This window comes from Alosa alosa, chromosome 3 (genome assembly GCF_017589495.1).
Source record: "Alosa alosa isolate M-15738 ecotype Scorff River chromosome 3, AALO_Geno_1.1, whole genome shotgun sequence".
NCBI classification, from domain to species: Eukaryota; Metazoa; Chordata; class Actinopteri; order Clupeiformes; family Clupeidae; genus Alosa; species Alosa alosa.
Window position 1 is genome coordinate 26,103,325 of NC_063191.1, and position 134,927 is coordinate 26,238,251.

Sequence of the window (134,927 nt, forward strand, 5' to 3'; positions counted from 1 at the left end):
AAAGTCATGGAATCTGTAAGTAATTATACTACTCACAATGCTAGATTCACAATGTCTCATAGCAAGTTAGTAATATCCTGTAGCCTAACAGGAGAGAGAGAGAAAATAACCCACCCTTGAATTTCCAGACGTGGTCTTGAACACTTAGTGGCTTAGAAAATGTATGTCTGCCCAACAAGGTTGCACAACATCTCATTAACATTTAATTTGAGAAGGGTTAAGGCATGATGGAACCAACAGTGAATTTCATACCATATGAAGGTGTTAATCACCCAACTGAGACTCACCCATCTCAGCCAAGGACTTGAATACAAGGGCACTACACGACTCTTTTGGATGACAAGCACACAATAATAATTATATCTAGACCTACAGTATAGACCACAATAATAATTAGGTAGACCTGTATGTATATATTTACAAATGCAGCCATTTTCACTTAATTCATTTGACTAGAATCTCTAATCCTTATTGTGACATGATGCTGACAAGTTGGCCTGTCCTAGTCATGCCTACATATGGTTTCAGGTGACATGTCCATCAGAGAGCAGGATAGGTTATCAGTATTAGATAACACTGGGGTATTTTAAAACCTTAAAGCTGTCTGCCTCGATCTTCCACGGCGAGGTTACTGCTTCAGTGGCGCCTCTTAAATTCGGTACGCTTCGCATCAGGCTACAGACGTTCCCGAAAGTTTGGCAGAATTTCACCGGCACTGAAGTTCCGCTAGGGCTTCCCCTTCTCTCCCACCCTCGTTAAACTACACCGTCCCTCCCATTGTGGAACAACGTCAGACCCCATGCGCTCCGTTTGGGACAGTTCCCGGTAGTGGTGGGTTGGGAGACGTATTTAAGGTTGGGTTGCAGATGTGCCGATTAGCTCAGCGCGGACGACAGCAGCTGCCGTTCACTACTGACACATGTGCTCATAGTTTGACTACAACAGGAGGATGCGCTCATTGATTCTGGCGGTAGCAGTCTGCTTAGTCCTGAAGGAAATTGAAGGCTGGGGATACCAGAATGGAATACTTCATAACTCCATATGGCTGGGTAATCAGTGTGCTTCCTTAAATGTTTTTATAATGTTTAATGTATTTTGGGCTATAGAAAATATGTTAGCAACAGCCTATTACAGAAATGGCATATTAATTAGATCTTCGTGTATTAACATGTAGTAAACTTTCCTAAATAGTATTTCTAGAGAAATGTAAGAATTGTTTTGCCTGTGTTGGCGACTACATTTTGTTGGTGTAAAGGTAATGTCTGTCTTTGGACATGCGGGATGTTGACACACATTAGGACAGAGACACATTTATGGTTATTCTGTGCTGCCAAAAATTACCACTTCACATGGTGTTGTAAACATGAGGAAATGACTACATCATGGTGGACTACAACTCACTAACTCAGGAAAACAGTATATTACCAACTTTGGCAGAACATAATAATCATTCATGGTTTGTTAGAGAAAGACATTGTACATTGTGCCTCAGATCTGATGTTTCAACTTAATTTTAACTGCATGATGTAGTGATTCTTCACATCTCAAGCCATAATATCTGGAGATAAAGGTCATCAGCTCCTTACCAAACTCTTTTTAGGATGTAGGCTAACCTATAGGCTGTCAACTGTTGCTATGGAAAGAATAGGCCTATGTTAATTTGCTTAATTATGTGTTGATGAGTAGAACACATCTGGAATCTATAGGAAAACGTTTAGTAATGCGTAATGTGACCCACCTGGGCTATATTGTTTGAGTGTGTGAAATGCCATGACTGGTGTAACACACTAAGGCTTTTTAATTGGTCCACGCTGTGGCAGAGTGGGAGGTTGAGGGAAAAGATTGGCTTATTGCTAATTTGCTGAGGGCTCCAACTTCTACAAGGTCATGCATGCGTAATGTCAAAACAGAGTTCAAGGAAGCGTACAGCAGCAGCACCAGCACTGAAAGGACCCAAGATCTGCACAGATGCCAGGGGAGAGATGCCCTGGCAGCTGCTGGCTTACGTGTTCTGCTCTAACTGCAATAGAGTAGATTAGATAAAGATGACAATTCCTTTATGAAAATCTATGTGAGACTGAGACTGAGATGTCTGTGTTATCTGGTCAGAATTATCCTGGGAGTATCCCTCTGCTACCACTCAGCTTTTAGAGATCTATTCTCCTATAATCTCCTTGCAGGAGGCTTGTGTTAGATCAACAGACCAGAGAAAGCTCTGTTTGAGGCCAATGGTATCATTAATTGACAAGTGATTTTTCTGTGTACCGGTATGTGTTTCAACAGAACAAGCTGCAGGAGTGTACCACCGGGAATCTCGAAAGGGGAGATATCAGCTGACATACAAGGAGGCCAAGGCTGTGTGCAAGTACGAGGGGGGGACTCTGGCCACTTACGAACAGCTGGAGGCAGCTCGTCAAATAGGTCCGTATCCCTCCTGGTTCGCTGGATGCATCTGGCAGCAAACAAAGTGCTGTCATCACTTGGGTCTTGCCTGTGTAAACAATTGGACAAAATAAACCAAGAGTCAAGTCGCACATGTGCATATGGGTGTGTGTCTGTGTGTGGGTGGGTTGGTGGTGGTGGGGTTGGGGGTGTGGTGGTGGGTGGAGGGGGGGTGGGTGTACACATTTTGATAAACAACTAGTCACAATGTTTTTCTAATGAGTTGTTGAGTATGTCAGACATTGATGTACTGTAGAGAGTCATCTTGTCAGATGCCCATCCCACTAGATCCAGTATTGAGCAAAATTATACTACTAATATATAATTCTATACTATATTCTACTATATACTAAATTATATTCTTTACAGAGTATATACACTCTTAAAACGAATGTGTTGAAAACAACACAACTTCCGTTGTTTTTGACACATCTCTGTGTCCAGATAGGGACAACACAGTTTGTGTTGTTTCCTTTTTTTTATTTGTTACACAATATGTGTTGAAAATAACACAACACAACACATTCATTTTAAAAGTGTATAAATGTACTCTGGGTTATCACTTTACTCCCACACCAGAAAGATCTTATCCAGGTTCTGGGTACAAGGCTTAATGGCTTTGTTGTCTCCTGGTGTCTCTTGCCAGTGGCGGATGTCCCAGTAGGTTGGTCTTTATTCCTTATTTCCTGTTCTCACCAGATTGCGCCTTCAAACAAGAGGGTTTTATACCCCTTTTTGTAAACTCAGGAAGGGCTTGTATTTTGTTATAACATTGCCTGAGAGACAACCACAATTCACAGCCTGGCATCTGTTACTGCATGGGGTTGTCTTGCAAGTAAAGGTTTTATTTTGTTTGACTCCATACAGCATATCCCAATGTACGTTATAGTAAACTACTGCCTGTATTAGACCTACATGCAGTGTTCAATGCATAACACTAATAAGTAATAAGGTTACAACCTCATACTGTTGAATTGAAAAGACAGCAGTGATGAGTCTGCCACAACTTGAGTCTAAATATTGACAATGATAATAATGACTCTAAAATAAATAAATAGCTGCCTCTGAGAAGTGATTTTTCTGAGAAAGGACTGAGTTTTCTAAACAGAGAGAAAAGCAGTTGTTACTCATCTCTTGGCGAACTGCTTTTTCTCTTCATTCAAAAGAATCATATGTTTTGCTCTGTGTGCCCCGCCAGGGTTTCATGTGTGTTCTGCGGGCTGGTTTGACAAAGGACGAGTGGGCTACCCCATAGTCAAAGCTGGCGCCAACTGTGGTTTCGGAAAGGTCGGCATCATCGACTACGGCTACAGGCTGAACAAGAGCGAAAGGTGGGACGTCTACTGCTACAACCCTGATGGTGCGTAAGACTGAGACAAATGGGTATGAAGCAGTTGTGGTAGTGATGCATGGCCCAATGGATTCCATGGGTCAGAGACTGTGGTTTTGCGTGGGAAGCCTTAGAAGTAATAAATCTTTTCTCAAGACGATGTTCGTCTCCTTCCACGTGGAGAATAGGTATGTCCGTTGCATCGAAAGACCTACGATGGCCTATGGCTCACATGTGAGTCATTACAAGAGGCCTTGAAACAAGTGAAAACAATTTTGGGTCTCCAGGGGCAACAGACTTGTTCGCCAGGTGGTAAATCATACTGCCATCTGTTTTTATGGAATGGGGTTATGGGGAAAGGATGTTGTAAGAGTGGGATGTTTAGGGGACAAAATGAAGATGAAAGATTTAGAATGATCTCTTAATCAGGAATGTTATGACATTTTATGTACATGAAGAACTTCACCTTGTGCTGAGTTGTTGCATGTTTTACATTTTGCTTAGATATAGACTCACCCACAGGTTGATATCACTTCACTTCCATCTTCCAGAGAAGGGAGCTTTGTGGTCTACATTTAAATATGTGGCACAGGGTTGGGGGAAATGTGATGACTCTTATACCAATGACGCACCGTGACAAACAATGACATGACCCTATAAATTTCACAGCTTTGGATGAGTCACTAAAATCAGGAGAAATGGAGCTAATCCTTGATGCCCCTGAGAACTCCCAAGTTTGTTGTAACAAGTGTGCTTAGATTTCACTTTATACAAGAAGTAGTGTTTTTCTACTGAAGGGAATGTTTACAGGTCTGTCAGTCCCTCCTGTAAGGGTGTATCTGAAAACCACCCAGATGAGTGCATTTGTTTTATGTGCAGTGTCTAAGAAGTTGCCAGTGAAAGTTTTACTAGATCAGGGAGATTTTGTGGTACATCATGAAAGTGACTTTCTCTTTCCAAGATGCTACTGCCCAGCCAGCTGGAATTAGACATGAATATTTTTCCTCGAAATTCACCATGAAGTATGTGATATGTTTTATTAAGTGGAGAGATGTCAGCCAGAGTAAAACTACCCTGTGGTCAACTAATTATCTGTAGTCTGTAGTATTTGGGATGATAGATTGGAAGTTTGCTCCCAGACTTTGCTCCCTACGGGCAAAGTCACACAATGAGCAAAGTGTCTTGTGCTTGAACTAAAACTGTTGTGTGGTGTGTGTGTGAGCATTGAGCTGATTCGTTTAGGTTTAGGATCTCACTCATTGTATTGAGGTATCAAATAGATTTTGCTTCGTTATTAAATTATCTTTTGATAGACAATAGACTTTACACTTTGCCCACATTATAAATTAGACCGTATTGCAATTAGGTCTCTCTTGCACCCATTACATTAAGGCATTTTGGAGTGGGAGAGAATGGAACACTGTGGTGAAAACAGAATGGCACTGTTGTCTCAAGTACAGTATGTAGCTTATAACATTATACCAGCGAGGTATCCATAGTTCAGCCCATTTGTGTAGTAATTGTTGTATGACCACACACATACAGAGAGCTTGGCACCAGATGTGACTGAAGAGGTCATATATCCCCCTTGGATAAAATCCCATGAGTGAATTGCTCAAGTTTGCCAAGAGTATGGTGTTTTTCTTCTGGGTTCTTTGATAGAGAGAATGTTTGGTTTGCATTTCTGGCAAACAATGGAAATGGGGAGAAAAGTACCCAGCAGTCTGTCTCTACCCCCTGGAAAGCTATTGAGGTCACAACACACATATGGAGTTCATTTGCAACTTAACCAAGAAAGGGTTTGTATTTCAGACTGCATATGGAAAATGTAATATTTCACTCAAATTCAAATGACCAAAAACAGAACACACTTCATGTGTTCACTGTCCAGTGAAGGCTATCATCTGTATTTTTTGCACACATTTGTGGAGGCATACAAAATACTTTTTGATGTATACTTTTTCCAACTTGACGATTTGTCACATGTATTGAACGCACAGGGTAGTATAAATTGTGGTATTTATGCATTTAGTAACACACATAGTCCTGATGTATTTTTTTGTACATTTGTAAAATCAGTACTGTTAGTTGTGTTCAGTACTTAGACTTTGTGTCACAATTCACCCGGGGATCATCTGTGTTTAGCACCGGGGCAAATAACTCCAACATTTGTGTTCACAAATACAGCCCGCCATGGGTTTGGTGCCCACATGTCCAGTGCATGTCCAGCTAACTAATGTCATCCATTTCCCCATCTCCTCTTCACAGCAAAGGAATGTGGAGGAGTCCACACAGACCCCCAGAAGGTGCTGAACACGCCCGGGTACCCTGAGGAGTACCCAGACGAGCAGATCTGCTACTGGCATCTCCGTGTTCGTTTTGGTCAGAGGGTCCGTCTGCACTTCCTGGATTTTGACATTGAGGATGACATGGCCTGTCTCAGCGACTACCTCGAGATCTATGATAGCTATGATGATGTCTCCGGATTTGCTGGAAGGTGAATTGTACAAAGTGTGGCAACTCTACTACTCAGCTTGTCAAAATCAGCACAGAAATGTAACCATTAGCAGTAGTGTGTAGCCTTGCAATATGTTCACACATTCACAGCCAACTCACATTGTACCTGTACCATGGGATTCTAATTGGTTTAGGGATTTAGCTCATTTATATCAACCTAAATTATATAAAAAATTATAAATACTGACATGAGTGCTAAGACCACACAAAAGAAGTAGGGAGATGAGTTGCTTGACATTTCCATGCTTCCATGACATTTCTAAGGGTCTATAGGGTGTAGTAGTGGTAAAATAAAAGGTGAGTAAACTATGAATTCTGTGGTCACGGTGAGGTGGTACTGCAGATTTTTTTTAAAGGCATTCAGAGCATGTTTGATGATGGTGAAAGTTATTGTCCAATGTTATAACAATACCATTGGTATTAAATGGTTCCTATGTGTTGTTGATGATTGTACATATTATGAGTGTGGATAATACAGTGGGATTTTTGAATGTTAAAAGTTGCAATTGAATGACCTATTTTCAGAGGTGGACAAGCTGTGTTTATTTAAGTTTAGCCTCCACTACATCCCTGGCCTGTGTTGAGTTTTCCACAACTTTGACCACATAGTTGGTCCACCACCCTCGAAAATTCATACTCGTTGGCATCACCACCTCTATACAGCTAATTATAATTACTAAATAAAAAAATCACTCTGCTGCTTCCACTGAGCCTTCCCAGACCTCAGAAAAGTAGGACTCAGAGCAGCCCCTGGGTGTGACTGACATTGACATTGATTTAAAAAAGGTTAAATTCTCAACAAAACATTGCCATCTATTTTATAGGTTCTGTGGAGATGAGTTACCCGAGGACTTCATTAGTACAGGTATCCTTTTACACAATATGTGGGTTATAATACTTTTGTGTGTATGTGTTTGTATGTGTGTGTGTGTGTGTGTGTGAGAGAGAGAGAGAGAGAGAGACAGAGACAGAGACAGAGACAGAGACAGAGAGAGAGAGTGTGACTGCATTGGACTCACAATGTATTTGTCTCTTCCCTTCTTGGCTGTTTTTCTTTCCCTCATCCGCCATGAATCAAATGTTAAACATTTGTTGTATTTGTATACACCCTAACTAACATGTTTTTAAAATGTTGTTGCTAGGAAATGTCATGACACTGAAGTTCCTGTCGGACTCCTCCGTAACAGCAGGGGGCTTCCAGCTTGAGTACATCGCTCTGGACACTGACCACTTCAATGCGACCAACTCTTTCACTTGACCACAGTTGTCATACCTCTTTTTTAAACACATGCTTTGTTTTATTTTAATTTATCATGTTATTGTTTATTACCGTTGTGTAACCCAGCCTCCGAATGAAGGTGCTGTTTAATAAATTTGAAATTTTTTCATCAAGTTCTTTCTCTCTTTTTTCCTGCTGAAAAAACAGCTAGAAACCATCTTATGCTAGCTGGTAGCTGGTTTTAGCTTGTCTGCTGGTTTTCGTCCAGCTCTTGCTGGTCTTGCTGGTTGGGCCACCAGGTGGACATGCTGGTGTGACCAGCCTGTCATGTGGGATACAGCTGGTGTAAGATGGTCATGCTGGTTTACTAGAATGACCATAAGTTGGCATGGGCAGTTAAACCAGCAATGCAAGACCAGCAACACCAGCTAAAATTACCCGCTTGAGGTGGTACAACAAGCAAAACCAGCTGAATTACCATTTTATGGGTAACCCAGCTGAAGGTAGCCTATGTTTTTGCAAGAATTTTGCTGGTGTAGCTGGTCAACCATCATAGGGTGGTCAAACAAGCTAGTCAACCAGCAAACTACCTTAAGCTGACCAGGCTGGGTTTTATTTTTTTCAGCAGGGAAGTGCCATGTCCTAAGAAATGATTAGAAAATAAAACAACGGTAGGCCTACATAGTTTCAACTTCTTCTATTTGTGGTCTGGTACTCTACCAATTTGAAACAGAGAAGCCCTGTATATCATATAGCCTAAGAAAGTAGGCTATGGGCTACATAAGCATAATTAGTTTCACCAGCTCTTGTGTTAAAGAACTGTAGGTAGGCTATAATAAGCGTAGACACATCATAGTGGTTTGAACGTGCACGAATTCACTCAAAAGTGGGTGGTGTTACGTCGGGTTAAAGGTGACGCTACTTCGTTTGCGTCGTTTGGCGCCAGCAAGAGTTTTTCGCGGGGTAAAAGGACCATAGCGCTTTGATGAGAAGACTGTTCCAGTGAAAAATTGTCGCTTTCTGGGTGAAATATGATAACATCAATGGTGTTTTGTCAGTAATTATCACCGTTTCTTGATAACGTGGAGGTAAGGATGTTATTGATTGTGTGCTGTTTGGAATGATGGCTTGTCCTCAGCGTGGTTGCAGTGGGCAGTGCATTGCATGCATGCCTAGTAACAGCTAACAGTTAATGTTATAGCAGCTATGTCAATATGTGAATAATCTTAATATCCCGACATATGCCAGTGTTTATACGCCACCTTGTTTTTGATGTAGCTTTTCTGTTAAGGAAAGGATTTTGTATGGGAAGTTGTTTTGTGATGAATAAAATCATTGGCCCTCTTGCGCAAACATCCATGGCATTGTTTACTGAAGTGAATGTGCAAAGGCTGCAAGGACTCTTGATATGATTGTAAATAATCGTTAGTTCCGAGTCCATATCATAAACACCTCATTCAAACTCAGAAGAACTTTGATTGCACTGCCAAACTATCTCGAGCTAAATATTGGCTGTTTCTTTGGTGCGCACGCTAGTTAACTATGCTACCTTGCTAGCTGGTCAGGTCCCAACTACCGCAACGTTATCTGACATTAGTAGAGTTAGCTTGTGGTACTGTTAGCCTGCTCACATGAATAACTGGGCAGGGCTGACGATTTTTGTCTGCTAGGCCAAAACGTGTGCCTTTCGAATTGTCATTAGAAAGATTTGGACAGCTGCCGTAAATCAACAGTAAACGTAGCCTAGGTATATTCCCTCAACTTGACCTTTGCAGCAACATATAACGTTACAGCATCTCATGGAACATCCATCTGTTGTTTTTCTTACATGACTATCATGTCCGTGGTTAAGTTGTAGGTTTGTGTGGCACCATTGTTTATCTAGAAATTCTATCTAACGTGTAGTTTCACGGTCATGCTATCTCGGTGGTAGATATTTCTGCATACATGCTTAATAGTCTTGCGACTTGTCATGTGTAACGACATTTGTGGCTGTTGGTGCTATCCGCAACACAGAAATAAATCTGTCAGAATCAGGAAGTCTGGGTCTTTGTTTTCGAGCCCCAGCTCTGCCGAACAGAACCCTGTTTACTTTAAGAATGGTCTTGCCACCTAGGGTGTGTGTGTTAGATCTTCTCTCAAAAAAAGACTGGATTAGACTGAAAGGTAGGCCAAAGTTTTTCAACAGCCTTTTCTTACCATTCCCTGTAGGGTGTAAGGATGATGGCGACAGTGTCCCTCTCTGGTGCCAGCCTCATTCCCCTGCTGGACTGCCTCGAGGATACAACAGCTGGCCAGTCGGAGCAGACAGATGCCTACCTCACCATTGTTAGGTATGTGCCTATGACCTTGTTTCAGTTCTTTACAGTGGCCTTTCAAACAGCAAACATCATTGCGTTTTTCCACAAAGTCCTAAGGACATTCTCCAATATACTATGCAGTTGGTGGTGATGAGATTTTTATTGACAATTAAGTGGTCAAAAAGGAGGAAAAAAGAAAGTTGGACATCCGTCCTATTCTTTATAAGTTAGACTTGCTGTCTGTGATTTGTGATCTATGATTTGTGTGATTTTATGATTTGTATCCCTGTGGCTGTTCTTCCAGTCGTCTTAGTGGCGAGGATGGGCAGCAGTACCATGCCGTCATCGTGAAGCACTTTGCTCGCCTCGGTAAAACCATCCAGGTGCGTCCCCTAATGTCTGTCCAACAAGATGCAGGTCTCTTGTGCTAATGGAACTCGACTGATATAAACGTATCAGTAGTCAACATATAGTAACAGACATGATATTGTAGTAGCACTGTGTAGCAATTTGCCCCTTTTGGAGTCCTGGGTTTATAAGTAGCTTTTGATGTCCTCCTCAAAGGTATCATGATCTTGATGGTGTATGGTCATGTGAGGGACCAATAATCACACCTGCCATTCCCACTAAGCATCTGGGTCATGCACTATGTAGGTCTGTGTTCTGAGATGCATGACCAGAAATATAAGAAAAGCCTTCAGAGAGCACGAGTGCACCATTGACTCTGTTGACAAGCTTCAATCTGTGTGAAATCAGCTATTGCTGTACTGGCATGGTTTTGGCATTCCCTTTTAGCTAGTTAGCTGCTTTAAGATGCAGTGTATATAGGTGTATTCTCTGGTACCTTTCGCCTAACAATACCCGACCACAAGTTATACTGCTTTGTCAGGCCCCTATGGTCTGGTGATTTATGCGACACATGAAAATGAAAGGGTTGGATGTGACGCTGAAACCACATTTCCCCTGCAGGCTCACATCAGCAGTGAGAATGCGGAGTTGAGCCAGGCCGCACTGCAGACCCTGGGCCTCTGTGTGTTCTACCCCCACATCGTGTCTGCTGTCCCAGGTAGGAAGGCACGCCCACCTCACAGCACACTTGACGCATGATTTTTGACACGACATGTTGAGGCTTCTTGATCATGCTGAGTTGAGTAGAATATGTGGGATATTTGTATGGCGAGTGAGAAACACAGTTGAATTTGAGTCCTCAATATTTATTTATTTACTTACTTACTTACTAAGTAAGTCCTACTCTGCTTTTTATGACATTAATGTTTGTTCTGAATAATGTTTGTTCTGAAATTTGTTCAGATCTGTCTGTTGTACCTTGCTCAGTTTCCCCAATGATTGTCCATTTAATGTAGGATGTAGGTAGGGTTAAGCAGGGTACTATGTGTATTCATAAACACAGCTTTTGTTTTTTTTCAGTATTATTCGTGCTCTTTATCAAATGTATATGTATGTATGATGTCTTACTGTCTGTTAAAAATATGTTAATGACTTAAATTGTCTTGCAGACACTTTTGCAGAGGAGATGCTCACCGCACTTACAGAGCTAGTGGTGAAGTCGTCGGAGAAGAACACATGCACTAGAGCATTATGGGTAATCTCCAAACAGAACTTCCCAGCAGATATTATTGGCCAGAAGGTGAGTTCACTAAGTGTTTTCTGAATTGAAGCTGAAGGAGGAGTATGTGGTCCAAGTAGTCATGATCGATTTAAGTGGCTTTCAAGGCAAGGTATGACTGGAACCTGTGTTTGTCTGTGTGTGCAGGTCCCTGACATCTTGACTGCTCTTGAGGCTGTGGGAAACCGAGAGGACATCCAATCTGTCGTAATGGAACATGAAGCAATAAACGTCATCATTAGGTTTGTTTACCACTCAACTGATCACCTGTAGTCTACTCTGATAATAGATAGATAGATAGATAGATAGATACTTTATTGATCCCCAGGGGAAATTCAAGACATCGCATCTAGTAAGGTCCTGACTGCACTATTCTTCCTGAAATCAAATCCGTCCTCTTCATGTCTGCCCCACATTTCCCCTCATCTACATGCTGTGTCTACCAGAAATCAACTCAAGTCAGATATTGTTGTCCAGTTACTTTACCTGTAAATGTTACAAGCATGAACCAATATCTGTACACCCTAGCGCAGGGGTCTTCAACATTTTTCACACCAGGGACCCCAAACTGATGGAGAGCTGGAGCAGGGACCCCCTACTATATATATGGCATACAAAATAAAGAAATTGTCTAATCAACCAAAGATTTCGCGACCCCCCTGCAGTACCTCCGCGGATCCCCTGTTGAAGATCTTTGCCCTAGTGTATGCCAACTCTAATTGAGTATGTATCAATTAGAGAGTATGTAGTAAAGGCCGGCTTCATCATGTGATGAGTGCTCCTCATTTTGGCAGGTTGATAGAGCAGGCTCCTGCCCCGATGACTGAAGGTGCTGTTCAGTGGGTCAGACAGGTGATTCCACTGGTGGTCCACTCTGCATCAAAGGTGCGCTTGAGAGCGGCCGCCGCCCTGGAGATGGGCCTGCCCCTTATTCTGGAGAAACAGGAAGAGGTGGCAGCAATGATCGAACCCATGATGGCCACTGTAGGTGTTTTATTATGTCCCTGGATTCTTTGAGTCCTGTATTGAATTCACCTTCTTTTTAAGCAGTTGATTGATTCACTGTAATTCACTTTGTCTCTGTACTTGTTCTTCCAGAAACTTATACCTGAACTTCAGAAGCTCTTCAACAACAAGAATGAAACAAATGTGCTTAAACTCTGGACGTTATTTGTGAAAATACTTGGGAAGGTAATGTTAAACCTTCATTATTATTATTGGTTTCTGTGTGTGCTGATGACAAAAAGACTAAAAGAGATAATGGAAGGGTGGCTACTCGCCTTTTCTCTAACCTTGACTGGTTTTGGAACAGATGCTTCATCGAGGAGGCTCCTTCATAAACTCCCTGCTCTACTTGGAGGAGATGGGCTTCCGGAGCTCCTCTCCCAGTGTTAAGAAGATTGCTTTCTTTGCCTGGAAGAGCCTGATAGACAATTTTGCTCTTAATCCTGGTGAGCCTTATATATAAACATTTTTAGGGCCAGTTTTGTATACATTTATTAGGCCTATTCCGAGGATAAAAGCAAACTTTTAAGTTACAGACTGTTAATGTTTAAGCAGATCCTAATAGAAAATGGACAGTTATGACAAACATATTATGCACACTGGAATTTCATGTTTTCAGAAGCCATTATGTTTTACTCTTACAACCTTAACAGTCACTAGAGTCTCCACAGTCACCACAAGTCTCCAGACTTCAAGCATGTTCTTTCTTTGTGCTTTGCTTTGACTGTGTCCCTCAGAGATCCTGTGCAGTGCCAAGCGTCTGAAGCTCCTCATGTTGCCACTCAGCTCCATCCAGGTGAAGACGGAGCCTCTGCTCCTCACCAAGATCAACGTCTGGTGGTACCTGGTTGTCAAGCTGGGGCCCAACCTGGGCTCCAACTTCGAGCAGGTGAGTGAGTGCAGTTTGTTCAAGACAGTGTACTGTAGAACCCTGCTAACATGGAAACAAGTATGAGTAAGGGCTGTACTGTGTCCATCACATACCTGTATATCTGTGCATTGGGTAGGTAAATGTCTGCTCAAGTATGTTGTGGGACTTTAGGGATAAGACTAATTGATACCAAACTTTTTTTTATTTATTGGCTGCACACACACACACACACACACACACACACACACACACACAGTGGTAAAAATTCTTAACAAGAGTGATAAAGGGTACCATCTTCGGGGATAGAAATAATGACCAGGGACATGTTACCAACAACAGAGTTCCAGCAGCAAGTCCAAAGTTCTCAGGGGCTATGCCCCTTCTTATAGACCCTTTCAAGAGTTCCATTATCAGCATCATAGTTGGTCCCACAAGACTTCCTTTTTAACATTCCATATGTTATCTTAATAATGCAGAGGAAGTAGATTGGGGCCCAAATAGAACGTTCAAGCATTGTTTTTGTTTTTATTGTTGAAAGGGTCTATACACATTTACATACGGTTTTTAGACAGAATCATTACATACAGACATATGACAATACTGGGGCACTTCATGGATAAAAACCCATGACCACCATGCTGTAGTTCCAGCAGAGACAACAGACTACTCGAGGATTAAGCACAATACCCCATATGCATCCATGTCTTTCCCTCTATTGGAGGCTCCATCACATGATATTAATTATATGTCAGCACTCTATTCTTGGGGAATGGCCCTCATTATTCTAACAATGGATGTCGCATGATCTTTATTAGAGAGCCATAGCAAGCCACTGATGGCAAGTTGGATATACAGAAATGCATGTTTCAGAAACTCTGAAAACACACACACACACCAAAAAAAAAATGAAATGCAAAAGAGCTGCTATGCTATCGTAATTCAGAGATCTTTTACAGACTGCTGTCTGTGCATTCCGTCTATATTGTATCGGAGTTATGTTTATACTTTGAAGCAAAAGACTCCTATTTAGTTACTTTATTATTGCGCTTCTCAACTGTAGGGGGACCCCAACAGCAAATCTTCTTTAGTGCTGCTTTAATAAATGTATTGAGGAAAATGTATTAGAGTAGTGTTTGATTTCATGCCCCCATTTGCTCTTGATGTGGTACAGGTTGGTGTTGCACTGCTCCAGAACACAATCCCTCAAGACGTCACCCCACTACCGACTCCTTCCGCAGCCACCACTCCCTCCCGAAGCATCGGCCAGAGAAGCAGCTTCGGTGTCTCCACCCCAAAAGCAGGTATATGCTGTGAGTAGGGCTGTAACCGGACATAAAAAATCACGATTCCGTGGTTTTGATGTCACGGTTCAGATAACAGTTCAGTTGGGGCAGCCATGGCCCGCTGGTTAGCACTCTGGACTTGTAACCGGAGGGTTGCCGGTTCGAGCCCCGACCAGTGGGCCACGGCTGAAGTGCAAGGCACCTAACCCCTCACTGCTCCCCGAGCGCCGCTGTGGTTGCAGGCAGCTCACTGCGCCGGGATTAGTGTGTGCTTCACCTCACTGTGTGCTGTGTTTCACTAATTTACGGATTGGGTTAAATGCAGAGACCAAATTTCCCTCACGGGATCAAAAGAGTATATATACATACATACTTACTTACATACTTAATTTTCGGTATGTTAAGTCTGTAGGCACCGCAAGCCTAAAATTTGCGGGAATAGTATTTTGAAAAGGTATTTAATTGACTAAACTGACATTTAATATGCTTGTGTGGGAATTTGAATTTGAAACATGGTCCACATGCAAAAAAAAAGCCTACTGTTAGTTACTGTTAAAGACTGCATTTAGTATATTCGGTACACATCTCATGGTTTTAACGGGTCATGGAATTTCTGGAATATCATGGAATTTGATCCAATGATCCAAAGCGATAGGCACCTATGTTGAATACTAACTAGCTACTCATTAATTGCTTGCATCCCAGTCTCATTATCTTCCTGTCTTCTGTCTCCCCTCTCCCCTCCAGGGACACCCCTGAGCAGCAGTCCATCCCCAAGCTCTCAGTCCTCGGCCACCTTCCCCTGCGTTCAGCTGCTGGGTCTGGAGATCCTCCTGCACTACCTACTCGGGCCACAGGTCCCCAGCATCGCCTCCAAGACCAAGCTCAAGCTCTGCCTCGGTGAGAATGACACATCCTTGTCAGTAGCATGACTACCCAGCTGCTTCTCATTCATGATTGGGAAACCTCTCTTGATCCTGTAGAGGACTAAAAAGAAACAAAACCCCTCACTGGGGTTTCGAAACAATAACCACATGCATCACATGAACTCCCAGGAGTTCTCTGACCTAAGTATGCTTTCATGTGCGTCATAAAATCATGAAATAAATGTTGCCTTATCCTAATCACGTAGGTCCTTTTGCTTTGTTTGTTTATTTATTTATTTTTCAGAACCGCTGACAGACCCCCTTCTGACTAGCACCTCATTCTTCTCCAAGCACTCCTCGGTGTTCCTGTCCTATGTCAGGAATGGGTTCATTGCTGTTGGCAAAGATTCCCCAGGTACTCTTACAGTTCTTATTTGTCTTGTCTTTCAGCGTGGAAAAATTGTGCAATGTGTGTGTCAAAAGAATTTGTGCTCTATTTGTGTGGCCAAATGAAACCAAAAAGAGTCATGTATTTATTTATATATATTTGTGGGGTGCCATATCAGTGCATGTCTCTCTTGATGACAAGAGAATTAATCAGGCCTGGAAGTGGAAATGAAATTAAATCTACCCAAGCTGTGACTGGATACTATTACACATCAGAGCTCACCAGCAACAACAGGCTCTTTGTGTTATAGCCAGTGAAGGCTTATTCAGCCAAGAAGCCCATGGGCAGGGTATTTGGCTCTGAAGCGTATCATCTGGTACTGTTCTAGCTCAGTAATGCCAACTGGCGTACAGTATGTAGTTGGATTTACCGCGTGTGTGAGTGAGAGAGCGAGAGCGAGATGTAATTGTTAAGATTGCCCCACTCGTCTCTCTTAATCTTTTTCTTTCCTCTACGTTTTGTCCATTTGTCTCTCCTTTTTCCGTCATATTTCTGGATTACTGGAATCCTCCCTGTTCCTTGGAACTCATTTGTACTCCTTTGACATTTCCTCTTTCCACATCTATTCACAGGAATGCTTCTCCACATAATTTGGAAGAGTCTGGTCGGTCATGTTGTTAAAACGATTGATTCAGGCAAGTGTCCATCTGTATTTGATGTTAATAAACGTGTACACTTAAAGGAGATTTTTTTTCTTTTTTTTTTCATATTCATAATATAGTTTCAACATACAGAGCTATGCTGTATTCGGCCACTAAGAATGATTCATTGATTCATCATCTTGAGATTGTAGAGGGTGCTGCTGTGTAATTGTTGTGTTGTTATTGGTTACAGTTGGTAATAAAAAGGATCGACAGGGATCTGAGGCTCTGACCTTGCTGATGCAGTCTCTACGGGCCATCCTGCTCTCAGATGCCCTGCCTGCAAAACAAGCTCTGGTGAGGCCTTTAGTGTGGATGTACAGCCAAGGGAAATGAGTGCTCTATCAGGGGTAGAACTCTCCAGAATGTGCCCTCCAGTTGAAACGAACATGTTACTTATGTACTCAAAAAAGTAAAACTAAGTGGGTCTCACTAACATGGTTGTTGTATAACTTTGACTGTTCAGTGACTTCTGGTTTAAAGATGTATTGATGTTGTGTCACTAGTTCCCAGATACAAAATGGGAAGTTACTGAGATGAGTTTATGTCTGACCTAGCTGTAGACATTTGAAATGCTGGAAAACCAGCATTTTCACACCCGCAGACATTTTGATAATGGAACAATTGCAGGCTTATAATTCATCCAAATCAGGGGCATATACTACTAAAGCAATGACTAGCGTGCTTTTATGATTGTTTACTCTTGGTGGTCAATTTGGAGCCAGCCAGTTTTTTTTTTTTTTTGTTGTCACCCTTTGAAGTGTTTGGCCTTATGGTCTTGTTTGTCACTCCAGCAAAAGTAATACAACACCTTCCAATCATGTGTCTCCACAGGATCTTTTGGAAACCACTGTGAAAGGCATCCCAAAGAAAGTGCTTGGCTCTGCAGCCTACCAAGTGGCTGATATGGATATTTTGAACGTAAGTGTTTTTCGCCTATTATCTCTCCATTTAGAGTTTACATCGCATAGTTTATCCTTTGTCTTGGTTTCTAACCAAGTGCTGATATGCTCAAGAATTGCTTTAAAACTTAAAACTGTTCACCATGTTGTTAGTCGCTTTGGTTAAAAATGCGTCAGCCAAATGTAATGTAAACAGCCTTTAACGTTTGAAAATAAGGTTGCATCTGTGAAACTTGTAGTCACAGCCTGAGCTTAATGAAGATGTAGCGTTGCCATCACCACAACCCTGTGAGCTCCTCTCCTTCTGAAACCTCAGCATTCAGAGCTCTTAATCAAGCAAACATTGTTTAATGGCTTCCAGAGATCCCTAATTGTGAAGGCCCTCAAGCCCTTATCACGATGACCTTCAAATTGGTGTCAAGGGTTTTGGATCATGTTCTATGATGTGGAAAGCTGATGATTCAAATTAGAGATGCACCGATATGGAATTTTAGGGCCGATAATGATAACCGATATTTATTGGTTTGTTGTGGCCGATACCGATACGATAACCGATAATATTACTCTTAAAAAAAATTGTGAAAAAGGGATTTGGGGAAACATTTAATAAGCATAATTTTATTGCAGTAATTTTACCTACCACCAAATGATGGACAGAACTCAGTCCTCACTAGTGCAGCAGTCAACAACATAACAGTAGCCTAGCCCTACAGTATGTGTGGCTCCTTTAAGTGAACCTGACGTCAGTGAATTGTGAGTGAGTGGCTAGAGAGTATGAATCGTTTTAATTTAGGACTAAACGCTCATAAACGGCTCAGCTGGGGATAAGCTACAGTATAGCGACCAAATCAGAGTTTGTGAGGGAAACTTAGGTTTAGTTTCAACTGCGGATAACTGAATAAAGCTGCAACTCTTCAGACTGTATCTTATGTCCGTCTACTCTGTTGCGCACAACCTGCTGCAGCAGAAATGAAAGGGGTTAGCCCCGAAGGTTTTAATAACTTATTATGATCTATCTGGAACTGAAGCAGGGATGGTTAGCATTAGGTAGTAATACAAAACCCAAGCTAACGTAATGCAAATATAATACTAAAACACAACTTAGAACTAGGCCTACTTATGTACTCGTCCCACTAATGAGTTTGTTTATTTGTTTCCCCGACTAACGCGGTATAGTCCAAACACACCAGCACAAGACGGCTCTAGGGCTGAGCTCCGCTCAAGTAAGGTTAAATGGCGGATCATTCACGAGAGGATTTTGAGATGCACAGATTACCAAATGAACGCATATCCACAGATTTTGTTAGAGTGGTGAAATACATTCACACCGCTGACAATATATTGAGGAAAAAGTATAGCCAACCAAGCTCAAGTAGCTCAGTGTAGCCAGACAACCTTACGTAGGCCTAAATTAGGACTAGAATATCGGCGCAAATTATCGGCCAGAATTCTGTTATCGGACCGATAATAATATTTAAATTTTTTCACTTATCGGCCGCCGATATATCGTGCATCCCTAATTCAAATCACAATGTGCGTGTGCTGGAGTTGGTGTTGTGTTTCTTTGTGGTTTTATGGATGTGTGTGTTCTGTCTGCTCCAGGGCACCCCAGCTCTCTTCCTGATCGGTCTCTTCTACAATGGCAAACATCTGTCAACATTTGTGGAGGACGAGAAGTATGTTTGTTAATGTGACACCGCACCATATGGTCCTTTTACTTGCATAGTTAAAGTTACACACAGAAAATGAGCACAATAGATAAGACGCATAAATGCTTCCCTTTGGTTCAGGTTCTTCATGAGCTTGGAGACCCTGCTGTCTTGTGGCCTGTCCGGCCCCACGTCTCCGCTGGCGTTTGCCGATGCTGTGCTGGAGGCGATGAGCCGTGATGCAGGCTCCCTGGAAAACAAAGAATATCTCTGGAGGATGTGGAGTGTGGTGGTGAACCCACTGACCGACACCATCACACAGGTACACCACAGTAACCCACTGACCGACACTATCATACAGTTACACCACTAACCCACTGACCGACCCCATCACAGGTACCACAGTAACCCACTGACAGACACCATCACATGTATACCACAATAACCCACTGACCAACACTATCACAGGTATACCACAATAACCCACTGACAGTGGGTTACAGTGGTATACCTGTGATAACCACATCACTGATAGACACATCAAACAGGTACACCACAGAAAAACAAGGATGCTGAGGTTGTTACTTCCTGTTTGCTTCAAGGAGTTGAAATGTATATATTTTGTGACGGTCATAAAGTACCATATGACACGCCAATTCACAACTGTAAAATAGTGAGATGTAAACTTGTGCACACCTTTTTATTTTTATTTTTTTTTTTTTTTTTTCAGTCCAATGAAGTCAATCAAGGGGATGCCCTGGAGCACAACTTCAATGCCGTTCACAGCGCCTTGATGTTCCCGATATCCCACCTGCTACCTGGCAAAGCTCTCCCACAGGTAAGTGCTAGCTTTAGAGTTTTCAGTCTGACAACATATTTACATTGCTCTGATAGATTAAGATTAGAAATGATCCCGTTTTCTTGGTCAGATGACTCAGAAGACCCTACTGGGCACATGGTCCCGGCTTTACATGGTTTTTGCCCGGTGTTCTGCCCTGGTGGCCACTGCTGAGGAGAACGTGTGCTGTGAGGAGCTGTGTGTCAAGATGTCGTCTTCTCTGGATGGACTGGATTTATCGGTGAGTTGAATTGCCACACTTTACCCTGTTTTGCATGTATTGACCACTCACAAATATATTCTGTTGTGTGGAAAGAAGCGGTTGTGAATTATGTGGTGACTTTTTGTTATTGATACCCTTCTTTTCTTTAGGATCCTCCAGTATTGGATGCTGTTGTAAGTGTCCTTCACACCATGATTGAGAGTGTGGACTTCTCTCCGTACACTCCCCAGTTCCAGCAAAAGATGAAATGTAAGACTCTCTTCCATCACCCTCCATAATCCATAATGTAAGCCTCTCTTCTTCTGCTCTTTGCATTACATGACCATGTCTTTTTTTTGTTGTTATATTTCTAGCTCCTCGTACTCCACTAGGCTGGGTAAGGAAAAGGAACAAAGCGCTGGGCAACCTCTCTGCTTTCCATACGTTACTAGTGCACTGCCTGGAAGCATTCCTTGCTTTGGACCTAACCAAGGTGGCTGCTGATGGTTCTGGAGCCACACTGGGGGGTGTTGGCACCACGCTGATCAACATTGTGTCCAAAATCTTTTCCAACCTGGCCCTACCCACAGTTATTCAGGAGGCGTTCTCCATTCTTGCCCAGCCTTTGGCCCTCATGTTTGGTCTGACTGGAAGGTGTGAAGTTTGAATGATCAAGTATTTCATTTTGTTGTTTCTCAAATGAGTTTGAACCTATGAGTATGTGTATCTAAAAATGGTCTGATTTTTTTTTTTTTTTTTTTTTTTTTTTTTTTTTTTTAGCACTGAAAATGACAAGTCCAAAACCTACTCAGTTCTCATGCAAAAAGTAAGTTTATTGGTTGTACATGATCTCCTTTTGTGATTTCAAGAAAATATATGGGGCCAAAGTTACCCCAGCTTGATTTCTTTCTTTCAAGTGCTCTAATTGCTTCAGTGTTTTCCCCTCTGCAGAGTCCTCCCTAGAACCCATTTTCTGCCTTTCTTCTGTTTTCTCCCTGTAGTTGGAGTGCCTCCTAGGGGACATGTTGAGATGTCTGCAGTCCCGCTCGGCCTTGCAGTACGACGACGATATGTTGTCTTTGCTGACCCCCCTTCTCTGTGAGACGTTTTTACATAAGAGCAAGCAGATCCGCACCCTTGTCAACCAGTTCTGGAATGCTACATTTGCAAATGCCCTTGTTCTAAACTACCCAGATAAAATTAGGTATGAATGCTCTGTTCAGTTATTACGCTTGGTGATTTTGCAAATAAGTTGTTTTACCTGTTTTTCCCATCATGTGTCATCCCATGTATATAGCTCTTTGGCAGTATTGAAATTGAATTTAATCAGTCATATGTCTCTCATTTAATGGTGGCTTTGTTCCTTTTACAGGCCAGTTTTAAGCCAAGTAAAACAGAAGACTCCCATCATCTTACCTGGGTTTCAAGCTGTAGAAGTACCAGAGGACACTAGTGGACAGTATAGCGTAAGTGTTTGTATTCTGAAATGGTTGGTTGTACTTAGTCATTGAAACGTGTGGTCAAGTACTACTGTTTTTCTTTTTTTCCTTTTATGCAGAGTGAGTCCTCTCAAATGGAAACCAAGATAAGTGGTGTGGCCGTGACCTCTGCGAAGAAGAGGGAATCTTTGCTAAACAGACCTGCCGAACCAAAGACCCCAGACATGCCTGCTAAGCCTGTATCTGTGAGTGTATTTAGTAGATATGCACTGATTTTATTTTCCCACTTTTAGTGAACGCTCTAATGAATGCTTACATTTTCTACCTTTTAAATAGTGTTTCCCCAGAAAACAATTCAAGTGTGCTGGGCATATGTGAGGGCAGCCTGTTGAGGTGGGGCGACGGTGCTAGATGTTGGATTATGAAATTGAATCTGTTTTTATGTCTAGTTTCTCACAATGGAAATATAATTGCAATCATTTTACCCATGCCTACTACCAATGATGGACAGAACTCATCATAGATCCGTCCTCCATGGTACAGCGGTAAAACTAAGTCGTAGCATTTATTCCATATCATATTTCTTGTTATGGAAGTGGTGTGGCCTTTTAAGAATAACATGAGTGGGTGAGTATGAATGGCTAGCAGCTAGAAAAAATAAGATGAGGACCTAAGCAGCATTCGTGAAGCAGAGTTGTATGCATAGTTTGAACTGTTTGTCATTAAATAAAGCTGAAACTCCTTGGACTGAGCTCTATCTTGCGTTTATCCGTGTGTGTGTACAATATTTCATGTTGGCTGGTGTTTGCCCTCTGCAGGTCAAGCTTGATTTTGGATCGTCAAAGCTGCCTCGTCGGGAGATGTTGGAGGAGGAGGCCTCAGTAGACTTTGTGTTCATCCCTCCAGAGACGAAGGAGAGGGTGCTAACTGAACACCAGAAGGAGGTGAAAAGGACGAAAAGGTGAAAATGAAAATTATTTGTGAAGACATTGCAAATTGCTATGCACCGATGACTTCAGTTTCTGTTTCACCCAAGACCGTGTTCATGAATTGAACCGATTAATCTGTTTTGCAGGGTTGATATCCCTGCCATGTATAACAACCTGGATGCCTCCTTGGACACAACCACCTTTACCCAATACACTCAGAGCCAAGAGGAATCTATGTATGTCTTTGTCTCATTTGGTTATGTTTGGTTATTGTTTACTCTTGTTTGGTAAGCCAGAAGTTTAAAATATTTTCTTTTTATGACAGGGACAAATTGCCTGCAGATGACCAAACTGCAACCATTGAAAAGTCCTTGCCTGAGGTATTGGTAACACATTATTGACCCGTTATTTTTGTTTGTTTTGATTGTTTTTGGTGTTGCAAACTGAACATTGCCCAATAATTATTTTCCTTTTAACTCTCCACAGACCTCAAATCAAAATAAATATACTGTTGTGGATGTAGACGAGGCCAAGGATCAAAATGGAAGCAACATGGCTGAGCCAGTTCAGGACCCCGCAACAAAAATGGACATCTCTCTTGGAGGGGATGAGGCGCCATCAACATCTGCTGATATCTCCATGGAGGATATTGGTGGGCAAGAGCCAGAAGTTTTCAAACAGGACATTAATGAGGACAGGACTCCAACTAAACAAGACACTTGTTCCAATAAAGAGGACAGTCCTAATGTCTCTGGATCATCTGATATGGTCTCTGGGACACCCCAGAAACCAAATAGCCGTCGACAGTCTTTCATTACCTTAGAAAAGTATGTTGAGGGAAGACCTTCTAGTCCCATCAGTGTGGCTAGATTTACTGGTCCCCTTGTAAAGAACACAGAGAGCCAGGAAATGCCAAAGTCCCAGGGGTCCATTGCGAATAGTCCACACACCCCACAGGCAGAGACCAGTCAAGAAGTCTTCATGGAGACAGAAATGTCTCAAAAACATTTGGAAGGATCTTCTGAACAGGGTTTGAAAGACACCACCAAAGATCTGAAGCCCTCCACTGAACGCCCCAGTGAAAGCACAGAGGATGAGGATGTCATTCCAGATACCCAGACAAAGATTCTAAAGGAGGATTTGGTTGCCAATGGTAGGTCCCTTCCGAAAAATGATGTAGCTAAGACCACGCTAGAGGAGGAATCAGATGTTCTTACAGACTCTCAGTCTGAGACCTCTCCAGCAAATCCAAGGCGCTCTGGGCGACAAAGAACCAAACCTATGCGCCCCGGGGGAGAGTCAGATGAGCAAGAAGGTAAGAATAAAACAAGGGAGAAAAGGGTAGCTGCTAATGATAAGAACCTTTCTGTTTCTAAAGAATCCACTCTTTCCCCTTCTCTGGAAACAGATAGCCAACCCAGGGGTAGAAGGAGGAGTAGGTTAGCTGAAGTAGAAAATGTTGACACTGTAAAAGTGAGAAAAAGTCTTAGAGGGGATATTAACAGTCTGAATGATTCACAATCTGTTGCAGGAGATAGCCAGCCACAGGGAAGGCAAAAAAGAAGTCAGGCAGCGTTGCTAGTTGCTTCCCAGAACTCGCCTCATTCAAATAGCCAAACACTGGATAGACCTGGGAGGAGAACTAGGTCAGCCCAGGACACAGACTCTCAGCAGTTGAGTGGTGAGGCTGAAGTAGATGGTCAGTCACAGGGCAGACCAGTTAGGAAGACAAGAAGAACTGAAACAGCTAAGCTGCAAAATGAAAGTCAGAGCCAAAGTCTGACTGATTCTGAGCAGCTTGCAAGTCAGACTGAAGTAGTAATCAGAGGTAAACCTGGTCGAAGGCAAAAACTCGTCAGTGAAGAAGATGAATCCAAGAATAGTTCAGAGAATGCCCAAGTAGAGAACTTTGAAGAGAGTCAGGAATCCTCCCAAGGAAAAGGTAGGCTCAAAACACGGAGGTCCTCCCAACTTATATCTGCCAGTGCTGAGAACTCTGACTCTAATGCTTCGGAGACTGAAGGTCAGAAGCCTAGAAAGAGGGGCAGAAGACTGTATTCTATGAACGCAGAGCTAACTCACAGTCCACTAAATAATGCACAAACAAGTGAAAATGTACTAGAGCCCCAAGAACTTGCTGGTGTTCAAAGCACACCAGAGCCCCAAGAACTTGCTGGTGTTCAAAGCACACCAGAGCCCCAAGAACTTGCTGGTGTTCAAAGCACACCAGAGCCCCAAGAACTTGCTGGTGTTCAAAGCACACCAGAGCCCCAAGAACTTGCTGGTGTTCAAAGCACACCAGAGCCCCAAGAACTTGCTGGTGTTCAAAGCACAGAGATGCCTAACTCTGATGTTCAAAGCACAGAGATGCCTAACTCTGATGTTCAAAGCACAGATATGCCTAACTCTGCAGCACCCCAGCAAAGCCCTTTAAAGAATAGCAGTTTTGTCAATGATGACCAAATGGTCCATGACAAGGTAGAAACTATGAATGAAGAGAGGAATGACGTACATGAAGTAATGGACACACAGAAAGAGGAGGGTGAAGACATGAAAGAGGAGGATGACAAATCTCAAACCGAAAACAAAGAAGTTGTAATAGCGGCAACAACAGAAGATGTACAAAACAGCACAGATGTAATAACAGGCTCAGATATTAAATCAGAAGAAGTATTGCAGGATTTGCCAGCTGGTCAAACCTCACATAACAAGCTTGAGGATAGTGATGAGGCAGTGGTGGAGATTAACCCTGTTATTGAGAGCACCGATTCGTCTAAAGATATGGTGGTAGAAGGTCCAGATTCACAAAGTGATTCAACAGAAGTTGTCTCCTCTCAAAGTGAATCTGATGGAACAGCCAAAATTAGTTGTCCAGTGCATAATAGAAAGGGCCGTCGACGTCCACGCCTCAAGGACTGCATTTGCCATCTTGGGGTGAAGTCTGGTGCGGTTAGTCAAAGTGAGCCACAAGCGTCTCAGGAAAAAGAGACCAATTCAGTTGACAGCAACCAGCTGCCCCCTTACTCTGAAGAAATTACCTCAGAGGAAGTGAAGGCAGTTAGAAATGAAAATGGACTTCCAGAGGTACCAGTACCAGAGACTGAAACTACATCTCTGCCAGTTAAAAGCCCAGACACACTTTCTGATGCAGCTGTTGAAGTGGCTGTTTTGCCTCCAGAATCCATTGAGAAGGATGAGGGTGAGCATGCTGTCACAGAAGAGTCACAAGATGAACTGAGGAAAAATGAGACGACTGCTGAAGTGCTGGAAGAATCTGAGTTTGTCAGTGTCGGAGAACAACAGGTTGAAGAGGCAGCTTCTGTTGATCCAGTGGAAGCAGAAAGCCTCCGCAAGCAAGAAGAGCGCTTGGAAGAGTCTCCTGTCGGCACCACAGAAGAGGCTATGGCAGTAGAAAATGTCTTAACTAATGATGACGATGGAGTAGCTCCTCTTGTAGAGGATCCAAAAGGGGTGGTGGCAGAGGAAGAAGAAACTGAAATGGATCAAACTGAGAACACTGAACCAACAGTAGAACCAACAGAACCAACAGAACCAACAGAACCTCTGAACACTGCTAAAGAGAAGGAAACTGCTGTGTGCTTGGACTCCCCACCCAAGCAGAAGTGTTTGGATGCAGTCACTGGCGAGCTAGAGGTGGGCCAGAGCCCCAGCAGCGGGAAGACCCGTGGGATGTGGTCGCCATCTGCGTCCCCTTCCACCAGCATTCTGAAGAAAGGCCAGAAGAGACCCTCTGAGGAGGATTCTCCCTCACCGCTGCTAAAGGTAATCAATTATGGTGGTCTACATCATGGCTGTAAGATGTCCATACCATTGTCCAGTGCCCCTGGAGTAAATGGTCTCGTGTACATATTTGTTACAGTCCCGCCGAGTGTCCTTTGCTGACCCTATCTACCAGCAAGAGTTGGCAGATGACATTGATCGTCGCAGCCCTGTAATTCGGACAAGTTCACCAAGATCCAAGAGTCTTGGTGGTCAGCCAAAGGTAGTTTTCTGATTGTAATATGAATTGAAATATTTCATATTTGAAAAGCATTTCTATTTGACTTGCTAAGCTGTTAGTCACAAGATTTTTTTTCTCCATGAAATTGTAGTTCATAACGACACCAACAAAAGGTTTATTGAACTTCAGTCCACGTAATCTCCGAAGCCCAGGGTACAAGAGCTCTAAGAAGTGTCTGGTAAGTTTACTTGGGTCTGTTTGTGAGTGATGCTCTAGTTTCAAATTATTTAGTTTACTGGTGGTGAGCTATGTCTTTCTTAAAAACACAAGCACTGATATGAATGTCTATCGTGAACTGTGCACCTAAATTAGTGTGTTAGGCACTGTAGTGTCCTACTGTTTGTGGACTGTTTATTGTCATTGTGCAGAGTACATGTACAGATATGTGCAATGTAGTAACAATATAATAGTAGTGTATATATATATATATATATATATATATATATATATATATATATATATATATATATATATATATATATATATTTAAGAGAAAACAGAATAAATATGGCTATTCAGTGTGAACCATAGACAGATATGTACAGTATGTTGTCACCGGGATGCAGAGTTTGAGTTCAGTAAGGTGACAGCTGCAGGAAAGAAGCTTCCTCTGAACCTGCTGGTCCAGGTGCGGAGAGACCTGTAACGCCTCCCGGAGGGTAGTGGGGAGAACAGTCTGTGGTTGGGGTGTGGGTTTTACCACATACATTTATGACCACTCTACTGCAAAATGCAATAATGTGTATTACTGTTGAGCCAAAAGAATAACAAAAAAATCTGAAAAAGCATTGTGTAAAACCATAAAAATTATTTTGCCTAACCCAGCGATTCTGTTTTAAGATTTCTGAGATGACTCTGGAGCCTCGGCCCATTCCTAAGGACTGCGTATACCCTGCCCTTGTTGCCTGCTCAACTCCCGTGGAGGCTGTGTTACCACAGATCTCTTCCAACATGTGGTAAGTCTTACAGCCCACTTCAATTGTATTGTACTTATTTCTTCAGAGACCACCAAAAGTGCTGGACACTTAATTCATAATTAAATTAATTAATTTTATTTTATTTGTATAGCGCTTTTCAAAGACCCAAAGTCACTTACAGAATGAGGAAACCACACACACACACACACAAGAGCAGCAATGAATTGATGAATAAAAAGTAAATCATAATGGTACAAGCACCAAAGACAAGAGCAATAGTGGAATGAGGAATGAATAATAATAATAATAATAATAATAATAATAATAATAATAATAATAGTACAGACATCCAGGACAAGACATGAGCAATAACAGTCACAATGGGGGTCAAGTTGCGGGGGAGGGTGGCGGGGTAGGGGCAGGGGGTGACTGGGTATGAGGAGGGGAGAGGGCAAGGGTGGGGATGGTTATGGTTGTGGGTAGGGGAGGTCGTAGGCTTGTAAGAAGAGGTATGTTTTTATACGGGATTTGAATGTGGAAAGTGAGGGGGAGTCACGGACAGATTGGGGGAGTGAGTTCCAGAGTCGGGGTGCTGCTGAGGAAAATGCTCTGTCGCCGAAGGTTTTGAGTCTTGATGGTTTGGTGATCAGAGTGAGTGTGGAGGAGGGCTCGGGAGGGTCTATTGGGGGTAAGGAGATCGGACAGGTAGGAAGTCGCCAGGTGATGGAGGGCTTTAAAAGTCAGGAGGAGTATTTTGAAGGTGATGTGTTGTTTGATGGGGAGCCAGTGGAGAGCGAAGAGGACCGGAGTGATGTGTTCACGGGACCGGGTCTGGGTGAGGAGGCGAGCTGCAGAGTTTTGAACCATTTGGAGTCTATGGAGGTAGTGAGAAGTGATGCCAAAGAGGATGGAGTTGCAATAGTCCAGACGTGAGGAGATTAAGGCATGGATGAGGGATTCTGCAGGGGGAGAGGCAGTGTCGGATCTTGGCGATGCGGCGGAGGTGGAAGTATGAGGTCTTGATGATGGAGCTGACATGGGGATCAAAGGAGAGGGTGGGGTCCAGGGTGACGCCAAGGTTGCGTGCCAGAGGGGAGGGGGTGATGGTCGAGGTGCCGATGGTGAGTGAGATGGGACCAGTTTTATTGAGGGTGGATTTGGTGCCTATGAGGAGGAGTTCTGTTTTGTCACTGAGTTGGAGGAAGTTGTGGGTCAGCCATGATTTTATTGTGGAGATGCAGGTTTCAATGTGACCTGAGAATTAAACCCAACATAATCAATTTATCATTTCTTACCATCACCACAGTACTTTATTTATACTTTTAAAAGCAAGAAAATAGAAGCGAGTTGGCATGAATTGTGTCTTAATGAACTTTTGAATTTTTAAATTTTTTATTTCTCTCCATGTTCTAAGGCCCCGTGGCTTTGGGCAGCTTGTACGAGCCAGGAACATCAAAACAGTGGGTGACCTCAGTGCCCTTACACCAGCTGAAATTAAAGCTCTTCCTATTCGTTCCCCAAAGTTGTCTAATGTGAAGAAAGCGCTTAAATCATACCACGAACAACAGGTATTGACTCTGACATTCGTAGTCATCAGTGTTATGTCATTAAAAGCATCACAATTTCTCAGAGGGATAACACTAATGCATTTATTTTTGGATTCTAGCGAAAGGTTCGTTGTGATGATCTTAAAGGCTTTGATGAGATGGAGAAAATGACATCTGAGCCTGAGGAGCTTGAGTTGGCCGAGAATCAAGACGAGGAAAAGGCACCAGAGGAAGCACAAGGCATGTGTTAATTTTTACCTGTTACAAAATGTGAATATGATACAACTTAAAACAAACATGATATTAGAGGTATTATGTATGATTTGTGGAGTGTGTACAGTCAAAGAAGTGTACAATTTGTTTTATGTGCTATGGCAGTGTTTCTCAAAGTGTGGTCCGGGGACCACTGGTGGTCCGCAAGCTATCCCAAGTGGTCCGTGAGCAGACGTGATAAAATATAATATAGATGAGTTGTTTGCAATATTGAACCAACTTGTATGTAAATCCAAACAGTTCTGCAACACTGTCTATGCAAGATATGCCAGTTTAAATCATATGAATCCTCTGACACAATAAGCAAAGTGCAGAGACAATAAGCAAGGTGGTTCAGTGAGTATTGTGTAGGCTAATATACTGTTGAAGTAGGTCTAATCTTTTTTTTTTTTAATTTTTTTTAAGCTAGGTGGTCCATGCATTTCTTTTTTATTGGTTAAGTGGTCCTTCGTCTGAAAAAGTTTGAGAAACACTGTGCTATGGTATGCCATCGTTTGGACGTAAACACACTTTTAGAAATGAACAGTTGTGTTGATTTAAACATGTTTTTCCTTTTCATGCTTTTGCAGAGGTGACATTGGAGGAGCCCACAACAGCTGAGCCGCAGGCCTCTGAGCAGCAGCAGGAGCAGCCTGAGAGCCTGAGCCTTCTGTCTGACGTCCAGGCCGTTGGGGAGCGCTTCAGTACAGAGGAGCTGGCCCACTACTCTCCAGGCCAGTTGGCTGTGATGTACGAACACCTGAGTGGAATGATAAAGTCTGTTGTGGATCGCCTGGTGGCCACCTCGAACAGTATGCCTTGAACTTAAGTCGGCACAATGCCTCTTTTTAAAAAGGATTTTTTGGATGATGGTGAGCTGCGAGTTCTGCCAACCCGGCCAGCTTGGATTGTATAGTTTTATTAACAGTCTCCTCGACAACCAGATCAGTGACTAAACTACAGAATACATGGACCTCAATGATGCCTTTTAGTCATCTTTTTAAGTGATTCCTTTTAGTAGAAAGTTTTTTTCTTTCCTTGTTTTGTTTTTAAACTTGGTGTGCACAGACCGAGATATGGATAGCACATTTTTTTTTATGTCAACCATTGCTAAAAATAAAGTGTTGAAATGAAGCGTTAATATCTCATGTATTCACTCCCCCCTTGTATGTCATCATTGTATGATCTAGGTAATGTGATCAAAAGAACTAACAACACCTAAGGTGTATGTAGATTTTTGTTTTGCTGTTTGACTAGTAATTCTTTAGACTGATTCACTTCTTCAGCATGTTGATATTTGTAAAAAAAAAAAAAGTAAGTATATTGTAGTTGGGCATGATTACTACTGGGATCCAATGTTTTTTTTTTTTGTCATCACAAACTGTAACACAGCAACATTATCACTGGCCAACAATAGATGGGACAACACAAATATATATTGCAGAAGCCTGGTGTGCTTTATTAGCTACTGATTCAAGGTATACCACTTCCATGCCCTAACACCAAGGGAATCGGAAGAAACAAAACACACATGCAAGTAACGGCCAGCCTACAGCAGTGGAGGGAAGAGGCTCGTCTTATACAACTGTTCAGCACAGGTTTGCGTTTCAAGAGGGAAGGATGGTGTCTCCTCGGAGTTTGTATTTTCTCACATTTTTTACAGTGAACCCGACATCACCTTTCAGTTGATGTTCAGTGTTCATTTACAAAAAAATGAAATGTCTTTTCAGATTATGCTTTCCCATGAGGGGAAAGGTGCATAGTACATTACGCCCATTCTTTCTCTTACAACTTTACAATTCTTGTGAAGTCTTCAAGGAATATCACATTTGACAGTGAGTCAGTGTTGTATGCATTTTACAAAAATACTGGGCTCTCAGTCAATTCATACTTTTGTGTTATAATACTACAGTAAAATATAAATAATCCTACAGTGGTCTGTCATATACGGGTGTGTTTATTACAGTTTTAGCATTTTAAAATCTCATAATACATCCACAGGGGAAGGGGAGACAGGCAAACAAGCCTGCATTAACAAATAACTTCAGACATACTTAACATACTCAACAACTAAGCCTATCCACTAAACAAGTAACATTTGATGAAGGAAGCCTTGGATGTTAGTTTCTTTTTTTCTGTTCTTTTTTTTAAATTAATTTTACCCAGTGAATGAGTACTACGCTCACTCCAGGAGGGAGACAAGGAGGAGGGCTCTGGACTTGTCTTTAGATGGCTTCCACGTAGTTGGCTGGCAGCATGCCGGTCTTGCCAGTACGCTGCACTGTTCCGTACATCCAGCCCTCGTCAATGGACTGAACGTTCACGATGACATCACCATCCTTGAAGGACACCTCATCGGTGTCAGCGGCACCGTAATCGTACAGGGCACGAACAGTTTTCTGTGAAAGAACAACAAAATCGGACCATTATCAGGGATAATAAAGGGATATGCCATTCACTAGTTCTCTTCACCAAGTAGGTAGAGGCTGCTTCAAACTACAGGTAAAACATGAGTAGAATGAGGTACTGGGGGTATTTCAAGTATGTGGGTGAGTGAAATCAGAAGTGGCAAACCTAAAAGACTAAGACTAAAAGATGGAAGGTTTGTGGCTTTATTTGGGAGGCTAATTATCATTTAAGAGTTAATTTACCCAGGTTTGTTACTAAGCCATGTGCTTGGACTGACCCCTTTGGTGTTGAGGTTTTGTGTTTTGGATGTACTCACGCCAGTGGTGGAGGGGTGTGATGGGATAGAGGACACTGTAGTCTGCTGGGTGGCCACTGATGATGACCTCTGCTGAAGCTCAACAGTCTTGGCCTGCTGGTAACCTGCATAGGGCACAGTCAAACCAATAGTTTAACACTACTTCGCTCAGATGCCTGTTTAATCTGTATTATGAGGTAATGGTAACCTGAACGTTTTTTTTTTTTTAAGTATCATTTGCCTGTGCACAAAAGTTGTTGTTAGATGGTGGTTGATGGTTATCAGTCTGACCAGTTTGACCAAACTGATCAGTTTCAGAGCTTACCTATCGATGAGGCAGCTATATTGTTGCTGTAGAGGGACATGTGCTGGTCCTGTTCACCTGACAACTCCGACCTCTCTTCACCCATTCCACCGCTCATGGCACTAGTGGAGCGAGAGTGCTCCTTGCTGCGACGCTGGGCTTGAACTAGAGGGAGAGGTCAGAGGTCACAGTAAAGTCAAATCTAGATTCCATTCACATTAGAGTGCTGAGGGACGTGCTTTTGACACTAAATGTGTGTTTATAAATGCAGCCCTACTGTAAGATACTATAGTGTTACCTGATAGATACTATCTACCTGAAGGTACTATATGTGTACTATATGTGTAGGCAGGGGTTAAAGTGTGTGTGTGTGTGGGGGTTGGGGGTTTGAATATATACTTTCATACCGACGACATAGCGAGATGATATTGTAGTGTACAGAGGTGACCAAGAAGCTAGCAATTCTTGTCCAAAAAGTATTGCTACACCATGATACTCAATATGTTGTCCAATGGTGAGTCATTCTTCCCTGTTGCACCGACACTGGATTTTAGGGTTTCCCCACCTGCCAAATCCCACTTTAACCACTGGTTATAGGGTATTTCTCACCTGACATCATATGCAGACTCCTGGACTGGATGTTGTCCTCGGCTGGGTCATAATCAAAGACAGAGCCAGGGTTTGTGCGCCACACACGGAGGTCTGTTGGAGATGTACAAAAACAAGTGTCCAGGAATACTATATACAACTCATGTATTCTCATGTGTACATGAGTAAAATCGAAAGTGATTTCTGACCTTGGTATGCATTTTATCGTTACTATATCAGTGTCTATGTATGGTGTGGCAGGGAAACTAAACAACTTTTTAACACTGGCATAGCTTGAGCATGGGCAATTGGGCATGTAACAGAAGATTTTCCTCAGTGGGTGCACTGTGCACATATAGTAGAGGTTGACCAGAGTCTGGCCTGTTCTCACGTTTGCATGTGAGTGTGTGCGGAGGGAGAGAGCTTACCTGTGATGGTCTCCTGGTCGTGCTCTTCGGCACGCCTTCTCTCCATCTCCACAACTCGTCTCTGGATGCCACGGTAGTTGATGTCACTGAAGTCCTGAGTGTTCTTCTTCACGCGTTCAGTCACTGGGTCACTCACAGTGGGTGTGAAGCTTCCCTTGCTCTTCTCAAAGTCCTGGTGGTATCTGACCTGTTGGACCACATATTTAAGATTGTTTGCACACCTGGGTTTCGGAGGTAGTCAACATAGTACCTGCTTTCATAATTGAATACATGGTAAATACAAAAAAAAAACATATTTTAATACAGTATAACAGTATTGTTTTCTAAAATGTAATAATAATCATCGTTTTTTTATTATTATTCAGTCAAGATGATGAAGATAAACGTGAACACATCCTAAAACTTGTACTTGACAGCTCAACTCACCCCAGAGATAATGCGCTGTGTCTCTTTCACGCGCCTAAACTCAGGAGTGTCCAGCACGAAGGCGGCTTTGCCCTGCACCTGCTTACGGAAGCTGTCAGAGTACAGCACCTGAGCAACAGGAGAGAACCGCACAAACAAGACGTCAGAGACAGCACCAGGTAGGCCTACTTGAAGCAGTCCCACTCAAGTGTATAAGTTAAGAAACGGTGGAAACGCCAAGAGGGAAATGGACAGAAATGACAACACGATAAACTAGGGTGTTATTGTGATCTCAGACATATGAATTAGCATGGTTTCCTAAACCGTCAAAGGGGCTGAATTAATGTGTGTCCCATGCTGGGAGGTAGCCTAGGACACGGGTCAGGTGGCAACGGATGAAAATGGACTTTTACACAGGTAAACTTTAGCAATAGTATTCAATACAATGTTATGTTTAAACTGAGCGATGGAGAGTTAATGTTATTAGCCTTCTAAGCAAGAGGGGAGTTAGAAAGTTTAGGTGACTAGCTAACACGCTAGTTCTAGCACGCCAGCACACGTCCCGCTGAGGAGTACCGAGCTAATGTGTTCTTGGTTCCGTTTCACCCGCTCCATCTCTGGAGTGAAAACCACAGACGTTCCTTTGGCCGAGAGGTCCTTATACAAAACCTGGAGTGGAGAAGGACAGTGGCCCATGGGAGGGGCAGTCAGACAACATGCATAACAGGCGCACTGTAGCCCAGGCCCTTGACATTCTTGCTTTTGATAGCATGACCATCAATAATCATGACCATCATTAACAAAGATGGCAATGGGCCCAAGACAAGAGGGATACAGTTGAAACACTGGAGACAAAGTAGGCTGTTGGGGGTTGATTTCAATAAGGGGTTTCTTAACAAAAATAATCTTTGGGGTAAAGGGTAAATACAAATACAAAAAAAAAAAAAAAAAAAAATCAAATCGTGGAATGTTTACACTTGCACACATCACTATGTCAGGACCTAGTTTGGATTAATGAAGTGGATTTGGTTGAGGAGGATGGGTAGATCGATGGATAGGTAGCCTAGGTACATTATGATGAGAGGAGGTTACATCTCACCATAGTGAAAGAAAGGCCACACAAAACTCAAATGGTTACTACTTCTTTTTGCCTCTGTAGTGATGACTGGGTTAAGGATGGAGAGAGGATGGGAAATAAGGTAGAGTCACCAGTAAGAACCAGTGAGAATGGCTTTGGGAGGGAATAGATGGAATGAAGGTTAATAGGAAAGGGGTCACTCGATAATTAACCCCCTCAGTGGTTCCACTACCGAGCTGATGTTCTTCTGGGTCTCCCGGACTCGCTTCACCTCTGGGAGGTCCGGTATGGCTGTGCCTTGACCCAAGGAATCCTTGTACTTTATCTACAATCCGATTCAGTTCCATGCAGAGAGGGATTGGCAAGAGTCACAACAGAAACGTATAAGGCAAACGTCATACTCAGTGACAACAGAAACGCACAAGGCACACATGGTCAAACTGCAACAGGACAATGAACACTGAAAACAACACTCAACACAACAATAGATAACAAAGACACAACACCCAGAAATAAATTGATTAAATGTCCTTAAATGTTATGTAAGACAACTATTATGTCTTTAAATTATTAATTTAAATTGGTTACACTGTTGCACAGCATTTTCTGTTACAAGATCCACCGGTTAGAATTCTCACCTCCAACACAAACACAATAGTAGTGTTGAGTTGCGATTTGGAAATGGGGTTAAGGGAATATTATTAACCCAGTTGGGTTTTCTTCACAAAATGTTACAAAAGGGGATGTTCAGTGGGACGGGGCAGGGGCAGGGGGAAAATTGGCACTCTGAACTGTACCGTGCTAATAGTTTGCTGATTGCGTTTAACTCTCTCCATCTCTGGGGTCTCAGAGATTGATGTTCCTCCTCCCAAATCCTCCTTGTAACGAATCTTTCAAAAAGTAAAAGCAAGATGGCAACAAAGAACGATTTCAAAAATGTCACAAACAAGAAAAAATGTGTTGTCTTACCCTTAAGATGTGGTAAACAAATAAAAAAATAATAAAAAGTTAAAAACTGAAAAAGAAAAACATTTGTTTGAACACAAATGGCCAAACAAATTTGTTTAAAAAAAAAGTATGATCAAAAATGTTAATCTCAAAACCACAGAGGAAATTAGGAGGGGGAAAATAAATTTGATAATAATTGTTAACAGTTCCCAGGATTTATGGAGTTTATGGAATTTGATGAGGTAGTACTTGGAGTTCATACTGGTAAAAATACCTGAATCAAGGTCAGTCCATTGCCCATTGTGGAAAGTTATGAGAGAACAAGTTAAAGTAATATGATGGTTTCACTATGTTTTAGGGGATGATGAAGTGAAAAAAAATCAAGATGGTCATGAATTGCCCATTGTGGAGAGTTACAAGGGAATGTAGAGCCATATGTGGCTGCACTATGTTTTAGGGGATGATGGAGTAACATGGTAGTTACTGGGGTAGGTCTCTAGAAACTAGCAAATACTACCGAACTGATGTTCTTCTGGGTCTCTCGGACCCTTTTCACCTCAGGGAGATCCGGTATGGATGTACCTTGCCCCAGAGAGTCTTTGTACTTTGTCTACAGCACCAATCAGTTCAGCACAAATTAAAAAGGCAACAGGAGAAATCATCAACATGACAGGTACCGACATGAGTGACACCATCACCAGTTTAAAAATGTATACAGGAAAAAAAGACTTATCTTGACAAAAAAAAAATCAAGATGGTCATGAATTGCCCATTGTGGAGAGTTACAAGGGAATGTAGAGCCATATGTGGCTGCACTATGTTTTAGGGGATGATGGAGTAACATGGTAGTTACTGGGGTAGGTCTCTAGAAACTAGCGAATACTACCGAACTGATGTTCTTCTGGGTCTCTCGGACCCTTTTCACCTCAGGGAGATCCGGTATGGATGTACCTTGCCCCAGAGAGTCTTTGTACTTTGTCTACAGCACCAATCAGTTCAGCACAAATTAAAAAGGCAACAGGAGAAATCATTAACATGACAGGTACCGACATAAGTGACACCATCACCTGTTTAAAAATGTATACAGGAAACAAAGACTTATCTTGACAAAAATGAATCAAGATGGTCATGAATTGCCATTGTGGAGAGTTACAAGGGAATGTAGAGCCACATGTGGCTGCACTGTGTTTTAGGGGATGATGGAGTAACATGGTAGTTACTGGGGTAGGTCTCTATGGAAACTGGAGAATACTACCGAACTGATGTTCTTCTGGGTCTCTCGGACCCTTTTCACCTCAGGGAGATCCGGTATGGATGTACCTTGCCCCAGAGAGTCTTTGTACTTTGTCTACAGCCCCAATCAGTTCAGCACAAATTAAAAAGGCAACAGGAGAAATCATCAACATGACACGAACCAACCTGTACTGTGACACCATCACCACTTAAAAATTATTTGTAAACCTGTACACAGAACTGTGTAGTCCATCACAATTTAAGAATAGTTCCTTTCGGGCTTTGAATAATGTTTTCCCCCAAGATTAAACTACAAGTAGAATGCACAATGACATTACATCTTTACATGATGGTACAGAAGAACCACTGTTTACACATAATTACCGGAATGTATGACAAAAAAAAGATCCTTTATGAAGTCTTAATTAAAAAGCTGATGTATGTCATTTGTTATAGCATCGAAGCTCTGAAGGTTTATACTATTAATTAATGGATTGCGAATGAATAACCTCACAAAATTAGTATAAACACCGGTACGGCAGAATGGTAATTAAATGTGACTGCATTATCCTTGGGAAAGAGAGATTATGTTTAGGCATGGGGAGGGACTGTGGAGAGTTGCTGGGTATATGGCGGATGAGAATAGCGTCACACCAGAATGTACCGTGCTAATAGTTTGCTGATTGCGTTTGACTCTCTCCATCTCTGGGGTCTCAGAGATTGCTGTTCCTCCTCCTAAATCATCCTTGTAAAGAATCTTTAACATGTGGACGGGTGAGAGCAGCAACACATAAAATAAAGTCAGGGTGGTTTGCTTTGTTTTTGTCTGGGAAGGCCCCTCAGACAAAGTTTTGCACCATTTAAACAGAAAACATTGACTTAAGACATAAATGTGAGACACACACAAAGACACACATTTCACACATTTAAACATGTACACACTTCAACCAAAGCTGGTCAGTAGTCCATAGAAGAACTCACACAGAAGACAAAACATCATAATTTAGTTGTTCTAAAGGTTAACACTAGTGTTTTAAACAAGAATGTAAGAGCTATAATCTGTATAGGCCTGTACAACATTTGTAGTTATCTTCATATTTGTTAATTACTAAAGCTGTTAATTTGCAAAAGCTGTGAGAAAAGAATCACAAAAAATCAAGAAAGTGTAAGAAAAAATGAGGAAAAATTACATGGTTAGAAAAACTAAAAAAAGAGGCAAAAAATACTTATGAGCAGCAAGTACCGAGCTGAAATTCTTTGTATTTTCTTTAACACGAAGCATTTCGGGCGTCTCCACTACTGCTGAAACTTTGCCCTTACTGTTTTTAAGGTCAGTCTGGTACTGAAGCTACAGAGAAAGAAAAAGACATGGGCAGTTAAAAATGCTTCACAGGAAAAAAAAGGTAATAAGAAAAAAAAAGTAAAAATAAATTAACTCTGGGATTTAATGTTTGATGCATATTTAAAATGTTATTTCATATACAAAAATATATCTGAAAGATTGGATTTGTTTAAATTACCCATAGATTGAAACCTAAGATGTGAGTTGAGACAAAACTGAAAGCAACACGGGACAGTAGGCTTCGAGAATTGAACGGAGGCACATTACATGGCATGACATTACAAAACAAGAAGACGTTTGACTGAAAAGACACCAAAGACGTGGGCAACAGACAGGGCTTATGAAGACGACACTTACAGTGCTGAAGTTCTTCTGGTTCTCACGCACTCTCTGCATCTCAGGAGTGTCCATGACGGGCACATAGTGAGACATGGTTCTTTCAGCTTCCTCTTTGTACTTTTTCTGTTGGGTGATTACACTCGTAAGGGAAACAATCACACCAATATACCAGTGTAGTAGGGGTGTAAAGGTACACATATTTGTACCAAACTGGTTATGTGCAGGACGTTAGGTTCAATACAGATGCGTACCAAATGTACCAAATGCAGTCTTTAACAGTAGTTAACAGTTGGCTTTTTGGCTTGCGGACCATGTTTCAAATTCAAGTTCCCACACATATATATATTAAGTAGCGGGCCATATGTCAGTTTAGTCAATTAACGTCAAAAACATTTGACATTTGACACCTTTTTGAACCATTACTTCAAAACCAAGGTACACTCCGAACTGTGATTGTTATATTTACACCCCTACAGTGTATGCAACATTTTAAAGTAACTTAAAACTATGTTCAGCTCCGGCTTTCAGACAGAGAAGGCTGTTTTGTCTTTTGTAAAATGATAATAAAGGGACAAATTCGGTATGGTATGTAGTGTTAGTAGTGCAATAAGACTCACTTACCTGGCTAACAATGTTTCTGATTTGCTGAGCGTGGATAATGTCGGGGGTGTCGATCACAGTTGTGTAGATAGAACGATCCCTATCAGCGACCTGCTTGTACTTGGTCTAAGATGGCACATACAGAAACATCACGAGTCAGTCCCAAATCCCAAATCATACCAGGTGGCATGCAAGTTATATGATATCTTTGTGACAAACCTGACTGAGGATATCAGTAGCATTTCTGGCCCTCATGAAGTCTGGAGTGTCTGTAGCCAAAGCCAACATTCCTTTGCCCTTGATCTCCTCTTCCAAAGACTTCTTGTACACTCTCTGCAACCCCCAGAAAGTATTATTTTTATTACTGATGTTGAAAATGACACCACAAACAGACATTAACAATTCTATCTTGCAGTGAAATAATTTACTGTAAAATACTATGAATAGATTACTCTGTAGTGTGAGCTACAAAAGCAACAATATGTCACACCTTGGTTTAGGTTACCATGGTTAGGACATGTAAACACAACAGAAATCCGTAGGATAATAAAGAAAACTGTGTTACGGAGGAGTTATGTGACTTGGAGAGTCCAGTTACATCTGTAAGGCAAAGTCATGTTTAGTGGGAATAAGACAGTTTTTTTGTCATCATACTTCATTAAACTGGTAACGGCAGCAGAGGATCCTTCATAAGGTTTTGTATGTTAGTGACGTCAGGAAGAATTAGTAGTACACACCAAAAGGACAAGGTATCATTAAATTGAAGCAATCGCCTGTTAGTATAGCAGCTAAGCTAGAAGGAAGGGATTGGAAAGGAGGAAATCATGTAGAGGAGTATCACAAATCTCCAGTCGACCTGCAGACCTACCTCGTTCAGGATCTGAGTAGCATTCTTTGCCCTCAGCATTTCCGGAGTTTCCTCCAGTACTGTAAGCCCTTTACCCTTCACCCCTTCCTCTAGATCCTTTCTGTACTCTTTCTACATGGCGGAGAAGAACAAGAGAGACTGCAGAGAGACATACAGCAGGACACACACAAACTGCGCAGTAACGCCAGCGGATAGCAGAGTACTGCTCATCCTCAGGACAGGACACAATTACACCAAGCCTCCCTTCAACCAGTGCAGTTTCTTTTAGTCCAAATCAATTAAAATGGGGTCTGATCTGTTTTAGATCTTTCAGATGGAATTAACTTAGATTTACAGTAGTAAAAAAACATTATATAAGATTATATATACATTATATTTGTATTTAATAATATTTCATGATGGAAGGAAGGTATTGGTGAATTAGGTAAGCAACCTGATAAAATGTGATACATCTTTTATCAGACATTTTGACAAAAGACAAAAAATACATCACCGCTCTTTGTTGAAAAAATAAAACAAAAGGTTTGGGATTTAATGAGAACAATATGAAATGTTACCACGATCCAATAATAACTTAACTGCTCCTGGCAACAGGACAGTCCTTTACAAGCCAAAACCAAGACAGTGTTATTTCACACACAAACTACGCAGGTTATGGAAGGGTGGGTGATGTTTGAGGTCAAATAAGTCAAAAATAGACGACGAGAACAAAAAAAACAACAATAAAACACTAAAACACCTACAGTACGACACAATCGGAAGCTATGAAACAGGGAGGAATTAATTGGTGTATTATCATAGGTAGGTGAATCATGCAGGCTTACTACTTAAGGGGTGTAGAGTGACTTAACGTTTCCCAAAGAAAAGCACTCAGTAGATTAAGAAGAGGAGGTGATGGTGGTGGTCTTAGTATGATTACCAGGGTCGGGAAGAGGACAAGAGTATGAAAAGGCCCAACCATTACCTCGCTAGCTATTTTGGTGGCATGTCTGACATGTAACATGGCCGGGGTGATCTCCAGGCCTGACAGGTTCTTGCCCTTCACGGATTCCTCATAGTCCTTCCTATAGTCTTTCTATATTCGCCGTGAGAATCAAAGAGGCAGAGTCACAACACATTGTGCCTTGACGACTCACCCAGTTGTACTTAAGAGAGGTGGAAACATTTCAAGATATCCACTCAACATATAGTGACAGTCTAGGTGTTTTAGGGTCGAGTGTTGTTAAAATATATTTTACCTGTTGTGGATGACATATCTCCAGAATTACTTATATATTACACAAACAGACGATACATGGCAACATAATTACATATACTTGTTAGGTAGGATGCACATATACATTGCAAGCCACATACTCTACCTTGCCTTTGGATCCAGAGAGCAAATATTGACCCAATAACTTACATAAATGCACAGTTTTACTCACAGTGGTATCCATCTGCAAGCTATGACTTTTTCCTGTCATTGTATTTTTTACATTTATATTCACACTTAACAGTTTTCTGAGGTTTACACAAGCCACAGAGTAAACTTCCACAGAGCGTGGAACAAAGGAATGTTATTTACCCAACCAGTGTTCTCTGGAAGCGTCAGAATTCTGTATTTACCTGGCTCTGCATGTGCTGGGCCTCCTTAGCGGTCACATACGTGGGGGTTTCAAAGTCCAGCATGGCCTTGCCTTTCTCCTTCTCATACTTCTCCTTGTACTTGACCTGCCATCACAGATATTGCCATACATTACTCAGTAGACACTAACGTGAAAGAAGGTGCTGCTGCAGGTTAGGTACAATAAAATATATAGGGATACACAGGGATGTGTTTGTTTCCAATTATGGCTCAAATAATTGTGTTTTAAACAATTGTGTCATGGTGTCAGTGCAAAATGATACCATATTGGCATACTGGCACAATATGAACATCACTCTGCATTCAGGGTGCACCATAGACCTTACTGCCGTCTACATTGGAGCCATAAACACAGAAAATAGCACACTAATCACACAATGCAGTGCAATTCTAAAAAGACCTTTCCCCCAGTTAGATGGAACATTATTACAGTGAAAAGGAGAGCAACATAATGTACACTGCTGGCTCCAGCCTTAATGACGTGGGGAAAGGTTTTACTGTCAACATAAAACTGCCTCGCATAACCCTGCAGACCACTCTCTCCAGTAAAACAACTTTTACAGGACAACCAAACCCAAACAAATAAAAACAATAACAAACACTAGACAAACACATCCATCAGCCCCGGGAGGGTAGGATGGCGAAGGACCTGAGAGATGAGAAGGTCTTGGACTTTTCACCTCTCTCACACACACACGTGAGGGAAGTAGTTCTGGCGTTGTCGGCAGGATAGGCTTGGAGGACCCCTCACTGACACGGTCTGACTTACGTGACTCTGCAGTTCAGATGCCTCTTTGAGGTGAAGCTGTTCAGGTGTGTCAGGGATCATAAGGTAGTGACCCTTACTCTCCTCAAACTTCTTCTTGTATCGGTACTGAGAGGGAACGCCCGATAAAACAGCTCAGTATCAATACCAATATCAATATACAAAGCCTTCTCACACCCATTTCAAAAAGGTAATCAAAACATCAAGAAAAAAAGGAAAGAACAAAAATTAAAATAGTAAAGATAAAAAAGGACAAAAATTAAAAATATTAAAAGGCATACAACTGATATTGTTTTTTGTTGTTTTTTTTTTAAATTAAAGTAAAACGAAGTAATACATACTTTAGGCTTAATTTGTACTATATTTATGGAAAAAGTTAAACAAAAATATTACAAAAGTGCAGACAAGAAAGAATGACAAAGATGTTTGGTAAGGAAAAAGGTGTTAAAAAGAGGCTTCGTTATATGAAGAAAGGGTGTAGAAATCTAACAGCATTTGAAGTTAGAGGTTAAAGTAGATGCTACTCTAGTACTTAGATCAGAGATGGATGGGAAAAAAATGTTGTTACTGACCAGGCTAAAATCCAGTATGTGAGAAAGGCAAGGGTCACTACCGCATGATGCTCCTGCAGAATTAGGTGTCAAGGATGTAATAAATGAGGTTCAGGAAAAAAGAAAAAGACACAAGTGGCGAGCCATGGCATGAGATGGCCATTTGTGGTAGAGTGAGGAGGAGGAGGGATATTACATGACGGGAGGCAAGAGTATGTGGAGGTTAAAATGGAGGGAAAAGAAAAAGTGAGGGAGGTTAGCGGGTGGGGGGAGGTTATGGATGTCTTACATCACTGGACAGTTTGCTGGTGCTAAGGTTGTGCTGCATGGACAGGGATTCAGCCATGTCAGTCACAGGCTTGTGGATCTTCTTCAGGTCACGCTTATACTTCACCTATGAACAGCAAAAGCAAAGACACACACACACACACAAATAGATATATGATGGATTTGTCATTTGAATATGCTTATGGGGTAAATAAAAAATAAATTTTCATTGAATTATCAATTGTCAAATTTACCTCGCTTGCAAGAGTATTTGCATCCTTAAGAGTTTTATAAATCTTGCTCTCTTTCATGTCATACTGTGGCCTCTGTCCTTTCATTTCCTTGTCAAACTTCTCCTTGTACTTCACCTGGGAAGGAACACCCATTAAAATGTAAGTAACAATCACAGTAATAATTTTATATACCGGTAGCTGGCGAGCAAAATATTACAAAATATGTGTTTATGTTCTCTTGATGAGCATGCTTTTACCAATAGTGAAATAAGGCTTTGGACGGGGTCATATCATTAATTGACAGAAACATGCATTGCCAGTTGGAACTAGTGCCATAACAGATGATCTTGAAAGGCCTGAATAGCTCTTTCAGTACTGATTGATTATGCAATGATCCCAAGTGGCAAAAATGTCTATATAGAATGTATGTATTATGTGTATAATTTGTTGAACAAGCTTTTTAAACAAAGCAGCAAAGACGTCTTGAAGGAGACTCCATTTCTGTGGAGAAATACTCTGGGTTGGTAAAAGGGAAAAATAATGTCAATTAACATCAAGCAAGGGTTGCCTGAGAACTGTGCAGATCCAAAAATAAAAACTGGAAAAACACCACAGGCCAAGAGTGTGTACAATTTGTATGGTCAACTATGCCACCTAGAGTGGAATTGGAGCTGTAGCAAATTTCTAAAGATCTGTTTTAGGCAGATCTGCAGAGTTCTCAGCTTGAGTACATGAGTAATACGAAAGATGCAAGACACCAACAATTTATAGCATTCAGACAGGGACGATAACGGAGTTCATGTCATGGTGGCTCAAACATGGTAAAATGTGTTGATACTGTTGAAGACAGGATGTTGTTTTGTGAAAAAGGGAATAATAAAAAATAAGAAAGAGCATTAGGAGGCTTTACTACAAAGCATTGCTTGACACAGAAGCAACTTTGGCAAAAAAAAATACGAAAAAATGAAAATGAAAAAGGCAACAACAACAAAGAAGACTAGGATAGGACACGGGTAGGTTGTGGGTGGGAATATGTAGAAAGTCCTGTAGACAAAAATTATGTCAAAAAATGAAAAATCTTTTCTGTATGTCCTGTTTTTTGTAATATACTTGCGTATCCTGTTTTTGTTTGTATATTTGTTTATTTTCTCAGTTTGTGATTGAAATTATGCTTGTGCATGCTACAAGAAATCAATCAGTCAGTCAGAGAAGCAGAAACAGGAAGTGACGGGAACAGACAGAGAGGAAAAATGGCAGCCCTCTGCCCCATGGGCACAGGGCACCTCCTTACATCACTAGTCAGGGCACTCATTTTCTTAATGTGGCGCATCTGGGGGGTGTCAATGGAGGCGATTCCATGGAGGCTTGGCCTATCCTCCTACAAAGTGCAGTGGGAAGTCAGGGGTGAGCAGTGAAGGGAGGCACAGGAAGAAGAGGGAGAGGGGGGGGGGGGGGAGGAAGCATGGGATGAATATGAAGGGATGGGGAATAGGAGGGAGGGATCACATAAAACAGGTACAAGGACAGGTTAAAGGGGAATGATGTCAAAGGAAAGGATATTACAGCTGGTCGAATGGGTTTTAGACACTTAGGGTTAACATGGACCGCTCTGGACATGGAGATTAATGGGGATTAAAGGGTGGCTGGACAAGCTCTGCTGAAGCACTGAAGGAATAGGGGAGTACTACTACTGCTGCTACTGCTTGGCAGTGCAATACTATGGCAACACAGACCGCACCTTGCAACAATAATTCGAAAAACTATCAGTGGTGACTGATGGGGGGGGCAGTAAGCAACCTATTGTCTCATACATTTGCTGCATTTAACGACAATAGCAGATATCACATGAGCAATGTAGCGAGTTCCAGATGAGGTAACAGTACCGTGCTAGTCAACTTGGACACTTCTGTGGCCAGGGCAATGTCAGGGCGGTAAGACAGAGACCCTCCGCGGCTTGCCTCCTGACGAGCCTTGTCACGATAGCCAACCTGTAAACACAGGGACAGGGACACCACACTAACCAATGAGATTTCACTTCCTACTGGTATTTACTGTGTAGATGTTGTTAATGTGTGGTGCAGTAGTGAAGTATATGCATTTGGTGGGTTCATGTGTTCAAGAGCTTCTCACATCGCTTATGAGCTTAGCAGCCTGAGTGGCCTTCCTGATGTCTGGGCGGTCTGCCACTGGGGTGTAATGCAGCTTTTCCTTGGCTTGTTGCTTGTATGCAATCTGCAAAAAGAGAGGTGAAAAAGAAATCACTGATCTACCACTTGACCACAACGGCTTTGTTGGATCAGACCCTTGTGTAGACCTCAGACCTCTGGAACAAATGCCAAAGATCGTCATAGTGTACCTGGAATCAGTATTAGTGTTACATGATGTCAAGACCAAAATGCCTGACTGAAACTCACTGTCCAGTTGACTGCTAGTCTGTAATTTCAGTACAGTAAGTGGATGGCAAATAAATAACACCTCTAATGTGCTGGACTGTAGGAGTGTAACTCACGTTGCTCTGGTTCTTGGCCACGTCCATGGCATGCAGAACATCAGGAGGAAGTATCATTGCATTGTACTTGGACTTGCCCTTATCCTGCTCGAACTTCTTCTTGTACAGTTTCTGTTGGGACATTGGAGGGTTTGTTTTAGGGTATGGGCAAAAATATAAAAAATATAAAAAATATCTCAATCATACGAAATGTTGTAGACAAAAAGGAGATGTTCAAGAAATGATTATGCTTGAGAAGGATTGCAGTACCCCGCTTTGCATTTTGGCCATCTCCTTGCTGTGAACGGTCTCACGAGTCTGGGGCAGGGTTGTGAAGGAACCAGACTGTTGGTCCTTTTTGCTGGCCTCTTTGTATTTACTCTGAAAGACAAAATAAGAGCAGCATTATGGGCACTGTGCTAACACCTGCCATGTTCAAACTGTTCAATGTGTGATGCTTGAATGAACAAATGAATGAATGAAAAGATTAATGAATAGATGGATGGATGAATTCCCACCTCGGAGACGAGAGTAGCCACTGATTTAGCATGAAGAATCTGTGGAGTGTCCAGAACAGCCCTGTAGTGTCCCTTAGCTTCCTCATACTTCTGCTTGTATTTCACCTGTAAAGAAGTAGAGAGAGGGAGAGGAACATAGACATACAGTAGATTGTTAGCAAGCTCATCCTCACTGCAGCAGGGGGCATGTGTTATCTTTCACACATTGGTGGTGGTTAGTGAGGTCCAACCCTTCACGGTGAAGCGCTTTGAGTGTCGAGAAAAGCGATATATAAATGTAACGTGTTGTTGTTGTCTTTCAGTCTTTGAACAAGGCACAATGACTCACATTACTGTACATCTCTGTATTCTTCTTAGCCAGTTCTGTCAACTTGTCCTCTGGAACTGCAATCACACAGCCCTTGAGACTCTCCTTGTCATACTTGTAATCAATCTGTGTGGATAAGAAGGTAATCACGGTGAAATCAAATTGCAGAACTTCACAATTAAAAGATAAAACAAGACAAAGAGATGAAGCAATTTGAAATTGAACTGCTGTCCATGTGTTCATATAGACAATGTAATGGACTTGCAAAGGAGAGGTTGACTCACATCACTCTGCTGGAGCTGGTTCCTGGCATGGTAGAGGAAGTCAGGCCTGTCAGCGGTCCAGATCCACTTCATCTTGTTGGCTTCATACTTCTTCTTGTAGGTAAGCTAAAAGGGAGTGGAAGGATGTGGATAAGTGTTAGGGTTTAGGTGTTCAGAAGAGAACGGGGTAGAAAATACCCTCTGAGACAAACCCCAACCCCCCCCCAAACACTCACACACACAAAATTGGTAGACGGAAGGACCACATACATTGCTGATGTTCTTGTAGGCCTCCTTGGCAGCACGGATGTCGAAGGCATCTGGATCCATGGTGATATGGGTCTTGTTCTTCTCATAGACTTCCTTATACTTCAGCTGTTTTTTGAAAGGAAATCGTGCTTAACAGAAAACGTTGGCTGGCGGATCTGTAATTTTTTTTTTTCAGAAGATGAGTGAAGTTAAAGGTAGACTTACGTCGCTGGTGATCTCCTTGACTCTCTTCATGTGATGGTTCAGAGGAGTATCATGGGGCAAAGTGTAGCCCCTAGCTTTGTTCTTGTTATACTCCATCTTGTAAACAATCTAAAAATGAATTGATACGGAAAAATGTCACCACTGGTTTCACACAACCGCAATAGCTTAGTTATCCATATTGAGTCACCAACAAATGGCATCAGTACAACTGGGCACTCACATCGCTGATCTGCTTTCTGCGCTTGTGGACCTGGTGCTCAGGGGTGTCCAGCACTGGGGTGAACTTGTCCTTGGCACGCTCATACTGCTCCCTGTACTTCCACTGAGGGAAGGGGGGGTGGAATAAATAGCAAAGTTAGAAACATGTATAGGGGCTCATGTGTATTTACAATAAAGACTGATTTTTATTTTTTTTTATCTTTAATATTCGGTATTTGAATATAGTTTATGAATATATCAATATATCAATCAAATATATCAATATATAAATCAAATATCAATATATAAATCATATTCATGCCAGTGTGTACTGTAACTGTAATGTGGAAAAACTGCAAACAATACTGTTTACATCAACAAATACATATATCGATGTATAGGTATTGTTGATGTATATTGTGTCAATTTATATAAGTTCACACAATATACAGGAAACACAGAGACAACATATTAGTAAAGTGGAAGAATTACTTTAACAGAATTAATGGAGAGCATTCACAGGCTTAACTGCTAAACAAGTATACAAACAGCAATATGTGAGTACATGCGGTACACACTTGTGCAACATAAGTCGGAGGTTGAAAGCAACTTCGGGCGACATTACACAGAACTACACTTTTGACAGAGACTTTTTACCATTACGGAGTCTGGAAGAACTAGAGTTCCATGAAAGAATTTCCATTCAGCTAACTGAAAAAAATCTAAATTCCATGTGTAGGTCATTACATTGTCCTTACTATACATTTCTATGAGCAAAATAAAATTATAGCAACTACATTGTCTACTAGTACTTACTATTAGTGAACTTCTGATTGGAAATATTACTCTCTAAATAAGACAAATATATATTTATCCTTATATATTACTTTTACTACTTAACACATTACAATACTTACTGTAATGTTACTTAAACAAAAGGAGAAGTGGATTCTATATATTGTATGTAAACCTCTCAAAACGTGAATGTGCAGTTGAATCGTTGCTTTCATCAACAAAATCCTCCATATCACGCAGGTAAGCCTCTGAAAAGAGGCTCTCAAAACTACTTGGGGAGACTTCGCTATCAGGGAAGGTTGTGGGGGTTTTAAGAAGCAAGGGTGTGGATGGGTGGAAAAATAGTGGGAAGGTGATGATGTGGTGATGAACTAGTTAAGGTTGTCATATCATAAGTGGAGTTACGGGGTGGGGTAAGGAATGGAGGCATGGATCTCTGAACTAAGGAAGAGGTGGTGGGAGCAGGGGGTCAGCTACCTAAGGGGGGGTGGTACAGTCTCATCCACGGGGCAAGCCGCGACATTACCTTACTCCACATGCTGGAGTTAAAGATGGCCCCCAGGATGTCAGGGCGGAGCAGCTCGTTGCAGCCACTCTTGAGCAGCTCCTTGGCCCTGGACTTATACTTAGACTGTCCGAAACAAAGACAGAGACACAGACACCACAGTTCATGCAGAGGTTGGAGACAGGATAGAGGGAGGAAAGAGAGCGGTTGGGGTCAGAGATGAGCTCCTGGGAACTAAGCTTCCCTCCCAGACTTGATCTATGGGCTCCAGGGATACATCTTGATCAGAAGTTTTAACAGATACCATTTATTTGTTTTATTTTTGGGGGGGGAACCTATTGTTTTGCGATGTCAGTGTAGCGACAAACTGAATGGAGTGAGTTGGAGGGCTGTCATCTGGAGCACATAGATCAAGGGGCACACTTAATAATCCATAGTGGACCATAGTGACCCAATGGGAGACCTAGATTACAGAAAGAGAAAGGGACGTGAAACGTTGAACATCGATGCCATGCAGCCGCAACATCCAGCGGATGTTCGACGGCCTCATGCCAGGCTGTGGGTTGGGTTTGGTCGGGCCTGGTGATTGGCCGTGTGGAGACAGGAGCTCGTGGCTGTACCTGTCTCAGCTTCAGAGCCTCCTTAGCCTGGATGTTTCTAGGGTCGTCGAGAATATAGGTGTACTTATCCTTGGACTTCTCATAAGCGGCTCTGTAGGACCTCTGCTCAAAACGTCAAATGATAGTTAAAGACAACTGCCAAGAGTTTTGACTGCGCATTCCTGCTACACCGGAAGGGATATACAGGACTTAACAAAATAGATATTTGAACAAAAAAGGAAGCAATACAAGAACAGAAATCCATGATCAATCAGTCAGTGTTAACAATTCCGCTTAACATTGCCTTCTTTACCTTTAGACCTGAGTCCAAAGCAGCATTATAAGACATAAACAGAAATAATACATATTATATATATACACAATGTGATTGTAATAATATATAAAAATATTATTTTTATAAAATGTAGAAATAGAGACATATTTTTTGGCATGCTTCCGGTTACTTACATCGTTGGCGAGAATTGAAGCATTCTTGGCGGCCTCGAAGAATGGTGAGTCACAGGTGTACTTGAAGTTACCTCTGTTTTTCTCAAATGATGCTTTGTACAGCCTCTGTTAGTTAGGGGGGAGAATGGGGAGTATAAGGAAAATATTTGTTGCTTTTACTAAAACCTGATTAAAGCAATACTAATCTGAAAACTACAGTAATGGCGAACAGTAGTGTTGCTGTAGTACTGCATTCTCAAAATATTTTATTTTACGTTGTGTTATAAATGAGCTTTATTGCAAAAGGATTTTATTTTTTTCAAAACTTTTAAATGCAGACACAGGATAAGGGCACCTATTGAAATTTTACCTCGCTGTAGAGAGTCTTGTTCTTTTCTGCTTGTACCATCTCAGGTCTGTCCCACACATAGCAACCAATGCCCTTGATCCAGTCCAGGTCCTCTTTGTACTTGAGCTTAAGATTGAGAGAAAACACACATGTGATGTGCACCATTCACAACAGGAAGAGATCCTCAGGAAAATATGAGTGACCGTCGTTTATGTGGGTTAGGCTGTGATACTCACATCACTGATGCAATCGGTGACCACCCTGCTGTGGAAGAACTCGGGACGGTCTGGGATGGACTTCCAGGTTCCCAGAGTACTGATGTACTTCTCTCTGTACTTGACCTGTTTCACACAGGGAAAGAGAAGTGACTCCATGTGGTGATCACAGCCATTATATCTTTTTTTATTTTTTTAGTGGAAGCCCCTCTCCCTCAGATCCCCAGGTGGCTGTATACTGACCTCACTGATGTCATCTCTGACTCTCTTGGCACAGAGAATGTCCAGAGCATCCTTGGTTGGGTGGTAGTGTCCCTTGGACAGCTCGAAGGTCTCCTTGTAGCGCAGCTGTGTTGGTCAAGCATAATCGTGTGAGGCTCAATTACGTGACGTGGAATGATGACACAAGGCTGGGAGGCTGGGCGGTGTTTTACTTACGTCACTGGACTGCAGGTAGGCTTTCTTGGCACGAACCAGCATGGGGGTGTCATGGATGGCAGTGTACCTGTGCTTCATCTTCTCATACTGATCCTTGTACTTGGTCTAGAATAGAAGGAAAACAAATGTTAAAGTAAATGACCATTAACACAAACAAGTGGTTTACAATTAGAAGTGGTATAAAGCTTCAGTCAGCAGTACATGATGATGAAGAGCAGTCCTACCTCACTCATCATCACTTTCATCTGTCTGGCATGGACAATGGTGGGAGTGTTTGTCTCAGGAGTGAAGAAGGCTCTCTCCTTGGAGGCGACTTCGGTGTACTGGTACTGGTTGTTCAGTTTCTGGGCCCATTTGGCTCTCTGGAAATCCACACTGTCTAAAGTGTTGGTGCACTTGCTCATCTCCTGTTTGCTTTGCGCTTTGTAGATCAACTAGGAGAGAAGATTAAAAAAAAATGTGTTAAACTAAAAACTGAGGGAAAAATTGTCTGTGTGCATGTGATTCATGTATATGTGATCTCAAAGGTCTAACTTACATTGCTCATGTGGGTCTTCAGCTCGGACACACGCTGGTACTCCGGGGTGTCCAACACCACAGAGAAGTTGGTATAGTTCTTCTTGGCTTCAACTGCATAGTTGTTCTAGAGAGAGACAGGGGGGAAAAGAAATGAGAGAGAAACAAAATTGGATACATAAAAAAATCAGAGGTTATGTGAAAAAAAACAAACATTTGAAAGAGAAAGTGGAGCAGAAAGAAGTTACCCTGAACTTGGTGTACTCGCGAATGCGGGTCATCTCAGGAGAGTCTGCCATGAAGCAGCCGATACCCCGCAGCCAGAGCAGATCCTCTTTGTACCTGAGCTGTGGACACACACACACACACACACACACACACACACACACACACACACACACACACACACACACGGACATTGGACCACACTGTTAAACAGTACTCCAAACAGATGCACATCAATGACACCAGAAAATTGGCACGTCTGGGACATTTTTACTCTCCATGTATTTGTGTCAACACTTACCTCACTGTTGATCTCGTTGACATGGAAGCAGTGCATGATCTGAGGGGTGATGGGCATGGGAATGTGCTGGCCTCTAATGGCAAGGAACTTCTCCTTGTAGCACAGCTGCAGAAGAAAAAAAAACATAACAAACTCATTCCAGTGTCTCAACACACATTTCAGCAGAAGCTAAGAAATGCTTAGGTAAAAACAAAAAAAGAGCAGCTTTTTATGTGTTAATTGATATTTTTGTTTTGCTCGGTTTTGTTCTTTGGAAGAATGGGGATAAAGATGACAGTCACGTACATCACTGATGTTTTCCTGGTTGGCCTTGACTTGCAGGGTTTCTGGTGTGTCGTAGATGGGGTGGATTTTGTCCTTTGTCTTCTCATATTTCTCGCGGTACAGACGCTGTGAGGGAATGTAAAGACGATGAAAATGAGTTACAAAAAATATCCAGACTTCCGTCTGTGTGCACTCATGGTTATTCTTAGAGGCATGTGCATAATGGATTATTAACATGATAGATAGTTAAAGCTTATCATTGATAATTGGCATTATATGTTCTAATGATCTCATTTCTAACTAACTTCTAGGTCAATGAAAACTTAATCTGTAACTGTAATCTGAAATGGGAGATACTAACTTAAGCCCTTCAAAACAACCATTTGAATCTTACGTCATTGGTGATCTTGTTGGCGTTTCTGATGGTTACAAAGTGGACACCCTCAGGGTCCAGGGAGTAGCCTGTGGCCTTGGTTTGGTCGTGTTTCAGTTTGTATCTCACCTGTACAAATCAGATCGAAGAACACAAAATCACATTCATTCAAAAAGGGCTGTTTTCCCCCTGTTGTACAGTAGGAGGGAGCGAGCAGGACAAGCTTGTGGTCTCACTCACATCGCTGCAGTTGAGAGAAGTGGCCTTGGCATGTTTGATGGCAGGAGTGTCGTAGGGAAGCTCATAGCCCTTCGCCATGGCACTCTTGCTTTCCTCTTTGTAGAGGTTCTAAGGTGGAACACAAAGGAAAAGACAAAAGAGAATGCTCACACACAATACGTGTAGCACTGACCAGGATATCCATTCAGAATGCATCTATGCGTTTCTACGCATTCATTTTCTTACATCACTCTGGATGTACTGATTGAGGCGAGCTCTCTCTGTATCAACGGTGACTGCGGGAGAGGTGAATTGTCCTTTGACATTGGTGGCGTAGTCGTGACGGTAGTTGAGCTGAGGGAGAAGAGAGAAAAAATCATAGTGTGAGACAACATCTGTGAAAAATCTGACCATAAAGAAATAACAATTCTTGAATGATGATTAGCTGTTTTTGGAGTCAGTTACTGGTGAATGTGTTACCTACTGGATTGTACCTTTGGAGTAGTAGTGTGGTTTTATGTGTAAGTGAACTGTCTCAAGAGTAAAACTTACATCACTAAGGTTATGAGCGCTCAGCTTGCATGTCTCATACACAGGAGTCTCCAACACCACAGAGTAATCCTTGAACTGCTGAATTCCCTTGGCTTTGTACGCATTCTAAAAGAGGGGGAGGAATGATGAAAAGTCACACCATGAGAAGATTCACATCGCATGGTATTAGCACAGAAAGAAGTGGTAACTATGAGGATAAGGTAAGAAAAAAATGAGATAAGATAGAGTGGTCAGAAGACTTACATTACTCTGCATCTGCATGGCGTTCTTGCTACGCACAATCTCAGGAGTGTCCCAGGCATAGCACCCGATTCCCCTCAGCCAGTTCAGGTCATCCTTGTAGCAGATCTGTGGGGCAACAAGGAACGTTTTATCCAAAGCTAGTCACAATGATCACACGATTTGTACTGTACATGTTTAAAAACAGACAGGCACACACAAATAACTAATATACCATGAAAAAGATCTCACTTACATCACTGAACTGCTCAGCAACTTTGCGGGAGTGCTGGAAGACCTGCATGTCTGGCAGGCAGATCCACTGGTGCATAATCTTGCGGTAATCAATCTCACTGACGGCCTTCTGGGTCCTTCGTGATTCTACAATGTCAACCATGTCAGGAGGCACGGTCACCTTGGCCTTTGTCTTCTCATATTTTTCTTTGTACAAACGCTGGTTCATAAAGAGACATATAAGTGAAAAGCTTAGGCTTGCACCAAAAGAAAAAGGACATCGATATCAAACACATAAATGTTGTGACATGAGAAGTGTCTGTGGGAAAATAAATGTACTCACGTCAAGGACAAGTTTTCCAGCATTGAGGCACCTAAGTGTGGCAGGATCATCCTCAATGGATTTGGGCAAGCTGTAGAGGGACTTGAACTTCTCGTAATCCTCACGGTATTTTGCCTGTCATTATACAATTGAACATTTCCATATGGTCACAGAGTTCATGTATACGTAATTATTAAATATATTTGTATCTCTATATTTCAATTTATATTGTAGTAGTATTTGACTCACAGGGCTGAGGATAACCCTCTGCCGTTTAGCATGGGCCAGTGCATGAGAGTCGTGTGGGATGAAGTAGCTCTTGGCCTTGATCTTGTTCCATGCGGCAGTATAATCGGTCTGTTTAATAGTTGCAACATATGCTATGTTAGACAACACAACAGTTCAACAATAATAGAAAATAACTTGAAGTGGAACAATATGGACGTGACTTATGGTTTGATGAGCGTACCGTGCTGAAGAGATGCTTGAGGTTATGACAGCGGGCATAGTCAAACGTGTCGAGAGTGGTGGTGTACAAGTGCTTCTCCCTGTGGTATGCCTCTCTGTAGTTCAACTGAGGATGAATAGAGAACACTCAGATTATACTCTGACAGATCATTATTCAACACTGGAACCGTGTTAGAGCTAAAATATGATTATCAGATGAGGCATTTTACCTCACTGGCCCAGGTGTGTCCCAGGACAGCAGTGACATAAACAGGGGTGTCTGTCACAATAGAGTAGTTGTTGAATTCCTTCTTGCCCTCAGCTTTGTATTTGATCTGTCAAAAGTAAAATAAAATACAGTGCTTATGTTAATTTAGGTTTGTCATTCTTGATTGTTTTAAATTGTAGTCTGCTTAAGACCTTCGGAAGCTTAAACTTTTCAGAAAGCAGAACCATTGAATATCAAAGTTTGTCCAATCTGTCTGGCTCTTACATCACTCTGAAGCTCGTAGGCCTTCTTGGCACGAAGAATTTCTGGGGTGTCCCAGGCATAGCAGCCGATGCCCTTTGTCCAGTTCAGATCCTCCTTGTAGAAGACCTGAAAGAGAAAGATAAGCGCCCCATATAATGTAGAAAAGATCACATTGGCAGAAAAGAGCACAAAGATTATCTAAAAATTAGATGATTCGAACATTTGATAGTTAGGGATGACCTACGTCACTCAAAATCTCATTGGCGCGGCGAGCACGGATAGCATCATTTTGGTCAGGGTGGCATGTCCATTGGTGGAGGTAGGTACGGTACTTCTCTTCACTTAGGATGTCCTGACATTTCCTGGCCACAACATGGCTAATCATGTCCACAGGAATGTGAAGCTTAGTCTTGATCTCATTGTAGTCCTTATGGTAGTCCCTCTGCACAGAAATAAAACAATAAATAGTATAGAAATTAATGCTAATAATAAATAAAATAATTCAGTATCAGTGTCAGCGGATAATACTGAGAAGCTGTAATACTGAGAGGCATATACTGTACAGTATGAGTGTCTAGATGTTAGAAGTGCAGTGTGTTTGATGTCAACATGTATGTTCAGTGAAAGTATCTTACCAGGTTCTTCATCTTCTCTATTTCACCATAGCGCATCACATCAGGGAAGTCTAGGATGTTGGCAGCCTTGTAATGGCCCTTTTCCTTCTCATGGGCGTTTTTGTACTTGGCCTGAGTGGTTTGGATTCATAAAAAAAAAGACATTGCATGTTAGAGAATATATGTATCATGTGATTATATTTGTGACTGAAGACACAAAGTCAACAGTGTAGACATAATATACCCCTTTTATGAGAACTGAAGTTATTTGAGTTTGACTGGAAAGTTGATTGATGAAAGGAAACTGAAGAGAGACTCACATCACTGACGCTGTCCCTGGCTTTCTTGGCAATCAGCAGAGGGAGGTACTCATGGTTCAGTTGGTAGCCAGTGGCTTTGCTTTCATCCCAGTTCAGCTTGTACAGTTTCTGCACAGAAATCACATAATTCATTAACCTCCTAAAAACGGGACTCCAGGCTCCTTGCAGTGTTTAGCGAAATAAATAGTTCCAATGAAGTTTATAATTAGAAAGAAGTTAACTCTGCGTTACCTCACTGATGTTCTTGGCAGACTCTCTGCAATGAGCCATCTGGGGTGTGTCATCAGAACCAATGTAATGACCCTTCTCCGCATTGAAGGACTCTTTGTACTTCAGCTGCATTAACAAAAACAAGATAGTTTAGCCTTGTTCAGCTGAACAGAGAAAGGTTCAAAATGGACAGAGAAAGGAAAGCCACTTGATTGTGGATACTCACGTCACTGAGTTGGAAGGCATTGACTTTAGCCTGGATAATCTCAGGGCGATCGACAATGAGAGTGAACTTGCTAAAGCCCTCCTTAGCGTCCTTTTTGTAAAGTCTCTGTAACAAAGAAAACAGGACAATAGTAATAAGGAATAATAATGGGAGTGACAGAATAAGGATAAATATCCCATTTATAGCATAAAAAATATGCATTACTCTTTATTGTAAGAATATGTTATGGTTCCATTAAATATTGTAGTATTCAGTGATATATTTAGTGATGCAGCCCTTGTATACCTTTATGTGATGTTGCCTTTTTAGTTGCCTTTTGATATTTATATATAAAGGTTATGTACTTCTCTTTAGTAGTTTCATAGACAACCTACCTCATTCATGATCTCTTGGGCTTTTCTGACTTTGACATGATCAACAGATTCTGCAGGAACCCATCCACATCCACGGATCCATTCCAGATCGGCTTTATAAATTATCTGATGGAGGAACAGACAAACATCAATGCTTTTGTGGGAGGATGACAGAAACTAAATGAATCCGCAACAGAATGAATGGATTTCAATATTGCTGAATACAATACAATCACAATAAGTGATTTTGTTCTAATGGGGTTATAAAGTAGCCTGGAAGCCCACAAAATTTGAGGTCGGGAAATTCTGTCTGGACTCCATTGAGAAGCAACTATGCCCAAACCAGAGCAGTTCGAACCTACCGCACCAATCAAATTGTCTGGCTTTATACGATGATAGCCAGATGAGCAACGGTGCCTAGTCTATCATGTCACCTGAGCGCACTTCGGTTGATTTTGTGTACAACAAAAAGCCTGTCGCTAGAGAAGCTTGATATTTAGAATTTCCTATTGCGTCTGATGTTACATAGCTTAACTTTAAAAAATGATCAGAAAACAGCATTAAGGCATTTGCCGAGATAAAGGATGATTCGGCTGTTCTCCTTACAGGATTCACGGTAGGCTATTTTGTTGCTCTGATTGGTTAGGTCTATCCAATTGAGTGCTCTGATTGGTTAGGTCTATCCAATTGAGTGCAGAGGCATTTTCCCCCATGTACCGGTTGAAACACGCCCCATAATCACATTCCAATGGAGCAGTATCAGATTCACATTCTGAATAGAATAGAGTATGGCTACGTCAGGCTAGTTATAAAGTATTGTGGACTCACATCGCTGTTGATGTCGTATACTTTGCGGGCCTGAATAACATCATTCTGATCGGGCAGGCAGGTCCAGTTGTGCAGACGGGTTCTGTAGTGATCGTCGTTGACCTGGATTTGGCACTTCTTTGCCAGCTCAAATGCTATCATGTCAACAGGTAGATTGAACTTAGTCTTGGACTTGTTGAAGTCCTTCTTGTAAAGAGCATCACTGGCAATCTTAGCAGAGTTCAAGGCCAACATCAGCAGTGGATCATCCTGGACGCTGAGGGCTCCGATGTGGTGGCCAACCTGCTTGCGGTAGCTGTCATGGTACTTGTGCTGTAGGAAAAAATGCATCACAGTCCGTTATTGATGAGAAGAGTATATATTTATCAGAATCTATGACATTTGAGTCATTGAGTTGCTGCATACAATTGCACTAAAATCAATGAGACCAATTGAGTTAGTGCATAAAAATCCTTGATAGACACTGGGTTTGAACACTGATTAACGGCCTACTTACATCACTTTGTATCTTAGATGTCTTGATACATTGCTGGATGCCAACGGCATCTCCAGGCATGAAGTATCCAGTAGCTTTGGTCTTATTCCATTCCTGAGTGTACAGTTTCTGTGGGGAGAATCAGAGGAGCATAATGAAAGGATTTAAGTCTGTGGAGGTGAGACTGTGTACATGCATCGTACATTGCTCAGAGGAAGAAATCTTAGGAGAGGGATTGTGGGAATAGAAGAGATCTTTTACCGGGTGGAGATTCTTTTTTGTCTCTCTGCATGTTGCCAGTGTCGGAGTGTCTGTCAGATGGTATGTGGTCTTGTCCTTGTGCCATTGCTCACGATATTTAGCCTGGAATAAAAGAAGCCGCAGGTAAGCCAGTAAAAAAATTCAGAGTAGCAGGAAGAGAATGTTTCTCCCTACAAAAATCATATAAGATTTGAAATGTGCAAATTATATATCAACATTTGCATTATCTTGCAGCTCACAGCAAGCAGGTTTTAGAGGCTTTGCACTGACCTCATTCAGGACATCAGCTGCATTCTTGGCGCATGCCAAGTCTACTCGGTCATGTGGAATTGTGTACGGCTGTGAATCCAGTTTCACACGGTAACCTCTCTGTAAGACAGAGAAAGTGAGATTAAAATCTTCTGCCATTTCATGCCAAACATGATGTCTCCTAAATTTTTACATCTTTCCAAGGAACTGTTGTTACTTACATCAGCCAGGATATCCTGGGCATGTTTCACTCTCTTGACCTCCACAGACTCATGGGGACTCCATCCACAGCCCCTAAGCCACTCCAAGTCAGCCCTGTAGACCGCCTGTCAATCACCCAGAGATGAACGTCAAGGCATTACAGTGATGATCAAAACATGTATACCAGTGGCCGCAATTGACCTTATTTCTATGTGGGAATGATGGAAGATGACATTTCTATGTAGATAACTTACATCACTACGAATTTCGTAAACCTTCCTGGCTTGGACAACGTCACTGGAGTCGGGCAGACAGGTCCAGTTGTGCAGTTGAGTTCTGTAGTTGAAATCATTGACCTGCTTCTGACACTTCTTGGCCAGCTCGAGATTAAGCATGTCTACAGGGAGATGGAACTTGGTTTTGGACTTGTTGAAGTCCTTCTTGTAGAGAGCGTCACTCGCAATCTTAGCACCATGCATTGCCAGCACAATCAGTGGATCATCCTGGACACTGAGAGCTCCAATGTGGTGGCCCACCTGCTTGCGGTAGCCGGTCTTGTACTTGTACTGGAAAGGAAAAAGGAATGGCGAATTGCATCACATCTCATCTGACAAATGGTTGTAATTCACATTTTGATTCCAAACATGCATCTCTGTAATGAAATGAATGCTCACATCACTGGCAATATCTCTGGAGGCTCTAGCTTTAAGTACAGAGATGGCGTCTTCCTTAATGTGGTATCCCTTGGCTTTCTCTTTGTTCCAAATGTTGGTGTACAGTTTCTGAAAAGCAAAAGCAAAAAGGTAAGTGACTGATACAAAGAAGAATGAAAAGACATGGTATTATAGTACATAGATATCCAACAATGTGAACAAACTTACATTGCTGGTGTTCACAGAGTTTGCCTTAGAGAGGAGGATTTCTGGTGTGTCAGGATTGATGTGAATGCATGTTTTGTCCTTCTCCCAAGCCGCTTTGTAATTCCTCTGTCGACAGAAAGAAGTAGAAATAAGTTCAGTCACAAAAAAGTCAACATGGAAAGCCGTCATCAGTAACCCTCTGTTGTGGTTCTCTCTCTGATTCCATGAACGTCCACAGTGCAGATTTACACACACATGCAAGAGTGTAGTTTGCAAACTAAAGGTGTAGGAAAACATCACCTGCTGTATGGAAACATGGGGTTCCATGTCATATTAGGCAAGTGCCTCTGAGTTTTGACAACATCTGGTTGTTTTGAAATTAGATTATTTATTCTTTGATAAACGGTCCTTTTACATGTCAACAATCATTTAAAACCGTAGAAACGTTTGAAATGAAGTCTTTTTGGTATAAAATGCTGTAAGGGAAATACAGTATGAGAAAACAGGAGGGAACAACATAAAATTTCTTACATTACTAATGTTTTCTGCGTTTTGCTTGGACAGAACAATTTCTGGCAGGTCAACAGCACTTGTGAACTTGATAGTGCTGGGAGGCTGGCGGTACAGTCTGTCATTGAGAATTTCCTGAGCATGTTTGGCTTTCAGAACATCTGGAGAACCCTGTGGTATCCAGCCACACCCACGGATCCACTCCATATCAGCCTTGTAGACAGCCTGGAAAAGGAAGATTCTCAGATTAATCTTTCAGACTGTCCCATTACTTTCACAGTTGTAACCTTGGGTTATGAGAGCAAATATAGATGTGAGTAGAGAAAAACCACCACCAACATCAAGCACAAAATCTAAATGTAACCTTACATCACTACGAATATCGTAGACCTTCCTGGCTTGGACAACGTCACTGGAGTCGGGAAGACAGGTCCAGTTGTGCAGTTGAGTTCTGTAGTTGAAATCATTGACCTGCTTCTGACACTTCTTGGCCAGCTCGAGACTAAGCATGTCTACAGGGAGATGGAACTTGGTTTTGGACTTGTTGAAGTCCTTCTTGTAGAGATTGTCACTCGCAATCTTAACACCATGCATTGCCAGCACAATCAGTGGATCATCCTGGACACTAAGAGCTCCAACGTGGTGTCCTTGTTGCTTGCGATAACCCGCTTTATATTTGTACTGAGAGATAAATGAAGGGAAACAATTATGATTAAAACCATAGCAATATCTCAACACATGCTTAATCAACACATGTTATCCTTAAATCAATTTAAGTATATGAAGAGAATGAGGATCTCACATCGCTGATGATTTCTCTTGATTTCTTGGCTGCTTTAATGGCGATGGCATCAGGCTTCAGGTTGTATCCCTTCTTAAACATATCTTCAACTGCTTGTCTGTATAATTTCTTTGGAAGCAAATCAGAAGTAATGCATTACAACACAAATTGCCATTTCAAAACCAAATGGTATGAATAATATAACATGATATTGTCTGAGGAGTGAAACTAACACTACTACAATTAATACTGATGACAGTAGGAGGTAGGACAATCCAGTAGTGTATAGCAATGAACAAATAAACAGCAAGATATAGTTCATAATAAATAATACATAAATATAGTTCATAATAAATAAGTAATAACATAGACAGTTCACTCTGTCTTGACAGTAAGCTGTGTTGGAAAGTCTGAGTAAAGATAACATTCTGCCTTTTTGTGATATAAAATCCATAAAATCAATGAGTAAATGTACTCTCACTTGAAATGTTTTAAAGCTGTTTCCATATGTGTCAGTAATTGAGGTGCATTTAGGTCTAGACACTTACCCTGCTGTTGGTGATGTTATTCTGTTGGGCTAAGAGGATCTCAGGAGTGTCTGGCATGATGTGGATAGTTGTCTTGTCTTTATTCCATGCTTCCTGATATGCTTTCTGTAACAACAGCCAAGAAAGGTTAGTGGGATTTTCAACATCAGAATGTTGAATTCCCCAAACCCAAATTATTTCACTTGTTTAGATTGGAGTGTACTGCTCAACACATGTAGAATACCTTGTCCATAGTTTGAGCGTTTGACTGAGCCAGAGCAAAGGGCATATCATCAGTTTTGCAGGTGAATGGAAACTGACTTGGGTGCTGTCGGTAATGTCTCTCACTCAGGATGGAACCAGCTTTCTTGGCTTTCTCCACGTCTAACGAGCCAATAGGAACCCATCCACAACCTCTCAGCCATGACATATCTGCCCTGTACACAGCCTTTAAAGATAGAGATATACAAGTATGATATTGAAATAAGCATTTCAACCTTCTGCATTGTGCCTCTTTTTTCCATAAACATCAGCAATTGTGAAGCTTACATCACTCTGTAGGTCATAGACCTTCCTGGCCTGCACAACGTCATTGGAGTCGGGCAGGCAGGTCCAGTTGTGCAGTTGAGTTCTGTAGTTGAAATCATTGACCTGCTTCTGACACTTCTTGGCTAGCTCCACGGTCAACATGTCCACAGGAAGATGGAACTTGGTTTTGGACTTGTTGAAGTCCTTCTTGTAAAGAGCGTCACTAGCAATCTTAGCACCATGAATTGCCAGCATGAGCAGTGGATCATCCTGGACGCTGAGGGCTCCGATGTGGTGGCCGACCTGCTTGCGGTAGCCGGTCTTGTACTTGTACTAAAGAAAAGGCAAAGGCATCATCCTCAAGATGAAAAAACATACTTTTAAACTCTTTTTAAAGTATATTTTTGGGGCTTTTTGCCTTTATTTGTATAGGACAGTGAAGAGTGAGACAGGAAGTAAGAGGCATGAATCAAATTTAAGTCACATTTTTTTTTTTTAAATAACACAGAAATTCAAGAGAATACATTTATTACTCACATCACTAATTATTTCTCTTCCATGCTTGGCTGCTTTGATTGCGATGGCATCAGCGCTTAGGTTATAGCCTTTCTTGAACATATCTTCAACATCTTGTTTGTATAGTTTCTGTTGAAAAAACAAATCAGATGAAATCAGACACTTTGATTTTAATCAACAGCTTTATAATCATCCTGGCAGTTCAAACTGATGCCTGCAAATAAGTCCTTAAATAGCATTATATGACTGACTTGATTTAGACATACGCTGACAGTTGAATACAAAATCTGTTCAAGCTAACAAACAATAAAATAGACATCACAGCAACAAAGAAAAGAAACTCACTTTGCTCATGTTAATAGCATTGGCCTTGGACAGTATAATTTCAGGAATATCTGGATTTAAGTGGATCGTCGTCTTATCATTTTCCCAGGCTTCAATGTATTGTTTCTGTATTGAACATACAAAGGATGAACATTAAGATTAGATGGAGAACACGAGAATTCACATTGTTGTGCTCTTTGTTACATATTTGAATATCGAACCGACCTTGTTGATTGTGTCAGCGTTTGTTTTAGCCAAGACCATAGGCATAGACTGCATGTCTTGGGTGAACTTGAATTGGTCTGGCTTCTGGCGGTACAAGTGGTCACTGAGAATTTCACCAGCTTTCTTGGCCTTAAGAACATCCAGTGATCCAATGGGGACCCAGCCAGTACCCCTGATAAACTCCATGTCAGCCTTGTACACAGCCTAAAAGAATTGTTTCACATAGAATGTATTAAACACAGTAGAAAACATAGAATGTCCTTTCACAAATAAACAGGTCCTCTCAAAATGGCACAGAACTTACATCACTCTGTAGGTCATAGACCTTCCTGGCCTGCACAACGTCACTGGAATCGGGCAGGCAGGTCCAGTTGTGCAGTTGAGTTCTGTAGTTGAAATCATTGACCTGCTTCTGACACTTCTTGGCTAGCTCAACGGACAACATGTCCACAGGAAGATGGAACTTTGTCTTGGACTTGTTGAAGTCCTTCTTGTAAAGAGCGTCACTAGCAATCTTAGCACCATGAATGGCCAGCATGAGCAGTGGATCATCCTGGACGCTGAGGGCTCCGATGTGGTGGCCGACCTGCTTGCGGTAGCCGGTCTTGTACTTGTACTAAAGAAAAGGTAAAGGCATTATCATAAAAAGAAAATGTAGATTGTTAGTGTTCACAGTCATGAATCAAATTTAAGTAACTGATATTTTTTTTTTAACACACTGATATTCAAAAGAAAACATTTATTACTCACATCACTAATTATTTCTCTTCCATGCTTGGCTGCTTTGATTGCGATGGCATCAGGTTTTAGGTTATAGCCCTTCTTGAACATATCTACAACATCTTGTGTGTATGATTTCTGTTGGAAAAAAAAAGAATCAGATGAAATTTTAAATAACAATGTTATCATCATCCAGGTGGGTCAAACTGATGTCTCAAATAAGTCCTAAAATGGCAAAAGGAAGATTAAAATGATCAGAAGCAGTAGATGCAATGTAGTAAATGCTGCATAACATTAAACTAATAATTGAATGAAAATGAATAATGTTATCCTTACCAAACTGTAGTTTTTGCAATTCTGCTTTGCAAGGAGCACATCCATGGCATCTGGCATGATATGAATTTGGGTCTTGTCTTTGTTCCAAGCCTCAGTATACGCGGACTGTGAGGGAGTACAAATTATATTTGTTTAGAGCCTAAAATTGGTTGCTCAAAACAAGAGGATAAGACATATACTAAATGCATGTAATTACATAGCACACACCTTGTTATTTATTGATGCATTGGCTTTGGCCAGGACAATTGGCATAGCCTCAGTTGTGCTGGTAAAACTAAAGTTGCTGGGATGCTGACGGTACAACTTCTCGCTCAGGATCTCTCCAGCCTTCTTTGCTTTCTCAACATCAAGTGAGCCAATGGGGACCCACCCTGTACCTTGCAGCCACTTCAGATCTGCTCTGTACACGGCCTGAGAAGCACAGGGGGAACATAAAGGATGCAGAAACATTAACGCTGTGGAGACAGTTCATTCACAGAGAACGAATAGCATGACATTTGCTCCAGAATTTAATTTGTACCGTGTTAATGCTAGTTGTTGAATGCCTTGAAAAAACAACTCTAAAACATTGCACTTCACAATATAAACTATTTCAAATATAAAGAAACCTTCTACTCAGCTTCTGCTTCACACAAAACACTCTGCATTTCGTACAAACACAAATACAGAATGAATCATTGTACAGTATATAACAATTCTGAGAAACTTTAACTTTACAAACATGTCTGGCCTTACAAAAACATAACGAAATATATCAAGCGTAAAGACACCAAACAATTAAAATAAGAAACGATTTTTATCTTACATCACTCTGCATCTCATAGACTTGCTTGGCTTGGACAACGTCACTTGAGTCAGGCAGGCAGGTCCAGTTGTGCAGTTGAGTTCTGTAGTTGAAATCATTGACCTGCTTCTGACACTTCTTGGCCAGCTCAACGGACAACATGTCCACAGGAAGGTTGAACTTTGTCTTGGACTTGTTGAAGTCCTTCTTGTAAAGAGCGTCACTAGCAATCTTAGCACCATGAATTGCCAGCATGAGCAGTGGATCATCCTGGACACTGAGGGCTCCGATGTGGTGGCCGACCTGCTTGCGGTAGCCGGTCTTGTACTTGTACTAAAGAAAAAGGAAGTAATTTGATTTAAAAACATGTATTTTATGTGTACTACTACATAAATAATAATAATAAAAAACATTAATTGTGTGATTTGAAATACTCACATCACTGGCAATGTCCCTGGCTGCCCTGGCAGCTTTAATACCAATGGCATCATTGCGCAAGTCATAGCCCTTCTTCTTGTCATTTATGTAAGCTTTTTTGTAGTGATTCTAGAGAAAAACATGAGAACATAGCAACTATGAGGATTAACATCCAAGAAAGATCTTTGCAGATGAAAACTAGCATCTGTAGCATATATAAAAAAAATTACATTAGGAAAAAATAAAAATAAACAAATTATATTTTAGAAATCTCTTTAATCCTTTCTTACCTCACTGTAGGTTGCCTTATTCTGTTTGGCCAGTGTCACATCCATCGCATCTGGCATGATATGAATCTTTGTCTTATCCACATCCCAAGCCTTCACATAGCTTTGCTGTGAAATGAAATACAGACATGAAATCAAACACAAACAAATGACTACCAGGTAGCATATTATAAGCAATATTGCCCTATTTTTCTGTATCACTTATTTGGAGAATTTGCTCTAAAAGAGATGTGATACCTTGTTAATATTGTCATTCATGGCTTTAGCCAGGACAATTGGCATATCCTGAGTTGTGCTGGTGAATTTGAAGTTGCTGGGGTGCTGACGGTACAACGCATCACTCAGGATCTCTCCAGCTTTCTTCGCTTTCTCAACATCAAGTGAGCCAATTGGAACCCACCCTGTACCTTGCTGCAGTTTGAAATCAGCCCTGTACACAGCCTGGGCAAACAAGGAAAGAATAGAGGGATTTGAAGGAGATGTGTTACAGAATTCTTTCATTATCTCTGTCTTTATAGTTAAACTACACACTGAGTCACTTCAAATCTGCTCTGGAAACAGCCAGATCAAGACTTTCTTTACAGAAATGGTTAAGTATGTATTGAGTTTGTGAATGAGTTTCAAAATGAAAATGTGATTACTTGTATGTTAGACAAACACAAATCCAGAATGAATCATCATACATAACAATTCTGAAAAACTTACATCACTCTGCATTTCGTACACCTGTCTGGCCTGGACAACGTCACTAGAGTCAGGCAGGCAGGTCCAGTTGTGCAGTTGAGTTCTGTAGTTGAAATCATTGACCTGCTTCTGACACTTCTTGGCCAGCTCAACGGACAACATGTCCACAGGAAGATGGAACTTTGTCTTGGACTTGTTAAAGTCCTTCTTGTAAAGAGCGTCACTAGCAATCTTAGCACCATGAATTGCCAGCATGAGCAGTGGATCATCCTGGACGCTGAGGGCTCCGATGTGGTGGCCGACCTGCTTGCGGTAGCCGGTCTTGTACTTGTACTAAAGTAAAACAAGTAATTTGACTTAAAAAACATGTATCTGTACTGTGTACTTCTGTACTAATGTTTAAATAATAATAATAGTGTGATTTGAAATACTCACATCACTAGCAATGTCCCTGGCTGCCTTGGCAGCTTTAATACCAATGGCATCATTGCGCAAGTCATAGCCCTTCTTCTTGTCATCTATGTAGGCTTTTTTGTAGTGATTCTAGAAAAAAACATGAGAACATAGCAACTATGAGGATTAACATCCAAGAAAGATCTTTGCAGATGAAAAATAGCATCTGTAGCATATACAACATTTATTACATTAGGAAAAAATAAACAAGTAATATTTTAAAATCTCTTTAATCCTTTCTTACCTCACTGTAGGTTGCCTTATTCTGTTTGGCCAGTGTCACATCCATCGCATCTGGCATGATATGAATCTTTGTCTTATCCACATCCCAAGCCTTCACATAGCTTTGCTGTGAAATGAAATACAGACATGAAATCAAACACAAACAACTGACTACCAGGCAGCATATTATAAGCAATATTGCCCTATTTTTCTGTATCACTTATTTGGAGAATTTGCTCTAAAAGAGATGTGATACCTTGTTAATATTGTCATTCATGGCTTTAGCCAGGACAATTGGCATATCCTGAGTTGTGCTGGTGAATTTGAAGTTGCTGGGGTGCTGACGGTACAACGCATCACTCAGGATCTCTCCAGCTTTCTTCGCTTTCTCAACATCAATTGAGCCAATTGGAACCCACCCTGTACCTTGCTGCAGTTTGAAATCAGCCCTGTACACAGCCTGGGCAAACAAGGAAAGAATAGAGGGATTTGAAGGAAATGCGTTACAGAATTCTTTCATCATCTATGTCTTTGTAGTTATACTCTACACTGAGTCACTTCAAATCTGCTCTGTAAACAGCCAGATCAAGACTTTTTTTTACAGAAATGGTTAAGTATGTATTGAGTTTGTGAATGCGTTTCAAAATGAAAATGCAATTACTTGTATGTTAGACAAACACAAATCCAGAATGAATCATCCTACATAACAATTCTGAAAAACTTACATCACTCTGCATTTCGTACACCTGTCTGGCCTGGACAACATCACTGGAGTCGGGCAGGCAGGTCCAGTTGTGCAGATAAGTTCTGTAGTGGGCATCATTGACCTGAATCTGATTCTTCTTAGCCAGCTCAAATGCTATCATGTCCACAGGTAGATTGAACTTAGTCTTTGACTTGTTGAAGTCCTTCTTGTACAGAGCATCACTAGCTATCTTTGCAGAGTTCAAGGCCAGCATGAGCAGTGGATCATCCTGGACGCTGAGGGCTCCGATGTGGTGGCCAACCTGCTTGCGGTAACCGGTCTTGTACTTGTACTAAAAAAAAAAAAGAAATTAGATTAAAAAAGATGAATTTGTACTGTGTTATGTATTTGTACTGTACTAATGTTTAAAAAACATTAATTGTGTGATTTGAAATACTCACATCACTGGCAATGTCCCTGGCTGCCTTGGCAGCTTTAATACCAATGGCATCATTGCGCAAGTCATAGCCTTTCTTCCTGTCATCTATGTAAGCTTTTTTGTAGTGATTCTAGAGAAAAACATGAGAACATAGCAACTATGAGGATCAACATCCAAGAAAGATCTTTGCAGATGAAAACTAGCATATACAACATTTTTTACATTAGAAAAAAATAAAAATAAACAAATTATATTTTAAAAATCTTTTTAATCATTTCTTACCTCACTGTAGGTTGCCTTGTTCTGTCTGGCCAGTGCCACATCCATCGCATCTGGCATGATATGAATCTTTGTCTTATCCACATCCCATGCCTTCACATAGCTTTGCTATGAAATGAAAAACAGACATGCAATCAAAGACAAACAACTGACTGCTAGGTAGTGTTTTATAATCAATATTGCCTGATTCTTTCATATCAATTATTTGGAGAATTTGCTCTAAAATAGATGTGATACCTTGTTAATATTATCATTCATGGCTTTAGCCAGGACAATTGGCATATCCTCAGTTGTGCTGGTGAATTTGAAGTTGCTGGGGTGCTGACGGTACAATGACTCGCTCAGGATCTCTCCAGCTTTCTTCGCTTTCTCAACATCAAGTGAGCCAATGGGGACCCATCCGGCACCTCTGAGCCACTTCAGATCTGCTCTGTACACAGCCTGGTCAGGATGAGAGAAAGCATGATGAAGTGTTTACACAGAAAATATATCGACCCTTTAGATATAAAATGTCCCATTATATCACAATCGACACATGAATAAGACATATACATGTCTTGTGCTAAGATAAGGCAAATAATAGCAGTGAATGTATTCTAACATTACAAACATGTCTGGCCTTACAAAAACATAATTAAATATATCAAGCATAAAGATACCAAACAATTAAAATAAGAAACAATTTTTTTTATCTTACATCACTCTGCATCTCATAGACTTGCTTGGCCTGGACAACATCACTGGAGTCAGGCAGGCAGGTCCAGTTGTGCAGATAAGTTCTGTAGTGGGCATCGTTGACCTGAATCTGATTCTTCTTAGCTAGCTCAAATGCTATCATGTCCACAGGTAGATTGAACTTAGTCTTGGACTGGTTGAAGTCCTTCTTGTACAGAGCGTCACTAGCAATCTTCGCTGAGTTCAAGGCCAGCATGAGCAGTGGATCATCCTGGACGCTGAGGGCTCCGATGTGGTGCCCAACCTGCTTGCGGTAGCCGGTCTTGTACTTGTACTAAAAAAAAAGAAGAAATTCAATTTAAACATATGTATTTGTACTGTGTACTACTGTACTAATGTTAAAAAAAAACATTCATTGTGTGATTTGAAATACTCACTTCACTGGCAATGTCCCTGGCTGCCCTGGCAGCTTTAATACCAATGGCATCATTGCGCAAGTCATAGCCCTTCTTCTTGTCATCTATGTAAGCTTTTTTGTAGTGATTCTAGAGAAAAACATGAGAACATAGCAACTATGAGGATTAACATCCAATAAAGATCTGTGCAGATGAAAACTAGCATCTGTAGCATATACAACATTTATTCCATTAGGAAAAAATACAATATAATAATTTCTTACCTCACTGTAGGTTGCCTTATTCTGTCTGGCCAGTGCTACATCCATCGCATCTGGCATGATATGAATCTTTGTCTTATCCACATCCCAAGCCTTCACATAACTTTGCTGTGAAATGAAATACAGACATGAAATCAAAGACAAACGACCAACTGCCAAGTAGCATTTTATTAGAAATATTGCCTGATTCTACCATATCAATTATTTGGAGAATTTGCTCTAAAAGAGATGTGATACCTTGTTAATATTGTCATTCATGGCTTTAGCCAGGACAATTGGCATATCCTCAGTTGTGCTGGTGAATTTGAAGTTGCTGGGGTGCTGACGGTACAATGCATCACTCAGGATCTCTCCAGCTTTCTTCGCTTTCTCAACATCAAGTGAGCCAATTGGAACCCACCCTGTACCTTGCTGCAGTTTGAAATCAGCCCTGTACACAGCCTGGGCAAACAAAGAAAAAACAGAGGGATTTGAAGGAAATGCGTTACAGAATTCTTTCATCATCTTCGTCTTTATAGTTGTACTGTACAATATCAAAGGAGAGATTTTGGGCCCTATTTTAAATACTGGGCAAAGAGCAAAGTCTGAAGTCTAACTTAAGTTAATTTAATTTAATTTAATAACAAAACAAAAAAAATACATTTGCAAATATAATACCATGAGCAAGATCATCAGCACAAACATTGGTGGGTTAGCTAAAAGGTCTCACATTCCACATGATGGCTTTAGTTTGTGCATGACAACTTTGCCTGTTAACTAACTTTACAATATGTAGGCCTATATTGTAATGCACCAGTAACTATAAAATCAAACTCACTTCACTTTGAATGTCATAGACATGTCTAGCCTGGACAACATCACTGGAGTCGGGCAGGCAGGTCCAGTTGTGAAGGCGAGTTCTGTAGTTAGCATCGTTGACCTGGATCTGATTCTTCTTAGCCAGCTCAAATGCTATCATGTCCACAGGTAGATTAAATTTAGTCTTGGACTCGTTGAAGTGCTTCTTGTAAAGAGCATCACTAGCAATCTTGGCAGAGTTCAAGGCCAACATTAGCAGTGGGTCATCCTGGATGCTGAGGGCTCCAATGTGATGGCCAACCTGCTTGCGGTAGCCAGTCTTGTACTTGTACTACAAAAATAAAACAAAAAAAAACATGAAACATTTGGATGTTAAAAATGACAATTACAATTACAATTAATTGAGCAAAATTTAGATATTTGATTCATGAGGACATAAGGACAATTACAACTTTACTCACATCGCTGGCAATAGTTGTGCAGTTCTTAGCTGCTTTGATTGCAATAGCATCAACACCCACATGGTGGCCTTTCTTCTTAGCTTGTTCATTGGCAAGATTGTACAGTTTCTAGACAGATAAAACAAACATCTTTCATGTCAAGAAAACTTCTCTGTTGTAAGTATCACTGAAATATGTGAAACATGGCAGAGATAAGGGACTGTAATTAACTTTTCTCCTTGTTTTTTTTCTCAGTGTGGTATTTATTCACATTTTTAAATGGGTGAGACTGGGTAAAAGTTACAGCAATTAGGCTACTGCAATGAAGAGGTACCTACATTACTCATTGTAATTGCATTAGCCTTGGCCAGAACTATCTCAGGACTGTCAGGCATGACGTGGATCTTGAGCTTTTCCTTCTCCCAAGCTGCAGTGTAGGCTTGCTGGAATTAAATGCATAGAAAACAATGGATTTAGCAACAAACAAAGCACTTATCTGATTCTATATACAGTCTTACAAATCTAGATTGAACCTTGTACAGTACCTTGTTCATGATCTGGTTGTTGGTAGTGGCCAAAACCAGATCCATGGAGTCCATCAGCCTGTGGAAGGGGTATTTTGAAGGGTGAGTGCGGTATCTGTGATCACTCTGGATCTCTCCACCAACTCTTGCTGTTTCAACACCCAGAGAGCCTATGGGCACCCATGGAGATCCCTTGACCATGGAGTTGTAATCAGCCTTGTATTCATACTAGAAAAGAAATAAAGTATTACAGGAATGTTAACAAAACCCCTAGATGAGGCTTGAGGTGTACATATACACACAGGAAAGGTGTTTGATTTCTACATATTCTGCACTTACGTCACTAGCGCTGCGATTCATGGTACGGGCCAACTCCAGGTTCATAGCATCTGGCAGAAGGGTGTACTGGTGGATAAGCTTCCTGTAGCCGGCATATGTCTGCTTAGCTGTAGCTTCTTTAGCGTGAGTCACGCTCATCATGTCCACAGGGGAGCTGTACTTCAACTTGGACTTGTGATAGTCCTTCTTGTAGTTTTTCTCGCTCTGTATCTTGGCCACCTCCATGTAGTGTGTCAGCAGAGGGTCATCCTTAATGTTGTTGACACCAATGTGGTGCCCTTTGGACTTCTGGAAAGCTAGCTTGTACTTGTACTACAATGAATGGCATTACAGAGAATTGATTATAATCAGTGGCAAGTCCTCTAGAGTATGCATTGCTTGAATAAAAACTATATTATTACTGAATTTGCGTTCACTCACATCACTTGCAATAGTGCTGCCAGATTTCGCAGCCAAAATAGAAATGGCATCATTTGTGAGATGATAGCCAGCTTTAGCCATATCGTCCAAGCCAGCCTTGTAGCGTTTCTAGAGAGAGGTAAAAACAGGATTTACAAGGCAGATAATGAAAAATTTACACCAACAAGATAAATGGAAACTGTATGCACTGTATTTTCTTCCTAACATTGTCTTTTTAAAAAGTGCAAATCCTTGTATTTATATATAATATTAACAATGTAACCTACTAATACTAAAACATATGCTCTAAGCTGAGCTCTGTAACACTGACACATGTTAAGGCGAGATATTTTGCAGACACATTTATCCAAACCTACTTTAGAAAATGTACAAACTTAGAATATTATTATGTAATCCATAAATTGAATAAAATTATTATTTCAGCAAAATCTAACAATTATTACAAATTTCACAAAACTACACACTGTAGTAAATGTAATAATCTATTAGAGAGGTACGTACATTACTCATTGTGACAGCATTTGCCTTTGCAAGCACAAACTCAGGGCTGTCTGGCATGACGTGGACACTGAGTTTAGCCTTGTTCCAGGCTGCAGTGTAGGCTTGCTGTTATAAGGTAAAACAAAAATGATATGTCGACAGCATGAAACACACAATACCCAAAAAAAGACGTGTATGACGTCAGTCTCCTACAGTACACCATCCGTGGTTTTTTTTTTTACCTTGTTCAAGATCTGGTTGTTGGTAGTGGCCAAAACCAGATCCATGGAGTCCATCAGCCTGTGGAAGGGGTATTTTGAAGGGTGAGTGCGGTATCTGTGATCACTCTGGATCTCTCCACCAACTCTTGCGGTTTCAACACCCAGAGAGCCTATGGGCACCCATGGAGATCCCTTGACCATGGAGTTGTAATCAGCCTTGTATTCGTACTAGAAAAAGAAATAAAGTATTACAGGAATGTTAACAAAACCCCTAGATGAGGCTTGAGGTGTACATATACACACAGGAAAGGTGTTTGATTTCTACATATTCTGTAAGTGCACAGTTTTGCACTTACATCACTAGCGCTGCGATTCATGGTACGGGCCAACTCCAGGTTCATAGCATCTGGCAGGAGGGTGTACTGGTGGATAAGCTTCCTGTAGCCGGCATATGTCTGCTTAGCTGTAGCTTCTTTAGCGTGAGTCACGCTCATCATGTCCACAGGGGAGCTGTACTTCAACTTGGACTTGTGATAGTCCTTCTTGTAGTTTCTCTCGCTCTGCATCTTAGCCACATCCATGTAGTGGATCAGCAGAGGGTCGTCTTTAATGTTGCGGACACCAATGTGGTGGCCCTTTGCCTTCTCAAAGTCTTTCTTGTATTGGAACTGTAAGGGAATGGTAAGGCCATCAGCTCAAAGCCATGACATGAAAGCAGTGAAAGGAACAGGGAATATTTCTTAAGTTAAAGAGGATGAAGACCCTGAATTATTTTACTTTAGAGGATACACATCAGGTTACTGTGAAAAGACTGTATCCCATCAGAAACGAACCCAGATCAATTCAAATTAAACTCACATCACTGGCAATGTGTCTTCCGTGCTTGGCAGCAACAACTGAAATTGCATCCTGTCTCAAGTCATAACCCTTGGCAATATCCTGAAGCCACTGTTTCTTGTAGTGTTGCTAGAAATCAAATAAACATCATTAATGCAGCGGTTAAAACTCAATAACTTGTGCAAAACATGTTTACAAGCAGATTTGCTATTAAAAGCTGTGGTGGAGATTGCACATGAGAAGGAGATGTAGGGATAATTGCCCAAGTTTACATACCTCACTCATTGTCTGTGCATTGAACTTGGCCTGCAGGAACTCTGGGCAGTCTGCAGGCAGGTTGTAAGTGTGCATGAACTTCTCACCTGAAGCTTTGTACGCAGCCTGAAATATACACATGGAGGGAAACCCATCACCACTTATGCCATCAGATTTATTCTATACTTCCAGGGTGAATTCATTCTTACAGTATGTGCATTACACATATTATGCGTCAAGTTCATTAAAGAATCTTTGCCTTGTGTTTAAAGACACTGACCTTGTCAAGAATCTTGGTGTTGGTCATTGCAAGGGCCATGTGCATGGCATCTGTCAGACTGGTAAACTTGAAGTTGCTGGGATGCTGGCGGTAGGAGTGTTCATCCAATGCTTTTTTTGCAGCCTTCGCCAACTCAATGTCTATAGAGCCAATTGGGACCCATCCGGCTCCCCTGAAGTTGTTGTTGTACTCAGACCTGTAGTTATTCTGTAAAGGTGAGGGTATATCAGGATCAGTTTTAGGCACTGCTTTTGTTGCCCCCTTAAAACTGAAATCAATATGGCATCACAATCTAATTTCATACATCTGCAGCAGCTGACGATTAGGGACTTTGAATCTCTATTGTGTAAATTGCTTCCACAAGATATTTTGTTTATGTCAACACTCAACAACCAGTGTACATCAACTGAGTTATTTCCGACCTTGAAACTGTGTCTTGTACATAACTTACATCACTTGATTGTACATTCATGGTACGGGCCAACTCCAGGTTCATAGCATCTGGCAGGAGGGTGTACTGGTGGATAAGCTTCCTGTAGCCGGCATATGTCTGCTTAGCTGTAGCTTCTTTAGCGTGAGTCACGCTCATCATGTCCACAGGGGAGCTGTACTTCAACTTGGACTTGTGATAGTCCTTCTTGTAGTTTCTCTCGCTCTGCATCTTAGCCACATCCATGTAGTGGATCAGCAGAGGGTCGTCTTTAATGTTGCGGACACCAATGTGGTGGCCCTTTGCCTTGTTGTAAGCCAGCTTATACTTGAACTGTGAGAGAGTAGATGGTAGCAATCGTTATTTTCATAAGTGTACTATAATTTTGAGTTTTACAGGTAAATAGGAATTATTCCATGAATTGAATGCTCTAGACTAATTTACATGGTCTTGCACTTACATCACTGGCAATATTACTGCATGCCCTGGCAGCAATAATGGAAATGGCATCCTCTTTCACGTGATGTCCTTTCAGCAGATCCTTCTTATATTGGTATTTGTAGTAGGACTGAAATAAAAACCCAAAGCAGAATTTAAGAACAATGATATGGCCACGTTTGTATTGAAGGTGTATTGTATTGAATTCATTAGCTGTGGTTGTAACTGTTCATAGAAACTTACCTCACTGATACTGGCTTATTATACTTTGCCTGCAAGAGCCCTGGGGTGTCAACTGGAAGGTTGTGGGTATGCATGAACTTCTCACCACTGGCTTTGTACACTCTCTGGGGAAAAAGAAACACATAGACCATTGAACACTTTACAAAATGGAACAAAGTAAATAAGTATTTTGTTTGTCTTTGTCTGTCATCTGTACGGGAAATCCATACCATACACCACTTATATGCTTTCGAGTTCTCAAGCCAAAAGGTACTTGAACAGAGCTCTTATCCAAACAGTCAACAGTCAATATTATGTGTGTGTGTGTGTGTGTGTGTGTGTGTGTGTGTGTGTGTGTGTGTGTGTGTGTGTGTGTGTGCATGTGCATGCTTACATCACTCAGCTGCAAGGCATTGAGCTTAGCCTGCTCATTGACTGGGGTTTCCAGGACAGAAGTGAACTTGATCGTGTCTGGGTGCTGTCTGTACTTTGCCTCATCCAGTGCGGCGGCAGCCATCTTGGCTTTCTCCACCGCCAGTGACCCAATAGGGACCCAGGGGAGCCCTTGACTGAGCACTCATAATCCATTTTATAGTTGTACTGTGATTGAAAAAAAAAAAAATATGTGTGCCAACACTTAAATTTATTTAAAATATTGGTTATTGGTAATGAATGACTATGAAATGACTCACATCACTGGCTATGGTACTCATGCTACGGGCCAGCTGCAGGTTCATCGAATCTGGGAGGAGGGTGTAGTGGTGGATAAGCTTTTTGTAGCCGGCATTGGTCTGCTTAGCTGTAGCTTCTTTAGCTGCACCACACTCATCATGTCCACAGGGAGCTGAACTTCACCTTGGACTTGTGATAGTCCTTCGTAGTTCTTGTCACTCTTCATCTTGGCCAGCTCCATGTAGTGCACCAGCAGAGGGTCGTCCTTAATGTTGCGGGAAGCCGATGTGTTGGCCCTTCACCTTGTTGTATGCCAACTGTTCATAGAAACTTACCTCACTGATACTGGCTGCGTTATACTTTTGCCTGCAAGAGCCCTGGGGTGTCAACTGGAAGGTTGTAAGTATGCATGAACTTCTCACCACTGGCTTTGTACACTCTCTGGGGAAAGAAACACATAGACCATTGAACACTTTACAAAATGGAACAAAGTAAATAAGTATTTTGTTTGTCTTTGTCTGTCATCTGTAATGGGAAAATCCATACCATACACCACTTATATGCTTTCGAGTTCTCAAGCCAAAAGGTACTTGAACAGAGCTCTTATCCAAACAGTCAACAGTCAATATTATGTGTGTGTGTGTGTGTGTGTGTGTGTGTGTGTGTGTGTGTGTGTGTGTGTGTGTGTGTGTGTGTGCATGTGTGCATGCTTACATCACTCAGCTGCAAGGCATTGAGCTTAGCCTGCTCATTGACTGGGGTTTCCAGGACAGAAGTGAACTTGATCGTGTCTGGGTGCTGTCTGTACTTTGCCTACATTCATGGTACAGACCAACTCAGGTTCATAGCATCTGGCAGGAGGGTGTACTGGTGGATAAGCTTCCTGTAGCGGCATATGTCTGCTTAGCTGTAGCTTCTTTAATGCGTGAGTCACGCTCATCGTAATCACAGGGAGCTGTACTTCAACTTGGACTTGTGATAGTCCTTCTTGTAGTTTCTCTCGCTCTGCATCTTAGCCACATCCATGTAGTGGATCAGCAGAGGGTCGTCTTTAATGTTGCGGACACCAATGTGGTGGCCCCTTTGCCTTGTTGTAAGCCAGCTTATACTTGAACTGTGAGAGAGAGTAGATGGTAGCAATCGTTATTTTTCATAAGTGTACTATAATTTTTGAGTTTTACAGGTAAATAGGAATTATTCCATGAATTGAATGCTCTAGACTAATTTACATGGTCTTGCACTTACATCACTGGCAATATTACTGCATGCCCTGGCAGCAATAATGGAAATGGCATCCTCTTTCACGTGATGTCCTTTCAGCAGATCCTTCTTATATTGGTATTTGTAGTAGGACTGAAATAAAAACCCAAAGCAGAATTTAAGAACAATGATATGGCCACGTTTGTATTGAAGGTGTATTGTATTGAATTCATTAGCTGTGGTTGTAACTGTTCATAGAAACTTACCTCACTGATACTGGCTGCGTTATACTTTGCCTGCAAGAGCCCTGGGGTGTCAACTGGAAGGTTGTAAGTATGCATGAACTTCTCACCACTGGCTTTGTACACTCTCTGGGGGAAAGAAACACATAGACCATTGAACACTTTACAAAATGGAACAAAGTAAATAAGTATTTTGTTTGTCTTTGTCTGTCATCTGTACGGGAAATCCATACCATACACCACTTATATGCTTTCGAGTTCTCAAGCCAAAAGGTACTTGAACAGAGCTCTTATCCAAACAGTCAACAGTCAATATTATGTGTGTGTGTGTGTGTGTGTGTGTGTGTGTGTGTGTGTGTGTGTGTGTGTGTGTGTGTGTGTGTGTGTGCATGTGTGCATGCTTACATCACTCAGCTGCAAGGCATTGAGCTTAGCCTGCTCATTGACTGGGGTTTCCAGGACAGAAGTGAACTTGATCGTGTCTGGGTGCTGTCTGTACTTTGCCTCATCCAGTGCGGCGGCAGCCATCTTGGCTTTCTCCACCGCCAGTGACCCAATAGGGACCCAGGGGGAGCCCTTGACTGAGCACTCATAATCCATTTTATAGTTGTACTGTGATTGAAAAAAAAATATGTGTGCCAACACTTAAATTTATTTAAAATATTGGTTATTGGTAATGAATGACTATGAAATGACTCACATCACTGGCTATGGTACTCATGCTACGGGCCAGCTGCAGGTTCATCGAATCTGGGAGGAGGGTGTAGTGGTGGATAAGCTTCTTGTAGCCGGCATTGGTCTGCTTAGCTGTAGCTTCTTTAGCGTGCACCACACTCATCATGTCCACAGGGGAGCTGAACTTCACCTTGGACTTGTGATAGTCCTTCGTGTAGTTCTTGTCACTCTTCATCTTGGCCAGCTCCATGTAGTGCACCAGCAGAGGGTCGTCCTTAATGTTGCGGAAGCCGATGTGTTGGCCCTTCACCTTGTTGTATGCCTTTTTGTATTGGTACTGAGAGGGAACAAAACCAGTTTCAAATGTGTGCTGATTCATTTGAATGCATATAATGTTTACCTTGCCAATACAGAATCGTGTGTGTGTGTGTGTGTGTGTGTGTGTGTGTGTGTGTGTGTGTATGTGTGCGGTACTCACATCACTAGCTGCATGTCTAGCTGCTTTAGCAGCCTTGACGGGGATGGCATCAGGTTGCAAATCGTACCCCTTCGCAATAGTCTCTTCCCAAGCCATCTTGTAATAATTCTGAATGAAAAACAGAAATTCCAAATCAACAGCAGTCAAGCGAGCACTGAAACACAAAGACGGCCTTCCTACAAAGCATGAGGAGCCTGTGAGCTCTAGCCTACCTTGCTGATGTTGTAAGCATTACATTTGGCTTGAAGGAACTCTGGAATATCAGGAGGCAAGGAGTACTTCTGATGGACCTCCTCAAGACCTTTTTTGTAGTGAAGCTATAAGGAAAAGTGCATTGTATATTCACAGAGGCTACTGCACAAGAGAAAGAAAATGTTTTAGAAAGAGAGGTAAGTCATGATTGTGAATGTGGGAAGAACTTACATCACTCCTCAACATCTGGTTGACTTTGGACTGCAACATGACCGGATGGTCATCGATGGCAGTGAATGGAATGGTATCTGGGTGCTGCCTATACTTTTTCTTTGATCAAAAAACATGAGAGACAAAAACAACATACTGATCTGTCAAAATCAAATACACAATACACTGTCACATAATTGTTCAGACATTAAAACTACATCTTACCTCATTAAGGATCTCACCGGCCTTCTTACATTTTTCAACTTCCATCGACCCAAAGGGAACCCAAGGAGTACCTTTGACCATGTTGTTGTAGTCAGACTTATATTCATTCTGGAGTTGGAAGATTAGTTTGTGGTCATTCAAAAACAGTGTACAACAGCGGTTGGGTTTTTCTGCCATATTATGGAATATATCATGACTTGAACATTTAAATGAATTGGTGAATAAATGAAAATTACGCGTAGCATGTACAAAAGGAGACACTAGTTGCAAATGTAGTATTTAATTGGTATTTAGTATGTAATGTATTTTTTAACACTTCGGTGTGGGCAAGTCAGGTTAGAAAATTCCTTACATCACTCTGGATGAAATTGCCTTGCTTGGCCAACTCCAGTGACATACTATTGTAGGGCAGGAGGTAATTAGTGGGGATCTTTTTGTAGCCAGCCATGCTTGCAATAGCCTGGGACTTCTTAGCCAGTGTGACCAGCATCATGTCCAGAGGGGCGTGGTACTTGGTCTTCAACTTTTCATAGTCTTTCTTGTATTCACGCTGTGAAGACATTTAAGAAAATGCAGATTTTATTGGCCGCTCATTGAACTTACATATGTAGGCTATGCGTAATACACATAAAATAGATTTGCAATCCGACCACGCTGATTTGTTCATTCTTGACCTAAAGGTGATTAAACTGCAACTTACTCCACTCTGAATTTTGGCCACATGCATAGAGTGCAGCATCTTGGGGTCATCGTTGATGCTGAGGGCACCAATCATGTGTCCTTTATTCTTCTCATATTCCTTCTTGTACTTAAACTGGAATAAACAGAACCGGCAAAAAATGTCATCAACTACAAACCAAGGACAAGTTCAGTGCAGACCACTCAGACAGAACAAAATTCATTTCACTTAAATTGTGTACTGTAGGTCAGAATACTTACATCGCTGGCAATATTTGTATGGGCACGGGCAGCGAGGATTGAAATGGCGTCCCCTTTCACCTCAAATTTCTTCGCTTTTGTTTTCTCCCAGTCATACTTGTAACAAGTCTGAAAATCATGGAGTGCATGTTTATTGCATATGTATATAGTGAAAACATGATGTGCGTTTTCACACAGAGAGTTAAGAGGAGTGCATATGCAGTAGGGGCCTACATTAAACACAATGATGTTACTGTGAAGTACCCATACTTACATCACTGAGGTTATAGGCGTTGACTCTTGACTGAATAAAGAAGGGGTAATCTGGAGGTACGTAGCATTTGAATTTCGTCTCTTCATACTTTGCTTTATAATTGAGCTGTAGGAAACAACACAGAGGAGAGATGGTGAAGCAGTGTGATACCACTGAGCTTCACTAGGTGGCAGTGCTGCCCAGGAAACGATATACGATAAATTCTGTAACAAAGCATCTTTGCTTGACTAACTGGCCCTTCCCTTGGTGTATTTTTGGACCATCTGCGAAGACGTTACCAAAAATAAAAAAGCTGCTTGCACTGGTTTCCATAGCATCCAGAGCAAGACAGCTGGGCCATGAATGAATGTTGCTGGATGTGGGAGAGACATCCTAGATGAAAGAGCACTAATGCCATGGCAACCATTTTGAGTGCTTCTCTGTGATCATCATTCATCATCATCATTATTCTACTACTCTCTCACTGCCAGGTTTGAATATATGTTTCAGTGTATGCAAAGGGTAAATGAAAAAGTACATATAGGATACATACGTCACTTAGCTGCTTGGCGTTAATTCCAGCTTGCACCATGACAGGCGAGTCTGTCACTTGAGTGAATTTAACTGTGTCTGGATGCTGGCGATATTGTTTCTGAAAAAGGCAACCATATAGAAATAAAACTGCAGTTATACAACATCTACTGCAGGATTTTTCTCATTATTTCTATACATAATGTATATAATATCTATACAGTATATATATGTCAACTTACATCTTTGCACACTCCAACCCTCTTTATGGCTTCATACTCTGGCGTGACGGTTTGAGGGAAGTAACATCTTGTCTTTATGTCCTCATAATCTGCTTTATAATTTGTCTGGAAAAGGGAGAATATATTGACAATATTTCCCTCTGAATGTGAACTGATGATGTAATTGAAAGAAAAAAATCAAACTCATTAAATTTTGACTCCTATGAGGAGAGGGAGGTTACAGATGAACAGACCAACAGATAGACAGAGAGACACTTTATTGATCCTAAGGGAAATTTAGAAAATGAGTTACTCACACTGCTCTTAATTTCTTCCATCTTCTGACAGTGCAGCATGTATATGTCCTCATAGCTGCCGATGTAATGACCTTTCACCTCATTTTCATACTTTGTTTTATAGTGCGCCTGAAGAGAAGAGTGAATGGATTGCACTTATGTAAAATGCCCATTTAAAAAAGAAATGTCCGTTTTTTATCTCAGGGAAGACAACAGTAATCCACCAAACTTCCCCACTCACGTCAGTAAACTGCTTGAGAACATTATCCATCTTGAACTTGGGCGTGTCACAGTAGTTGATGCTGGATCCCCGTGATTTCTCATAGCTGGCTTTATAGACTTTCTAAACAAGAGAGAGACAGCAAAAAGCATTCAGCTTCAATTAGTTATTATCATTGTGCATGTAGAGATCTGAATTCAATGGAAGGAATTAAATTGATCAATTTCTTTCGTTTTGTTTACTATCTTGCAATTTGTACTGACGTTTACATTTGCATTTCTTCATTTGGTGTCTCAGTGAACATTTGTGGTTTATATGTTCAAAAGTAATTATCATTTCACATTTATAGTTTGGGATTTTCATATGAACTTAAAAACCAAGAACACAATGGTAACATCGATGGAGGAGTGACCACATACATCACTGAGGATTGTTCCAGCATATCTCAGCTGGGTGAGCAGGGGATTGTCTGTTGCGGGGAGAACGTTGTAGCCAGCCACTGCTTTGGTCTTTTCGTATTCCTTCTTGTATTTGACCTATAAATAGAATGTCAAGCACCAGTTTAGTAAGGGGCCGTGAACATGCAGTGATTCACTGGTATACCACAAATGTCAATGTCACTTTCAAATATTCATTCCAAAAGATTCCAAACGCTGTTATCTAATGCTGTTGATGTTACATTTTTGCATTTTGCATTGCATCTGAAAGCCTCTTTGATGCATGGCTCATATTTTGGCTAGACAATTAATCCTGGTTGCCCTTTTGTGTTCTACCAGCAGAAGCTGATGTAAATGAAGGCTCCTGTCTCAGGTGGGCATGACCTACCACAGTTCTCTCTGAGCTGCTCAAGGCTGTTGCCTTTCAGCATGTGCCCACTGGTGTGACTAGAATGTTGTAGAATGAATGTTCTAAAAAATATTTGGAATATTCCATGGAACTGTAGAATCTTTATGTTTTTGGTTCTTAGCAGACACTTTAGTGAAAAGTGATGAGAAAAGTGATGAGGACGAAACAGGAGGAAGGGAATAAAGCAACAAAGTATGTGTACACCTGGAGACATAGTAGGGATAAAAAAAGACTAAAACACAAACCGAGCTTGCAGCGTTACCAGCCTTCTTGCGAGCGGTGTATTCTGGCGTGTCTGTTTGCATGAAGTAGATTTGGTCTTTTATGTCCTCAAATGCTTGCGTGTATTTTTTCTGTAGTTGAAAGATAATACAAGCATATGGATCAGTAAAGAATTCATACAGTTGAATACAGTAATGTCCTGTGTATTAGCCACAGAACAGTGTTTTATGCAAGTTAAAAAAACAAACCCATATTAATACCATATTACAGTATCTGCCCCTGTGTATTAACCTCACAGCTGAAGAAATTTTGCAAAATCGATGTGTAAACCTCGGCTAATAGTTGGAAAATTATGGTAACAAAACATGTAATGTCAGTTATCAGTAATAGTGTTGATATCACTGTACATTTCCATGGACTTACGGAGCTAAGGTTGTCCATGGCCTGTCTTGCGATGGCAACGTCAAAGTAAGGTGTCTCACACCAGTGGCCCTTGACATTCTTGTTGTAATCTTCATGATATTTGAGCTGTAAAGATAGATTTTATTAATTGTTAGTCAGAGAGTGCATTTAGAATAAAAAATAATATTTTATATTTCATTGTAATCAAAACTCATAATCATATTAATTTACTTTATTACACTGTATGGGAGAAACTACACTGTATGGTTCTTACTCATTTACAAGTGCTTTTTGCACCCAATGGGTGAAACAGCTATGGGTGGAATTCAGTACATTGACACAGACATAAGGGTTTTTCCGCTGTCATGTTCCCTGGCCTGAGGCCCTTTGTTGTCCTTTACTTAGCACAGTCTGGACAAATATGTGACTCCCTATTAATATCGGGTAGCAGGTGGGAGATATCCCGGTCTCTCTCTCAGAGACTGCAGAGCCCATGGCTTGCTGATGGCCTCATCTGGCTGGGAGTGACAGCTTGAGCCAACAGGACTTACATACTCTCCCACCATCCCGCTTGCTGGGGGATGGCTCAAAACTGTTACTGGCAGTGGCCTTTACTCACAGTAGTATCTTACATTCCATTTTATTTTGTTTTGCATTAAGCTATTCATGTATGGTATAAATACGTAAGACTTGAGAAAGGCCACAGGCCGAAACGTTGTTTGTATTAAACTACTGGCATATGAGCTGCTAGAGTGTGCGGTCTCCCTTTGTTCATCACATAAATATGTATATAGTCATATATTATTGTTCTTAAATGCTGTCATAGATTATACAGTTCACTGTAGGGAATCATGCTTAAAACTGAGGATTTCTGCTGTGGCTGGACAATGCTTATTAGGATAAAACCGATAAAGGCCTATAAAGTGGCCCTTTTCAGTAAGGTGAAAGTCTAAAAGTGGTTAATTGTAGCTGTAGTTCTGGTCTTGTCCACAGAATGTACACCACAGAGAACTTGGCACGCCCAGGTACAAATCATTTAGTTCACAGGCAAAGATCTGATGCAGATATACACTACCAGTCAACTTTTGACTTGTAGTCTATATAAAAAATATAATGTATAACACATGAAATTATAAAATAAATAGTATGAAATTATAGATGTCCCAAGATGTCCCATTTTCTAAAACAAACTGCACTGGCATGTCTAAAAATTCCACACCAGGCCCAGGAATAGCATATGCATACTAGGCCCAGGAGGACTGTAGTCAATGGGGGTACTCACATCACTGCGCTGGGTGAAGACTTTCTTGGCCAGCTCCACATCCGGAGGTAGAGCCAAGGATGTATACTTGGCCTTGCGCTCATCATGACCCTTCTTGTACTTGATCTGCAGGGAAAAGGACATGAGGAGTTTAATTGGTTACTTACTTGAAACCAAAGATTCTAGAACAGAGCTCTGTTCTAGAATCTTTGCTTGAAACCACCTGAGGGAAACACCTGAGGGATTTCAAAGACAGTATTCTTATCAAGAACACATGTAGGAAAAATCTGTAGAGTATAAAGAGAATCTATTTTTTACATGACGCTGTAATTGGAAAGTCAATGTATGGGTCTCATCACATTTAAACTTAAATAAAATACTGTAGCACTTGGCAAAATGGCCGACTTACATCACTGAGGACCTCCTGGGCTTTGGCAACCCTGCGAAGTTCAGGGCTGTCACTGTAAGGATAATACATGGTCTTATCCTCATCCCAGACCTCAGTGTACAGTTTCTGGAAAGCAAATACAGGACCAGTCAAACCTCAGAGTATACAGAAGTCACAGTACACATAAGGATATTAATGATATATTAAGGATATTAAAGAATATCTGTAATATATTCTACTATCTGGTGCCCCCATTTCTATGGACTTTATCTATAGACCTTATGAATATGTGTGCATAGTACATGTAGATGATAACACCCTTTCCTTCGGATGATCTGCACCCACCTTGCTGTAGTTTGCTGCATTCTTCACAGCCAGTACAAGCTCTGGAGCATCAGGTGGCAGCAGATAGCGGTCTTTTGTCTCGTCCCACTTTTGCCTGTAAAGAACCTGTGTTGATAAAATATGGGACATTTTCATGTTTTATCAGTGGAAAGCATTATTTTGGAGGGTTTCTCAAGTTGAAACCATTTTTCACAGTGAATGAACACTTACTTTGCTGATCAGGTCAGTTACATGCTTCACATGGGCAATCTCACGAGCCTCGCCATCATAGTTGCACAGGGTCCTAGCCTTCGAACCCTCCATGCGGTATTTGACCTGGAAGTCAAAGATAGGGTAGACTGAGTACAGTTGAGACATGTGTACAGTTGAGACACCTTAAATATCTTGCTTGCACAGCAAGCCCAAGTTGTGATTTTTGCTATGCACATGCGTATTAGTGCCCTCTTTGATCATGGAAAATTTGAATGACACAAGTATCTCCCATCCAAGGATATCGGCAAATATATGTTTTCCAAAAGTATGAATTTCACTTCACCATGCACCTTCGACAATGAATAGCTCATTACACTTATGTTACTGTTAAACGTAACTGGTATCATTACAAACATTATTCTGTGTCCTAAAAACTGGCACATTTTATGTCATTGTGTCATGTAAGGTCGTTGCAAAATCTAGAGAAATGTGTGAGGTGGTCAGCGGGGGACAGTTGAGACACACATTGGATTGTGTTATTACTTGAACATTCCATTTGTAGGCTACTGTTAATGCTAATTGAAATTAAATGAATGAATTTGAACTACAAACACTTTGCAATTGCTATGTTTTTATTTATTCAACTTTCCAACGTACGGTTAGTTAACTATACATCATTAAAAATGGGTGTCTCAACTGTACCAGGTAGGTGTCTCAACTGTACTCTATAGGGTACAGTTGAGACACAGTCAAGACAAAAATGCACCTTATGTTTATGAGCTAATTGTGGAAAATATAAACTACTTATGGGTATTATTGATTGATAATATTTTAGTCTATACAAGGAAATTGCATGTGGAATGTCGTGTGGAAAATCACTTTTCAGTGGGCTATCTATTTTTTGTTTGATTTCGTGTGGGCAAAAAGTGTCTCAACTGTACTCAGTCTACCTAATATAAGTGGTAGTCCTAATCCAGACCTACCTGTAAATAGCCCTAGCAAAGCAAAGGTGGATTAAATTAATTTTGGAGAATGGGATATGGTTTTATGGCATATGCCAAATAATGAAAATTGAGAGCATGGTGGGATTATTTTTTCAACCATACATATTACCTTTACATTTATTCATTTAGCAGATGCTTTTATCCAAAGGGATTTACAACAAGAGGAATAACATTTAAGATACAGTGCAGGTGTTGGGCAAGTTACTTCAAAAGCGTAATGCATTATTTATTACTTGTTACTGTCATCTCAAAGTAATTTGTTACATTACAATATTACTGTCTTTGAATTGTAAGGCATTACACTATGTTTACATTACTTTCACCAAAATAACAGGAAATATGGATTTGGTGTTCTCAATAGATCTTCATGTGTTCAATGCAGCTCATTACACGGCAGGAGGTGATGTGATATGGCATAATGACTGAGCTAGGCTTAAGGCTAACAAAAGAACAATATAATGCTTGCAGTTATGGCTCATGGGACAATGTAGGCCCCAAAGGTCACTCACAACTCAATATAGTAAAATATAGCCATAGTGAAATTGAATGTTGACTTTAAATGGTTCTCATCATTGCTGGTTGCCTTTCCTTACACTTACAGTGGTGTAGACTTAATGCAAATAGTTTGAGAATAATGGCTACGATCTTTGTCTGTAAAAGCAACATTTTAGTTATTCTCACTGCTTGAAATGAGAAGTATAGCCTAACCATGTTAGATCTGTTGCATGAATGGCAGAGATAACTCAAATTCCCTTTCTACAGTCATCTAAACAAGGCTATCAAATTCCAGGACCAGCATAGATGACTTTTTTTTAAATTCTTGGATAATCTTCTCTGGTGCCAATTGAGCATTTCTCAATTTTGGATTAAAAAGCAAAGTAACTTCAGTTACTGAGAATTGTACCGAGTAAAATATTACTGAAATTGTATTGGTAATGCCTTACATTACTGCATTACCGCAAAAAGCAATGCATTACTTTAATTACATTACTTTTTTAATGCATTACTCCCAACACTGATTATAAGTAGGCCTGCTAGTCAAAGTGTGGTAGGAGGAAGAAGTGTAGAAGAAGGAGGTAAAGAAGGGAAGAGAGGGAAGTGCTGTGTACGGATGAATACTTCCTCCATACAGTACCTCGCTGAGCTGCTCCTGAGCCTTCTTAATGCGAATCAGCTCAGGAGTGTCACTGGAGATAGCATAAGGCAGACCCTTCACATTCTTCTCATAGGCTTCACGGTACTTGTTCTGGAAATAAGATTTGCATCACAGTCAAACACATTTATTGAGTAAATACTGTTGCTTAGAGTGATTTGCAGTCCAAGAAAGGTTTTTATATTTAGAATTACATGACCTTAGCATTGCTAGCCATGTTAGCATAATGCTAAGAGCACTAGAGCTTTCTGAACCCAGATCTCAGTCGGCATTTGACCCTCTATACAGTATGTGGTAGGGATGTTGCAGCCTGTGCTACCCTTGCCCCCGTATAGGCCTACACAAGATATTTTTTTTTTGTTTAAAAGGGCTGCTCACACCAGGAACTGTAAAGATATCAAACTATAACGTTAATGTTATAGATATAACTACAACAATATTGACCAACAATAAGGAAAGTCTCTCCTCGTGTTGATAAATGTGATGTCTAAAATTAGATGGATTATGATTGTCTGTCAGCTTCTTATAATTCTCAAAATCGCTCTGAAAGTCAATATTGTTGATGTCATTTTCGTTATAATTAATGTATGGACGTTGTCATTCATATTAGAGCGATTATTTTTTTTTTTGCTGTTGGTATAGTTGTCGTTCCCTGGTGTGAACGGCCACTAAATAAGGGCTTTCAGGGGCAGGTAGTAGGATGGATGGCTTACGTGACTGTACTGATCCAGCATCTTCTGGCTGTGGGCCAGGTAAGGGGTCATGAATTTGGAGGTGTCCACCTTGACCTTCTTCCTGACCTTGCGGGTGGGCAGGCCACCGGCTCCCGCCTAAGAGGCAGAATTCAGAATTCAGGTCCAGTAACAGTGATAGATGAGGCAGTATGTCCTTGTAAACAGATAACATGCCACAATGGAACATACAGGTGGAATGAAGATATTTACTTGCCAGCAATGATGTCACACTTGAAATGAATCAATCAATGCACTGTAATCAGTTTTATCATTCAATGTATAATTCACTTTTTTCTGATCAAGTCTTTCTACATCATATGAATATCACTAAGTTGTTTGAATGAGCATTACAAGGTTTACCTAAGAACTGTTAGAGAATCGTATCTTACCTTGCAAGTCAAAGTTGATCAGAACCCATAAACCCATTAAAAATACTTTTACTCACAAAAACATCCATACTAATGGAATGTAATTCATCAGTTGTTTAAAAAAGTGTTTGCCAACAGTATCAAGTCATCAAGACAAAGAAAGTAGGGCAACAAAAGGGACAGACTATCCATAAAGCACATATCTGATCAATGGACCATGAGAGAGCAAAAGTTTCCATGCACTGTTTTAGAGGGACGATATGCATGCAAACATGAACAAATCTCAGCCAATATTAGGATCGAAGCTCTTGATAACTAACAAATCATACTTATCTTAAATCTTTCATAATTCTACTCAAACAGTTGGTTATGTTCTGATTACTATAGCAACCTCCTTTTTGTTGGAGGTTGGGATTTGAAATACTCCAAAATCAGTTGTCTGTAAAGTGTTAGATGAGCAAGGCAAACTAATCTGAAAACAAGCCACTGAAAATCCGACAGTTTATTAATCTGTCAATTAAAGGCAGCAGGCAGGTGGTGTTCATTCAGGAAGCATCGGGGCATAGTTTCATCGTAGCCGTCCTGCGGCTTTAACTCATTTACCTGAGCCCCAGAGACCATGGTCTGCTGTGTAACCTGCTGTGTACCCTGCTGAGTAATCGTCGTTGTCACCTCTTCCTCCTCCTCATACTATAAATATAGGACAAACTCGGCGGTTTCATGAAAGGATCACAAAAACTTTAGAGATAAACTGCATGGTGGTTTTTCCAGCTCTGAGAGGCTATAAATTACCCCAAATCTTAACTTAAGAGAAGTTTCTCTACAAACCTATACTCAAGCAATGTTCCGTTTGCCAAAAACATCTTTCAGCCCAAATGACTACATACTGTACTTCATACTCCTTAATACTATGTGAAATGTAATCAGTGGCAGTGACCATTCCTCTATTCCAGAGAGGAAACAGGAGCCTATAATAGACCTCCCGTGTCGAGTTTGACTGACATAGCCTTCTGAACCGCCACTGCCCAGGACATCTAAGTACCCAGATGACCTCACTGCTATTCTTATTTACTGTCAAACCCATTGTTGTGATGGTAAATAGAAACTAGCGGTCAGGACAGTACTCTTGACACTGCTGGTTCTTTTAGTTCAGCAAGATATCTGAAGTGATATTAGAGCTAGGTAAATCCAATACATTTATAAAACATACATTTCTTCTAGATCCTGGTCATAATTCCAATGAAATACACCATACAGTATAAGAAAACTCAATTTTTAACGCTATTTTCTAAAAATAGCTAGTCAGAAAAATGTCCCTCTAATGACCTCTGGCCGATCTGTTTCACCGCAACAACTATTTCCAACTGCTGCTGAGACCCTAACACTGGCTCAGTGGATCACACCAACGTGATTGGCGACCAACGTGACTAAACATCCTCCAGAATAGGCTGCTTCACAAAGCCCCATCACAAGGCCACTTCAGAACCTTCTATAATGTTCTACTGAAGACCTGACATAATCAAATCAAGCTATCAGAGCTGGAAAAACAAAGCCCAACAGCATACTCTCAGCTACAGTTGTATGTAGCTTCATCATGATGACCTATGGAAATGCAAGGAGTCACACAGGACACTTCTGAAATCCTCTATCCCTGTCTGTTGGCAATGTCTACTGCACTGTCTATTGCTGTGAAACAGAAATATTAAGATGTGTGCAGAAAAAGTGATATGACTGGTTATAAAATACATTGAATATCTCTTCCTCCTTCAACATCTCCACTGTACTCTGCAGGTGGCTTTTCCATGCTTCCTCCCCCCTTAACACATTCTCTGTGCGTGACGTTAATGGTTACAGAGCTACTGGAGTGTGATTTACAGCACGACTCGTCTCATTTGCCTCCCTGCGAGTCTGCCGTAGATGTCCACTTCTATATTTGTATCTACTGCCAGCACTATCCCCCAGTCAAGCCCTGGCCCCCGAGAGCTGTTTTTCCCTTATCGGGGGAATGGATTTTCTTGGGGGAAAAAGAATAAAATCATTCAGGAAAAAATAAAAGAGGCAAAGTGGAAATAGGACCACCTGATATTCTGTAAAGAATGTCTATCTTCTGATGACAAGAAATATCTGGTATCTGACATATGCGAGAAAACTCGCAAAAAGAAAATCAGTGTGTCCTGGTATCCTCCTTCACATTCCATACATCCAATTGACTATTTTGAGAACAATAGATCCTTGTGCTGATCATAAGTGTAGATGAAAGTAATAGTGAAACCAGAGCGTATGCAGCTTGAAAGTGTTTTTCCCCTGTGAAGATTTCCGTCTTTGATTTAAAACAAGACGGTAAATCTCGTACACCATTTCCCAGCTGATATGTTAAAGGAGAGTCCAATATGGCCACTGTTCAAATTAATATTTGTAAGGTTTAAGTTGAGTATAGTGTAGATTCTATATACTTCCAATTTGTATTCCCCTTTAAGATATCTCGACCAGGAAATAGTCAACCTATACAAGGCCTCCTTTAATCCTGTTTCTCCAGGAAACAGACATTAAAGTATGAGCCTTCTGTTTTCACTCTTCCATTGAACACCCAGACAAACACATTGTGAATAAACACAAGAACACATTTGCATTTGCACAATAGCAGTTAGCTGAGTAGAAATCCTTAAAGCCTGGAGCTTTTCAAACTATGAAACATTTCAATACAAAATGCCAATTTCCAGAGACAAGTGTTAATAATTAATTTCTTAATGGTGCTTTGCACAGCAGGTCCCAGTTCACTTCAATATGGTGTCTGTTTTGTTTACAAATACTGGTCCTGAACAATAAGCACAGCCCATTCAAAACCAAATTTAACACAATTTCACCTTAGTCAATTATGTCAGCTCCAAATATAGCTTTAAGGAGATCTTCCTCTCCCTGCCACAAGGGGCATTGCATGTGAACAGAATGTAATCTCACTGTTAGTATAAATGGTCCATGATGAACAAGATATGTTCATGAGAATATCATAGCTAACAGTGGGTACTTCCATTCAAGCAAACATCATAATTGACAATAATTGTCCATGTATGAATACTTACTAACAGCATAGTTGAAATGTGAATATAAATGGCATGTTTGGTTGTATGTGGCCTTGTAATAAACCAGGATAATCAGATTTGTTACATACATATCATAAGGAATTACACTGGTGATGTGGTGTAGATGTATTACACTTGACTTTCTGTTTTTATGAAGGTACTTGGTTCCAGTGGCTATACAAATACATTTTCAGACTTCTTGCAAAAGGTCTTATTTTGTTAAGAATATATAGAAGTAAGACTTAAGTGAAGGTTTTATTGAGGGGGTAATTTACTACAGTATGTCCTAAGGTAGGTGGTAGGGTCCCTGTAACTCCAGGGAGGAGGCTGGGGTGAAATGACACCCAGCTCTACTTGCAGATGGCTCACTGCTGACACCGAACTGCTGACTGAGTCAGTATCATAGCTAACTATTCATAGATCTTAACCACTGGACCTCAAGTCTATAGGAATCTGAGGATGTATCCAATTAAGTCACTATAGTGGTCCAGAAAAGCTGAAAGTGAATGAGGTGCATTTTGCTTCCTGTGAGACAACGGCCATTCACTTGGTTGTGTTATTAACACATTTATAGGGTGTGGTGAAACTCCATTGATCTTACCTCCACAATCTCCTCCTCGAACTCCTCCTCAATTTCTTCAGTCTCCATAATGATCAAACGTTAAGAGGGTCTCTGCAGAGGGGCAGACGGAAGTCACACACTCTGCCAAAGCCGACAGGCCTGTTAAGTTATACTCACAAAATGTAGCTCAGTAATAATATCAACTGCTCATACTGTAAGCTTAGTATGATGACAAGGAATTCTGTTGGTCGCAAGCAAGACAGTAGATGCATTCAAGATTAAGTCTAGAGGCTAATCAAGCTTCTTGTTTTTCTTTTTTCCCCCCCCCAATTGAACACAGGTAACGTGCAAAACATAATAGACTCAATTAACATGCTACACATACCGCTTCAGAGAGATCTGACAGAGTTTTCAGCAACCTTGCAGTAAGGAAGCTTCTCAATGTCCATCCACAAGAGCCAAAAACTGATATTCCACTTAATTGTGTTGCTGCAAACCTGGACAGAGACAGAGACGCGTCATAAAATGCTGTCACACTTTTCTGAAACCTCTAAGCTTGGCGACAATAACAAAACAAAACAAAAAAAGGCTATGAGGATAAGCTCTCTGCTGCAGGCCTCTGTTAGAAGGTTGACACCGAAGATGCCCCAAAGTGCTACGCCTCCTGGCTGAAGGACCGCAACAGCTGCCCAAAGCGCTCCAGCTATTCGTCATGTAAGCTAATGCTGTGGCCTCATTGGCTGTCTTTGTTTAGCTAGCAGAAGAAGCAATGCCTTCTGAGGCTAGAGGTTAAATATAGGACTGCAAACTGACTACCCTTTTTTAGCACTTGACAAGACAATACAATTTAAAAAATGTATACATTTATCTTTGTTTTCTTTCCAAAAAGAAATAAAAGGGGAAAAGAGAACCAAGAAGAGGCCAGGTGGTTGAGTTGAGTCCTGCCCCCAGTGGAAAGTGGAAAGGACGTTCTCCTGTGTGGGGTGTCCAAATCTAATCTCAATCACAGAGCTCTTGACTTGGTTTGGAACCTGTATTGATTGGAAATGCGTCTGTTATGGAGTCTCTCCACAGGATGATCACCAAGACAGCATCAGGCCCAAGCATTAATCCACTTCATCCACTGGTCCAGTTAGTGAGAAGAAAAACAATCCCAAGTAGAGGCTATGCAAAAGTTGCGAATGATGACAATGTGGGTGAGCTCACCACTAAGCCTCTCTCCTTTGGTTTTTGCTGCTTTTGGTTCTACTGTGATTTTTTTTCGGTCTCGAGCTGCTTACCGGTTACTGTATGAACGATTCCCCAGACTCCAGAGCCTCCCCAACTCTTCCCTCCTGAGAAACTCAGAGCGGACAGCTCACAGCTGCACCAGAGACCTGGTTATCATGTGCCTCTACCAGCCAATCACAGACTTCAGCTCTCAGGTTTCAAAAGCTAAATTTACCTAAGCGATCCCATCAGAAAAGACCACCTGTTCAGCCAATCTGTTATGATTCAACTATGAGGAGAGCCCTGAGAAAAATAAATGAGTGGTTGACATAGAGGTGTTGTGATGCTGTGGGGGGAAGGAGCCAGTAGAAGTTTGAGCTTAAGGGAAAGGTTGGACTTGACCAGGACAAACGCTCTGGAGGCCAGAGTCTTTGAGGTCATCTGGCAAATACCCTGTGCCAATGACTGCAGCTCCACAGGAAACCAGGTCAAAGCCAGAGCTCTGTTTAAGACAATGACCTGTCCAAACAACCTGAGCTAAATGTGAAAGTTTTAGATCAATTTCATGTTCCTTTCAAGGACCATATGGACCAAAATGAATGGATTCACACATTAACACAGTAGCCTTGTCTTTATTTCTGGTGTAGGTCAAAGTGAGGTCAGAGTCTAGAAGAATTGGCCCTTGTCACTGATGAGCAGCAGTCCTCTTGTTTTCATGGCCACACACTGATGATCATGGCTTGACTCATACCTGAAAATTAAAGGCTAAGGTGCTAACCTTGTCCAGTGACCTTAATATGCAGGAGCAGACAGCAGCTGTCTTAGCATTGCTGCCTTCTCATTCCCCCGGCCTGTGCGTCCCATAATGAGTACAGTATTAAAACTATTCCGGGTGATTCAAAAATACTGCAGCAAGGGCCTATTTTTAAGCGCGCTGTGCACCCAGTGGCATGAATGTTGGGATGATACGACTTTTAGATCACTCTAGGATCAGCATGCTTGATATTATGCAGCCAACTCATGCTTCCTCTATGCTAGGCCTGAGGTGACAGTATGAAAGAGGCAGCACTGGCATTTTTCTCCGTGAACCCCCACCTCTGCCCCCCACACATGTATCACGTACCTCCCTCTGGAGCCTCTTCCTCCCCAGCGTCTGCAGTATTCCACTCATGCTCCACAGCGGAGCGCGGCTGCCTGAGTGACAGGTGCAGCTGCACGTCTCTCTGAGAGGGTCAGGGAGCCAGAACCTCAACTCACACCTCCTCCTCCTCTGGCTCGCTCTGCGTCAGAGAAAGACGTAGCATCAGCACTCTCAAATCTGAGATGGATGGGAGGGAGCAACGCTCTCAGTTAAAACTTCATGTGATGCTGTCCAACCACAATTCTTTGTCTCTGGCATGGAGAAAAAAGGTTATTACATTATGAATGCTACATCGCTTGTTTAGGCCATTGAAATACAAATATGCATATTGAGAGCTACCTAAACTAAATATTCAGGTCTTGGTGTTTGATGATACATTCATCTGCAGTGTCCCACCGGCGGGATGGTTACACCCCCCCCCCCACCAACATTCTAAATCATTTTTATACATCAGAATGTTATGTAGCATAGTCATATTATACATCATTTGAAAGCTTGGGCTCTTGGAAATCAATACATGACATGATCTGTTTCATGTAAAATATGTGTATTGCTTTACATTGCCAGATTAATCTAACTATGTCTCACTCAATCTATGTCTCAATCAAAAATGCCCCCCTTCCCCTCCTCCGCTTTTGGTCCTTCCCTACCTTCTAGCTGCAGTGTATATCCTTAGCAATATGCTAGATGTAGCATATTGGGTCTTGAAATATTCACAAGAATCCATAGAAATTAAATAATCATGTTATTTTATCCAATATTAGTTGTGCAGATGTATAGTCCATCTTATACACACCAATTGAATTGAAATAGAAATTGCAAAGATTTATATTTTTGTGGAATTATTCCATATTTAGTGTAGTCATTCCATATCAGAACCCCTGAAGTACAACTCAAATACAAGCATGAAACTTCAAAATGTTACCTTTCATTTGAGACCAATATTATGCTTCTACACAAAGGGGTTCATAGACAGTAAGCATTTGATTGTCAGTATTTATTTTAGATAACCAAAAGTTCTATGGGGAGTTTCCATAGGGCAATTTCCAAAACGCATGAGCATACCTTGGCCACTGTAACTCTGTGTCAGTACATCACACAGTTATTGTTTTTCAAGAAACTACAATGTCTCAGCTTTCCAAAGAGGTCAAGCATTTGATTATAGGCCAAACTAGGTGGGAACAGTGGCCTCTGAAGCAGGCACTGTGCAATTTCAGGCGAAACCTGGAAATTGGTATTGAGAATTAAGCTGGGTTAAAAGGACACCAGGCAAGCCTGATGCTTTTTCTCTATGAAGCTCCCCCTAGCGTCTGTATGTGTCGATACCTGTGCGAGCTCTGGCTCGGTCTAAAGGTCTTTTCCTTTTCTTTGCATCTTCCATCAAGGGTTTTTGCTGCTTCTTCGCCGACTCTGCCATTATACACACGTTTGCAACAATCGCTAGCGTTTCGTTAGCCTGCCTCGGTGCTGGGGATGCAGGATGTAAACTGATCCTGCTTCTCGCGATGTCTGAGACTTTGTGAGACTGAAGGTCGGCGGGTCGGATACACCGAACTTGCAAGCGGGATATTCTTCCTAGGCAGTAGGGGCGGGCGAGAGAGTCTTCATTCGCCCTGTAATGATCACAATTTCCTTTGGGCCGGATCCGCAAAAAAGCCTTTAGATCCGCCTGTAGCGGACATACAGTATCTGACTGTGGGCCAGATCTGCTCCTGATAGAGGTTTCAGCTCTGCTAGCAATGCTGTTTTATCACCAGTTTACAGATTTGTCCCAGGTCCGATTTCCGCAACTCAACTGGAAGTCAGGAGATGCGTTTAAAATACAAAACACTGATTTGGCCCAAACCTGGATTACGGATATGAGCCGAAGGACCATTCTTTCACAGCAAACTCAGGTGGTAATGACATTGATTAAGGTGTTGATTCTGCTAAATTGACTGTCCTTTCCCTACTTCATTGAACTGGCTGCTAAAGAAAAAAAAAGGTACAAATTTAGAAACCATGGGGGTGCACTATATGTTCCCATGGCCACTTCATTTCTACAGTAAGGCTGGAAAAGAAGATAGTTGGCTCAATATTGATCACATGCCCGTTTCATTATTAAGTGTGCTTGCAAAGCAGCACACTTATTGTTCTTCTTAAGTTTTATTAAGTGTGCTTGCAAAGCAGCACACTTATTGTTCTTCTTAAGTTTTATTATTATTTTTCCCGTCTCCCTAATTTTTGTCAGCCTAAGCCTAGGCCCTTTGAGACAGAGACACCGTTCCAACTTTAAAACGTCGGTCAGTACCGGTGTAAGTTGGTCGCGAAGATGACGTCAGGTGGGCGTGCCGTTCGTCCGCCATATTGGATTGAACAGAAAGCGAAACTAAATTTTCACAGGTCACAAATTTGGTCGAGCGCCACTTAAACTTGGCGTACATTATCCTTGGACCAAGCCTCACAAATGTTAGCGGAAGGATTTTTGATTTTCGAAAGCGTTTGCCGTCACAGCCAAGCGAAATCGGCGTGAAGTCTCGAAACAGGAAGTCGTCCATATCTCAGGAACACTGTCACATATCGATACCAAATTTTGTATATGAACTGGGGACTCCAGTGTGAGGGTGCATAGGCAAAAAAAAAAAAAAAGAAATATTCCAAAGTTTCCATCATTTGGCAAACCACCCACGGGTATTTGGTAACTCACATCATTCACCTTTTCACCATTCACCTTCTATCACAATGCCTTCCATGTATGCACAATGTCTCAGAGCAGACACAATGTCTCCAGGCAACCTTGCCCAATCATGAAATCCTCGCTCTGCCATGGGATAGTATGGACTTACGAACTGAAATAGCAAGGAGAAGAGTAGCTATATATAGCTTATATATAGCTTACATAATAGAGTTGTTTTCACATTGACGGTATTCAAATTAAATTTTTCATTATTGTTAAATGTCATGATGGGAGAGTATTATTAAAAATGTTACAAGTATGCAAATTCATATGTTTACGGGAAATTAGGTTTTACTGGGTTGTTTTGTAGTAAAGACATGCAAGGCATTCTGGGCCATGTAATAGACAAACAGTGGTCGGCAGCGTTAACTTGATTTCCTGTATTAATATGAATAGGTGTTTCTGTAAACCTAGAAACAATAAACAGCTATCTCTGTTACAAAAAACGAGCTGGTAATCATTTCGTTGAAGAGGGAACTATGATAAAAGATTGTTTTCCTAAAAGCATGGAGTTGGACGAAAGAATAAACAAGTAATGTCCGTTAATGTTAAATAGCCTACCTATCTGAACACTAGGTGGCAACGTTGTATTACATTTCACTAGTGTAGCCTACTTGAAATAATGTGTGAGATTCACAAGTAAGGAAGGTGCAAATATTATGTAATTTATCATGGGAAATTATTGGAAATGTTATTTCTTGTTTATTCTTGCAAACCACACACATCCATTCGGAATCACACGTACACATGTAATACTGAAAGACTATCATTTCGTTTATTTGATGTTGCCTAGCAACACAGCCTTCAGAGCAAAGATTCTAGAACAGGGCTTCAGAGAGACACGTTTTGAGTTTGTGGCCAAGAACCTAAAATATCGGTTTCCATGTGCTGGATGGTGTGCATCCTTTATGAAAGTAAGTGTTTTATACAGTTAACGTTACAGACATAATGAGTCATGTTGTAGTGGTCAACATAAATGTGCCCCTTCTGTTATTAGAATGCTAAGCAGAGAAGCATGCTAAGCAGAGATTTAGTATCATTCATTTCTTGTGTGGCTAGCTATAGGGAGGAGATGTATGTTGCTAATTGGGATTTATGTTGTTTAGCGCAATGGCATGGTCATTTGATATGAGATGCTTGCACTTTCGTAACTCCGATCACACGTGTAACTTTAGGACTGCTATTTTTCTTACTAACAGTAATTCACGAAGCACTTTAGCCCTAAAAAGTACAGTAGCACCTACGTCTGTGACAGCTTAAGGGAACTTGCATTGTAGGCATAACTAAGGGATGCAATAACACCACCAACAACCAAAACTAGCCTACTCATTGTCAACATGTACATGAAATGTAACGTTTCATGTGAATCAAAGTAAAATGTTTTTTCTTTGCAAGCGAGGCATAGGCGTATGGTGACAGATTAATTTAATAATGCTGCTGTGTGAATCACGGTAAAGCGTGCAGGAAGTAGCCACTTCTTAATGGGACCCACTGTATGGAAGTGGGATAAGTAAAAATAGAGATGTTTTAAATAAGATAAGGTTAATCAGAATTCTACGATATGCCCCTTGACAGCGGCAGAGATAGAACTGGCCTTTGGCCATAGCAACCATCCATTTAGAACGACTGGCCTTCATAGCAACCAAAGATCTGAGCTGTGTTGCAATGTGAGGCAAAGTATAGAAAGGTGATGAAACATACAGAGACAGGTCAAGAAATATATCGTAACTCCCCCTATTACGTCGGTCCGTATTTCCACCGTCTTGCGTGTATGTGTCACTTAATATCAATTTCTATACAAACCAAGACAGCAGACTCCTAAAGAAACGCAACCACCCACACCATAGGTGTATCTAAATTAGCCATGTACCAAAAATGACATTTTACCGTGACTCAAAGAGATGTAGACAGTGTTGTAAGGGCTGCGTGTACACAACCGCTTGGAGCTCCAGTGGAATTTTAATTTCACGGCGAATTCTCGGTCTAGCCGTTCATGTGCCGTTGAAGCGGTGTAAATAGGCAACCCATCAGGCCAGCACTAGTATAACTGAGTGGTAAACAAAATCGGATATTTCAGGCAGTAAATGCTCCGTTGACAAACAAACCAGATTTTGTTCAAAATCTACACACCCTATGGCTACTGAAAAATGTCAGGTTAATTTAGCAAATGTTATTTTGAAGTGTTAAAAAACATCGTTGTTTTAGAATTTCTGAACAAAAGTGGTGATAATTGGGGGTGTTACGATAGTGCAATGTAGACAGTAGTATACAGTTGATTTACAGACGGTGGTTTAGAGTAATATGAAGTATTCCTTTATTCTGAGATAGGCTACATCAATAGGCTCTCAAAAAACAACCCCAGGCTCACAAAACAATCCCAAACAGACATACGGTCTTTATAGAGCAAATCCATATAGATTATTTGTCAAATAAACCAGTAAAACATAATTTGTGGGATGGAATATATAACATTCACACTCATAGCTCATATTTTTTTTTAAAATAAATCAGTGAAAAGTATCCTGACAAACAAGTAGCTTTTTAATGCCTTGGTCATATTTCATAATTTCAATTCCTCTGTAGGTTACCTGATAGCCCAGTTTGAGAGGCGCAAGACACGTGACATTATTTATTTTTGCAGCCAATCACTGCTGTCATTTTATTTTATTGATTTGATCTCAGTCATAGAAGCTAAATTCGAAGGCAGGCCAAAGGTAAAATCCAACGAATCACATTCAACCCGCAAGCCAATAGTTGAATAGCCCTCTCCTAGAGCTTTTGGGATATTGCCACTGCTCCAACACTGAAAGGCACCGTTACAATGCCTGGATCAAGCCAGGTTCAGCATAGCGTATGCCACTGTCTGCTCACGTTGCTGACCGGACCAGGGCAAGCACACTTTCGCAGTTCCCGCCGGAAATGCAGTCTAGTTTTTATTATTACCTAGCAGTGGTAAAAGTAGTCAATTGTTGTTTGTGTCAGATCTAACAGTGCTATGAGACAACCCCATATTCTTGCCACACATGTAGAAGTCCAAGCAGTAACATTAATCAAGGATCTTTGGTTTGCTCACTATCAATCTTTTGACATGATTTGCCAGCCTGCGGTTGGACTAGGACACAGCTTAACTTTTCAAGGTAGGCTATCTGCTTTTTATCTCTGTTGGTTTTTTCAGAGACAACAAGCAGCCGAGCGATTGATAACTTTACTGTAATAGTCCATGGGCCAGATGAGATGTCGGTACATTTTTGTTTGATAACCCTTCTGAAGTCACAGCTAAATTAGTGTTATCAGCTGTTAAAGTTACCCTCCCCCATTGAAAAAACACATTTTTGCTGCAGGTGCCTATCTTGCTATTGGCCTTTGTTAAAGACATATTTGCATATTTGATTTTATTATGTTTGGTATCATTTTAAAGAGGACAATCTGAGCTTTCATTCAAGTCCTTTTATGAACACTTTGGACAAATACAGCCGACCCTGGAGCTCTTCAAGCTTTTAATCACACACATTTTCCTGCCATTTCCGCCTAAATCATCTTTTTTCTTTTAATCCTGTGGCATCAGGCAGAATCAGAGATACAAAATACAAACACTACAATACTGGCATGAGACTAAGGATTCGGAAAATGTATAATTTACCCATATTATCTCATTCTGAGGTGGTGATTTTCAGCTTTATATCAGGCATGGTGTTTTTTCGAAGAAAGATAGTTTTGCCAACCTCTGAGGTTTCCTTTGCTGTTGGACTCTGACTTTAATTTAAACTCAACCATCTTCTGGCCTTTGTGATTTTGTACTTTATTTTGCTATTGCTGGTCCTGTCCGTACTGTCTGACCACTTCTATTTGATCTGAGCTTTAGACAGTGACAAATGTATGCTTGTTTGTGCAAGGCCAAAACAAGTGCTTGAACATAATTTCTTGTCCATGAAGGAGTTGAGACCAGACCAGGGTCAAACTGGAAACCAAACCTGATCGGGCCAATGAGGGGCTATCAGAATCACTTCGTGTCCGTCTCTCCTCACTCTCTCCAACATCGCTGGGATCAATGCCTTTTGGGGGGAAAGCATACAGCAAGGCCTTCGGCCATTTGTGTGCCAGAGCATCCACTCCCAGCAGAGCATCGCTCTCGGTCAGGGAAAACCACTTCACACAGTGTATCGTGTCGCGCGAGGCAAAGAGATTGACATGAGCTTTCCCGAAGCGCTGCCACACCCCCTCCACCACCTGTGGGTAAAGATGCCACTCCCAATGTGATAGGGTAGCCTGGTCCTACCAAACTATCGTACATATTTCATAATGTACAGAGTCTGGCCACTTTCCATTGCTAATTATTAACTTCCTTGAATGCGGGTACTCTGTTTAAGTTTAAAACTATTGGATTGGAATGCGGGTACTCTGTTTAAGTTTAAAACTATTGGATCTGCCCAGAGCCACTCTGGATCTGCCATAACCAATCACTAACATTTGGTCATAACGTATGTCATGCTCAAACTAGCGCACAACCTCAACGTCATCGTTCTCAGCTACTCCTTCTGTTTGCTGATGGGAATATACCGCAGACCCAGACGACTTACTGAAGGGAAATGAAAATTGAGCGGAAGTACGTACTGTAGGAGGACGGAGCCCTGTGATTAGCCGGTGAAAATACTTGAGTGCTAGATGTGCACTCCAGCGCATTTATGTGAGGCCGCTGCAGCTGCTCGCTCCATGTCCCTCGGACCGCTCGCCCCTTACACACCACTCCCCAACCTAGGAGGGAGGCATCCGCCCTGCTGCGGGAATCCTCTGGGACTGACCGGCCGATCTTGGCTACTGCTGCTGCTGCGGGCGATGCCTGCGCCTCTGTCTCTGCCGATGTATCGCCATCGGAGCTAGTGGGGGGGCGGGATGGGAGATCGCCTTCCGCTGGGGCAGAAATGTCATCATCATGAGACCCCAGAGAGCTCTGCAGCCAGCCCAACCGGCACATTCACCTCCCCCTGCTCGACCAGCAGCCACTCAGGAAGCGCGAGTGGCTCCCCAAGAGAGGCGGACTGGGAGGGGGGCCGTTGGCTTCCATCTCCTCAAGCAAGCGAGCCTGGAAGAGGACAGCCTTCGGCCCCAGCCTCTCGCAGTGCAAGCAGAATTGTGGGACTGCCAACTCTGTCCGGGCATGAGATATACCCAGACAGTTTATGCAAATGGAATGTGGGTCCAGGGTGGGGATGAACTGCCCACACCCCTGGACACACTGCTTCATTTGGGCGGCATCGGACATACTTGCTTTTTTATGATTAGATTTATTATTTTCAGAGAAAATGTTTATTATGTCATCCGTCAGATCCTATTCTTCCGTTCTCAGACCAGTGGCAATAGACGTCGCTGAAGAATGAAAAAGGGCTTTCAGACATAACCTCCGGAGTATATGTGGAGGTTTGTCAAACGAAGGTCTGACCCTTCGGGTGATTCAGATATGATGCTAACCTGCGGACCTTAAACTGACCTATGTGTGAACGACATACACGCAAATTAAAGAATCTCCGTGTGGCTGTCGAGTGAGGAGTGGGGGCTTGCAGAGTTCGCAAGAGGCGTGTTATAACGCAGAATATATGTGGCCACTGTCACAGCTGTTTTTTTGTTTACAAAATCTATGCATTATGTAGGCTAAAGAATAAAAAATCTATTGTACGTAGGCCAGTGTTGTAGTACTCGAGTCCGAGACTCCGAGTCATTAGCTAAATTTAGAGACTCGTGACTTGACTTGGATTTGAGCACTGAATGACTCAAACTTGGACTCGGACTCGTGCATTCGCACTCGTGATGACTCGACCTTTTTTTGTAATATATCTTAAGGCTATAATTGTAGTATGTCATTAGGCTATAATTTGCTATATGATTTTAATATCTAAAAAAATATTTGTAATACTAATTTTAGTTCAAGGGAATGTTAGGCTACTGCTTCGTGTCATAGGCCTACACCGCAAGTCACATCATGTTCACATGCAAAGCAAACTAACGTTAACTTTAACACCAAAATGCCTGGAGACATGGCCGCCGCAATTTCAATGTAGTATTGCCAGGCAATATTAGTTATCAAACATGACATGACATTACCTAAGATTACACTCAGCCTAGGCTAAACATCACACACTGCTGCAGGATAGCTGATCATCGTGACTTGGTGAGCAGTGTTTTTCCTGACTGACGCGAGAAGCGAGGTTCCATTCATTAATTTTCATTTGGGGCGTGCCCTGCCGTAACCTGGCAATAGCCAGATGAATTTCGCTCTGCCTAGCTCCACTCATCCATCTGGAACCGATCCATTGAAGTGTTGCTTCAGAAGGCTGGGCCTAATCAAAAAATGCTTGCATATGATTGAATAAGCCACTTGTCCGTCATCTATTGACGTGCTACTTCAACCACTCATAATCGAAGCCAACCCGTGACGCTAATAACAGACTCACAGTCGCTTCTACGCTATGTCACATCTATGAAACTCCCGCCCTGCGTCCTGATTGGCTAAACCATAAAGTTGGTTGGAGAAATCACTCTCAATGGAAGAGGTCCCAGATGGATGTGAGTGAAGCTAGGCGGAGCTAAGCGGAACGACATTCATCTGGCTAGGGTCAGGTTAGCCCTGCCGTGCTTCTGTCTGTTAATTTGCAGCAGGCTATTATCGGATGAAAGAAAAAAATAAACTAAAAGTTTTTCCAATCAAGATATAGCATAGGCCTACTTCTTAATTTTGGTGTCATAAAATATAGAATAACATTAAATTGCCCAGTAGAGTGTCCATGTAGAGTGTCAATGTAGGCCTACGTGTCTGTGCAAGTGAAACTGACAAACTGAACCTCTAGTGGGTAGGCCAGAAACAACTATATTTAAAACCACGAATGAAGTGGATTACTGTTACTGTTCAAACGAGCGATTTGATAGCCTTATCCACTGCACGAAAAAAAGGAAATAGCAACTTGTTCTATTTCTAACAGGTGAATATCGTAGCAAATAGTAGCCTATGGCAATGGCAGCTTAAAAAACATTTATTTCACTCATTTCGCTTTCATGAACGTAGAATGTGGCCTGTTGCGCAAAGAAATTAATTAGGCAGATGATCTGCATCTCCGTTAACCGAAAGCTAGTTTTCATCTCTATTGTTGACGTGAAATATGTCTCCATAGTGTCAGTGAAGTGATAACATTATGCAGTTGCAGGCAAGTGTTCACGTCATGGGAGTCAGAAAGAAGAGACGGACCAGGCCTGCTCTGTTTCTGTCCCTCCCAAACTGCGCTAAAATTGTGTAGGCTATTTAACCGCCAGAATTTTTTTAAAAAAATGCCCGGGGGAGGCCCTTTTATGATCCTCTTACAAAATAGGCCTACTCCAACGTCCATCTAGCTCTTGTGAAATATGAACTTCTACAACACTGCCTATACAATTGTCAATAGTCAGTAACAGCATAATGTGACTTAATGGCCTGTATGATTGGGATGTGGATTGCTCATTTATTATGAGTAGGCCTATAGGCTATGGTATGGCTATGGTATGGTATTCTCTCCGATATAATAAATACAACACATTGGGTTTGGCAAGAAATTTGGCAATACTACTTTCACACAAGTGATGGCACCCCTGCTTGGAGACAGAAGATTGTCTGTTTTGCTTTTGCCTTTTAAGGATTTCATCTGCAATGGGAAAAAATGGAACGACATGTAGGCTATGCTTACTTTAGTGCTAGACTTGGACTCGACTTGATCAATAGGGACTCGACTCGGACTCAACGTGGATCAATAGTGACTCGACTCGGACTTGACTCGGATGAGTAGTGGACTCGACTCAGACTTGACTTGGATTTTTTTTTAATGACTTGGACTTGACTCGGACTTGAACACTGGGGACTCGAACCTGGACTCGCACTCGAGGCATAGTGACTTGACTACAACGCTGACGTAGGCTAATACTTGAAGTAGTCACGTAAGTGCGCATAAGCCTACTTGAAGCTGACCTACAGTATTTGTATGTGTGCTTCAAACAAACAGATTTATCTGTTTTCAACGTTATGTAACAGAATTACTTGGCTATGGAACCCAAATCTGGTTTGCGTTGGTGAGAGCATGCACAAACTTGTAGGCTTTATGGTACCAGCCAATTCAGTAACTCAAGACTTCAAGGCCATCATATATAACGTTTTTAAACAACAAACAAAATACTAACATAACGGGGAAGTGGTTAGTTTTTTTCCTGGATTATTTTTCCAAAAGCATCTCCCCTGTCCCAATGGCAGGTGCCTTTTGTGGGATACGCACCTGCTTACTACAGTCCATCAAACGTGTGCCTGCATTTCGTTGAGTGGCAGCCTAAATGATAATCTGCCATTCACATGCCTTTTGTGTGCTCCTGCAAACTAGTCAAATACTGTATGTGTCTATTGCATTTACGTAAGGAGCTTGTAATAAAGTTGGGTTTTCTTCTTCTCATTTTCTCTAGCTAGGCATTATTCATTCTCAACAAATATCAGGCTCAGCAGTGAGGTCATGAGAAGGCTATCAATGAACAGAAAACCGACCGTGTTGGCTAACAATTTATTAAATACTCTTATATTAAACTGTAATACTGTTATTGTCATCAATGACGTCGTTGTACTGCCTTTTCAGCGCCTTCTGCTTATGATGATTTGGTCTTTTGAATTCCTTTGGCCTTGCAATGCGGTTGTAGGCTTACATCAACGTGTCTCTTGCCGTTCCCTTCATGTATTCTATCACGGCACTGTCTGCCCTCATGTAGCTCTGTGATGTCTTCGTCTTTCCAGGTCGGCTATTTTCTGGACAGCATTATGCCACTCCATCATGGTCATGACCCTGGCATTTAAGTGCTCCCGCCACATGGACGCACGAAAGAAACGTCATTGACATGTCCTCACGTGGTGTGAGGTGGTGCCCAACCGTTTAACATCTGCAGAACCTCCGGTCTTACACGTATGTCTGAAAGCCCTTAAAGAGTGTTTGCTATTGGCCGTGACGGCTAATATATAGCCGAGCCGTTCCGCGCCAATAGAACCTATTAGAGGACTTCAGTGGTGATCGAGGAGTGTATTCCCATTGATTAACGCTGAGTAGTTCGACTGATAGAGAACCATTAATTTTCATGTGAAGCACCAGGGTCAGTGTTTGTGGCCCTGCCCTGAGGCTTTTTAAGTTTTAGGTTTGACCCTGGTCTGGTCTCAACCCTTCATGGACAAGAAGTTACAGTATGCTCATGCACCAGTTTTGGCCTCACAAAAACAAGCATACATTTGTCACTGTCTGAAGCTCAGGCAACAGATGCAGATCAAATAGAAGTGGTCAGACAGTGCTGACAGGACCAGCAATAGCAAAATAAACTTCAAAATCACAAAGCCCAGAAGATGGTTGAGTATTAAAGTCAGAGTCCAATAGCAAAACTATCTTTCTTCGAAAAAACACCATGCCTGATATAAAGCTGAAAATCACCACCTCAGAATGAGATAAAATTATACATTTTCCGAATCCTTAGTCTCATGCCAGTATTGTAGTGTTTGTATTTTGTATCTCTGATTCTGCCTGATGCCACAGGATTAAAAGAAAAAAGATGATTTAGGCGGAAATGGCAGGAAAATGTGTGTGATTAAAAGCTTGAAGAGCTCCAGGGTTGGCTGTATTTGTCCAAAGTGTTCATAAAAGGACTTGAATGAAAGCTCAGATTGTCCTCTTTAAAATGATACCAAACATATGTCTTTAACAAAGGCCAATAGCAAGATAGGCATCAAAAATGTGTTTTTTCAATGGGGGAGAGTAACTTTAACAGCTGATAACATTAATTTAGCTGTGACTTCAGAAGGGTTATCAAACAAAAATGTTAACTACAGACATATATCTTTTCAAAAAATTTAAGCAACCTTTGCCACCTTGAGTGGTACCGACATCTCATCTGGCCCATGGACTATAAGGTTAATGCTATTATTTCCAGCAATATACTAGCTTAGCTTGAGCAAAACATTCATCACAATAACTATTTTGGAAAAACAGCTAACGGATAACGCTAACAGGATCACTGATGATAAAAAACGAGTGTAATTGTGACTTAATTAGCCTATTTTCAAAAAGGAATAATGGCTGATGTTTATTTTATGTTGTTTCAGATTGACCATGGAGATGACTGAGGAAGACAGCCTGAATATCGATGAACAGTGGAATTAACACGCCTTAAACTTTGTCTGGGATTGCACTTCTACAGCCAGGTTGTTGAATAAAAAATAATAACCCTATTGTGTTTAGCTTATGTTTATTAGTTGAGCTGTTGGGAAAACGTTACGAACTTTAGCCTGGGTGAAGGGGTCATCCCTATGTTCAGCAGGTCCTATGTTCCCCGCTCGGGGTTATGGTTAGTGTTTTAAAAAAGGGTCCTATGTTCCCTGGTCTCATACAAAGCGAGGAACATAGGTACGCTCCCTGGGTGAACCTATAACGAACCTGTTAGCAAATGTGTAGCAGATTTTTCAGGATAATTAATTACCAATCACATTTCACATGTCAAATAAAGCCGGCTGATATCTGATAAACGGGTCCGTAGGCTACCACACACAATAAGCGGACCCGTATTGCATATGATAAGCAGATCTGGAACACGTCAGTAACACAGACTATCATACGGAACTGGGCCAGTCTTAGCCCTTTTTGGCACCAGATCCGTCAAACGGATACAGACCAATTTTGGACCGATGTGCGTTTGGACGCCGGATCAGGTCCATTATGCAGATCCGTGCCGGACGTTGTGGTAGGTGTGGCCCAGTTCCGTCCCATTGTATTTTTGCCATCTGGGGAGTCATTTAACCATATACCGACTTACGAAGATGATTAACACGAAAACGTTGCCTGGTGACTGACACTATTTATGGTTGTCACTTTAAAACATGCAGAAAGTGAAGGGACACTGAATCCAATTCCATCATTAACGGGGACCATCTGAAGAGCTTTTAAAAAGAGACAGTTTGATGGACCACCACACACTGGAGGGCAGTGATGTTTGGGGGGGCAGGCAGCTACAGAAGTAGCCTAAATGGAGAGTGATGACAGAGAGCAGAAGGAAAAGTCCAGGGATGCTTAGTCACTGGAAAACATGACACGCTGGAGAAAGGACAACTGGACCCCCCCACTGCGCACTCTCTCATATCAGAAAACAAAACTCTTCATCACTGAGGTAAGCATGCTAAATGAAGTGATGGCATTAAAAACCACCTGTGGAAAAATGATGCTACATAATATTTGGCTAACAAATGGCACTTATGAGATCATAGAAGGCTACATCATACAAAACTGTGATGATCAAATGCAGTATTCATAGTGCTTCTTGACTTGCAGAAAAGGAGATCTGTTAATTGGTGCCCATCATCAAATCCAAATGTGGACATCATGAACCCTTTGTCAAGGTCAGCACTTAAATAGCATTACAGAATTGTGACCTTGCTGAGGAAAATCGGTAGTGGTTCACTTTGGAGAACTGATGTTGCATGGAACTTTAGCATTGGTAGATTACCTCAGTTGAGCATAACCTTAGAGGTAAACAAAACAAAAAAATTAAATAATATACATATTACAGTGTCTACCTGCCATTATCTTATGACAAAAATTCTAACATTATACTTCATGCTGGTCATGGGTTCAGGCCTCTTGCACAGCACTGCCCAGAACCAGTTTTCAAGATCATCTGTGAATGTTGTCTCAACATGGTTTGTCTCTTGAGCACAATAGTGCACACCACATTGAAAAAACAAAAAAACAAAACAATGAGCTCTTTGCTTTTTTTTTCTGGTTAAGAAATTCATAGCTGAGGCAATGTAGTGAGCTTATTCTACCTAGTATAATACCCACATTTGTTCTGACAATGTGGTCTACACTGGGCACTCAACTTAAATCTGTACTTTGAAAACAATTAGATGTTTATTCTGATAGATTTGAAAATAACTAACCAAATAATTTAGTGTAGCCTAGTGCTCTAAAATCTTTGGTTTAGGCTACTGACTAGCTGAGTAGCTACATATTTAACACCTCCAAACTAGAAGGCTAAATCTCAACAACTCCAGACTGAAAACCTCTTAACAGGAAACCACTGTTTACAATACAAAATAGTCAGGAGTGTAAAGCATTGTCAGTGACAAAGTAAAAACATTGCCCTCATCAGGACTGATGGTGTATCACACTTTACTTGGGATTGGTCAACAGTGTGAGCACTAAAATTCCACTATACGCCTAAACAATGTACCGGTACTCTGTAATCAAACATTGGTTTAGCAAGTACTTTAAGCTTCTCAAATGGTTTTGGATGAGTCCCTGGCAGCCTTCTGTATACACTTGGTATAACAGCCTGGGAGCAAACAACAGTAAATTACACAAGGCAATGTACAAAAGGCAATGCTCTGTATATTGGAAAAAACATATATAAAATACATAATAAACTACAACGACAGCAGCAATGACAGATAAAAACACTTTATTTCACTGTTTTTTTTTTACATGAGCAGAGAGGAGGAGTTTTTCCCCTCTTCGCTTGTCTCTTCAGCCCTTAATGCCTAAGGGCTCTGATGCAGGCACAAGGTTAATGCAAATACTGGACTGCACATACAGGGCAACACAATCTCCAGCAGGCTGGCAGCACTGCAGTACTCCAGACAGGCATGTACGCTCATCTGGGTCTGTCTTCTCCAAAGCTCTCCTCTGCATCTACTGTTAGATCCATTCTCATTCTTATTTTTAATTGTTTTTCCCCCTTCCGACCTCTCCTTTCTTAATGACCGTGCAGGAAAAACAAAACAAACGAAATCAAAAAAAAAAAAAAAAATTCAAAATGAAACACAGGGGTTTGGGTTGGTGTGAATTCATTGATCCTGAAAGTCTAGAGTCCGGTTTTTGTTTTGTTTGTTTGTTGTTGTTGTTGTTGTTGCTGCATGTGGTGTTGTGGTTGTTCACAGTTCTTAATCTGAGCAGTGATCTGTAAATAAATAAAACCATGAGTCCTGGTGACGTCACTGTGTCACCTTCACAGTGAGCTGAGCAGCAGCCGGCCCCCAGTCACGCCTGCACATCAGAGTGAACCCACTGCACACTAAGGGGTCAGAGGTCATCTCACTCGCAGCCGTGACATCATCCACTCCAGGCCCTGGCATAACCTGCAGGGCGAAAAAAAAAAAAAAGGAGAGGGTCGTCAGGGCAATTTAGCCATCTGGAGTCCAAAGCACGATATACCATAGATTTGCATGTACACAACACACATCACACTGCAGTTTTCTGACTCATACCATAGAGGTCAACTGTAAACACCATATCACATTCTAAAGTTAGACAGTCCCAAATAGTATTCTCCATTCACTACAATCAGATCACAGAGTTCAGTCCAATTTAAAATAAACAGAAAGGCACAGCTAAAATCATAGTGATTCTCTCTGTGACAAGCAACCCAGTGTCTATTCCTCCTCCCTGGAGCATGGCAGTGCGGCAGGTCGTACCCTTCGCCAGTGAGAGCACAGCAGGCCTGGATGTGCCACTGATGGTCCTTCACCGAGGTGAGCTGCAGGCTCTGAGAGATCTCCGCCACGGTCATGCAATCCTTCACGTCTTGTTTATTGGCAAAGATCAATAAACCAGCCTTCTTAAGGTCCTGGGGGATAGAACATGCTTATTTAAGGTACCTACTGGAAGGTGTAATATTTTTATAAACATATTTTTTTAAATGCAAATATGACAATGGCATCACACAAATGGCTAAATATGTTTGTATTAGAAGGATGATCTGTTCCATAAGTTGAGAAACTACATCTTCAAGTTTGCCACCATGGTATGTGGTACCATGCTACTTGCAACAATGTACGATTGGGCTTTGGTTCAACTTTGTAACTAGAGCACCTACTTAAACAATATTGACAGGGCAAAAAAAAACCCTGTGGTCTAATGTTGAACTCAAAACAAGAAGGCTGAAAGGAACTGAAAGTACCCTCAACTAAACAACAAACAGTTTCTTTCGAACATCCTACTCTGCTGTGACAGAAAAATGTAATTTCTTTGTAAAAGTAATGCATATGGGTGCCTTTAAGCAATACATTTTGGCGTTATCAAATAAATGTGAAACTAGACTGGGGCACGTTTCCCAAAGTTAGCAACTTTGTTGGTAACAGGTTAGCAACTATGGTTTTGGGAAACGCACCCCTGTTGCATAAACACAAGGATTAGGACACGACACACTGCTGTCGACCTGTATGCCACTTTGAAGACCTCACTTACTTCATGTGCAAGCATTCTGTACAGTTCCTCTCTGGTCACGGAGATCCTTTCTCTGTCCGTACTGTCAACCACCACGATCACAAACTATGACGAGATAACAGAACAATAGGTCGTGTGAGAGGAGCTTGGAACATCAGCAAAGCATATTCTCAATGAATCATGGCCACTCGTTGCCATGGCAGCACCCAAGGGTGGAAGGGCTGGGTGCATCATTTCCCCTGGGGATCAATAAAGTATCTATCTATCTATCTATCTATCTATCAATGAGGGACTCCTCCCAGTTTCTGAGCAACAGTGCTGAAGATCACCTGGAGACAGGGTGGCTCATGTTGGTAAACACACGACAGCATGTATACTGTATGCTGCTGTAATACCAGTCCAATGGCAGTTTAACTGGAGGTGAACTGCGTGCACAGAAGACTCTCTGAGCGCTCGTTTGTTTCCGGTGGAGCCAGGTGTGTTTGAACTGGCCGTTATAGGGCTGCACAGTCCCGCCCACAGCCAAAATGCGGTTAGGTTGTAATGGTCACCCATTAAAATTATGTGTTTTATTTTGAGCATGTACATGTATGGTTTTGAATTTTACTGTTTGTATAATAGTAATTATGTGAGTCATGAACATTAGATACCAGAACTGAAGTAAACACACGGGTATAGAGGACTGATTTTCACACTGGTAATGAGGAACTCCCATTGATTGGCCTGTCAATCAATGGGAGGCGTTCGTGGGACATAAGTTTTCTTATGTTCTGCTATCACGTTAGGTAGGGGCAGCGCGAACAGGCCTATGTGTTTGACATGTTGGACTACGTGAGTGTGGAGTATCATCGCACGGTCTCGGATTACCCTTTTTTCGTTCTCTCGGACATTGTTGGATACTTTGCCTTTTTTTTGCTATATGGGGATTTGTAATCTGGACGGGCGTTTGCTAACAAGGACAGGCTGGTGAGATGTGGGGTTTTTAAAACCGGACTGCCGTGTCCTTCCTTATCTTTTTTGCGTTCGCGGAAAGGCTGCCACCTCCTAAAAGGACATTGTTTTGTTTGCTCGGACATTTAATTATTCCACGGTCTGGACCTATTGCACAATATACTGGACAAATTGTTTTGCGTGTCGTTTTGGGGGGATGTTGGGGTTGCTGACGCGATGCGCGCACTTTGTTTTGTTTATGAGTGAATGAACAGAGCGGGCCTCCTGTAGATTTCTTAACCCGCCGGTACAATAATTCTATAAAGCACGGAGGTTTAAAGTTTGTGTCTTTGTGTGATTCAACCGTGTTTGGTAAAACTTCCTGGGTTTATTGCGTGGATGATCCATGTTTGTATTTTTGGTTATTTAATGCATGTCCACTACTTTGATTGCCAGCATAGTGTAATGAAATAGTCGCCCCACACCTTTTGATGCGTATGGTAGCCCTCTCTTTCGGAAGCATTAGAGAGCGTTTGTTACAAGGTGCCGGAAGTAAGATTCCCATTCATTTGTCCCATTGATGTTTTGGAAAAATCCATATCTAAAGAGTTTTACAGCATGTCTTAGGCTAACCAGCTACGGCATAACTCATAAGCATACAACATACCATTTTGAGTGAAAAAACGAAGAGAAAATCCAAAAAAAGTCAAAGGTACAAGACTGTGTACATATTTTCATTTCCGAGCGAAGGAACTACTCATCCCATAAACCACCACGCCTCACTGAATAATATAAGCAAGGACGAAACGGCGCGAATATTGCCATTTGAACAATTTCCAACCGGCGACAGCACGCGAACCCTTTCCTCCAAACAGTGATTTTTATATAGTGAATGTGCAGTTAATAGCAGTTATTTCAGGAGTAATCGTGTAAATAATAGTGTTTTGACATTGAATTTTATATTTATCATTGTGTATTTTATATCGTGTGTGTGTGTGTGAAAGCGGTTAACGTTAACGTTAGCAACATGGTGCAGTGCTTCGTACCTTACTGTCATCCTATGCTGTCATCACTGCTCAGTCGGGCTGATGCATGGACCGGTGCATGGTCTGCTCTTGGACCACCATATTCAGTTTATTAATTTGCCGTGAATTATTACACAAAATGTTCATTAAATGCACAAAGAAGTATTCCTAGGTTCATGATTGATATGAATCATACAGTATGAAGGCTACAGTAGCCTAGCTAATGTTTAACTAGCAGCATTAACGTTACCAACCTACCTGCTTAACTCACCACAACTTTGTAGGTCTTGTCCCTCATGCTGGCCCTTACAAAACCCACAAGCTGACTCTTGGACACACAACAGTCAATAATGTGACCCAATTTAAAGTGGCTTTCACCCCTTTGGATACTGACTAAAACATAATATATTTCTGTGTTGCAGCATGTAGGCTAATGTTAGCTGCATTATGTAATGACATACAATGTCGAAAATGCTAAAGGTTAGCCTGTCGGCTACCTGAAAAGTTTTGAGTGTTTATCAAATAGACCACTGTAAATGTTAGTCTAGTGTATTGGCCCTGACTAAGTTTGTGTGATTTATAAACCACAATCCTTGTTGATACAAGTACCAATATTCGTCAAGAAAGTTTTTAATCACATTAAGATTTTCGCCATAGGCAGTAAAATACTCCGCCATATTTGTTAATAATTTTCGCTGAGAAAGTTTCGAACTATGACCATAATGGCCTTTCCACCAATCAGGCATCAGTGTGGGATTGTTCAGGATTGTGAGTAATGAAGTACTTATCCAAGAATTCGCGAATAAAAGGCATTTATCTCAAAACAAGGTTAGTGCCCTATGAACTCTTGGCGTCTATATGAGCATATACAATCGCTTAGTACAGCCGTAGCTGGTTTTAAGTCTACCACGTGCAGTTAAGTTTTTATGGCTTATACTGCAATTGTCAATGGAGAAATTGCATTGAATTTTTACTTCCGGCATCGGCTGTGGGCGGGACTGTGCAGCCCTATTGGTAGTGTAGTTAGTGTCTACACAGAGCCGGGTAGGCGTAGCACTAGGGAATAGTCAGCCACAGAGTGGGCTTACCACTCTTCCATGCAATCGAAGAATCAGAATGCTGGGCCGAGGCCTTTTCTGGTGAAACTTGACTTGCCCGTGAGAAACAAGAACGAGTACAATGGCAACCCCGTCCATATTTTCCCTGACTTCAGTGCTGGCCCGCTCCTCAAGTGTTGGCAGTTTGAAGATGTCAAGAAAAAACTCTGATATCTGACTCTGAACGTGATATGGAATATTCTTTACTTTACCCTGCTACTCTAAAGTGGAAGAAGAAGGAGAAGTGGAATCTTTTCTACGGGACACTACACAAACCTGCCCTGAATGACTTTAGTCACTCGTTTGTTCGACGTACAAGATTAAAATAATCTGTTGCATTATGCAGTTTTTCACACTGATATCCTTGGTTGAAGGCCTAGATGGGAACTGAAATGTCTCATTTTCTTTTCCATATTCTTACTAAAGCATTCTTTCTCTTCTTCTTATAAGCCCATGGTTGTTGAACATAAGGTATATCTTATTTGGCCTGAGTATATGGGAGGCATGATTTATTGCCTAAACTTTGTTTGTTTTGTTTTACTCTCTTTTTCTCTCATTCAGATTTGTCTGTTTCTCCTACAGGCCCACGGTAGGCCCCATGAGGCAAATTTAAATTCATATATATCTTTTATTTATTTCATATTGGCTGTCTTATGACTTGGTTTGTATATAAGGAAGCATTAATGCACAGTAAAAGTATCCCTAGTTAATATTGGCAGACAGAGCCTGCTTTCTTTCTTTTTATGTCTGTGTTTGTTTGTGTGTGCATGGAGAAGCGTGTGGGTATGTATGTGTGTCTTTGCATGTGTAGCTCACCTACTCCCTACCCTCTGGGCGCCCTCCCTATTCTGATTGAGTAACCCCTAGGCAACAAACGGCAACTGCAAAGAAAAAACTTTAACAAACAAAACCAAGTTCACCACGATGATTCTGGCCTTCCGAACTATAATAAGCATAGCCTATTGTCATGGCTGTAGATAACATATGAGTGATGAAATTTTGGCTTATTTTAGGAAAAAAATATTTGAAATACTACTAAATACAATACCTCAAAGTATTTTGTTGCAAACTACATTTTATTTTTTCCAATCCTGCAAAATACAAATTACCCTAAAGTAATTAAATACGCATTTCAAATACATCTAATTAAAATACTGCCCATGTCTGCTTACAAGTAAGGCACAGGTGCAGGTCATAACATGTCATTATGACTGGTAAATTAGTGTGCGCTAGTTAGTTCACACCGCAGGAGGCAGACATAAACCATCCTTTGCCTTTTATATGCGATTGTATCAAGTTCTCCAAACATGTGAGCGTGTCAAGTGAGAGGTCTCACCTCGGTGTTTGTGTAGTAAGTGTTCCACGACGAGCGCAGGGACTCCTGACCCCCGATGTCCCACATGAGGAAATGGGTGTTGTTGACCACTATCTCTTCCACATTGCTGCCTATTGTCGGCGAGGTGTGTACCACCTCGTTCATTGAGCTGGGGAAATGAGAGCAAATGAATACAGTTAGCAACCATCCAGCGTTGGCCAATGAGACACATCCAGGGCCCCAATTTTAATAGTGGGCAAAGGCCAAAGTCAGTGAAAAAGCAAAGTTCCCATGCATGCATATCATATGGCATGTGGGAGTCAACTACATTTGCATTTAAGGTCTTGCCCATGGTGTTAAATTAGCAAATTCATTTTGCGTAGTTATTAAATTAGCTTTAGTTAGACCTTGGTTTCCAGGCTACCCCAGTGTGTGTTCAATACAAAGATTTTTTTTTTCTCAGTCTTCTTTGTTGACCCAACTATCGGAACTCCCCCTATTACCGTCGGTCCCGTATTTCCACCGTCTTGCGTGTATGTGTCACTTAATATCTATACAAACCAAGACAGCGGACTCCTAAAGAAACGCAACCACTCACACCATAGGTCAGGGGTCTCAAACACCCGGCCCGCCGGCCAAATCCAAATGTAAACAGTGTTGTAAGGCTGCGTGTACACAACCGCTTGGAGCTCCAGTGGAATTTTAATTTCATGACGAGAATTCTCGGTCTAACCGTTAATGTGCCGTTGAAACGGTGTAAATAGGCGACCCATCAGGCCAGCACTATAACTCCGAGCGTGGTAAACAAAATCGGATATTTCAGGCAGTAAATGCTCCCGTTAAAAACCAAACCAGATTTTGTTCAAATCCTTTAAAGGTTCCTTTAGTAAATGTTATTTTGAAGTGTTAAAAAACATTGTTGTCTTAGAATTTCTGAACAAAAGTGGTGATAATTGGGGGTGTTACGATATTCCGTTTAGTTCTCCTGTTTATACAGATAAGAAACTAAAAAAAGGCACGTGTGTCCTACTAAAACTACCAAGCTACCAACCCCAAAAAAACATGCAAACCCTTGTAATCAACACCCACTGCGCCAATGGCACTGATAAATGTGTCAACTTGTAAAACTGACAACATTGTTGAAGATTATTTCTGTGTATTTTTGCAGGGTGTTCGAATCCAATAACTACAAACCACTAAGACAACCTGGACAACAGATGTGTCTGTTCTGCACACCAGATCATAATTTGAGTATCATAACCAAAGTAAAAATATGAAAAACAAAATAAGTAAAAAATAACCATTCTTGAGACATGAGACAACTAAATGTAACTGTTCCCAGGTTTATTACATTTACCATTAACATTTAATTTTACATTAAATTAACACAATGTAGGAAATACCCCTTTCAGCCATTTTAAATGCACTATGTACCCATTTAGAGGTTACCAAATTTGTCTAAAATTGACGAAAACATGATTGCAATACCAGGCGTTCTGGAAATCTAAGACACTCTCCTCTGTGTGGCATCAAAATGAGTTTAAAGCCATTATTCTTTGGTCAAAAAAATATTTTGCTTTAAAAAATGTAATGGTAAATTATATGTGAAACATATTTAACACCATCCTTCTCATTTTTATTTTTTTTAAATGAGCAGGTGAAAACATGCTTCCTTTTATAAAGGTTTCACAGTTGTGTCCCCACTTTTATGTCAAAACTGGCAGGCATCCACTAAAATTTAACAAAATTAGGCAACATCAAGGACACAAGGACCCACCTTGCTAGAATACATCAATGTCAGACAGGCTTTGATCAATTTTAGTTTTTGAATATTTTGTTCAATTTAACATCCCCTGTGTTGTAACCATGATATGTCAACACAATCATCAAATTTTAGATCCCATTACTCTTAGAAGATAGTAGATTGAAGCAGCAAGCATCAATAGTAAACACAAAACGGTTAGGTTACCATTCTGTTGATATTGATACAGCGGATAGGCATATTGGAACAGTTATTGATGACAGACTGAAATTTGATACAAAGAATGCCTGTAACAATAATCTGTAAAAAGGGACAGCAATGTTTGTAATCCTTTTAGTGTAATAGATTTAATGCAGATGTCCGTATTTGTCAACTCGACTTTTATCCAATCTGTAAATATCAAGGACAAAAATCACCTATGCTATATTGTGGTCTATAGACTACACAGAACACCCCTAACACGCCTGAAATTGTCCACCAAAACTCTGTTGCTCGAGGATACCTCTGCGCTGCGGTCCTTGGCTCTTATGTGTTTTCTCCAACAGTGATTAGAGGTGGGTCCGTTTTTTTAGGGCGCTTTCATACCTGGCTTGTTGGATCGGAAGGTTTACCCTAAAGATTGGTTCGATTAGGTTTATGTGAAAGCAACAATCACTCTCGGTTTCGGAACAAAACAAATGGGCCGAGACCGCCTGGAAGAGGTGCAAAATAGGTATGAAAGCGTCCTTAAATAGACGGTAATGGGACAAAGTGATGGACAGATGAAAGGTTCATCAGGGGTGCCTTGAAACTGTCCGTGAGGGGGGTGGGGTGGATAATAAATAACTGAACTGAACTACTCCATTAATTCCATTTATCTTGTGAAAATGATTTGTTGTGTTGACCATCAATGCTGTCAGACCATCAAATTAATTCACAAGTTGAAAGGTTGCATCAGGTCATCTCTCTCTCTAGCTGAGTACTACATGGTAAATATGAACATGCAGTTTAATTTGTTATGGCATAGTTTATTCCCCCCCACTGTCTGTCGTTTCTTTTGTCCCTTGTCTCAGGAAAGACTGTTTAAATGATTTCCTTTAACTCACCTCGCCTTGCACTACCATTTCCCTTATTACCAAAAGTAGCCAAAAAGGAAGTTGGGTCGGTACTTACAACTGATAAAGAATGGTCGTCTTCCCTGCATTGTCGAGGCCCACAATGATGACCTTGTGCTCTGAAACATATAATGAAGCAAACACAATGTGAGGAGCCATTTCATAAGACCTGATGTACCTACCATGCCTATCAAAAACAGATCTTCCACAAAGTGGTATTCTCAATCAACAGTGATGATGAAAGTGATAAAAGCTTTTCTGTAAGTGGTGAAAAGTAGTGATATCGGTTTAGATTAAGGCTTCGTTATATAAAGCTTTGAAGTTAATGAGACCAGCTGACTATTTTACCATAAAAGGAAGTAACAAAGACCTCCTCCTTTTGGTTTCATCTTGATTTTTAGGCAAATACATATAGATTATATTGTAAAAGACTATCAAGACAGTGAAAGTCTTTTTTGTCTGGGCCCTGAGCCCTTTGTTCTTGTTGAAACACTGAGGACATTGTTAGCCCTTTGCAGCTCCGGTGATGAATCATCTTCAAAAGGGACCCCTCTCTCACACAGCCTGCCACTGTAATGGCCATAAATCAGTCAGGGACCCACACAAGCACACAACACAACCTGAGCTGGACTTGGCACCGCCAGACCTCACAGTTTGTCCAGAGAGACTATGGTTACCCTCACAGACTTGGGCTAATCTCTGTCGCTTTCATGATTCCACAACCACACTCTTCTCAGCAAAAAAGTGTGATAATATCGGTTAATGTTGAAGTTGTTTAAGTATGAATTACCTTACTGTTTGCAAAGGTTTGTCTCGAATAGAATCCAATTCATAAACAATTTAACTGCTAGTGTGTTAATCTGAAATGCTGTAATGAGTTGCTATAAGAATTAGTGTCTTATATGATTACAGAGGTCCTTTAGTTTGCCTTCTATTATTTCTGACACAGTTGACTGGGGACTGAAACTTGGTAGCCAACTCATTCAGTTAGTCCAGCAAACACCCCATGGAGTCAGCTGAAAGAAAACAGGATGTTCATATAATCTACTTAAACACAAAACCACACCCGATTCCCAGTCTCTTCCTTGAATCTGTACTATCGAAACAATTTTCTTGCATACCCAGTGCTCAGACAATGCATGTGTTCCATATACCAAAACGCATAAAAACATTTTTATTTTATTTTAAAACATCAAGACCAAAACAGCCTCCCTCTGACCTAGTTTACAAGCTGTCAAAGTCTAAGCCATAAAGCAATACACAAAGAAACTGAAACATCAGTGTGCAACAAACTGGCAAAAGTGATATTGGCAGGGCAAACTTTTCCCTCTCTGGTGAGCTCATTTGTTTTTCTGGCTATTCTTTTGTTTTTACGTTCAGATGTGGGTGACCCATGATGCACCCAGTCCAAGGTCAAGTCCAAGACCTGATTTCCTCTCAGAGAAACACTGCTGTAATGTCAAACAAACATAAAAGGGAGTAGCCTATTATTTGCTGCTAGTGTGTGGTATTTCCGTTTCAGCCTATTCAACATCTGACAATTTTCTGAGGTGATTATACTACAGCTTAGAACCAGACAAGCCTCAACCAACTTAGAACCTGCCTCAACAGACTATATGCCACAGAGGGCTATTTAGCCAGCACATACATTTCCGGTGCAGTGTGAGCTGTGTTGTAACGGTGTGGGTACCTGATCTGCACGGGTTACCAATACAAACAAATAAAACAGCACTGTAGAGCCCTGCACAGAGGGCTATTTAGCCAGCACATATGTTTCCGGTGCAGTGTGAGCTGTGTTGTGACGGTGCAGTGTGAGCTGTGTTGTGACGGCATCTTCTATTAGATTGTGCTCCTTTCCTGTTAACTCACAGGGCAACTCTTTACTCAACTTTGACGCATAAATCCTTCAGCATCTTAACATGCTCATTCACTCCACCAGAAATATGCATTTTTTTTTTTTTTAAGTTTAGCATGCAACATGTAAGCTTACAAGAAAGACCTCAAGGAAAGATACAGGCTGACAGAAGAGCAGACTTAAGCAGAACTTGAAAAGAGAACCAAGCCTACCACAATCATTTCAAAACTATGAGGTCACGGCCTGAAAACTTGATTTGAGCTGTAAACTAAATAATGGATCATCAGGCTCACCCGTGATCTAAAATACAAAACAAAGCGTTTTTTATCAGTGATTAGGCTATAACCTATGATGTGAGTATCCTACCTAAGGAGGCATATCCTTTAACTATTATTTGTCAGGGCAGAAATTTGACATCATGAACATAAAGTATACAGTATAACTTAACTTATCACTTAACTTAACGCTACAGTATGCTTTTTTTTTAGGTGCAACACTATTGGCGAACAACATTCTAAACAGGAAGCCATAGATACGGGCTAACAATAACATGTCTGACTGGTTTCCTGTCAACAATCAACTCAGGTGAAAGCTGTTTGCTGCCTGAAATATTTGATGATCTCTGATTCACTTTTATGATGCTCATCAGCTGGGGGAGAAGGAAGAATATGACAATTCTTTCCTTTACAACTTCTCCTTACAACTTTTGCAAGAAACCCCTGTCCATTTGTTTTCAGCTTTCCGAATGCATCTGACAGGCTATACGTGTCGTCATCAAACTGCAAAATTGTTCTGTAATCCTCACTATACACACACTCTTACGTAGGGGCACACAAAATAGGCTCCGACTCCCTGACGACTTGTCTAGTACCTTGGAAATAATCTGCTGGCTGTCTGGAGTATGAGGGCGAGGCCTTTTCCACAGGGAGAGAAAATATAATGCTCGAGTTTAAAGTAAAAAGGCAAACCGTATCGCTGCCTTCCTGCAGCCCGTGGCATTTGACCTATATAACACTAAAAGCACAGTTCAGACGAGTGGAGACAAGAAATGTGAACGTTTTTTCAGCCCACACGCCTGTGACTGGGGTTTAGTCTAAGCACACTAGCAGACTTTTTGATCTTGTCTTTCTGGGCTAAACAATAACATCTCCAAGACGTGGTGGATTCAGCATTCCCATTTAGAACACTGAAATGATAGCCTACTTGTGGGTTGGCCACAATGAATGCTCTTGAACACACAGGGTGGAAAAGCTGGGCATAGCGCCGCAGTACTATGGTTGACTATAGTAGTCAAAAAGGATTCATTTGGATTTTACCATTTACACTGCGTCAGCCACTAACATAAAAAAATACATAAAAGAAAAAATTATCACAGCGAAAAACATCTTCAACTAGAAATGTAATGCCAGAGGAATTACAATAGTGGATGGAAAGCTGCTGACTTAATGTTGGTGGGGAGATTCTGGGAAAAAAAAAAAAACATTGAATCACTTAATCTTTGAGTTCATACAAACCCTCGTACCAAAAAACCTAGTGTGTCAAGGCGTTCTTGAGATATAACACTCAAGGTGTTTTTGACCTTGACCTCCAACATCAATTCACTTCATCTTTGAGTCCATACAAACACTCATACCAAATTTCAGGCACGTATGTCAAGGCATTCTTGAGATATCGCGCTCAGAGTATTCATGGACTTGACCTGCAACATCAACTCACTTCATCTTTGAGTCCATACAAACACGTGTACCAAATTTGAAGCATATGCGTCAAGCCGTTCTGGAGATATAATGCGCAAAGCATGAGATATGGCTGTGACTTTTATTTTGACACACGGGAAGCAGTTAAACAGGATGTGTAGTTTTGGGGAGCGCCACATTGTATGCATTAGAAGCTGAGACAGTTGGATTCACAGGTGACACCTGTGCCAGTGTTCTGATTAGCCCGGGAACTACTCTGGGAGCTTAACGAGCGCAGCTGGCTTTAAGCCATTATGACATCACAGCCATTCAAGTCTATGGGGGAAAAATTAGCTTTTTAACATTTTTAATCCCCCATTTCTCAAAAAGTATAAACTTAAAAATAAACTTAAAAATAAAAATCTGAAATAATAACTCTCTTGCCCCACACCAGACCTTCAGAAAGGTTAATTCAACATGTGTGTACGTTAAGCGGTTAGAGTCGCATTTACTCTTGAAAAGGTAAAAAGAAAAGGTTATAATAAGAAGAAGCCAGGAGATTTCAAGATAGTGGATTCCATTCACTATAATTATGACCGCCCGGCTTAAGCCGGGCGGTCATATAGGTTTAGTCAGATTTTTTTTTTTTTCTTCTATTTTTTTTTTTCTTTTTCGCATGCCCAAATTTCCGTCAATGATTCCCGGGACACTGAAAGACCGGGGTACACGAAACTTGGTGGACATGTAACCCCACATGGATAGCATGGAACCATCGTTTTTCGTTTTGATCTGTAGCCCCCCCGCTGAATTGGACCCCCCGAAAGGAGGGTAGGGCAGACACAGTTTTCTGTGAATATCTCGAAAACCGTAGGGTTTAGGAGGACCATTTTTTTTTTTGTATGTTGATCTCAAGGGGCCATGTCAACCCATTCCATAACCACTCATTTCATGTATAGCCACCTAGTTAAACACAAAAAGTAAAAATGAGGTGGTGTAATTGAAGGTATCTGTGACCGAACATAGTCAAAACTGCACGAAATTGGAAGTGTAGGATCATTATGACACCCTCTGTATGCACGCCAAGTTTTGTGGAATTCCGTTCATGGGGGCCACACAATAAATTAATTTATGTTACTATACACCAACTGGCCTGTAGGTGGCGGAGACAGTTTTCTGTGAATATCTCGAGAACCGTGGGGCCTAGGAGGTCCACCTTTTTTGTATGTTGGTCTTAAGGGGGAATGTCAACCCATCCCATTACCACTTATTTCATGTATAGCGCCACCTAGTTAAAAATTAAAAAGCAAAAAATTAGGTGTTTTCATCTCAAAACTGGTCAAAACTGCACGAAATTAAAAGTGTAGGATCATTATGACACCCTCTGAATGCATGCCAAGTTTTGTGTACTTTCGTTCATGGGGGGCCTTACAATAAAATAATTTATGTGTACATTTAGTGACGTACACCAACAAGGATTCCCAGGACACTGAAAGACCGGGGTACACAAAATTTGGTGGGCATGTACCCCCACATGGATAGCATGGAACCGTCATTTTTCGTTTTCATCTGCAGCCCCCCCGCTGGACTGGACCCCCCGAAAGGAGGGTAGGGCAGACACAGTTCTCTGTGAATCTTTTATGGTATGTTGGTCTCAAGGGCCCACATCAACCTGGCTCATAATCACTCATTTGTGAGTTTGTGAATTTTTTTGGAAGTTAAAAGTGGGTTGAAAAAATAATGGACACTTCCTACAAGGACTGTAATTTACCGCAGCGAACATCTAATAAGGACAGGACGATGTTCACATGAAGTGTAAGTGAGGATGAAGTGAGGATGTTTATCGGACATGCTTGGTTTTACTGCAGGTACGTTAATCTTGTAATATCAATAAGGACCTAGGTAATGTTACCGTTAAGCGTTGGTTGAGTGATGGAGGCCCATTTGATTGATTGCATTTGTAGAAAACTATAAATGCGGTTATACCAAGCAAATTGATAGCAGCACTGTTTGTATCTTTCGACTGTCATTTTATTGCACGTGCTACAAAATCATTCTGTGCAATGGAAGATTTACCAACGTTACACCGGTCTGATACAGTTTTGCCTATACATGCGTGAGACTGAGGCGCCTGTTTATTTTGTTTTAAGTGCGTGCAGGGTGTGAGAGGGGAATCGATGTGCTTTGATTCCAGCTTGGTAGTTGTAGTCTGTGAAATTAAAAAGCACGTGTGTGTGAAGTATCCAAACAATGACACCTTCATTTCATTATGGCTGCTTTAGCAACACACCTTAAGCTACTGTGTAGTGGGTCCCATTTAGAAGTGGCTACTTCATTCAAGGCTGTCCTTGACTCATGGAACTGCGTGAATGTTATTACAACTTTTTCGCCCGCGATATGGCAGTTTAAGTCCGCTTGATACTGTAAGTCGTAAGCCATTGGTTTCCAAAGGAGATTTTATTTTTGTGTAGCCAGCATAGCCTATTGACAATTTATGTTGTAAATAGGCCTACCTTATAATCCTACCTGTAGCTTAGGGAAGCTAACAGCTTTCTATTAGGATCTAGTTTGTTAGTTACAGTTTTGTCATAACTCCCTAATGCATTTTTTGCATTTAGAATAGCCAGAGCGTGTATATCTCAATCTGAAAATTAAACAATACCGGTGCCTATGGACTAGGCTGGGTGAACCCAGCCTGATCTGCCCGCTATTTATTTTTTGATTTCTTAAAAGATTGAGCTTGGTCTGATGAAAGCCAGACTAGCCATGGACCTCAGTTACACAATGCAAGGGAACATGAATCAGCCTATATTTGCACGAACAATAACGGACAAATGCTCTTCAACTTTGGCCCGTTAAAATGTGTATGAACAGTCTAGCGAATGATTTCATCAAGGCCCATTTGGACATGGCAGTTATTTGCACCACTGGTTAGATGTAAAACAGCATTTCGTTTCAGACTACTGTTACTTAATTTGTGCATTAACAATAACGTTTCAGACTACTGTTACTTAATTTGTGCATTGACAATAAAGTATTACATGAACTAAAGATGACTAAAATCTTATGTAGAAGAAGAAATATTCACAAAAAATCCGTCCATCCAAAAATGACCTTTGTTTTTGATAGCTGTTGAAAACGGCATGGAACTGACAGAGATGTTTTTGTTTATAAATACATAAAAAATAAATAAATAAATAACATTATGCTGATACCTTTTGCTTTTCCCAAATACAATGTAGCCTACAGGTGTAAGTGACCTTTCATCAATCCAGTTGCAATGGATGAACTGTGATGACCTGCCCTACTTGTGATTGTTTAGAGATTTTAAAGGTTTTATAACAATGCTACATCTTCTTTGGCTATTCTACAATCTATTCACCTTTTCAGCACAAGTAGGCTACTTTCTGTGCAGCCGCACACACACACTCAGGCATGCCAAACAAGCATACACAAAAGTTTCAAGAGTGGGGGATGGAGTAAAAGATGGAGACAAATTGAAGTGTGATTTATTTTCGCGGAATGGATGTACAGGACTGAGCGGCGGTCATATTTTGTACCGCTATGCGGTACATCTAGTTATACAACAGTTAGGTCCGGTCGAGCTATTTAAGAATTTTTTTTATTGGACGAGAGGCATCACGAGCACATCCCAGCACATCCCCAGACTTTTCACTGTTGGTAATCATTCCGCTTATTGCATTAAATTACCAACACAAACGTTAATTACTACTGCCGTTTTAGCGTTAGCGCCGCCATGTTGGATAATTTTTTCCGGGTTCACTTGCAAGCAACGAGTGGTGTCACATTGCTTGGCAATGGTAAACGAAGAGGTTAAAGATCAGAACTATTTGTGGGTGAAGGATGAACGAACAAAAATGTAAATAAATGATAGAAAACAAAATTTCTGTATAAAAGCAATATGACACTCGTGGTCGTGGGGTTGGATATCACCACAGCTGTAATTCGGCGGTAGGTACGAGGCCGAAGGTAATTACAGCCGTGGCAATATCCTTTACCAGCCCCACGACCACGAGTGTCAATTACAGCCGTGGCAATATCCTTTACCAACCCAAATCCCACTCGTGTCATATTGCTTAATCTTAAAACACCAGCACATAATGCTGAAAAGCCAAGCCTGTACTGAGTCCTTAATGTAAGGCTTTTGGGAACCACTCAAGAACAAAATGGCAATGCTCAAGAGACTACCAATAATCTCATGACCTAAATATTTGAAATAACCTGAATCAAAATGGCTATTTTTTTTTTAACACAGGCCACAGCAAAAACAACTATTTGTAGATGGGGGTCATTCTATGAAAATAAATTTATTTTGTAGAGAATCAAACAAGGCCTGAAATACACTGACTTCCCAGATTTGAGCAGCTAGCTCATTTATCACAACCTTATTTCCACTGCGAGCTGAACAGCCCACAATAACAAAGCTGAAAACCTCAGGCCTTGTCTTGCACATGCATTTTTCTGTCTTCTGCATCATTTCTGTGCAATGGAAGTTTCCTTGTGAAGTGCTGGCAGAAGTGTGATGTTGCTGATATAGACTGTTATCTTTTTTTCATCATAACCTGCCTGTGCGCTGAAGACATCCATTTCCCTAAACCAGCCATCTGGCAAGCCATAGTGTAAATAGACAGATTTAAATAGAGAACAGAAAGCTGCTTACTTTGAGCAATGTCACAGATGAAGGAACAATACTAATATTAAGCAACTTTATCAATAACATTGTAAATAATAAATAACTAATTTGACAGCCAACACTACTACGCTTTGTAGTTCAATCCAATCCACATAAAAATAGCTATGAATTATGTTCTGTTATGTTAAATCTGGCTGGTTTTTTCCATAATTAACAGCTGGATACAGTCATGATGAACTAAAACAAACCCAATGCTGGATTGACGATGGATAAGACTAACTAGTATGCTGTGGACATGCTCTGCTGAAGGTTTGGAACAAAGAGTATTTCACAAAATAAGACCACTTCTCCCTAGTCAAGGAAAGTCAGCTTGTGAGATTTCCTTCCAATTCAACCAAATTAAAACACATCCCTAACCTCAACATCCTTAACTTTTTTTGGGTTACCATCATTCACTCTAAACTGAAATTGAATTTCTAAATTGAAATTGATAAATTCAAACATGTTTTGACAGTAGAAGTAAGATATGCCTATTTCATAATTTCTGAGTATGTAACTTGCTATGAACATCAGGCATTATACTATATTAGGACTGCAGAGTAACAAAGGCCATTTATGTGTGAACAAGGTCACATGACATTTTAACACAAAGAGCTACTTTTGGGTACAGGATGTATGCTTGATGCGGTGTTGCAGGATTCTTTTTTTTTACTTCAAATTGATGGCTGACCTCCAAAACGACCAGCTACAAGATGGGACATGCCAGCCACTGAAGCTAGAACTGATGTTACACATAGTACAGCAATCCTTAAGGCTACTGATTTATTCTTCTCATTCATTTAATAATTTGAGCTATTCAATTAGACGTTAGCTGTCTATGTAGGACCCACCACATGTATAATTTATATAGAGGATCGGTCACTAGGGATGCACCGATATATCAGCCAAACATAGGTATCGGCCAATATCGGCCTTGTTAACTCCTAATCACTTTAGGACTAACCTGCTAGGCTGTGTCATCCCACACCATTGTCTTGTTAAAGAAAAGACCACCACACTAGAAAAGTACAAGAGAAGTAAACAGGTCTAAACAGGTCCATTTATTTATTAACAGAGCATATTAATTACCTTCTATTCGATTTCTACTTAGCTGTCCCCTATAGCTTACACTTTCCAAGAATCTGAGAGAAAACTTAACAGACAACTTAAATGGACAAACAGACAACTTAAATGGACAAACAACAGACAACTTTAATTGCTATCTTTTTGCCAATGGGTGCTGAATCAGTTCTACATTTCCACTGACTGTTATGTGTGGAATGCTGCATACACCAAGATTCATAAATCTGATTTTTTTTGTGTAAACTTCTTTCCAGGTTTTGTGCATGCACAACGTTTTAGCATGTATTCCACACAAGCCTCTGTTCTCTATTTCCACTGGCTGCTATACTATGCAATGGTTGTGCAACATCCCTCATGTATCCAATCCAAGAATGTTAACTTGATACCTACTAGCCTCCTCACAGACAGACAACCACAGTCATATGAACACACCACGAAAATGTTAGCCTACGAAAGACTAATGCAGCATGCATGAAGGCTAGGTGCTACTAAAGGTGATGTACCTGGCCAGTGCAGTAACTAGGCCTACCCTTTATCCTTGCCCAGTGGTTCTCAACAGGGAAGGGCCTACAAAGGGGCTCGGGAAGCTACAAAGGGGGCCTTCAGGTTACAGTTCATTATATTAAACAATGACCCTACATTATCAATTGATCTAAACATCTTTGTGGAAAGCTTTTTAATGAGCTGATTTCAAGTTAGGCTGTATTGGAATGTGTCATGAAACACATGACAAATGGAAATCAATTATTCTACTTGTGATATTTGAAGATTAGTGGAATGGCAAAAGTTGTTTTGACAAAGTTTTTATGAAATTAAAATGAATAGGCTTGGTGACAGGCAAACAGTTATCACATTTCCTATGCGGGGTTTAGAAATAATGTTTCCGAGGACACGTGGGCTTAAGTATATGATTTTTTTTAATGACAACAATGCTGCCTGATAGAACGTTAGTCAACCTACCATTATTCCCCCTATTCCTTGTTTTGTATTGAACACTTCACGTAAAACTAAGGTTCGTTATAAGGCGTTGTCAATGTTAATAAAACGATTTCGTATCGCTTTGTAAATACAATGTTTGATAGGACCATCATTAACGTTAGTTGCCCACGTTTATGACAGTGTTTATTTTCTGCGTTTAGCTGTCTGTTTAAAACCTTGAAGTCAGGAAAGCTTGTTAGCAAGGCAGCTGAGCACCACTATCCGATAAAACGTCTAACTTATTAATGTAGTCTGCCAAGCCGCCTATCACGATGTTGTAAGAACGTCCCTCCAGTCATTTAATGTTAAACCATCACTGACGAGGCTAGACATTTGATGTGCTGTTTGGCTTATTGAACACTCAGTAGTTATTGTTTTACATCTGGAAACAACTGCTGTATGAAGGCTTTCCAAAGCGTAACCGTTTCCAGTACGCTTTTATGAGGAGCTTTGCTAACCAGTTGTGTTAGCAATGCGTCGCGAAAATGATAGAAAAACAACACACTATTACTGGAGTATGTAACCCGCTGTGTGCACTAAGTTATAATATTATCTTACATACCAAAATATTATAGTTTGCACTAATGGTTCCATCACTGCAAATACGAGAGTTCGTGGTTCTAAGCTAACGTTAACTGTACACTGCTAACTACCTTACGCTTACCATAATAACGTTACAGCTTGCCAATTAGCCAGCCCGCTAACAAACTGCATGTAAATATAAGCTACTCCACAACCACTTACTGTTAATGACATGCTTACCTTGGTGATTAAACAGCCTCCATAACTTCGTAAAAATAATTCCCATTGCAGACCAAGGGCCTTCAGAGGCAGCCACAAATTCGAGACTTTGAAAACAATCTGCTGGCTCGTTGGTTAGCCCAAGCTAGCAAGCAAGCTACCAAGAACTGCTGGAATAGCGAGCATTGAATACTTCAGTTTCCATTAAAGCAAGACCTTTGCCACGATCTCATTGATTCTACGAAGAGTTAACGATATATCGACATTTTTGGAGACATCTTCTTACACGTAGGTACACTGCGATAGCCTAACTACCCAGCATCATACACATCTTAGCCGAGATCTGGCGAGAAAGGGATCAGGCCTGGTGTTCGGGTTTGCTGCTCCAGAGTACAGCGCTGTCGATGAGGAGGACACAGCTGTGGCTATGCAGCAGCTCAACCAGTGCTGACACATGGGGCCTCAAACTGAAAACGTGTGACGTATGACTGCAATTGACGCTCACCCCGTAGTCTCGCATTCACTCATTGTCCAGAGGCCTCTGACCTGATCTGAAAACACCGGGGTCCTTAAAGTGTTAAATACCACACTAATTACAAAAGTCTCCATCTATAACACACTGAAAGTTATTTGATATGCACAGCATGCGTTTAGTTAAAGACCTGCCCTGTAGCCTAAACTGTGAATAGGCTATAATTAGGCCAAGGTCTAGTAGGCCTAATGTATTTTTTATTTAAGATTGCCCACCTGGTGTTAAAACTTAGATCTGGCAACCTTAGGCCCTGTTTGTCTATGTGTTTACCGTATTATGTGTCCTATATTTCTGTATGTAGGCCTGACTTATGCATATTAAAGGCCTATTACTTTTTCTGTCATTCCCCCATTTTCAAGGCCCACCTGTCCGACATTGTCCCAACAAAATGGTAGCAACAGTAATAGATTTTTGCACCATGGTTCCGTGTTATATTTTCTTTCCGGTCCCTTGATCTGATGTTGTTTTAATTTGTATGTAGGCCTATGATGACTGTTTGCATGTGGTTGTTTTGAGATTAATCTTCATTATCAATAAAGAAAGGCATTCATAAAGATAGGCACAAAAAAGACACATTTCGTTTGTCATGTGTTGTCTCTATCCCTCATTAGTGAGGCCTGCCCCACACTTTGAGAACTACTGATGTAGGCCATATGTAGGGATCATTCTATGTTCAAAGCTAAAACACAGGTTAAAACTCGAGTTTTTAGCATTTTCTCTTTATTAAAAAAAAACATTTGAAATGCAGCTAGAGTCAGGTTTCACACTTCTAATTTCCATAAAACATATTCTCTCTCAGCAATTAGGCTACTCAAAGTTATATATTCTGCATGCAGACTTGCATTGCATTTTTGTAATCTTTCACAAAAATAACGACACAACTTCATTTGAACTCCATCAAAGCCGCTACTTAGCAGAGGGAGGTAAAGCATCAACATGCAGCACTGTACACATTTGCATAGTAAATTGACATTTTATATTATCCTTCACCATTGTCTCCTTCTTACAAATGTGCCTGTTTGGATGGTGAAAAAAAAAAAAAACAATCATGGGGATTATCAAATAGATAATAGCATCCAATTTAGTTGGATTTAGCCTATATAAAGTAATTTCATCAGCATTACGAAAACATGGCTATTGCAAAGGTCTTTTTTTCTGCCTTGCCCAGGTCATGGTTACATATACATGAGGAACTAAACAAAGGAGGTATCTTGGGATGGAACAAAATCATGTTTCAAATCGATGTTAAAGCATCTTACAATTCATACAAGATCTATGGGGTCACAAAGATTCAGAAACACTGTATGACTAAATAATATTCATAACAGAGTGACTACACCAAATGATGCTCTTCGGGAAATCTTTTTACACTAGATGCAGGTACAGAAAGAAGAGGTTTTCTTTGGCTGGGATACTTGTAAGGAAATTATTGTCAACATTCCCCTTGTCAATACAAAGTGTAAGGACTTCAGAGAGCTTTAGCACACCACACACTACACTCAGTTTCATTTCACTCATTAAAATATGTGGGCAGTGGCTCACGCTGTCTGTTTAACCCAGAAATAAGCCCAGAAAATGTCTCGTTGCAGATGGTTTCTATTATTAGGGATATACCTATATTCTTGACTATAACAAAAGAGCCCCACACATTCCATGACTAGTTTTCTTGTGAAATATTATTTTCTGAGGAGAGAAAACGTTTGACTGCGCTTAAACACTGATATACTAGTAACACTTTACGGTAAGAGTACATGAATTATCATGAATTCATGCATTAATTAATTCATGATTTATGCATTACTTCATTCCTTTATATTGTATGAATCATCAGGAATTGACATGAGTTCATAGTCTCTCATTCATGACCTCATGCATGAACAACACATCAACAAAAGCTTTAGGTACGGTGGGTACATCATTATGATTTATGATTTCCTAAGAATGATCATCATGATTACATGAATTTAAGGTTAATTGCTCATGAGTTCATCATGTCTGTGTCCCCTAAAGTAGTGAATAATGTCACGTGTTTACAGAATTGCACAAGTTATGTTCAAATCAGAATTTGAGCAGTGATTACCACATTTTTGGCAGGAAAAAAAAAATCATGATCATGCTTAATAAATCATAATTCATAATGATGGGCCCACTGTACTTGCTTTAGTTTATGTGCTATTCATGTATGAGGTCATGAATGACAGACTATGACTCATGTCAATTCCTGATGATTCATGAGATATTAAGAAATGAAGTAATACATAAATCATTCCTTAATTCATGCATGAATTCATGAAAATGCATGTACCCTTAACGTAAAGTGTTATCGATATACTTAACCAATGTCTAAAGATGTTTCATAACTCTCATTCTGTGAACATATAAATCTTAGACTGAAGCATTGTGTACTTTCAACAGGCATTTTGAAAGTTTATTCAATTAATTCAGTACATTTTCTCAACTAGAATCCAGACCCAAATACGAAAGATTAAGGGTCTGGCATTGAGTAATGAAAATGGCCCAACTTGAGGGGCGGCACCAAGCATGCATTTGAAAATCTCACTGTACGCAATTGGATAACACTACGACCCATGTCTACTGACTGGTTCCGGACTTCAACGTTGCAGTGCTGTTGTCATCTGTTTAGCTTGCCTCTGGCCCACCTATATCAGATACACCAATGTGATTGGTGCAGCTCGGATACAAGGGCATAGTTAATGAGCATCATTACCATAGACAAAATATATCGTTAGCCTACTGAATGCCAGAGTGACTTGCTGAGCAAATTCAAATTGTGCTCTCGCAAGAACTCTGGATTTCTAGGGTATACATTTTCAGTTTACCTTAAAGGGATATTCCACCATTTGGGGAATTACACTCATTTTCCACCTCCCCTTGAGTTAAACAATTGATTTTTACCTTTCTCCAGTTCATCCAGCCATTCTCTGAGTCTGGCGATACCACTTTTAGCTCCAGCCTAGCATAGATCATTGAATTGAATTAGTCTATTAGCATCTCGCCTGCTAGCATCACGTTTAAAAGGGACTAAGATTTCCGGTGATTTTCCTATTTAAAACTTGTCTCCTCTCAAGTTAGAAAGTGTAATAAGACCAACAGAAAATCAAATGTAGCGATTTTCTAGGCTGATTTGACATGGAACTATACTCTCATTCAGCCTAGAAAATCGCCACGTTTCATTTTCCGTTGGTCTTATTACACTTTCTAACTTGAGAGGAGACAAGTTTTAAATAGGAAAATTACCAGAAATCTTAGTCACTTAGAAAATGAGTGCAATTCTCTAAATGGTGGAATATCCCTTTAAATATTCTCAAGAACTCCTTAATTTAATACAACTGGGTGAAATTACCTGAATAGCTTAACAGAAGGCCCCAAAGTAATTTATTCATACTTTCTAGGAAATAGGAGATGTGGATGGAATATATGGTAATGTATGGCAGTGCTAGTACAGTAAGGACACTTATCTCCAACTGCACTTGGTCAAACACTCAATTCAGGCTTTTTGACTTTTGAGAAATATCAGGATTTCAATTGAACTAATCTCTGGAAATGGCAAAGTGATCTGTAAATACTTTTCTACAGACTAATCAGGATGAGACTGGAATAAAAGGAAAAAGTATATATCTTTTAAATAACTTTGCTACAAAAGTCTTCTAGAGTTGGTATCTTCTTTGAAGAAAATAACTGTCCAGACCTGAATTACAACTGGATCAAAACCACTGTACACAAATGCTCTATTCCCCTGAATCCCCTTTCCAACCCACAAACCAGATAAATGTTAAAAAGCTTAAATGTAACGTAAGCTTTACAAATATATGCAGGCCAACAAGTGAACCAATGGCTCTTTTTCAAGTTCAACACTACAATATTGTAGGCCTACCATCCTACTTGTGCTGCTACCAAAGTGCAATTGCCCTTTCAGATGTGCTATCATGACGCTACTAATAAGCTATACTTTTAAGTAAGGGATAATGTATAGAACGCTAGTCATTATTGGGAAAATAAGTCCAGACAGGGCGAACCGGACCCCGACGCGCAGTTAATCAGTTACACACATGGATATCACAGAAGTTCAGTCATTCTGGTTTTGTAAATTGAAGAACAACCTTCACACATCAGGATGTTGCCTGGTCTCATATTATGCATGCCTTTCTGATCAAATGTTTTTCACAATAAAATTAACACATTATATGTTAGTAATGGTGTGTGTATAGTTGAACATAAATTATAAGGAACATGAGAGCCTGAAATGCCTGCTAATCTACACTTCTGAATTACAATGAGGGATTATGTGAGAAACATCATAAGAATGGGATA

At 41.0% G+C, this 134,927-nt stretch overlaps 4 protein-coding genes and 1 long non-coding RNA gene across 24 annotated transcripts; 3 read left to right on the plus strand and 2 right to left on the minus strand.

Annotated features, from left to right (window-relative positions):
- The first annotated feature begins 756 nt into the window (after positions 1-756).
- On the plus strand, positions 757-7,681 carry tnfaip6 (tumor necrosis factor, alpha-induced protein 6). Its single transcript, XM_048238236.1, has 6 exons — positions 757-1,049; positions 2,284-2,421; positions 3,641-3,802; positions 6,041-6,269; positions 7,114-7,154; positions 7,432-7,681. The coding sequence occupies exons 1-6, from the start codon at positions 950-952 to the stop codon at positions 7,545-7,547; spliced, it is 786 nt and encodes a 261-aa protein (XP_048094193.1). The 5' UTR covers positions 757-949; the 3' UTR covers positions 7,548-7,681.
- A 213-nt stretch (positions 7,682-7,894) lies between these two features.
- Positions 7,895-30,379, plus strand: rif1 (replication timing regulatory factor 1). Of its 3 annotated transcripts, none has more exons than XM_048239268.1 (37): positions 7,895-8,596; positions 9,720-9,841; positions 10,113-10,191; positions 10,778-10,874; positions 11,326-11,456; positions 11,583-11,677; positions 12,230-12,419; positions 12,534-12,626; positions 12,748-12,886; positions 13,178-13,329; positions 14,483-14,612; positions 15,342-15,494; positions 15,765-15,875; positions 16,481-16,543; positions 16,743-16,846; positions 17,384-17,470; positions 19,054-19,127; positions 19,242-19,422; positions 19,831-19,938; positions 20,030-20,179; positions 20,311-20,410; positions 20,515-20,794; positions 20,921-20,966; positions 21,142-21,344; positions 21,513-21,606; positions 21,699-21,824; positions 22,398-22,540; positions 22,655-22,744; positions 22,834-22,888; positions 22,995-24,648; positions 24,685-26,291; positions 26,389-26,511; positions 26,621-26,707; positions 27,370-27,485; positions 28,861-29,014; positions 29,113-29,233; positions 29,836-30,379. In XM_048239268.1, the coding sequence occupies exons 2-37, from the start codon at positions 9,729-9,731 to the stop codon at positions 30,066-30,068; spliced, it is 7,482 nt and encodes a 2,493-aa protein (XP_048095225.1). In that variant the 5' UTR covers positions 7,895-8,596; positions 9,720-9,728; the 3' UTR covers positions 30,069-30,379. The 3 variants fall into 3 exon arrangements, with proteins under 3 accessions (XP_048095225.1, XP_048095226.1, XP_048095224.1); XM_048239269.1 differs by having other exon boundaries at positions 7,897-8,596; positions 22,995-23,823; positions 24,040-26,291; XM_048239267.1 differs by having other exon boundaries at positions 7,897-8,596; positions 22,995-26,291.
- Positions 30,380-30,681: 302 nt separating this feature from the next.
- On the minus strand, positions 30,682-93,852 carry neb (nebulin). 17 transcript variants are annotated; one of them, XM_048239594.1, is made up of 134 exons: positions 93,786-93,852; positions 92,891-93,002; positions 92,545-92,616; positions 89,467-89,553; positions 88,475-88,591; positions 87,744-87,854; positions 85,623-85,727; positions 85,413-85,517; positions 85,089-85,193; positions 84,701-84,805; positions 83,440-83,544; positions 83,040-83,147; positions 82,368-82,484; positions 81,970-82,071; positions 81,750-81,857; positions 81,454-81,558; positions 81,234-81,332; positions 80,702-80,806; positions 80,449-80,556; positions 80,210-80,323; positions 79,862-80,059; positions 79,510-79,617; positions 79,306-79,404; positions 79,095-79,199; positions 78,883-78,990; positions 78,430-78,741; positions 78,135-78,341; positions 77,754-77,858; positions 77,533-77,640; positions 77,375-77,401; positions 73,510-73,794; positions 73,175-73,381; positions 72,954-73,058; positions 72,453-72,560; positions 72,033-72,344; positions 71,715-71,921; positions 71,508-71,612; positions 71,191-71,298; positions 70,749-71,060; positions 70,169-70,372; positions 69,935-70,039; positions 69,693-69,800; positions 69,278-69,589; positions 68,818-69,021; positions 68,584-68,688; positions 68,324-68,431; positions 67,903-68,214; positions 67,434-67,637; positions 67,200-67,304; positions 66,938-67,045; positions 66,524-66,835; positions 66,056-66,259; positions 65,822-65,926; positions 65,553-65,660; positions 65,136-65,447; positions 64,538-64,741; positions 64,331-64,435; positions 64,025-64,132; positions 63,579-63,890; positions 63,275-63,478; positions 63,071-63,175; positions 62,747-62,854; positions 62,231-62,542; positions 61,926-62,129; positions 61,703-61,807; positions 61,176-61,283; positions 60,743-61,054; positions 60,395-60,598; positions 59,885-59,989; positions 59,678-59,785; positions 59,258-59,569; positions 59,024-59,128; positions 58,824-58,922; positions 58,554-58,655; positions 58,314-58,421; positions 57,818-58,129; positions 57,011-57,115; positions 56,637-56,741; positions 56,432-56,536; positions 56,201-56,308; positions 55,902-56,012; positions 55,511-55,708; positions 55,288-55,392; positions 55,025-55,129; positions 54,817-54,921; positions 54,597-54,704; positions 54,369-54,482; positions 54,048-54,245; positions 53,816-53,920; positions 53,573-53,677; positions 53,267-53,374; positions 53,042-53,149; positions 52,823-52,930; positions 52,450-52,554; positions 52,165-52,269; positions 51,887-51,985; positions 51,661-51,765; positions 51,347-51,556; positions 51,123-51,227; positions 50,928-51,032; positions 50,706-50,810; positions 50,491-50,595; positions 50,142-50,246; positions 49,096-49,200; positions 47,797-47,898; positions 47,577-47,684; positions 47,373-47,477; positions 47,124-47,228; positions 46,861-46,965; positions 46,533-46,637; positions 46,285-46,395; positions 46,036-46,146; positions 45,657-45,758; positions 45,410-45,514; positions 44,818-44,904; positions 43,548-43,661; positions 43,316-43,420; positions 42,479-42,583; positions 41,691-41,795; positions 41,047-41,157; positions 40,083-40,193; positions 39,434-39,547; positions 39,236-39,340; positions 38,633-38,737; positions 38,177-38,281; positions 35,550-35,642; positions 34,985-35,077; positions 34,251-34,343; positions 33,696-33,803; positions 33,270-33,456; positions 32,863-32,955; positions 32,275-32,418; positions 31,971-32,074; positions 30,682-31,644 (listed from the first exon to the last, which is right to left on the minus strand). In XM_048239594.1, exons 3-134 carry the CDS (start codon positions 92,590-92,592, stop codon positions 31,471-31,473), a joined length of 18,108 nt encoding a protein of 6,035 aa, XP_048095551.1. In that variant the 5' UTR covers positions 92,593-92,616; positions 92,891-93,002; positions 93,786-93,852; the 3' UTR covers positions 30,682-31,470. The 17 variants fall into 17 exon arrangements, with proteins under 17 accessions (XP_048095551.1, XP_048095552.1, XP_048095554.1 ...); XM_048239595.1 differs by lacking the exon at positions 49,096-49,200 and adding an exon at positions 49,695-49,796; XM_048239597.1 differs by lacking the exon at positions 89,467-89,553.
- LOC125292367 lies at positions 33,767-40,247 on the plus strand. Its single transcript, XR_007193167.1, has 4 exons — positions 33,767-33,853; positions 36,262-36,373; positions 36,631-36,742; positions 40,176-40,247. It is a non-coding gene; the product is annotated as an uncharacterized LOC125292367 (long non-coding RNA).
- A 16,185-nt stretch (positions 93,853-110,037) lies between the features above and the next one.
- arl5a (ADP-ribosylation factor-like 5A) lies at positions 110,038-130,542 on the minus strand. 2 transcript variants are annotated; one of them, XM_048239835.1, is made up of 7 exons: positions 130,085-130,542; positions 128,226-128,279; positions 119,099-119,159; positions 116,206-116,353; positions 111,839-111,922; positions 111,067-111,218; positions 110,038-110,730 (listed from the first exon to the last, which is right to left on the minus strand). In XM_048239835.1, exons 4-7 carry the CDS (start codon positions 116,347-116,349, stop codon positions 110,682-110,684), a joined length of 429 nt encoding a protein of 142 aa, XP_048095792.1. In that variant the 5' UTR covers positions 116,350-116,353; positions 119,099-119,159; positions 128,226-128,279; positions 130,085-130,542; the 3' UTR covers positions 110,038-110,681. The 2 variants fall into 2 exon arrangements, with proteins under 2 accessions (XP_048095792.1, XP_048095791.1); XM_048239834.1 differs by lacking the exon at positions 128,226-128,279.
- Positions 130,543-134,927: the final 4,385 nt, after the last annotated feature.

Coding starts and splice junctions, on each gene's coding strand:
- tnfaip6 (XM_048238236.1), top strand. CDS start 950: ATGCGCTCATTGATTCTGGCGGTAGCAGTCTGCTTAGTCCTGAAGGAA. Junction 6,270..7,113: donor GTCTCCGGATTTGCTGGAAG/GTGAATTGTACA, acceptor TCTATTTTATAG/GTTCTGTGGAGATGAGTTAC. Junction 7,155..7,431: donor CGAGGACTTCATTAGTACAG/GTATCCTTTTAC, acceptor TGTTGTTGCTAG/GAAATGTCATGACACTGAAG.
- rif1 (XM_048239267.1), top strand. CDS start 9,729: ATGATGGCGACAGTGTCCCTCTCTGGTGCCAGCCTCATTCCCCTGCTG. Junction 26,292..26,388: donor CTCCCTCACCGCTGCTAAAG/GTAATCAATTAT, acceptor TATTTGTTACAG/TCCCGCCGAGTGTCCTTTGC. Junction 27,486..28,860: donor CAGATCTCTTCCAACATGTG/GTAAGTCTTACA, acceptor CCATGTTCTAAG/GCCCCGTGGCTTTGGGCAGC.
- neb (XM_048239594.1), bottom strand. CDS start 92,592: ATGGAGACTGAAGAAATTGAGGAGGAGTTCGAGGAGGAGATTGTGGAG. Junction 66,836..66,937: donor CCAGGGACATTGCTAGTGAT/GTGAGTATTTCA, acceptor GTTTTACTTTAG/TACAAGTACAAGACCGGCTA. Junction 40,194..41,046: donor CCACCAAAATAGCTAGCGAG/GTAATGGTTGGG, acceptor TCCGCCATGTAG/AAAGAGTACAGAAAGGATCT.
- arl5a (XM_048239834.1), bottom strand. CDS start 130,130: ATGGGAATTATTTTTACGAAGTTATGGAGGCTGTTTAATCACCAAG. Junction 116,354..119,098: donor ACGACCATTCTTTATCAGTT/GTAAGTACCGAC, acceptor TCATTTCCCCAG/CTCAATGAACGAGGTGGTAC. Junction 111,219..111,838: donor ACAGAATGCTTGCACATGAA/GTAAGTGAGGTC, acceptor TCTATCCCCCAG/GACCTTAAGAAGGCTGGTTT.